Below are 144,179 nucleotides of genomic sequence, written 5' to 3'. Positions count from 1 at the left end.
GGACATAGGTTTTCAAGCAAGAGTTGATCCCGTACCTTCCTCTTAAGACGTTTCTCCCTTTCGTCCTGAGTTTGAGCATCATCAAAGTCCATTGCACCTTTGGTAAAGGCTTTTCTTCAGTTGGAGTGCTTGTAGGCCAGTGTTTCCCGATTGCATGTGTTTATACTACATTTTTTTTTTATTTGCCCTGAGAGAGTCTTTTGTTGACCACCAGCATTACACTTTCCATTTTTAAGTTCGGAATAGAGTAGTTGCTTTAGAAGAGGCTGTTCTCCAATTGGAGCGCTCCAACTGGAATGATCAGGTATAGATTTGCTTGCGTGCTTTCCCTTAGTAAAGGTAAATGGACCCCTGACCATTAGGTCCAGTCGTGGCCGACTCTGGGGTTGGGGTGCTCATCTTGCTTTATTGGCCGAGGGAGCCGGTGTACAGCTTCCGGGCCATGTGGCCAGCATGACTAAGCCGCTTCTGGCGAACCAGAGCAGCGCATGGAAATGCCGTTTACCTTCCCGCCAGAGCAGTACCTATTTATCTACTTGCATTTTGACGTGCTTTCGAACTGCTAGGTTGGCAGGAGCAGGGACCGAGCAACGGGAGCTCACCCCATCGCGGGGATTTGAACCGCCGACCTTCCGATCGGCAAGTCCTAGGCTCTGTGGTTTAACCCACAGCGCCACCAGCATCCCACGAGGTACCACTGTAATACCATTTAAAACATGTGAAACTTTATAGTCAATTACGGTAAATATCTATAGAAGTGCAATAAGTTTTACATCTGAAATAGAGGGGTCTTTATGTGAGCATTAAAGTTCAGCAAAGAAAAAAAAGAGCTACTTGTACTCTCCCTATAAGAAGAGGGTTTCATAGGAGTGGAGCATTACCAAAAGGACCCTCTCTTCCTGGACCACCAATCTAATAGCAGCAGCATTAGTAATAATGAAATGCCACAGCCCTCTTTTTAGAGTGAATTTAATATCACATACTCAGTGCATCTGCCGTTTTTCTTGCCTCTCATACCCAGGACAAGTATTTCCCTTTTAAAAAGAACGCTTATCCTTATGTGAATGGGAGCAGAACAAAAGCTGTGCCAACAACTCCACCACAGCCAAGCACATTGGCTTTCTTCAGACTTTGTTCCTTGTGAGGAGTTGCAGAGAGAGATTAGGAGTGAGCTTTTACAACAGCAGTCGCTGCAGAGGGACAGAATTAGCCCGGGAGAAATTCCAAAAGCTACTTTTATCTTATGGCTTCTTCATTATCACCAGCGCCCAACGGGGCAAAGGCATTAGTGTTTTCTTCCACATTAAAATGTTCATCAAATGCTCCGACGGTGTTAATTTGTGCTACATGTACCTCTTGCCATCTTGCATGACGTATGCAAAGTGCTTGAAGGCTGTTTCTCACTCAGGAGACCATAACCAGCAAAAGGGCGCACTTTGTTAATTCTGCTTCCCATGCTAATCTCTCTCTCCAACGCCCCCCCGCCCCCCCCCCCGCATAAAAACGTTCTGCAGGGTGGCATCTGCAACAAATAATTTATATTTCTGTAGCGGCACTCATCTCAAATGACTGCATGGCCATTTCCAGCAAGGAATATTCATGAGACAAAAATGACATGTAATGTAAAAATGAGAACGGCGATGCAGGTATCTCTTTGTTTTCTAATAAGAGCCCATATACAGAGAAGCTCCCATTTTAGGTACAGCTGAAATGTACTACTTTGTGTGGGGCTGGCTGCAGCTAGCAGAAGGAACCGCTTTTGTCACAAAAGGCCCCCAGTCACATAAGTGTAACCCCCTCCCACCGCTAGTTCATTGCCTATTCACAAGCTTTGATTGTGAGGGTGTCATTTTGGGAAAATCTCATAGGGAATAATTATTTTTGAGTTTCAAGGAAGCACAGTATTTATTGATTTAAAAAATAATTCCCTGGGAAGATGGGCTGGCTGTTTAAATCACGATGAGATTTGTAGCACTATGAGGAGAATAGGTGGGGTCTCTTAACAACTCTCAGCACCCTGAACAAAGCACCTGTTTGGGGGAAGCCATTATTATTAAAGTCGGGGCTATCCACACTAAACGTTTGCTCCACGCTTTCCAGGCAAAAATCCGCATTTTCCTAGTTGGTGTCCAACCCCCCAACCCCCGCTGCCTTCCCCAGGAAAACCCACTCAGTCAGAACAAACTGAGTTTCCTGTGTAATGCTGCAAGCATTAAAGACATACCCTCCAACATTTCTCCGATGAAAATAGGAATGTCCCATTCCATAATGATAATTTTAATATTTATACCCTACCCATCTTACTGGCTTGCCCCAGCCACTCTGGGCAGCTTCTAACATATAAAAACATAATAAAACATTTTTTAAAAACCCTCCCTATACAGGATTGCCCTTCAGACAGCTCAGGGAGTTGGATAACTCCATACCCTCCAACATATCTCTGATGAAAATAGGGACATCTTAAGGAAAAGTGGGACATTCCAGGATCAAATCAGAAACAGCGACGGCTTCTCTAAATCAGGGACATTCCTGGAAAATAGGGACACTTGGAGGGTCTGTAAAGAATGAGTTTTCATGGTGTAAACTGTGAAGCAAAAAAGGGGTGCACTCGAACACAGAACACAGATTTTTCTCGATGCCTAGAAAGCATAGAAGAAACTCAGTGTGGATGAGAAGTAAGTACCATTGTGTTTTAAGTGTGCAGTGCAAATGTGGTCTAATACTGTGTCTGCATCATCATCAACAACAACAACAATATTTATTACGGCTGTAGGCCCATACCGGTAAAAACAACACATAAATAACAGCTTGAGCACGTGGGAAAAAAACAGCCGCTAAAACACCACTATAACAATAAAATACTATAAGGTAGAATGGCATACTCCGCCTTAGTTAGCTTGTAGTGCTCCTTGGCGTCGCTTTAGGGTAAGGACAGCGACCAGGAACCTAGCCACTTTCAGGGTCGTATGAGTATCCTTATCCTTCAAGATTTGGGCAAGGTGGAATTTTGGTGGGGTACCCTCTAGTTTCTGTATGATTGATCCCAACAAATTTGCCCGTGGCACGTTGAACAGGGGGCAAGTGAACATAATGTGCTGGAGCGACTCCAGCATCTCCTTATCAGATTCGCACATGGCGGGGGCTTGGCCCTTTGAGAATCTATGTCTCAGGACGTTGGAGGGAAAAACGTTGAACCTCGCTTTGGTAAAGGCCAGTCTATGGGCAACAGTCGAAAGGGAGGAGAGGTATGATGGAATGCAGTAAGTTAAAGTGATACCAATGTTCTGGGGCGAACAAACACCTCCCCCCAGCATATAATTTCGCTGTAGATTGATGTCATCCAGTCTTTGGCGGATCAGTCTTTGAGCAGTAATTTGGTCTAGTTTTAGGGAATCTGAAGGAGAGATTCCGTAACTCAGGAGTTTGGCATGAATTCTACTGGTCCAAAGGCTAGAGAATTCATCTCGCCATAAGCATTGGACAAGGTAGTGGTTTGGTAATCTGTGCCACAATGATAACCAATAATTGAAGACTTGCTTCCACAGGCAAGTTTCTAAGGATGCAATCTTCAGTTCTAGTTGCATGGCTGCGTTGCTTACGCACAGGGGGAGCATTAGGAGCCGACGCAGGAATTGATTTTGCAGTGTCTCAAGAGGAGCAAGATCTGTCATCACGGCCCAGAGCGGGGCAGCATAAGCAAGCACGGCAACCACTTTTGCCTTGAACACCTTTAGGGCCGAGGGAACATGCAAGGCTCTATCCGAAAAAAAGAATCGGAGGAGCGTATATGACAGAGTTTTGGCCTTGTTAAGTAGGTGTTGAATTTGAGCTTTCCACCCCAAATTGTATTGAAAAATAACTCCTAGGTATTGAAATTTTAGGACTTGCTCTATTTTTGCTCCACCAAGCTTCCATTCGTATAATCTCCGGCTTCTGGAGAAAATCAGAATCTTGGATTTAACATGGTTGATGGTTAATTGGTTAAGTTAACAATACGTGGCAAAGATCTTCAAAGCTCTGGTTAGTCCAACACGTGTATAAGATAGAATTACCGCGTCGTCCGCATATAAAAGGAGTGGGCAGCGGTAGTCCGCTAGTCTAGGCGCGTGTGTACTTGGAGATGAGTTAACTAGGGGTGCTCGCATGTCGCTGATGAATAGGTTGAATAGGCAGGGAGCCAATATACATCCTTGGCGCACTCTCTTGTTTATTGGTATCGAATTTGTGAGGTCGCCCGCAGGAGTAAGTCTCACTCTAGCAAGGGTACCTTCGTGAAGCTGACTTATAAGCCATAAGAGTCTTCTATCAATGCCCTGTTTCGCAAGTTTCTCCCATAGAATATTTCTAGGAACGCTGTCAAAGGCTGCCTTTAGGTCTAAGAAGGCAGCACAGAGGTAGCCCCGGGGAGGAGAGGAGTACTTCCGTGCAAGATGATAAAGAACTATCGCATGATCGGTTGTAGAGCGTTTAATTCTGAACCCTGCTTGTTCGTGGCCAATCTGATTAGTCTCATCTACCCATTGCAATAGTTTAGTCAGCAAAAAGCTGGCATAAACTTTCCCTATGATCGAAAGGAGGCTGATGTTACGGTAGTTTTCCGGCTCCATTGGAGAACCTTTTTTATGAATTGGTACTATAATGGCCTCCTTCCATATTTTGGGGATGAGACCAGAAGTGTTGATTGCATCGAAGGTTTTGGCCACGATGCCAGCCCACCATTTTGGGTGTAGTTTAATGGCTTCAGCAGGGATCAGATCGGGCCCTGGGGCTTTACCCGGTTTCAGCTGAGCTATTAGCTTGGCTATTTCGTCAGGATCGGTGGGAGGCCAAATAGGTAGGTGGGTAAACAGATGCGTCAGGTGGTCGGAGGGAGCATCTGCATCAAGAACTCGTGGCAGAATACAGCCGCAATGAAACAGCGGTCTGGAGAGGCCTTTACTTTATTTATTTTTTAAAAAAGATATTTATTAACATTTCAAAGAGTATACAGAAAAAATAAAACACAAAAAAGACATATCAAAAAATAAAAAAATACAAAACTAAAAACAGTTTAAAAACAAGTAAAGTTTCATTCCCTTATTTTCTTATAACTTACTTCCCAGACCTCCTCGTACCTCCCCTTTTTGTATTCCAATTTCTAATTATTAATTCAGCAAATCCTCACACTTAGTTTTTATTTAATTTTCAACCTTTCTTTTCTTTTTACTTAATCATTACAGCTGAAAACCACTTAATTTCTAAACCAACATCATTCTAACATTCATTAATTTTGCAATATTTCCCAAGATAGTCCTTAAATTTCTTCCAATCTTCTTCCGCCGTCTCTCTTCCCTGGTCTCGGATTCTGCCAGTCATTTCCTCCAGTCCCATATAGTCTATCACCTTCATCTGCCATTCTTCCAAGGTGGGTAGATCTTGTGTCTTCCAATACTTTGCGATGAGTATTCTTGCTGCTGTTGTAGCATACATAAAGAATGTTCTATCCTTCTTTGGCACCAATTGGCCAACCATGCCCAGGAGAAAGGCCTCTGGTTTCTTCAGGAAGGTATATTTAAATACCTTTTTCATTTCATTATATATCATTTCCCAGAAAGCCTTAATCCTTGGGCATGTCCACCAATGGAGAGGCCTTTACTTTAAGCCTGGTGATGGGACATGTTAAGTTGTGGGTGAACATATCAGACGACACAGTGACTCTTCAGACAGCTCTTGTTTATTCACAGGCCAGAACAGAACTGAACAGAAGGGTTCAGCCAACCTGCTTATATAGAGCTCAACTACAAAGCAACAGTAACAACTTTCTGTAACTATCCAACCACCGAACGTCACTTTCAATTCCTTATTTACATATGTGGACCCGAATGAAAACTACCGTATTTTTTGCACCATAACACTCACTTTTTTCCTCCTAGAAAGTAAGGGGAAATGTCTGTGCGTGTTATGGAGCGAATGCCTGCGGGTGGCAGGGGGGATCTGCTGCAGTCGTGAGCAAAGGATCCATGGTACCCCTTCCTTCCCTCCTCTGTGGTTACAAAGCATGGATCCACATGGATCCTCAGGATTTTTGCATTGGGCTACTCCAAACTCACTGTCAGATCACATGTCTGTGGCCACAGCATGAACCACAAAAATCATATATCCACTATTTCATTTAGAATATTTTTTTTCTTGTTTTCCTCCTCTAAAAACTACGTGCGTGTTATGGTCTGGTGCGTGTTATAGAGCAAAAAATACGGTACCTACAGTATCCCCCTGCTGGCCCAGGGTGAGAACTTCAGTACATAACAGGACAGAGTCCTCTGCTGCATTTGAGGGTAGTAGGGTAGTTTAGGGGGGCTCTGGGTATGGCAGTCACAGCTCTGCTCAGTCTCCTCTTCTCAGCATTGGACTTGCTCTGCCATGTTTCTCTTATCAGCCCTGAAGGGCTGCTTTTAGGAAAGTGGTCTGTTTTAGAGCCACAAGGCAGTAGCAGCTGCATAATGGACTGGGAGACCTCAATGTGCAATTTAGTTGACGAAGAACTCGCAAAATCACCATGAGGGATGCTATTATCCCTGGCGACACAGTAGGCTGTCAGCCCATCAGCAAATTCATGCAGAGTTCACAGAACCAGCCAGAGATCTGCTAGGTCTGTGCATTTAGGGTTTTTATCTCAAAACAGGTTTCATTGATTGGGAAGTTTCTGATGTTTATACCTGAAGTGGCCATGACTACCTAGGGGTGAGGGAGCGGGGAGTGAGGGCCACAACAAAAAGCTTTCTCTGGTGTGTGCGTGTGGGGGGGGGGTAGATATTTCAGGGAGTTGCAGCTATAAAAAAGGGAAAGTACACTGGAAAAAAAATACTAAGAAAGGGAGCAACAATGAAACAGCAAGTATCATGTTGTCATATACAGTATAGCTCTTTGGTGCTGCTCAGTTATCCAAAGGGCAAAAAGAATATTACAAGCAGGGTCTGGATGTTGGAAGGTTCAGGGTTTTTAGTCAACAATCATCTATGCCCTTTTAAAGAATACTCCATTGCATCCCCACAGTTTTCTTTCTCCTCTCCCCCTAGCCAACAATGAGCCAGTGTTCAGCAGCAACTCAGCATGCTTGGTCCTCACTAAACCACTTTGGGGCTGCTGCTATTTACCTCTTTGGCTTTTTCACCCCTAAATCTTTTTCTTCTGCTTCCGCAAACCCTGGGTCCATCCAGACCTCCTGATACCTCCCTCTGCAGGTGGGTGTGCAATTTTGGCTGCCTAAGGATAGGCATTCACTCCTGAACTTTGGAAATAGAGGCATGATTTGCAATTTGGACCTATTAATGTTTTTAGATGATATTGAAGGGAAACGGTTCAATACAGATTCCTGAAAGTCATATCATATGACACTGGAAAAATAAATTGGACAGTGCATGAAGTTGAAACGGGCTGATAAAAGTGGAGAGAACTTTATCATTATTAAGTTTGACTTATTGTGCAATATCAGGGGAAATGTTATTGTCATGAACTCTGGGCACTGAGCAGGGGAGGGCTAGTTGCTGGACAGATTTAGCCTAACACACCCTTTGTTAGGTAAAATACAAGCAATATGTTGCCATGATAACTAAATAGCTTATTGAGTCTAGAGAAACATTTTTTTGAAATTTTGAATGACAAGAAGCAATCACTGAAGGGATCAGGGTTTTCCCATCCACTCCCATCAAAGGATGAGACAGACCAGGTTTCTGGAGAGCAGACGGCAATTTTAGGCAGATACCCAAGTTTCACCCAGGTCTCCCTCACACCATACATTTAAAGCACACTGCTCTCCCCAAAGAATCTTGGGGAACTGTAGTTTGTTAAGGGTGGTGAGAATTATAGTGCCATGAGTAGTTAAACTACTGCTTCCAGGTTTTTTGGGGGGGGAAGGAGCCATGTGCTTCATATTCAAGGTGTGGTTGTGACCTCTGCAAGTGTCTAAAGGTTCCTTGAGATTTCATGTGGGAGCAGTGAACTGTTTGCTGGAGTATTTAAGCTTTGTCCCTCCACTTGTGCTCAAACAGTATTAATGCAAATGTTACCAAATGCCAGCAAGCATCCAGCTGCCTCCTTTCAAAGGCAACAAAACCTTGGTAGGTGCTGCATTCCCGGAACATCTCACCACTTAGAGGATTGGCATAAATGCTCCATGGGAGGTACAGGTGGGGAAGTATTTCTTTGGAGAGGAACATTATTGTGGGGCCACAGGATAGGGAACATTTTTCTGCTTGTCGGCTGCATTCCCCACTGGGCAATCTTCTTCCTCAGACTTGGTGTGTTGTTCTTGTAGAAGTCAGCAGGGAGGGGGGCAATACTAGAATTAATTGGCTTTTTCTGTCATTGGCTATTAGTTGTGCCTGTCATGGTTTCTGGTGCCACCCACTCTTGGTCTCCATACTTTCTGCTCCATCAGTCCCAATATCCTCCAGCTACCACTGGGTATGAATTGATGCTTTTGAATTATGGTGCTGGAGGAGGCTCTTGAGAGTCCCATGAATGGCAAGAAGATCAAACCTATCCACTCTGAAGGAAATCAGCCCTGAGTGCTCACTGGAAGGACAGATCCTGAAGCCGAGGCTCCAATACTTTGGCCACCTCATGAGAAGAGAAGACTCCCTAGAAAAGACCCTGATGTTGGGAAAGATGGAGGGCACAAGGAGAAGGGGACGAAAGAGGACAAGATGGTTGGACAGTGTTCTCAAAGCTACTAACATGAGTTTGACTAAACTGCGGGAGGCAGTGGAAGACAGGAGTGCCTGGCGCGCTCTGGTCCATGGGGTCACGAAGAGTCGGACATGACTAAACGACTAAACAACCACCACCACCATTGGGAATGGCTCAAAGGACCTGAGCCCAAGGTCTTTTGAACTGGACCCTACATCTCCTGCCCCCTTTCCCTTAACTCACAAAACATTTATTAGTGTCTCATACCGAATGTAAACAAACTGTGAAAAAAGACACTATGAATTCAAATTGGAGAAACTCTATGAGCTTTCCCTTGCTTATTTGTTTGTTTTGTATCACAAAAAATCTTTAATAAAAACTATTTAAAAAATAAATAAATCTTTGCTTAAAGGGCTGCCAAGCATGTTGCAAAGCTCGGTATGTGGTGAGAGCCCAGGTGCTCACCCTCCTAATTTGCCCAGAGGCCTAAATCTGTACCTATACACTACCATAAGCACATTTTACGCAAAACCTGTGACTTGAGACTTTTAAGTACCTCCTAATTCCCCTAGTCATAAATGACCGTGGGGTGGACTTATAACCAGTCAAGGCCCTGTAAAAAATTGGAAAGCTTTTGTTACATTCCAGAATCGATTATGACCACGTGAGAAAGAAGGAATGTTAAGGAGCTTGGACAATGCTTAAGTCCTACCAACAGATTCCACAGGGATTGATTGCATTCAGCGCAAGGAAAGAGGAACTAATTCCCTCCCTTTGATAAAAGGAGAAAGAAATTACTTTCCTCCCTCCGGTGGGACGAATGAGAGGGCCACTTCCAAGCTTCCTGCGCTACGCATTGCGTGATGCACGTAGAGAAATCATGAACAACCTGTGTTTGCTCTTTAATTGTTCCTGCTGCCATTGTGCAGATCTAGGTAATGACAGTGGTTATCAAATGCCACCGAGGTCAGCTGCTTTCTCAGCACCACGGACTTCCCTTAATGCATTAGCCTGCCTGTTGGTATGGAAATAGAATAAACAAGAGAATGATCGACTGCGCAGACAAAGAATGGAACAAAGACTAGACAGCCTGCCCAGAGCAGAAGTTCCAGTTCCAATCAGAACCAATTCTCCCTCAAACTCCATTCTAATCCTTATCTCCCATCTCAAATCAAGCCCTATCTAATTCTCTCCTCCAGAAATTGCTCCTTTTATTCTCCTTCCCAAAATGCTTCTCTTCTCCTTCTGCCTGGGTAGCCAATCAGAGAGAGGCTCCAGCTCTCTGGCGGAATTCTGAGGCACAGCATCACCAGACTCTGGTCTAGCTCACCTGTCCATCACAACACCCTTCCCTGACCCTACTTTGGACTGGAAGGTGCAATGGAAGGTGCAGTGGAGCACCAGCCATTTCCATGCAGTTATCATGACCGCTACCTAAGGGCACTGAAAATCAAAATGTAGCTGCATTTACTGGAAGAAGAAAAAAAGAACTCAAGATAACAAACTTTTTTTATATAAAAGAATGGAAATGGTTTATTGAATATTTACAAATTAACTGTAAACGGATAAGAACACAGGCAGGATTATTGTAGTAACCTGCAGTTTTATAAGAGTATATATTTAAAGCAGATGAATAAATGAGCAGATTAAGTTAATTCGGATATGCAGAAAATATTAAAAATAAATTTAAGGAACTGCAGAAAGAGGGGGAAGGAAATTGAGTTTTGAAATGTTAAAATGGTTGTAAAATTACTGAAATGCATAAAACTGAAGATGATAAATATAACAACAACAACAACAACATGTAGCTGCAAGAATGAAAAGAGGAAGTGGTATTGCCCATGATGATATCAGCAAGTACACAGCCAAACCCAATGCAGGTACGCCCCCCCTTGCGCTTTCAGTCGGCCACACCAGGGGAAGGCAGTGCCAACCCACCGTGCATTTCCTTATCTTTTTCGCAGTGAAACAGAACTGAGCTGAAGCGCACTAAACTGGAGAAAATTTTGTAATGGGTGCAGATTGAGGATAACGTGTGGGCTGTGCAAAAAAAAAAAAAGACAAGAGGCCAGAGTGCACTGAACACATTGTTGAATGTTGTGTGTACACAGCCAGGATGTCAGGCAGAGACATGGGCATAACCAGGATTTTTATTGGGGAGGGGCAGGCCTTTTGTTGTCTGTGGGTGGGCAGAAACTCAGTTAGCTATGTATTTTTATTGATGGGGGGGCAGCTTCCCTGCCTTGCCACCCCTTGGCGATGCCCATTGGCAGAGACCTTTGACAGCGACTGCTTCCTGGTCGTCTTAATTAGATGTTTAATATCTAATAAATATTTCTGCATATAGACGTATCAGGAGAGGAGCAGCGAAGTGTTTTTGTGTGTGGAGCAGTGTGGAGTTGTGGCATATTTAAGCCCACGGCCATTTGATTCATTGAATGGTAGCATTGCTTAATATTTAAAAGTCTCTTTGTGGTATACAAACATAGATTATGCAAAGGGACATAACACTAAAACCAGACACATACGAGTCCCCCCCCCCCCATTGTGTGCCCATTACGGCTTTTCTGGCTTGCTCCCATTGCTGGTGCTTGAAGCTAAATACAAAGGACATTAGCTGCCATACCTAGGTGTCCTTTAGCTTCTTGGGAAATGCTGCTGTTTGATGTGCTGATCCTCAAAGTGGCTTTCATCTGATTAGTGGTTAAGCTGAGGCGTGGGCAATGCATTTCAGGCAGCAGTTGTGCATGCACAGATGACGGCTGCTGTGAACTGGATTTTGGCGTGGAGAAATGAATCAGGTGATGATGTGCATCAGGTAGAGACATCCCTGCCCTCTCTCTGGTCTGTCCAGTGAAATAAAGAATAAGATTTGAAAATAGCTGGTGATGTGTACGTACCCAGTGCTTTTGTTCCTTGCAACTGAAAACCACTTCTGAGCTTATGAATTTCTCTGTGTGTGTCAAACAGGAAGGAGGAGCGGCTTCATCCTTTCCCTTTCAGCCATTTCCCTGCTCAGAGTCAACATCATGAGCAGTTTTTCATTATTTCCGTTGGAGAAAAAAGCCCGCTTGTGAGGATAATGCGGAGCAGAAATGTCAGAAAAAAGGGATTACACAGCTCTTACCCACACTGTCCTGTAAACCTCTCAAACATTTCTTTTCCAGTGTTGAAGAAGAGATAAAATGCACTTATGTGTATCATGTAGTTTGGCCTCCAGAAGGGGGTGGGGAACTCTTTTCAGCCTGGGGGCCACATTCACTTCTGAACAACTTTTCAAGGTCCAGTGATGGGCAGGGCCAGAAGGAAAAGCAGGTGGAGCAATATATATGCACACACACCATTTAGACAAGGAAAAGGCATTAGCAGAATTCAAGGCAAGCACACCCACATCTTGTGTGACCAGCTTGTGCACTCCACACCACATGTCATGATGTTGGCACTATGTGATGCCATGACCAGTACTGTGGTGATGATTAGGCCAGGGCCTCTACCTCAGGGCCTCTTTTGAGGCCTGCTGCGGCCACAGATGTGCTCCAGAGGCCCCACAGCAGAAGTGCAGGCCCCAGTCCAGTTGCCGCCACAGTGCTGGAGCACCAGATGTAAGGCGATGGTGTGCAGCGGTGGCAGGGGCGGAGCCTAGGCACCCACAGCAAAAAAAATTGTGGGTGCCTGGGCCCCCAGGAGTTGACACCAGTGATTCAAGGATGCTTTCGTGCCTGGCAAAAAATACTAAAGATGAGAAGCAGGACCAATGAGCCCCTAAAACCAACATTAATTTTGTTCCTTTGGAATGCTACCTGCAGAGAGGGTCAGTCACAAGTTATAATGATTCCCGGACATCCTGCTGCTGGGGACATTAATGACTGTGAATTTGTCTGGCATTATCAAGTTCCCCCTGCTTTTCCTCTTCCTCCTCCTTGTGTGAGGTGGCAGAACAAATTTACACCCCTTAATTGATTTTAGCTAAGGACAAGATGAAAAATGCATAGGGTAATGGCAGGATCTAAAGGTGTAACCAAGTAATGTAGGACGATTGGATGTAGCCTGGAAAGGGATTTTCTGTCTGTTCTCTGAACTTTAGCAGTATACCAGAGAGTATTTCACACATCGCACAACAGCTGAGTCACCTTCACTGTTAAGTATAGACACTCATGGAAAACCTTAGCTATTCCTGGCTCCCTGTTGCAGGTACAAGACAAGGAGGGAGCTCATCAGGAAATAAGGAAGAAACAAAATGGGGAAGAAAGCCTGAAGCAGGAGCTCAAAAATAGTATTTGGTCACTATCTGTAAATTGCTCAGCTCAGTATTAAATCTGGTGCACCAAGCTAATAGGCATGAAAACCCACCATCCCTGAGAAGCTCTTATTTCTTACGTTAAACACATCCCACTGACACATCAGAGACATGTTAAAACTATGAGGGGAAGCTAACATGGCTCTCTGGCGATCCCTCGTAGCCAAGTAAGATTGTCTTCCATGAACATGGTCTTAACAGTGAGTCTGTAAGTCACTGTGGAGGCCTATTTTGGATCCACACGTCCTTCCACGGTGGGGACATAGGTTTCCAGGCGGGAATTGATCATGGTGAGGGTCTGTCAAGCATGCCTTCCTCATAGCATGTTTCTCCCTTTTGATCTGAGTTCAAGCGTCTTCAAAGCCCATGACACCTTTGGTAAAGGCTGTTCTTCAGTTGGAGCGCTCGCAAGTCAGTGTTTACCCATTGTTGGTGTTTAAATTACATTTTTGTAGATTTGCCCTGACAGGGTCTTTAAACCTCTTTTGTTGACCACCAGCATTACGCTTTTCATTTTTAAGTTTGGAATAGAGTAGTTGCTTTGGAAGACAATAATCAGGCATCTGAACAACATGACCAGCCCAACGAAGTTGATGTTGAAGAATGATTGCTTTGACACTGGTGATCTTTGCTTCTTCCAGAACACTGGAATTAGTTCATTGCCACCCTCCAGATGTCAGTGGACTCCCAACTCCAGCCCAACCATGAGTCTCAGTGAGGCAGTTGCCTCAGGTGACAGGATGGGGACAACTGGGAGATCCAGGGGACCCAGGTGTGCTCCACGTGCTGCCTCCTGCATTTGTCACCTGCACACTGCCATCTGCTCCTCTCTGGCCTCCTTTTTCTTCCCCTGCCACCTTCAGTGTACCAAGCCTTCCCCAGGCCACCTGTGGTCTACTGAGGCGGTGGCAGCAAGGGGCAGAGGCCAAAGAGATGCCATTTTCTGTTTTGCCTCAAGCGTCAAAATGTCTTGGGCTGGCCCTGCCCAACTCCAATCGTCCCTGACGATTGGCCAGGTTGTCCGGTGATGATGGGAGTTGGAATCCAACAGCATCTGGATGTTGGCTACCAGGGAGCTATCTTCACTGTCTTACAAATGGAAGCAGGTGTCCCTTTTTATTAAAAATATATATATTCAAAATTAAAACAAGACATATTATCCAAAAAACGTATCATCCTTGTCCCCCCTCCCCATTTTTCCTCCACCCCCACCCCCCGGCTTCCCTCAGTTCCAGTCTTTGGTTTCTCTGAGACTGCTGTTTTCTGCATGTTACAAAGTTGTATAGATCCTCAAACTATTTAACTGATTATTATCAATAAAAAGTTTGTGAATGTTTATTCAAAACCTGCCAAGGAGTCCAGTTCACTTTGTTGCATCTTCAGATACTTTGTAAAGGGTTCCCATTCACCCTTAAAGTCACAGTTATCCTTGTCCTGTAGCTTATATGTCAGTTTTGCCAGTTCTGCAAAGTCCATCAATTTTTCTTGCCATTATTCCTTAGTTGGGGTTTCTTCAGTCTTCCATCCTTGTCCTACCAGAACTCTCACGGCTGTTGTCACATACATGAAGATGTTTTTCAGCTTTTTTGGCAGGTCTTTTCCTACAATCCCCAACAAAAATGCCTCTGGTTTTTTAACAAATGTTAAATAGAACATTTTCTTCAATTCATTGTATATCATTTCCCATTTTTTTTAATTACATTACAATCCCACCACATATGATAAAATGTCCCTTCCTTTTCCTTACACTTCCAACATATATTTGAATTTGTTTTGTACATTTTCCCTATCTGCACAGGTGTTGTGTACCATCTATACATCATCTTCATGTAATTCTCCTTCAGTAGGGAACAATCTGTAAATTTTAAATCAGTTTTCCATAATTTTTCCCAATCTTCCATCTTAATGTTGTGACCTACATCTTGTGCCACAGGTGTCCCTTTTTGAGGACAGTATCTTCTCACCAGCACCAGCTAGGAAGCAGGCAGAGAAAAATGACCTATTTTGAGCTCAATTTTCCAGTGTTTGTGTGAAGAAATGTGGATGGGTCTCTCTTTTTTTAACATTCTCCGTTTTGTTTTGGGTGTGAGTGATTTGACTGTACTGACTGCATCTCCATGAAGAGACAGTGTTAGATAAGTCTCTTTCTAAACGTGATAGAGGAGAGGAAAGCTAATGTTTCTGTGTGAATGTATGTGACACAAAGAAGTATAGAAGTTGACGTTTTCCCAAAGAAACAGGAAGGAGAAGTGAGCTGGAAGGAGAAAGTGGAAACATCTCAGAAGGAACTGCATGGCCAAGCTGGGTCATGGACAGAAGGCTGAGTGCAAGTCCTGGAAAGAGAGAGAGAGAGAGAGAGAGAGAGAGAGAGAGAGAGGAAGAAGCTGCACTCTTCAACTAAGTAAAACTAAGCCCATGCTTACATTAGCACGTGAATGTAAATACTTTGCATATATTCTTCTTTAGCTATATGTTTTGTGAGCAAAAGCTTTTGAATATTTTAACGAGTGTTCGGGCATTGTTCTAATTTCAAGAAAAGAGTCAGTATTGCACATGATTTGGCTTCCTAGCTGCAATTTAGCTACGCTGCCAACAGGGCATCTGTAACACATAACGCATCATATTTTTAAGGAACGAGGAAAAGAAGGAAAAAGAAACAGGGTGCATCAAGGGGAAGAACTATTATATCATGAAAGGAAACATTTCTAAAGCCAAAACTTCCCAACCCCTGACCCACAACATACATAAAACCTGGAAATGAATTCCAGAAGCCCCAATTCCATTGGGTATCATGAGCCTTGCAAACATACATCTGATTTGCATTCTTCCTTGTTTGTATTTGGGCTTGTATTTAGCATATTTGTTCTGAAAACTTGGGCGACACTGTCTGTGCTAGATCAAAACCCATTTTTAAGAAACATAATGATTGCATAATGTCTGTTTCCAAAACCTAGTGGGACATATGTGAAAACAGTTCATGGAGCTGTGAAGCTGTTGGTGCTGGTACGTCAGCTTTGAAGGCTTCTGGAAGCCCAGCATGGACTGGAACATTTTACTGGTGCCATATTGCAGGGAGTACATCAATTCAGGTAAGTTCCAGAATTAATTCCCAAGGAGACCACTTAGCTCTCTTTTGATAGAGATCTTGTTAAATGTGGTCATGGAGAGGGAGTGATTTGCATGACAGCCTTTCAACAGCAAAGAAACAAAACTGGCAAGGGAGCACAACAGAGAACAGCAAAGCCCACGCAACTGCTGCCCTCCTGGGAAAGTTGCATCTCTAGAATGTTTCCAAAGGGCTCCTGTAGCAATTGAAACACAGAGCTTCTTTTGCTCGGATGGTCCTAGCAAATGTACACTGGCAGCACACAATCTTGTTTAGCAGGTGGCCATATTGCCCTGGTAGCCAGCTAATTATTTGACCATCTGGCCACTTTCAGGAAGTAGCGAGAGAGATGGCAAAGCAAGTTTTTCCTTGGCAAGCTTTTCCCCCCTCATCCTCCTCCACCACCATCACTGTATCAGAGTTAACCTTCTGTGCAGCTGGATGACATAAAATCCTAAATGTATTTATATGTATTTAATGTGCACCCACATCCACACACCCAGCTAGTTAGAAAGAAGTTTAGAGTATCACTGAGCTGCTTCTATGGAGAGCGGTTGCCAGACCAGGGCTGTCTTCATGCAGAGCTTTCCTGGGCCCCAGCAGGCATCTTAGATGAATGCTGCTGGTTGTTCTGATCTAATGATGCCACTTCTGCAATTGCTACAATGTTTGGAAACCCTAGAAATACAATGATAATACAAACCAAGATGTTGTTGTGCCTTTTTCTGATCAGTTGAGGAGGTTGAGAGTGCTGCTGAACCCAGCCCTGCTTTTAGAGGGGAAGGTAATTGGGGGGTGGGGGTGGTCAAGATTCAAAACCAAAAGCAACCCAGAAGACTAGAAACCAAATGTGCTGAGAAGGTTCTCAGCGAAACGGTAGGGAAAAAATCATTTCGGGGCGGCAACAGGAATTCAGTGCTGCTGGTTTGATGGGCTGAAGGTTAAAAGAAAGCCACCAGGATTTTTCTATATGAGATTGCTCAGCCTCTGCCCTTCAGTATACCAGCTGTCAACCTAAATGCACCTGTCCTACAGTTTCTGGAGGAAAATCAGAGCCAAGAGGATGGAAACAGATGAAATAGACAAATCAGAGCAGTCTCTTAAAAAATCTTTTTTTTTTTTTAAAAAAGGAATTTTATTAAGTTTTTCAATAGTTATATAAAAGCAAAATAAAACAATAATAAAACACAGACAAAAGAAAAACGAAACAAAAAAGAACAGGTATAATTTCATTCCCTTTCTTTTCTTATACCTTACTTTCCCAACTTCCCCATACCTCCCCTCTCTGTATTCCAGTTTCTATTATATTTAATTCAGCAAATCCTTCCCCTTAATTTCGTTTAAATTTTTAACCCTTCTTTTCTTATTACTTATCCAATTCGGCTGGAAACCATACAATTTCTAAACCAGCGCCATTCTAACACTCATTAATTTTGCAATATTTCTTAAGATAGTCCTTAAATTTCTTCCAATCTTCTTCCACTGTCTCTCTCCCCTGGTCTCGGATTCTGCCCATCATTTCTGCCAGTCCCATATAATCTATCACCTTCATCTGCCATTCTTCCAAGGTGGGTAGATCTTGTGTCTTCCAATACTTTGCGATGAGTATTCTTGCTGCTGTTGTAGCATACATAAAAAATGTTCTATCCTTCTTTGACACCGTTTGGCCGACAATACCCAAGAGAAAGGCCTCTGGTTTCTTCAGAAAGGTATATTTAAATACCTTTTTCAATTCATTATATATAATTTCCCAGAACGCCTTAATCTTAGGGCACGTCCACCAAAGATGAAAAAAGGTACCTTCATTTTCTTTACATTTCCAACATTTATTATCAGGCAAGTGGTAAATTTTTGCAAGCTTGACTGGGGTCATGTACCACCTGTAAATCATTTTCATAATATTTTCTCTTAGGGCATTACATGCTGTAAATTTCATACAACTTTTCCCAGTCAGCAAACATAATGTTATGACCAATGTCTTGTGCCCACTTAATCATAGCTGATTTCACTGTTTCATCCTGCGTATTCCATTTCAACAGCAAGTTATACATTTTTGACAAGTTTTTAGTATTGGATTCTAACAATTCTGTTTCTAATTTTGATTTTTCCACCTGGAAGCCAATTTTCCTGTCCATCTTGTAAACCTCCATTATTTGATAATAATGAAGCCAGTCTCGCACTTTATCTTTTATCTTAAAAAATCTTCAAGACAAGATCAAATTACTTTTAGCCCATGACCAAGGAGAGGAACCCAATGCCATAATCAGTACAGAACACCAGAACTTGATCTCTTCTGAACAAGTCTCCCCAGTGGCTAGGAAGGAGGGTGCGGGCTGCCCCGGGTGTCACCATTGAGGGGGGTGACAAAATGCCGGGCGGTGGCTTGGGCGCAGGCTCCGCGCTGCCCAAAATGGCAGTGTGGGGCTTGTGTCTACCCGCCGCCTTCCCCTCAGCTGCCTCCCCCTCAGTGAGCCGGTTCCATGGAGGCTCAGCTGCTCCTGCACGAGTTCCAGCCGCTGATGGATCGCGCGCACGTGGCTGCTGCTGGTGGGCAGCGTGCGCAAGGGTGATCCAGTGCCGCGGGCGCTGCTGCAGACCTTCGCCCGCGACCCCTTCGCCAAGCCGGAGCCTAGCAAGGAGGAGCAGGAGGCGGAGGAGGCAACGAGGGCGCAGCCGGTTCCTCCCGGGGCGCACAGGGTCCGTGTGCGCGTATGCAGCGGAGGCTCGGCACACTCACGCCCGCCGTGCGCGCTGCTCTTCGTGCTCTTCTGCGCAGGATTCGCTCGCGACGCCACCGCGCGTGCCAGGAGCGGCTCTGCCTGAACGAGATCCTCCACGATGTGGAAGGCTCTGTGCAGTGCACCGTGCCTTGCTCACCCCACCTCCATCCCCGGCTCGCCCCAACCCCTGGGCGCAGGGCATGTGTGCCACACCGGCGGGCGCCCTAGTGGCTAGCTCCGCCACTGAGAAACAGACGCCTATAACACAGGATTCAGGCCAACGTTTGGAACCAACTCCAGCCCTGGACACTGAAGTTGAAACTTCACCCTCTGGACTCCAACCTGGAAGAACCCAGTATTAACCTCAAGGAACGAGGCTATTGCCAGTGCATCTAGCCCCCATCCCAGGAGAGGGAGATAAATAGGGCAGATCTGCATCAAAATGATTTATACCCATCTATCACCATTGTGAAAAGATGGTCATCCCATACAAAATCTAGGGTGAACGAGGTAGTCAATCCAGTGGAAGATATAAGGTTGCTAGAGAGAGAAAGCAAAGAAGCAGAGCTGTTTCTATTTGTTTAGCTATGGACATCAACACCTGCATCCAAAAGCAGAAGGCAGTCAGGGAGCCCCAGACACATGCAGAAGCAAGGGCCAGCAAGTGAGTGATGGGAAAGATCCTGACTTGGTTGGTTGCTGCCAGTCCGAGCATACCATACTGGGCTAGACGAACCAACACTCTGGTGTCCTATAAGGCAGCTTCCCATGTCTGATGTGCTTCTAGATATGTATGGCACAGCTGTGGTTCTAATGATTAATTGCTCCCATTGTGAGCCGGATGTGCATTATGTGACTAATTTTCGCTGCATTAATGAATCTCCAGATTGACATTCAAAGGCTTTCTCCCCTTTCTTCTTACAATGACCTCTGCTGTTAATGGATTTTGATAGACTCTGGTAAGTGCACAATGACGAGAACACTACACAAAGGTTCTTGTTAGTGTTTTTCCCCAAACACAGTGTGGGTCACGGCTTGTACTGTGATGGTCTTCTCCACGTGTGGGCACAAACTGCAAAAGGGCCACTTCCTCAGGGTTGAACCCAGCCGGAGCTTTTGTACTTCAAATAATGGCATTTGAGCAGGGATTTGAATCTGAGCATCCCACATCAAAACCCATCAGCTCTCTATGGAAGCACCATCCCAATATTATTATGGCACATGGGGACAACAATTGGATTTTGGCACATGCTGAAGGAAACCCTGGAACTAATATGAGCTCTGCACAATTCAGATGCTCATCTAAATGACCATAGAAGGGTGAGCAGGTTTGTTCACATTCCTGGCAGGTAGCCTCACTAAAAGAGCATTTGGCAGAATGTCTGAAAAAAAGCTCTACACCATACATTTAAAGCACATCCTATGCACATACAACATACAACATCCCCCAAAGAATCCTGGGGACAGTAGTTCTTTAAAGGGTTCTGTGAATTGTAGCTCTGTGATAGAGAAACTACAGTTCCCAGCATTCTTTGGGGAAGTCATGTGCTTTAAGGATGCACACACACTACACCTTTAAAGCACATTGATTTATTTTACAGTCATACCTCAGGTTGAAGTAGTTTTGGGATGAGGATTTTCGGGTTGCGTGCTGCGGCGACCCGGAAGTAACGAAGTGCGTTACTTCCGGGTTTCGCCGCTCGCGCAGAGGGCCAAAATGACGTCACACGAATGCGTGGAAGCAGCAAATAGTGACACGCGCATGCACAGACATGGAGACACAGGTTGTGTTCACTTCTGGATGCGAACGGGGCTCCGGAACGGATCCCATTCGTATTCAGAGGTACCACTGTATTTCATAAAATGTATATTACACTGCTTGATTTTAACACCAAAAAACCCCCCAAACCCTCATTGAAACACATTATTTCCCTCTGAGCACAGAGTTACAATCACCAGCAACACTTAATAGTACCATCACTGGGGCCCATCATTGTCTCTTGTGGGAAAGAGTTCCATAGTTCAACTATTTCTTTTATCTGTCCTGAATCTTCCAACATTCAGCTTTATGCAGGTGGCACTCTGGGTTAAACCACAGAGCCTAGGACTTGCTGATCAGAAGGTTGGCGGTTCAAATCCCCATGACAGGGTGAGCTCCCATTGCTCGGTACCTGCTCCTGCCAGCCTAGCAGTTCAAAAGCACGCCAAAGTGCAAGTAGATAAATAGGTACCACTCCGGCAGGAAAGCAAACAGTGTTTCCGTGCGCTGCTCTGGTTCGCCAGAAGTGGCTTAGTCATGCTGGCCACATGACCCGGAAGCTCCCTCGGCCAATAAAGCGAGATGAGCACCACAACCCCAGAGTCGGTCACGAGTGGACCTAATGGTCAGGGGTCCCTTTACCTTTATGAGTTCTTGTGACCTGAGAGAGAGAGAGAGAGAGAGAGAGAGAGAGCGCTTTTCTCTATCCACTTTCTGTATGCCAGGGATCAATTTATAAACTTCTGTCATTTCACTTCTTATTTGCCTTTTCTCTAAACTAAGAAGTCCCAGACACTGCAACCTTTCCTCATGGGGGAATATAAATACAAACGAAGGAAAACAAATCTTTATACATTTGCCACTGCTAATACTACCCACTTGAGGACACTATATATTATTGCACTTTATAAAAATCCAATTCTGTGAATAATTGCAAATTATGTATAATTGCAATTGGGATAAGTATGAAGAAAGTATGCTAATTAGGCATCTTATCTAATTTACTGTCACGTTGATAGCGTCTGTCTTTTGAAGAGAAGCAAAATGCCAACGATGACGTTTGCTAGGAATGAAATACAAAGGCAACAGGGGAGAGAAACATGTGCCGTAAGATGAACATAATAAAGCAGGAGAGATGTATCTAGGGAGAGCTAATGAAGTAACTACTGGAAAACAAGAAAATCTACAATCAGATGGAAGCTCAACTAAAATGGTGGCTCTGCACATGGGCACATAAAACATCAATATTATCCTACAATGCTTGGCTGCGCTGTCAAGATCATTCTATAACATATACTCAGAGTTAAGTCCTGTTTTGCAAAGTACCCCAGCAACACTTTATCTTCATGATTTCTGCCTCCAATTCAGCAGGGGTGGGAAACTTTGTTCAGCCCAAAGGCTACCTTCCAATGTAGATAGCTTCTCCAGGGGCACATTCCAGCACTGGGCAAGGCAGGGGAGGAAGTGAGTGGAGAAATAGATGTGTCTCTTCCTTTTGTACATTAGGTTTCATCTCTAATAATAATAATAATAATAATAATAATAATAATAATAATAATAATATATTTTCAAATTTTGAAATTTACAAATAACTGTCAAACAACCAAAATAAAAAGAGAATTCCGTAGGTTCCTCTGGACCTCCCTCCTCCCCTGTGTGGGTCCTTAGTTAACTTTTTCCTCCTGCATCTTCTCTGTTAATCCAAATCTATTAAGTCTCCATTACAACCATAATTCAACGTTAACCTACAAGTATTATTCCAATCCTACTAATAATTTTCATTGTTTACAATGATTTTTAAGGGAAATTATATATTCCCCCCATTCCTTATTAAAGTTTTGGTCTTTCTGATTTCTGATTCTTCCGGTCATTTTTGCCATTTTGGCATAGTCCACCTGTCATTCTTCTCTGGTAGGGACTCTGTCTTCTTTCCATCTTGGGCTAGTAACATCCCAGCAACAGTTGTCACGTACATAAATAGTCTTTTCTAATCTGTTGGCATTTCGGCACCTAGAATTCCTAGAAGGAAAGCTTTGATTTTTTTAAAGAAAAAAGTTATTTTCAACATCCCCCCCCCCCAGAATGTGCCACAATAGATTACATTTCAACCCCTCTGCAGCAGAGGTCCCTGGCAAGAGGGATTGACTGGTAAAATACTTTATGAATTGTAGCTGTAGCAACTCTTAGCACCCTTAAAAAACTACACTTCCCAGGATTCCTTGGGTGGGGGAACCATGACTGTTGTGATGGTCAGAGGCAAGTTTACTTCAAAATACCAGCTGCTTGAAACCGGAGGGGAGAGAGTGTCTGACATTAATGCTTGTAGGTTTCCCACAAGCATGTGGTTGGCATGCACGAAAACCGGACGCTACACTATAATTTTTATAATATTTTTATAATATTTTTATAATATTTTTATAATATTTTTATAATATTTATTTATACCCTGCCCATCTGGGACATGGGTGGCGCTGTGGGTTAAACCATAGAGCCTAGGACTTGTCGATCAGAAGGTTGGCGGTTCGAATCCCCGCAACAGGGTGAGCTCCTGTTGCTCAGTCCCTGCTCCTGCCAACCTAGCAGTTCAAAAGCACATCAAAGTGAAAGTAGATAAATAGGTACCACTCCTGCAGGAAGGTAAATGGTGTTTCCGTGGGCTGCTCTGGTTCTCCAGAAGTGGCTTAGTCATGCCGGCCACATGACCCAGAAGCTGTACACCGGCTCCCTCGGCCAATAAAGCGAGATGAGCACCGCAACCCCAGAGTCGGCAACGACTGGACCTAATGGTCAGGGGTCCCTTTACCTTTTCCTTTTACCATCTGGTTGAGTTTCCCCAGCCACTCTGGGTGGCTCCCAATCGACTGTTAAAAACAATACAGCATTAAATATTAAAAACTTCCCTAAACAGGGCTGTCTTCAGATGTCTTTTAAAGATAAGATAGCTGCTTATTTCCTTCACAACTGGCGGGAGGGCGTTCCACAGGGCGGGTGCCACTACCGAGAAGGCCCTCTGCCTGGTTCCCTGTAACTTGGCTTCTTGCACGGCGGGAACCGCCAGAAGGCCCTTGGCACTGGACCTCAAGGATGAACAAGGTGGTTGGAGATGCTCCTTCAGGTATACTGGATTGAGGCTGTTTAGGGCTTTAAAGGTCAGCACCAACAGTTTGAATTGTGCTCTGAAACGTACTGGGAGCCAATGCAGATCTCTCAGGACCGGTGTTATGTGGTTCCAGTGGCCACTCCCAGTCACCAGTCTAGCTGCTGCATTCTGGATTAATTGCAGTTTCCGGGTCACCTTCAAAGGTAGCCCCATGTAGAGCGCATTGCAGTAGATGAGCCATTTGCCTGATCCAACAAGGCATCTTATTATGTTTATACTGATAAAGGGCTTTAAATGCCTGATGTGGAAGCCGACTGGAGAAAACGAGAAAGAGAGAAGACGGAATTGACAGATTCATGCATCAGAGAGCCGGTGTGGTGTAGTGGTTAAGAGTGGTAGACTCGTAATCTGGTGAACTGGGTTCGCGTCCCCACGCCTCCACATGCAGCTGCTGGGTGACCTTGGGCCAGTCACACTTCTCTGAAGTCTCTCAGCCCCACTCACCTCACAGAGTGTTTGTTGTGGGGGAGGAAGGGAAAGGAGATTGTTAGCCACTTTGAGACTCCTTAGGGTAGTGATGATGCAGAATATCAAATCCAAACTCTTCTTCTCCTCTGCTTATTCTTGTCCTTTTCTTCATTGTTAGAAAACAGAACATACATAAATGTCCTTTGCGAGGTGTCAAAATGACGTGTATGGTTCTCTGTGCCCTTGAGAACATTCAGTACTTGCAACTTCACGGGGAGACTGTTCAGTGAAACAACACAGGTTGTGAGTTTGGTAACACGTTGTTAGTTATTTTTCCCTGAACACTTTTTTAAAAAGCTACTTTATTGGCTTTCCTCATTTCCTGCCTGGTTGTTAAAATATCTGTACCCTCATTTTTTTTGAGGGCAGAAGCTGTTGAGTCCTTTCTCTTCATTAGTATCACTTTGGACATCTCATGTTTCCAGACTTAGCACACTCTGGTCTTCTGCAATTTGCTTGCCTCCCTTTGTTTGATCTTCTCGGTCTCTGCTTCAGGCACGGCCCATGAGGTTGCCATAGAAACCACTCAGTTAACTAGCCTTGCCACAGGATTTCACACACACATATACACAAAATACAAAATAGGTGTGCTGGTCCCGAGGGTTAACCATGCGGCGAGGTCCAAGTCCAGTCCGAGGTCGAGGGTGCGGTATGGAGATTGTCTGTCAAAGCTGAAGTGGGGTCCAAGGCACGGAGTCTGGCGAGGTCAGGAACTCTGGCAGAAGAGCAGGACAGGGTGCAGGTAGGAACAGGCTACCAACAATGTTGCTCCCACAACCTGGGACTGGGGCTGGCTGGCTTTTATCTGCCCTGAGGCATAGGGCAGCCCTGGTCCACAGGGGACTCGCCTCTCCTGGCCTGGAGGCGGGCACTCCTCCTGCGGGAACTTAGTTCCCTCCGCCTCTCTGTCCTGAGCCTCTGCAGCTCATGAGAGGCTGGAGGGTTACTGGACCCAGAGGCAACCTCCTCTTCCCCTGACGGGGCTGAGAGTGGAACACCTGCAGGCAATGGGTCCTCCATCACCTCAGGGGCCAGAGCAGACTCAGCTGGTGACTGCACCTGAGTATCCAGCACAGGTAAGGACCCTTCAGGCTCCGGCCCCAGCCCCGGCTCAGCTGGTTCTGGAGGCGGGGACTCCTGTGCAGGCTGGGATTCCTCAGGTTCAGCCTCCGAGTCCGAATCCCAGGCCATCACACCAGGTCCAAATAAGCCCTAAAATGCTTTAAATGGAAAACAACAGTTTGATGATTAGCTGTATAATGACATGGCATCTAAACACTTCACAGCTGATAAACAGGAGCCATTCAGAATCACACCATCGTAGAATCATAGAACAGTAGGGTTGGAAGGGACCCAAGAGTCATCTAGTCCTTTCTATGTGATTTAACAAGAATCCCCTCCCCTAATGAGTCAGAAATTAAGGACTTAAGCTGTGGATTTAAGGCTGTGTGGAGATAAACTTTCGACCCAAAGCAATGTTTCAAGATGAAGCTGGAAAGCTAAGAGTTTTGGAATGACGCAGGTAAAAATGTCGTCGCCATTTTGGGAGGCATTGTTGGAGCTATTGGGCCTGGGAGGAGAAAGAGAGAAATAGAGTTGTTTACATATCGTGGATCAACTCCTCGGTGGGACTTAAGGGCGACAAATGCCAAAATTTACGATGGAAAGAGTGATGTTATCTACGAAGGAGATATATGGAAACCATCTGGACTTAGATTGAAGGAACGGGAAATCCACACAGGATTATTATACTTGCTATCGGCTTAAGGAGACTAACATAAGAGATCGTAAAGGAAAAAGAGAAATTATATGAACAAGATATGATGTGGAAACACCAAGATAAGACTGGATAGAATTATGAACTTTGTTTGGACTGATTGGGACTGATTTGGACATTAACGCAGTAATAAGAAGATGATCTGAATCCCCCTTTGGATCTTGAAGTATGGGTTCCCCCAACAAAATTAAAAAAAATTGGCTTTGTAATCTGGAATTTATGCGATGTGATTTAATTTGATGTGATTGGCCAGTTAATAATTTTTTTTTTTTTAAAAAAGAGTAATCTAGTCCAGCCCCCTGCAATGCAGGAATCTCAGATAAGGCATCCATGATTGAACTGTAGAGCTGGACAGTTGTAGATGTTCAGATGATCCTCCCCACCCACACATCCATACACCTTGAAAGAAGGCATGAGGCAGGTGGTGAATCTAAGGAGGCTTTGCATGGAGATGGAGGAGGAGCAGGAGGAGAAGAGGAGGAGGAGGAGGAGTTTGATATCCCACTATATCACTACCCTAAGGAGTCTCAAAGTGGCTCACAATCTCCTTTCCCTTCCTTCCCCACAACAAACACTCTGTGAGGTGAGTGGGGCTGAGAGACTTCAGAAAAGTGTGACTGGCCCAAGGTCACCCAGCAGCTGCATGTGGAGAAGTGGGGAATCGAACTCGGTTCACCAGATTACGAGTCCATTGCTCTTAACCACTACACCACGCTGGCTAATCACCAGTGTGCTTTGTGGCCATGTGTACCAAACACCCTACCAGTGGGCAGGATGAAGCCCCTCCCAACATCCTTTTTATTGCACTGTCATGATGATTTGTGTTCATGATGCTGTTGGGGACAGTCACAAGGGATCCCACTTTTAATACCGTACTAGAGTAATTCCATGGTGACCAATGTAACATTTGTAAGCTTCTTTACATAATATTCTGCGTTTTGGCTAAAGTTATTTAACTCCAGTTAACACTGTACCACAATATTACAGCTCCCTACAAAAATAATCAAGTAATATGCCACAGGCAGCTTAAATGCTTTATTTTTATTGTGTTTTTAAAGATGTGACTAATGTAACTGTTTCGCAACTTCAAAAACCTATCTGTAACTTGGACAAGTGTTTTTCTTTGAAGTATGAATCAACCCTCTCCCCCCCCCCCCAAATCCATGGCAGTATGCATAAAGAACTAACATGGGCAAGTGTCCAGCTTATAGTCCAACTATGCCAAAAAAAGTTTTCTGGCAAATAAACTGTGACCAATGTAACGTGACTAACATAACATGGGAAAAATCATTGATCAACACCCATAAATAAACCCTCTTACTTCCTCTATGCCAGGGATACCCAATGGAATGCCCTTCAGAGATTGTTTGACTACATCCAATCATTTGACTACATCCAATCATTTTAGACTACCAAGTATCCCAGTGGGCTTGATGGTTGTTGCAGTCCCAGAACATCTGGAGGGTACCATGTTGGCAACCCAACCCTATGGCAATCAGCCACAGGCAAACTTGAAAGTTTCATTATTGCCTCATTCATTTGCCAGAGCAAGTTGAGATACCAATTACCTTGCAGGTCCAGATGGTTATTTTGCATTATTTTATTAAATTTCTATACCACCCTTCATCTGAAGATCACTGGGCAGTTTATATATCACCACTCCTGCTCTGAAAAAGGACCAGAGCTGTGCTCCTCTTCATCTCCCCTTGACTATGCCACTGTTAGCTTGGCCCTTTGAAAAGCCACACTTGCCAAATCGTCCTCTTCTATACCTGACTCTATTGCTGGGATGGAAGAAAGAGCCATATAGTTTGCGGGCACACGCACTAAACCCTGTCTGTGGTGCCTACCCCTTTACCCCAAATCATGAGACAAGAGACCAGAGTATGGGTTCAAATTGGCCACAACTTTATTGAACTTCAGAAGTGGGAAACTTGGCACAGGCCATGGCAGGTAACCCTCTCAGTCCATCTGGCTGAGGATACACAGCAGATGAGGTCCAGTGAGAGGGGACTGCAAAGCGCAAACTTACACAGCATGCCCTTCCACTGACCTTGTCCGGGGAGTTTGACCTACATGCCACTGCTCTGGGGCCTGGGACTCCCAATTTTTGCCCTTTAACGGGCCCTGCAAGCGCCACCACATGGGGTGGGAGCATGAATGCATCCCCCCACCCTGACTTGATGTTAGACTAAAGGCTTCCTTGCCAGGGCCTAAAATCCGCCACCCAAGGCCCTAAGGGACCTCACCGCCAAGTCCCACAACTGAGGACCAATCAAACCCTGCAGTCTATCCAGTCCCCAAGGACTCGTTGCAAGTCGTGGAGCCAGAGGTCATTACCCAGTGGGGTCAGGTGCACTCCATCCTCCCGGAATAGGTCAACTCTATCTGCTGTGATGTGGGATGCGGGATAGAGAACCCATCAATTTGCCGCATGGTATTGCGCATGGCCCTGCTCATTTTTTCCACAGCATAATTGATGCGAGGGGAAGCCCCCCTCCACTGAAGACGGGGTAGGAGATTGGACCAGCCGATAGTCATTGTCGGGTACAAGTGATGCAGGCTTTTTATATCTGCCCCTGCAGCAAGGGCTAAGGCATTGCCTTTTTGTTCCACCAGATCGTTCTCTCCCACATATATAATCAAGACCCTCGGAGGACCATGTGCCGTCGCTGGGATGGAAGAAAGAGCCATATAGTTTGATGGAGAAATTGAAGATAAACAAATGAATTGGCAGGGGGTGGGGGCTGTAGTATTTTGGTCATCTTGTTGGTTTCTGCTCAAATCCCAGTGTGCATTTCTGGCACTACTGAATTTTAAATAGGCTGGCAAATACATAAACCCACAAGACGAGAGACAAAGCTAATCCTGGAGAACAACAACAAGAGCCCAGGAAGGACTCCTGCTGCTCTTGCTCAAAAACCAATCAGGCAGCCAGAGCAAATGATCAAGCACTTGAGCAAAGAGGCTTGGAAATGGGAAATTTCACACAGCTACATCCAGAAGCCACACAGAGACATTCAGAAAATCATGACATGGGCCTGCACAGACTAGCTCAGCAATCGAAGGACTTAGAAAAGAATCATCCAGGATTATCAGATACTGTCAAACAAAATGAGCCAAATCACTTAGTTTCATAATAAGGGATATAAATCCAAAACGCCTACGCAGTACATCTTTTTCTTTTCTTTTGGTGCATTCATCATGATTTGCGCTGATATAGAAAAATAGAGGTGGTTGGCTTTTGCTGCCCAACTCCCCAAGTGACTGAGTCCCCTAAGTCCATGATCGGTTGGAGATGAAAGGATGGCGGTAGGATGCAGTGAAAGCAAAGCAGATCTTTATTTTTCTGTTGCAACAGAGTTCCCTCCCCTCCTAGCAAGGAGGCAAGAGAGACCCAGAACCAAGAAGAAACATCTCTTTTAAGGGGATGCATTTTGGCATGGAGAAGGAGGACAATTCCTTCTATAAACAGACAGACATCACACATAAGATGGCGTTACTGTGGCTCAGGCAGGCCAAGGTGGGATATTCCTGAGGATTTATGAGTAACAATTGATGGAATTGTGTATGTTTCCCCTAGGAAAGAGGAGATATTATAGCCATCTTCAAATATCTAAAGGGCAGTCACATGGAAGATGGAGCAAGCTTGTTTTCTCCTGCTCTGGAAGCTAGGACTTGAACCAACGGCTTCAAGTTATGAGAAAGGAGATCCCAACTAAACATCAGGAAGAACTTTCTGATGGTAAAAGCTGTTCAATAGTAGAATGGTCCGCCTGCCGCCTCCCCCTCAGCTGGAGGGCGGCTGAGTGGGAGGAGGCAGGCAGACTCCGGAGGCCCCCCTGCCCCGGCTGGCCCTGCCCCACAGGTGGCTGGCCCCGTCCCTGGGCACAGGGCACATGCACCGCCCCAGGCACCCAATCGGCTCGCTCCACCGCTGCCCTTGAGGTCCCTTCCAACACTACAATTCTGTGATTCTGTGGTAACAAAGTACAGTCATACCTCATGTTATGTTTGCTTCATGTTACGTTCTTTCAGGTTACGTCCCACAGTGACCTGGAAGTACCAGAAAGGGCTACTTCCAGGTTTTGCCTCTCGCACATGCGCAGACACGCAAAACGATGTCATGTGCATGCGCAGAAGCGGCAAATTGCAACCTATGCGTGCGCAGATGTGCCGCTGTGGGTTGCACTCTTTTCATGTTGCAAACTGGCCTCCGGAACGGATCCCGTTCGCAACCAGAGGTATCACTGTACAGTGGTACCTTGGGTTGCATACGCTTCAGGTTACATACGCTTCAGGTTACAGACTCCGCTAACCCAGAAATAGTACCTTGGGTTAAGAACTTTGCTTCAGGATGAGAACAGAAATTGTGCGGCGGCAGTGGGAGGCCCCATTAGCTAAAGTGGTGCTTCAGGCTAAGAACAGTTTCAGGTTAAGTATGGACCTCTGGAACGAATTAAGTACTTAACCCGAGGTACCACTGTATCCCTAAATTTCATTAGAGAATAAAATGGCAGATTTGTCCATCCTTACGTCCAGGTAAGTGGGATTAGGACTACAAGCAGTGCTTTTTTTCTGGGAGTACTAAAGGGTGTGCAGTCCCAGCTCCCCCCTCCCCATTAATAGTGTGGCACTTGGACACAGAGCTTTAAAGTGTGAGCCATGTCTGGAAAATGCAGAGGAAAGGTAAGTGCAGATAATCTTTAATCACTGTACTGTGTTCAGTTCTCTGCACAGATATTTAAGAACACAGAGAAGCTAGATTGCGTCCACAGGAGGGTGACAAACATGATGAAGAGCATGGACACTATGCCCTATTAAGAAAGGTCGAAGTCACAGGTTATGGTCAACCTGGATAAAAGATGTCTTAATTGGTGATATGATAGTCATCTTCATAAAGTGCTGTGACATGGTAGATGGAGCAAAGTCGATTGCTGTTGCTCCAAAGGTCAGGATCTGAACAAATATTGTTCAAATGGCAAGAACAGGGGTTTTTGATTAAACTTTCTGAATAACTTCTTGATGGTACAAGCTGTGTGGGACAGTTTGCCTTGGGAGGTGGTTTATGTTATTATAAAGCACCAAAGCTGCTGCAAGCAAAGGCTCTAGCAGCTCAGTCAGCTGCTTGTGGCTGGAAAGCCAGGCAGGATGTTTGTGACTGTTGCCATGGGAACAAAGGGGCAGTCCATTCTATACTGAGCACCGGATGTTAGCTCAGTGTGTGTGTCATATGACCCGTACTGGAAGTACATGGGTGGAGTCTATTCTAACTGCTATGGAGTGCAGACATGTTTTCTCTGTACTGTTATGAAAGACAGGAATAAAAGATGTAAATAGATTTCTGTCTGCTTCTTTCCCCTCCCTGGGGGACACCAAAGGGGAGAGAGGAAGAACGGTGTGTTCCTCTCACACATCTGAGAAGAATCGCCGAGACCTCGGCTGCTTATCAGCAGTGTAGCAGCGGGGAGGTCGCCAAGGAATATCTGCCGGTGCCTAAGCTGTGGCACATACCTCTGACCTGGCAGAATTCCAACAGTTTACTCCTCTTCAGTAGGTTTCCAATAAGAGCCTGGATGGTCACATCAGGGATGCTGCAGCTTTGGATCTCCTGCATCAACAGGGGGTTGTACTAGAGACCTTTAGGTCATTCTCTGACCCGCCACCTAAAAATCTAGATGTCAGGGGGGAACAGATCTAAACAGAGCCTTCATTCTGCCATGTTGTTTTCTATGTGCAGCAATTATCACTTGTAGTTTGAAAGTGATGCAAAGCAATCAAATCTAGAAAAGGGGCTTTGTTGTTTAAATTAGCTAACAAATACGTAACTGAAAAGGTGGCTTTTGATGTCTTTGTAGTAAAGCATGACAGATTGTTTTAATGATCAACGGTGGCTGGGTTGACATTTTGCATCCGGAATGGGAGATTATGTTTTTAGAAATTTTTCATGGCTTGAAGTCCAAACAAAAACCTTTGATCAAATCTTATAAATAGGCTTTGCAAAACAAAGTTTTATTGCACCTATTAAAAAATCATTCAGGTGGACTCTCTTGAAGGTTCATGGCTCTCACTCGACCTCTCCACGAGCTCACTTTGGATTTGAGGGATCGTGGTCACAATTGCTTCATGGATGCTCCGTGCGACATAGTCCAGGTTCTTTGAATTGATGCTGCAGATGTTGATCTGCTTGTTTGCAAGGAGGTAGATATGTTTGTGCTGCGCCAGGAAATCCACCTGGGAAGCTGGCAGGAAATAAGTAACAATATTGGCCTGGGCATAAAACCAGCTATGATCAAAAGGCGCATCAGTGCAAACAACCTCAAAAGAATTACGAAACACACGGGATGCAAATAAAGCATGCATACAAATAATGCACACATGTTTACTTAGCTTGAATGGCTACAGAGTTTAGGGCTGATGTGATGCAAATCTGCAGCTTCGAGAATTTCCCATCCCCAGTGTAATGGATGATGATGATGTTTAAAAAGTTATATCTCACCCTTCCTCCCAAAGGATTCCAGGCAGCAGACACAGAAACAATAAAACCATTAATGCAACTTATTTTGTTTTTTTAAATGGTCCTGCCATTCTCCTGATTCTGCCTATTCACTCAGATCATCTCTGAACTGGAGAACTTGCTTCATTTCCATGCCCAGTCTGAACGAAGTGGACGTTTCAATTTCTTATTTAACTCTAATACAGCTAGCTAATTGGGAAATTTAATTAGTGCGGAATCCAAAGCTTTTGTAATCATTCATGAATCGTGACTTTGTGGAGCCACAATTTGTTTAGAATGAAAACATTTTGAAGCATGACTCGCATATTAAAAGCATCCACCTCAATCCAACACGGGAGGGACGCGGGTGGCACTGCAGGTTAAACCACAGAGCCTAGGACTTGCCGATCAGAAGGTCGGCGGTTTGAATCCCCGCGATGGTGTGAGCTCCTGTTGCTCGGTCCCTGCTCCTGCCAACCTAGCAGTTCGAAAGCACTTCAAAGTGCAAGTAGATAAATAGGTACCGCTCCAGCAGGAAGGTAAACGGCATTTCCGTGTGCTGCTCTGGTTCGCCAGAAGCGGCTTAGTCATGCTGGCCACATGACCCAGAAGCTGTACGCTGGCTCCCTCGGCCAATAAAGCGAGATGAGCGCCGCAACCCCAGAGTTGGCCACGACTGGATCTAATGGTCAGGGGTCCCTTTACCTTTACCTGTACACCTCAATACATGTTTTCGGGGTGAAATCTGCAGGTCTGGGGGATGATTCCCCACCCCCCAAATTACTTTAAACCTCTGATTCTATCCCTTGAACATAAACAAAAGTTAGAGATGGAAGTGAGATCATGGGCCCCCATCCCAAGATCTCTTATAGGCAGGTGTGGAGACTTCACCTCCACCTTCTGGTGGCTCTGCCCTGTGACTGGTATGTGAGCCAGGAAGTCACACGTGTATATAGACTCTCAATCTCAGTAGGAATCTGGCGCACTCAGGCTTCCCACTGACATGCACAACCACCATAACTGATGTTCTGCTAGGGATGGGGACCAAATTTGTTTTGGTTTGCAGACTGGCATCTGAGCAGCTGAACAGAAAGGGGAATGACCAAGAGAGTAGGAGGAAATAGGGAATGATCTGGGAGACAGGTGGGGCAGTGGATGGGAACAGAGTAGCCGGGGGGGGGGGGACTGGGAAACAGCTCAATGAGCGTGCTCAGTGGCTACAGAATTACGACTCACTGCTGGGGAACAAAACAGAAAACCAGGGGAAGGGGGACAAACAGGAGAGACTGAAACCCTGAACAAAAGCACTTCACGCTGCAATGGTTTGTTGCACCTCCAACTTCCTCCTTTTAAAAAGCATATAGAAAACAGTGCAGAGGCTGTGATTTCCCCTCCTCAACACATGTTATTTGAGTTCTAATTCTTAAGGGCAGTTTAGAGATGTGAGATGGAAGTTACTCCCAGGTAAACAGACCACGCCAAGGGCGGCTGGTGCCCTTTGGGCATTGTAGGGAGGAAGGCAGGGAGGTGAACAGTAGACAGAGCAAGAGCCAATGACAGGCAGAGCCAACTAATTCTAGATTTGTCCACACAAATCCTCCTCTCTGCTGAGTTCTACAAGGCCAACACTGAGTCAAAGGAGGGGGAAGCAGATAGCCACTCCCTCCAGCCTCTGGACTGGTTGTAAGTAAGGAGGCAGGCAGGTGGTGGCAGACCAAAGTGATGGAGCAGTGACCCATTTGCCCTAATGGACCAGCTTCCACTGGCAAGAGAATAGGCTTATTGGATACATACGGAGGAGCCCGACAAAGCTATTGACTCCTGATTGGGCTGTGATATGTTCCCAGGAACCCGGTGTCCCCAGGATACGCAGCTTTTCCTTCAGTTTTTCTCTAATCAGCATAATTCTCTTTACTAGTTTCAGCAGACTCTGTTTCCTGAGGACAGGGATAGAAAAGATATGGCATGAGATCCCCTCCCCCCCCCTCTCCTCAAAACAGCTGCGAAGTCTGGTTCAGACATAACGCTCACAGCCCAACAAACTTTAGTTTGTTGAACTAGGAATGAGTCATGCGTTCACATACTCCCACATTATTTCTTTCCTCCCTTCGCTTTCATGCTTTAATTCAATGTTCAGTTAAACCACAGTTTCCTTTTGATATCCATATCAAGAAACTGTGGTTTGAGCAATCCATACAAATTACGATATCAAACCAGAATCAAACCAACCCCTGGGTCTAGACATCTATAGATTTTAAGAATGAGGCATTTCTCCTTTCACAGTAGTGCCTGCTGTGACATGTCCATGAATCCTCTAAAAAAGAAAGAGACTTTTTTTGCTTTAGCAGCTGGTCTTATGTATAGGCATCTATGCAGATTTAAAGAGTGGATGGATGAACCAGTCAACCACCCATAAATTAATCATTCCTGATTTCTTTTGACGAGTGGACAACCCTAATTTTTGATACTAATGATACAATCTGTATATGAGATCTCTGAGTGCTTTTAAATGTTCCCGATCATCCCTTCATCCTTAAGGGCACCAGGGCAGAATATTACAGGCATGACTAAACCAACCATACCAAGACAAAATGCAATAATGCAATAAGAACAAAACAATCAATAAAACAGTTTATGAACCAGTTAACACAACAGAGCAAACCAACAGCATAGCCAACATTTTAAATGTCCAGGCAAATAAAACGGTTGATAATAGTTGGCACCCCTTGCAACCACACTAGCTGGGACTGATGGGAAATGGAGCCCAGAGGGCTGCCGGCTCCTCACTCCTGCACTGAATGCTATTATAGCACTGGTGCCTGCAGAATATTTATTCAGCCCTTGTCTCAGTTGCTGATCTCCCTCTTTCCTGTTGCCTTTTTCCACTCACAGCAATTGTGCAAAACTATTTTGGGAAATATCTTCATTGCAGGTGCATCAAAATATTCACAAAACAGCAGCAGACAATTGCTTTTTTTGCCCAATACAAGCCCCGACCGCGGAGTTACCTGCCTTCCTTCTTACCACTCGTACAGCAGTGCAGGGCTGGTCAGCACCATTGCAATGACCCTTGCCCCCAAGCTGGTGGGGCTAAACCACGTCATGCATATTTGCTTGGACAGCTGGGACTGGATTCTGATCAGTGTCTGGTTGTTTTTCGTCACCACAATGAGATTTCCAACCCGCTCCTCTGCATGAAATAATAGCAAAAGGGAACAGGGCATATTGAAGATGGCGTTGACAAATCAATTGTATACGAATCAATTACATGCCTAGGCAGCCAGCTCTCCCCACACAGAACAGCTTCAGACTACACTTCAGAAATTGCTGGGGCTGGTGGGAGTTGCAGGGAGTATCCCTGAGGCTGCCAGTCCAGAGGACAACCCACCCAAGCTTTCAAAGGAATATAGGAACAGTGAGTCAGTCCACTCAGGACCATCAGGCATGCGGTTGTCTACACTTTCACCATATGAACCTGTCTGGACCCTGAGATCGTCACCTGAGCCCCTTCTCTGTATGCCACCTCTGAAGGACATTCAGAGAGTGGCAATGAGAGAACATACCTTTTCTATAATAGCTCGATATAGATGAAAGGCTTTCCCCAGAGAGGCCCACTTATGGCAGGCAGGGTTTTGATTTACTCAGCAGCGTAGCGTGGGTTGTCAGCACCCAGGGCAAGGCAAGTAATTTGCGCCCCCTAACCCGGGGCAAGGCAAGTAATTTGCACCCCCTAACCCGGGGCAAGGCAAGTAATTTGTGCCCCCTAACCCCTAACCTGCCGCCGCTGCCAGCTTCTTCTTGCTGCTGCCTGGTCTGGTCTGGTGTGGTTCTCTCCCGCGCTCAGCGCTTCGCTGGGCGGCTGCTGCACTGTCCCTCCCCCAGATAGTCCCTCGCTCTCTCTCCGCACCGCACGCCTGGCACCCACCCCCTCCACAGTGGGCGGCGACCCGGCGGCTTGGATCGGATTCGCACAGCCAGCACTGCAGTGAGAGAGAGTGAGTGAGCCAGGTAGGGGCAGAGAGCTGCGAGTGCGAGTGTGCCCCCCCAGATGTTGCGCCCGGTGCGGCCGGCCCCCCTGCACCCCCCACGTTACTCCACTGGATTTACTGGGCACTGAGCAGGACCAGTGATTAGAAGTCTGCATTATGATTATTATTTTTAATATGCTTGTGCATTTTTATCATTGGATTTTTATACTGGTTGTAAAATCACTTTGGGGCTTTTTGTGGTGGGATTTAATAAACCGAAATCTACACTCTCAGTGACTCCCCAGTGCTCGAGGTGGGGGACATTCCTAGCCAAAATCGGAAAAGCTGGGGATTGAACCTGAAACCTTCTGCATGCAAAGCAAATGCCCTCCCACTGAGCTACGGCTCTTCTCCTATGTGATTAGTTCCTGAAGAGCATCAGTCAGTTTTTACCCCTGCCATTCAATCCAATTTTGGAAGCGCTTTTGGATGGCACACAATAGGAGTGGATTTTTAAACCACTCCATAAAGTCATCACAAGCATAAATGTGATATAAACTGGGCATTGATGTAGCAAGCTGAAGTCTAGGATTACTACCAGAAAAAGAAGAGAATAACTCGGAGTGAGTGCACTCATTGATACTCAATAATTTCTGAACTCCTTTCTCTTGTCTTTGAGGACCTCTAGTGTTTAAGTATAGGTATGATCTCTTTTCAGAGCAGTCATGGACTTCCAGGCAGCCTTCCCAACTATGTGACACCTGATTTATCTTACAGCTCCTGGGTCCCCATGATGACGGGTAGGTTTTAAATGCAAGTGACAAACAGACACATGCACTGAGAACATATGCAAGGGGGCTGCAGAGCTGTGCTGCCTAGTCCTGCATCATGCCATCAATGCAAGGGAAAGGTCCAGTATATCTGAAGGAGCGTCTCCACCCCCATTGTTCTGCCCAGACACTGAAGTCCAGTGCCAAGGGCCTTCTGGCGGTTCCCTCACTGCGAGAAGTGAAGTGACTGGGAACCAGGCAGAGGGCCTTCTCAGTAGTGGCACCTGCCCTGTGGAACGCCCTCCCACCAGATGTCAAAGAGAACAACAACTACCAGACTTTTGGAAGACATCTGAAGGCAGCCCTGTTTAGGGAAGCTTTTAATGTTTGATGCATTACTGTATTTTAATATTTTGTTGGAAGCCGTTCAGAGTGGCTGGGGAAGCCCAGCCAGATGGGTGGGGTGTAAATAAATTATTATTATTATTATTATTATTATTATTATTATTATTATCATCATCATCATCATCATCATCATCATCATCAAAGCACACAGCAATGTAACACAGGTTCCTGATACAGTGATAGGGGACAACATTACCTGGGATGATCCCACAATCCTCTTATGCATGCTTTTGCCGTTCAACTTGAAGGGGGTTTCTTGTGATTCCACTGCCCTCCCCCAAGATGCTTGGTCTGCCTCGGACCCACTTAGTGTGACCATTAGAGTCCTACCGTATAGGCCAAACATTTTGGAAAAAGACTGGGCACACAGAAGCTCAAATCCCTTTGCTACAAAATGCCGCACCGCCCAGGCATCCTTGTCCAAGTTTCCTGAAGCCAGTCCTTGAGCTGCGATGTCGAAAAAGGGGAAGAGGTGCTTTTTCTAAGGACCCAAAAGAGGTGGGAAGAGAGAAGAAACAGGTGCATTGTGAATTTGGCCGACATTATTGTGAACTATAGCTATGGGTTTACCTAAAAACAGCTTTGCATTGAAACACTAGCCTGGCAATTGTGACAAGGAATTGCTTGTGGGTGAGTAAACGGAATTCCATAGAAGTGAGGGAGGGAGCTAAAGGAGGATGGATGGAGCACTCTGTTCCTTCTCTGTAGCCCAGCATACAAAGCAAATTTGCTATCAGAACAGGGAAGCCCCATTCTCCATGCCTAGCACAAAAATATAGCAGGCTGCTGTAAGAGGACTGGAGCTCCAGCAGAATAGAGGTTTTGTGTTGTTCTTTTGGGCAGGCTAGTGACTTTTATGGTCTTATTTACAAGGCTGCCTAAAAGTGCGTTCTGATGAGTGTCTAGGATTTGACTAAGGAAGCTTAATGTTCCTCCTAATGGCTTGATGTTATTTCCCGAATGCACAATTCACCTGCAAGGTGGGATCTCAGAATGTGCATGGGGAAAACAGGCAGGCAGCAGGGTTTTTTGTTTTTTTAATGGAAGGGAAAGGGAAGGATTTTGGGATGTAGTCTCTGGTGAATGTGCAGCCTGCTGGAGGAGGGTCTGTTTTGACTCCGCTGTGATTTGCTTGTAAATTTGTAAATCAAGCCAGTGTTACAAACAGAGTTGAAGTCTCTTAAGTGTCCACTCACTGAAAGAAAAAGAAAAACCCTAAAGCTCTGCCCTAAAACATCTCACTTCTTGGAAGTGGGGATGGCATAATTATTTGCAGTGAAGCATGGGATATACTTGCACATTATCTTTTTTCACAAGTGGGACCTGCAGCAAACTGGGTATCAATTGCTTCTCCCCAGGATTCTAACCACTCCACTCTACACCATGCCCCTTTCCCCAATAAATTTCCATTTTCCCACTATCAGATGGGCCCCATATGTCCTATGCCTTTAAAGCAGCATCATACTCAGGCATAGGAAAACTCTGGCTCTCCAGATGTTTTGGGACTACAACTCCCATCATCCCTAGCTAACAGGACCAGTGGTCAGGGATGATGGGAGTTGTAGTCCCAAAACATCTGGAGAGCCGAGTTTGCCTGTGCCTGATCATACCACTTTGAACAGTCACAGCACCCTCTCCACCACCAAAGAATTCTGCTAACTTTACTTTGTTAAGCTGCTGAGAGTCGTTAGGAGACCTCTATTCCACTAATGGATCTACTGTTCCCAGAGTGTTTTAACAATCGATCCCTCTTCCCAGAGAACTGTGAGAATGGTAGCTCTTTGAGGAGAACAGCAGTCTCTTAACAACTCTCAGCACTCTTAACAAGCTACAGTTCCCAGGATTGTAGCCATGCCTGTTTAAAGTGGTTTGACTCCAAGAACATTAGGAGGGCTGCAACTTCCATATTCCTGGTCTGTCCAGTCATTGGCCTCTCTAGTGGATTCCTATATTTACCTCCATCACTGCTGCAACTTCTTCCCACTGCTTGGGTGTCAAGCCAGTTTCCTCAGGAGCATGCAGGAATACGATGGAGCCTTCTGGTGCGTCCTGAAAGCAAACCAATCCTTCAGTCAACACCTTATGTTGATTGGAAACACTGGGGGTCATAGATGTTGGGTGGGGGAGAAGTCTGGGAAGAAAACTGGGATTGCCTGAGGCAAATGTTATGGTTTATCAATGGCTGTTGCTATCATTCCTAAGTATAAAACCTTCACATTCAGAAGCAGTGCGCTACTGATTACAAAATGCTAGGGACACAGAACAGGAGCGATGGTTTGTATCAGGCAGATGAGTGTGAGGGGCACGACACTATAGCTCAGTGTCAGAATACATGTGTTGCTTACAAGAGGTCCCGTGTTACAAAGGAACAAAGGGGGCTGCTTTATACTCATCTCAGGGCTCATTTAGACTTGCATTTGCCCTGAGGTTAGAAAGTGTGGGTCTGAGAGGTTTTCTTCCCGCCCCATCGTTTCCTCCCAGGAAAAAACCCACACTTTTTGGCACAAGGTCAGAGACAACCTCCATCTGGGAAAAATGATGTTTGCTCTGATTCAGTGATAACAATTAGGTCTTCCCAGGGGAAGGGGGCATGTGGATGAGCCCATAACTGGTATGGTCTATGCTTACTTGAAACCAATTTCCATGATTTCAGCCAAGGGTCTTTTCCAGCCTTACCTGGAGATGCTGGGGATTGAACTTGGGACCTTCTGTGTGTAAGGCAGCTGCCTCCTTCACTCAGTTATAGGCCTTTTTCAAGGCCGAGCATCTCTTAGCAGCATCAGGAGGCAGACAATGAGGAAGACTTCCGACTGAGGCTCAGCCAGGGTAGATAATACTAGGCTAGATGACACAGCTTCCTGTGTTCTGTTGACAACTGGGTGGGCACTGCTGCAGGAAGGAGGCTGTATTTATTTATTTAATCAATTACATTTGCATCCTGCCCTTCCTCTGCAGGGGTCAGAGTGCACACACCATCCCTGTAGGCCAGGCTAGAGTTACTTGTCAGTGGGTACCCAGTCAAGCTTCATAAATGAGCAGAAAATTCTACCTAAGTTTCCTACATTCCCTTCCAACCCAACATTCTAGCTCAGGGCTTGCTAAACTTTTCCGTGTTGAGGGCCACTTTCACCTTTGACCCATCCTCCGGGGGCCACATACCAACAGTTCCTCTCCACACCTGTGCTAATTAAATGGCCAACATAAGGAGAGGAAGGGGTGATTTGGACCCCATCAGGCCTCCCTGAGCTCTGACCATGACAGTGTTGTGCCTACTTTACATTTTTCTTTTCTTTTTGCCAGTGCTGGGCCCCAGAAAAAATTCTTTGGGTGAGGGGGTGAAACAGACCCTTGAACTGGGAGTTAGCCACCGCTGCTCTTGCTACTGCACCTGATATCTTAGCTGTTTGAACACTAGGACTAGTAGGTAGTGCAAGGAATTAGAGGCTGCAAGTAGGAAGATAAAGTCAGTAATAGGTTACCTTTTCCAGCCTGGTGCTCTGGTTCTCTGTTTTGTTTGTTTCTTTGTTTAACATATTATTTATTAAAGATTTCTTGGTTTACAAAAGTATGTGCAATGTCTCTTTTTTCAAGTTATATTTTCTACAGATCAGTTTCATTCGTTGAGACATTAGTGTTACATTAGGAAGAAAAGGGGGAGAGAGGTGGAGGGGGCCATGGTGAGGGGGGTGGAGTCCCGTGGCGATGTTTCTATTTTACTTTTTTTATATAAATGTTTTTATTAGCAATTTCAACATAACAACATATCATATTCATTATTTTCCCTACCCCTAAACCCTCCCTCCCCTCCCCTCCCCCAGAGACTTCCCTCTGATTTCTCAGCACATATTATTCTCTGCGTGTTATAGAATTACCGTATACGAATCCTTACATTATCTATCTACCATGTTGTCAATCAATAAATTTGTGTATGTTTATTCAAAACCTGCCAAGGAGTCCAATTCATTTTGTTGTCTTTTTAAGTAATTTGTGAAAAGTTCCCATTCTTCTTTGAAGTCACAGTTGTCCTTATCTCGCAGTTTGTATGTCAGTTTAGCCAATTCTGCGTAGTTCATCAATTTCTCTTGCCACTGTTCTTTTGTCAGGGTTTCCTCATTCTTCCATCCTTGTGCTAACAAGAATCCTGCCGCTGTTGTTGCATACATAAATACTTTGTTTTCCTTGGCAGGTCTTGTCTATTTTACTTAATGTATGTGTGGTGTTTTGTGTCAGCATCACATGTGCAGGTTCTCCTGACTATTGACTTGGGTTCCTTTGGTGGTGAGAGAGGTTGGGGTTGGCCTAGGATGTGGTTGTTTGATTGTGATTGGCTGTGGTGAACTTTGTTTTCATGTGTGAGTGGGGTGGGTGGGTGGTTTTGAATCAGGTTAGCTATATTGCTTCATATGCTGTTGGTGGATTCTTGTCGTTGTTTTGTTGGGCTGTGTATGTGATAAAAGGGAACCATACCGGGGTGAAGGCGTCTTCTTCCATTTGTCCCCGTGTCAGTTTCAGTTTATTGTTTAATTTTTCTAATAAGGCTGTTTCCCATACTATTTGGTACTATTGATGCCCTGGTTCTCTGTTAACCATACATGGTGCCATCTCTAGCTCTGGCTGATCAAGTACAGTAGTCCTTTATTCTCAGGACATTACCTGCAGGTCCTCCAGGAACCCTTCCGTGTCAACAGTCAATTTGATGGGATCCCAGTAGTGGTAAGAACGGATGTCTGAAAAGCCAGCAACTTGGAATATGCAACCAAGATTGTCTGAAAAGATAGGAGGGGGAAGCTTGTGGGAGCTTTGTTTTGTGCCAGCTTTGTTTTTTTGTTGAAAATGAGGGATGCACTCACATGAGGAACGGGGCAGAGTTCAGTGGTAGAGCACATGCTTGAATGCAGATGGCCCAAGATTCATTCTCTAATTAAATGATGTCAGGAAGAAGGGCTGGGAAAGACCTCTGCCTGAGTCCATTTAGATATACTCAGTGTCAGGGACGGCTCCATCATTAGGCAGAATTGTCAGCATACTGCCCTCAGATGTGATGAAGCCAGGCAGTGTTGAAGTAGGATCCAGGTGCCAGTCTGGTTAGCTTCTGCATGCGAAATTATATTGGGAGGGTCAACTTGTCATTCATCTCAGGCATTCAGAGGTCTTGGCCAACACTTTGCAATATTGTCAGAGTAGGTAATACCAGGACAGATGGATTAACAGTCTAAAGCAGCTTCATATGTACATGAGATACATTGGCTTGGAGCTTCCTAGGGCAACTGCCAGGGGTCCAGTGCCTACCAACATTGACATCTGCCCAGGGGCCCCCATGTCAAGGACAGCTGGGCTGCAATTCTCTGTATTCATTTCCTCCAATGCCCTGTAATGATATGGTTTTGGGTGTCCTGGGGCATTGTGGGAAATTAAAATGGCAACTTCTTGGAGTGTTCCTGGCTGCCACTGTCAAGTGAGTCTGATGGGGTCCAGCAGCCTAAGCAAAGCCCATGGTAGGACATGATATCCAGTATCATCTCAAATTTGGAGGCAGCTGTAATGGCCTGATTTAGGAGCTAAATCTCCCTTAGCTGAATTGCAGTGGGTGCTTGGATGTGATGACAGTGAGGCTCCTGCCTCATCTCGCAAAGCTGTAAGACTCTGGCCATATGCACAGCATGCATTTAAAGCAATATAATACCACTTTATGAGTTTGACCAAACATGAGTTTGACCAAACTGTGGGAGGCAGTGGAAGACAGAAGTGCCTGGCGTGCTCTGGTCCATAGGGTCACGAAGAGTCGGACACAACTAAACGACAAAACAACAACAATACCACTTTAAACAGTCATGGCTTCCCCCAAAGAATTCTGGGAGCTGCCATTCATTAAGGGTGCTGAGAGTTGTTCCTCTTTGAGAGTTACAATTTCCTGAGTTTCCTGAGAAGAGAGATTGACTGTCACAATACAGTCCAAAACTCTGCAGCTCTAAACAGGGGTCTCCTACATGTTCTCAGCACCCTTATTGAACTACATACCATCCAACATGTCAGGGCGGCAAAGCAGAACACCCCTCCCACGCCCTCCCTGCCTCAGCTCACCACTCTTTCGCCCAGCCCCTGCCCAATCTCCACGCTCTTTCTCACCCCCACCCATCCACCTGATCTTCGCTCCAATCTTTGAGCCTAGTTGGCCTCTCCCTGGCCACCAGAATTGGTGTGCCTGCTTTCAGAGGTGTACTTCCGGATGTGCTGTGCCCGCTTCTGGGAGTACAGCAGTGGCAGAGAAGGTTGTGGAGGCTGCTGTGGCTGCCCCAGAGGACGAGGATGAGGAGGTGAGTAATCCAGGATTTTAAACAGAAGCCGGGGCAGCTACTGTGAATCTGGGATATCTCACTCAAAGCAGGACTGTTGGGTAGCATGGAACAGCTCTCAGAATTCTTCGGGGGGAAGCAATAAGTTTTAAAAGTGGTATTGGAGTACTGACCTTTAAAGCCCTAAACGGCCTCGGTCCTGTATACCGGAAGGAGTGTCTCCACCCCCATCATTCAGCCCAGACACTGAGATCCAGCGCCGAGGGCATTCTGACGGTTCCCTCATTGTGAGAAGTGAGGTTACAGGGAACCAGACAGAGGGCCTTCTTGGTAGTGGCACCCGCCCAGTGGAACGCCCTCCTTTCAGATGTGAAGGAAATAAGCATCTATCCTATCTTTAAAAGACATCTGAAGGCAGCCCTCTTTAGGGAAGTTTTTAATATTTAATTCTGTATTGTTTTTAACACTTGATTAAAAAGTGTTGAGCCGCCCAGAGTGGCTGGGGAAACTCAGCCACATGGGCGGGGTATAAATAATAAATTATTATTATATTATTATTTAAACATATAGTGTGAGTGTGTCCTCTAGATTATGTTTTCTGTGTGGCTGGTGCTGCTACAGATTGGGATTCTTTTTTAAATCACAGCAACATTTCCCATGGGCTTGCAGCTTCAACTGTAGGGCGAGGCATCAAAGTGGTACTGGGAAAACAACAACAGTTTATATACCTAAGTGGGGTGCGGCGATCAAAACAGTTGCTGGAGCTGTGCAGTAGCTGGGCTTGTACCAATGGTGCAGAAATTCAGCTCCAATCCACAAGGCTCCGGTTCCACCATTTGTCTGAACACCACATGCCTATTTACAAAGGAAAGTTTGGGGTAAGTCAAGACGAGGCAAGAGTAGGGATTTAAGAAGGCATCAACTTCCATTTGCCGTGTTCCGCTGCAGCTCCCAGTTCTGTTTTTGTCATAATTCTCCAACATCTCTAGACAGAAGGACCACATAAGTGAAGCTAAGGTACAGGATAAACACAGGGTTAATTTGTGTACAGAATGGCTTAATTAGCACGGAGCTGACTTCTAATTTAGCTGCTATTGCTGATAAAAGCTGTTACCCTGTTGTCTAGGAGAGCGTGGCTGTCCTTGCCGATAGCTAGCTCCATGGCTGCTCGGGTGAATTCCCAAATTCCAAGCTGTGGGAGGTATTCGTGGTTCAGTGTTGGGTCCTCAGGAATTTGAAGCAGGATTCGTTTTACCACTGGTGGGATCCAGACTTCCTCCAGATCTGTCTGGCAGCCTGGAAAGAAAGGCAGTGCTGATGTAAGCTGTACCCACCAACATTTCAGAGGCAAAAACAGGAGGGCACACCCATGCGCTTGGTCATGCTGTGTTTCAGTTCTGCATCCATAAAGGACTTTGGAGGTTCCAAATTATTTGATCTTGTTGACAATTGAAAAAAATATGGCCCTCTCTTTCTCTCTCGATAATCACCTTGTGTCTTTGCAGCTTGCGTCCGCTGCCAAAGTTATGTGCCTCTCACATCACTAGGGATGGGGATGAAATCTGCTCCAGTTAGCATTTAAAGGCAAACCTATCTAATTCATATTTTCTGAAACAATACAAAAATCTCAACGAAAATGTGGAAATCTGAACTTAAGTTTGGGGAAAATGAGAAACTGAGAGTAACTGATATTGATAGATTCACCTGCCCTTCTGATGACATGCATCACTTTTCCGTTTTCTGCTACTGCATTCTGGTTGGCTCCTGGATCTAGCGCAAAGCTCTTTGTCATTATCTTCAAATCTCTCCATGAACTCGCACCCTCACTTTCAATTTCACATCCTAATGCAGCCCGACCGATGACCCTCATTTCTCTAGCTCCACCACCCTTATGTTTATTGACTCATTTAGGTCCCACTTGTCCTCCAAGGACCTCAAGGTAGCATATACGGTTCTCTCCCCCTCCCCACTTTACCCTATGACAACCCTGCAAAGTAGGTTAGGCTGAGAGGCAGGGACTGGCCCAAGGACACCTGGCAAACTGCATGGCTGAGTGGGGATTTGAACCCAGGTCCAGAGTTCTCCTGTTCCCTCAAAAGCCTGCTGTTGTGGATGAGTAGGAAACAGGAGGGGTGTGGGCTGTTGCATACTTTAAAAAATACCTCCTTCTCTAACTCTATATGGAGTTAGTCCACCTGCTGGTTGGCTGCACTCAGAGAATTGGTTTCTGCCTTAGGGTGAGAATCTCTTGCTCAAACCTGCCCCCCACCCCTGGTGAGAGGTGGGAGATGTGTGTATTCCCCCTGGGTGAGACACGGCAATGGCCTGGGTGAGACACGGCAATGGCCTGCTTAGTGGAGCTTTTTTGTTTTGTTTTATGCTGCATTCTGATTGATGTTCCTGGAATATATGATTTATTTTTTATGTAACTGATATTGTTTTGATTTGTTTAGCATATGAATTATACTTCTGGTTCATTCATTGTACTTATTGAATCTTTGTTGTTGTGTGTGTATATATATATATATATGTATTCTGAATTAGGAAGTGTTCTTTATATTGGTTTATCCTTCGTTAATCACTCAGAGCTGCTTTCAGCTAACTTCCCTGCTGGAAAGCGGGTGCTCAGATATAAAATCAAAATATAGAAGGCTCTGCACTTTCTGTCTGTATGCTCAGAAGTCCCTCCCAGAACTCCTGTGAGTGCTAAAGGTAAAGGGACCCATGACCATTAGGTCCAGTCGTGACCAACTCTGGGGTTGCGGCACTCATCTTGCTTTATTGGCCGAGGGAGGCAGCATACAGCTTCCAGGTCATGTGGCCAGCATGACTAAGCTGCTTCTGGCGAACCAAAGCAGTGCACAGAAACGCCATTAACCTTCCAGCCGGAGTGGTACCTATTTATCTACTTGCACTGGCATGCTTTCGAATTGCTAGGTTGGCAGGAGCAGGGACCGAGCAATGGGAGCTCAACCCATTGCGGGGATTTGAACCGCCGACCTTCTGATCTGCAAGTCCTAGGCTCTGTGGTTTAACCCACAGCGCCACCCACGTCCCGTGGCATCACCGCCATCCTGTGGCTGCTAGCTTCCCTCAAAGCCCTCCTCAGACACCACCTTTTCTGTTGGCTCAACCCTCAACTTCCCATGCAGTACTGGAACGAACTAAACACACATGAAACTTTAACAACCACATATTGCTTCCCTCTGCTCCCCTTCCTTGGTTGCATCTACACTATCCGTCCCATTATAATTTTAGACTGGAAGCCGCTTGGGAGCAGGGGCCTGTCCTCTTGTGCTCTGGAAAGTGCTTAGGGCAATGTCTCTATATGTCTTATGTTTTTGCCTCTCAAAATCACAGTCGTCTGGGTGGCTAAGAAACAGTAAGCCATTAACCTCAGAGGTTGATTCTCTTATTTGCCTCACATCTACAACACCATGGTCACTGAATGTTTCTTCTCACCTGTGACAACATTGGAGTTAAGCTGTGCAACCTTCCCTATTGAAACAGATTATTGTTGGAAGGAGCTAGGCTTGGCTAGGAAATCTACCTGCATGGCCAAGGCACACCTTTTGGGGTGAAGGATCTGCTCTGTACGCATCCAAGGGAACGTCTGCTGCTTTGGCTAATGGAACATCAAGGAAAACCGAAAGAGTCGCCATGGCCCAGCCTGGCTAAGACAAATGAAGCTTTCACTTGCACCTTCTTCTGCTCAAACAGTGGTGCCAAAATACTTGCTTAAAGTCCTCCAGAAGAACCCACATTGACCCTCTGTCTCATGGAACTGTAAGACAATTGTTTCCTGGGGTACCATGTGCATTTGCACTCAAACATTCCAAGGTAAGGAAGTGGATAGAAAATTGTCCACTTGGTGAAATCCAGCATGCATGATTCTCTGGGACTGCTCCCTCTCTTCTCCTCTACCAAAGGAGAAAGGGGGAAGAAAACCCCCGTATAAAGTTATTTGTCATTGTGTGAAAGTTAGGGCTGTGCAAGCCGCAGCTTCCCGATTCAGTTCAGATCCAATTGGATGGCCTGGATTTGGGCCTGATCAGACCCAGATCAGACTTTTTGATGCTTAGGGCAGTGGTAAATTCTGAAGTGCAGCAGTTCAGTGTGGTAACTCATGGCTATGCCTCCAAGGAGAGTCCAAAAGCAAACGAACTAAAGAGAAGGTTAACCCTGCCAAACAGTGGCGTAGGGTGGGGGGTGCAGGGGGGCCCGGCCGCACCGGGCGCAACATCTGGGGGTTAGGGTTAGGGGGCGCAAATCCACGGGTTAGGGGGCGCAAATCCACGGGTTAGGGGGCGCAAATTACTTGCCTTGCCCCGGGTGCTGACAACCCACGCTACGCCACTGCTGCCAAATTCCAGACAGGTAGATCCAGGGGCAGGATAGAGGTCTTCTAACAACTCTCAGCACCCTTAACTACAGTTCCCAGATTTTTGGGGGGAGGAAGCAATGACTGACTAAAGTGGTATGATGCTTCTTCAAATGTATAGTGCAGATAGGGCCATTGTCAGTGGAGGTAGTTATCTTTGCTCCCAGGCATAGAGAATGACCCTTATTTGCCGCTGGTGAACATTATGTTCAACAGCCTAAGACGAACCCTGCTTTATAAGTCCCATCCAGTCCAGAATTCTGTTCCCACAGTAGCCAACCAGATGCCTATGGAAAGTTCACAAGCAGGACCCAAGTGCCCCCATTAGTAGAGGCAGAACACAGCCTTTCCCCCAGGAATTTGTCTAATCATCTTTTAAGGCCATCCAAGTTGGTGGCCATCATTATTTCCTGTGGAAATGAATTCCATCAATTAGCTAAGCTCTGTGTGAAGAGGTACTTTCATCTCTCTGTCCTGAATTGTCCAGCATTCATTGGTTGTCCTTGAGTTCTAATCTGCTCATCTTCTGCATAGCAGCCCTTCAGGCAGGCCTCTTCATTGCATGAATACCAGTAACACATTGCATAAAATGTGCCATTTTTTTTACACACACCCTTCAAAGGGTCCCAATTCAGCTTGTCGTAATTATTTCAGAAGTCTTTTGCATGGAGGAGTGTGGTGCAGTTGTTAGAGCCTAGTTAGGATCAATCAATCACTGGTTCATCCAGTGACCTTGGGTCATAGTGACTATCACTACCTCTTGCAGGAGCGAATTCCACTGTGTGCTGCGTGCAGGAATACTTACTTTTGTCAGTTCTGAATCTTCCAACATTCAGTTTCCACCAATGTCTCCATGTTCTAGTACAGTGGTACCTCTAGATGCAAACACAATCCGTTCCAGAGCCCTGTTCGCATCTAGAAGCAAACATAACCCAGGTCTGCGGGTCACGTTTAGGCGCTTCTGCGCATGCGCATGATGTCATTTTTGAGCGTCTGTGCATGTGTGAGTGGCGAAACCCAGAAGTAACGTGCCCCGTTACTTCCGGGTTGCTGCAGAGCGCAACTTGAATGCGCTCATCCCAAAGCACATTCAACCCGAGGTATGACTGTATTATGAATGTTTGCTGCTAATGCTTACTTGCTTGAGTATACCATCCAAACACAGCTTACCAATAGAGAGAAAGAAGAAGGAGGAGGAGGAGGAGGAGAAGAATGTAAGAGTGTAATTTCTGAGTTTGGGCGCTGTGCGCACACATGCATGCACAAACCAACCCAGGGCTCTGTCCTGACCCAGGGGGTACATGCTCTGTCCTCAAATCAACTTTTTGGGAGGGAGAGCTAATGTTTAGGGTTAATGTGGTCAGCCACCTTGACTCAAAATGGTGTCTGGCATCCAAGACCATCACTTCCACCTCAGAAACCCTTGTGCCAGGTTTCACAATGATATCTTAGGAGGCATCCAAATTGGTGCAGGTTGGAACTGTCCCACTAAATGTGGTAAAGAGTCACCAAATGTGTGAATGGAACATTCAGAGGTGTCCAAATTGGTGTAGTTTGGACCCCTTATGCCAAAAAAAGGGTTAAGTCACTGCAAAGTCACATTTTGATCCATCATCTTGATTCAAAATGGCACCCAACATCCAAACATTGGCAAAGACCACTATTCCCACCTCGGGAACCATTGTATGAAGTTTGGTTACAATATCTCAAGAGGTGGCTGAACCTATGCCAAAGTGATGTTTCAGTCTGCCATCTTGATACAAAATGGCAGCCAGAGATACACACAAACACACACACACACACACACTAGGAACCCTCACGCCAAATTTGGAGATGATATCTCGAGAGACATCTGAATGCATAGAAAACATAGGCTTCTCAGCCTTTTGGCTAAGATCAAGTATATAGGGACAAATAATTTTCCAAAATATATAATGGGCTGGTAATATTTTAACCACAGAATGCCACCAAACCAAGAGGACCTCGTGGCACAGACAAGAAGAGAAGAAGCTTTTTTTCCTCCTCTAACAAATATTTAATAACCGTTCCATAATATAATCTGTTGGTAGAATTTGGAACCATCTAAAGCTGTTCTCCAGGCGATGCTTGCCACAACGAGGAAATGGGACATCATCGTTGATTAGCTTCTTCTTCCTAAGGATGGGGGATACAGCAAAAGATCAGTTTTGAGAGCTCAAGTTGGAACAAACTTAAGATTCCCAGTTTAACTGCTGTTGCCACCTTTTCATTTCTATTTTTTCCTTATTCAGCCCATCTGGGAGCTTTGTGAGCTGAAGAGGGGGCAAAAATGCTTTCATACAGAGCTGTGGGACCTGTGGCCTTCCTGGTATTGTTGAAATGCAGCCCACATCAGCCCCAGCTAGTGTGGGCAATAGCCAGAGGTGGTGGGAGCTGCAGTTCTTCAACATGTGTACCGCACCACAATGACTACCCTTGCTGCTGCTTCTTTTAAAACCACATGAGTCTTCAACAGCTAGCTTGAAAAGTATTGTTGCTGGCATCTGTCCGTCTCAAGGGTCACTGAAGTGCTGGGGCACAAGCCATGATGGTGTGTATGGAGATCCTTGGTTGCCCAGACAACAAGACCACCACCCCTCTCGGAGTTGCTGATGTGGTCCAAATGAAAGCAGAGCAATACATCTGGCACCAGCTTGGTTGAAGGAGATGCCAGGCAGAGGTGTAAGAAACACCATTGAACCGTCTTAGGGACTCCATTCTGGATTTGTAAAGTTATGGTTTTCCCAGTAGTGATGTATGGAAGTGAGAACTGGACCATAAAGAAGGCTGATTGCCGAAGAATTGATGGTTTTGAATTATGGTGCTGGAGGAGACTCTTGAGAGTCCCATGGACTGCAAGAAGATCAAACCTATCCATTCTGAAGGAAATCAGCCCTGAGTGCTCACTGGAAGGACAGATCCTGAAGCTGAGGCTCCATTACTTTGGCCACCTCATGAGAAGAGAAGACTCCCTGGAAAAGACCCTGATGTTGGGAAAGATAGAGGGCACAAGGAGAAGGGGACGACAGAGGACGAGATGGCTGGACAGTGTTCTCAAAGCTACCAGCATGAGTTTGACCAAACTGTGGGAGGCAGTGGAAGACAGGAGTGCCTGGCGTGCTCTGGTCCATGGGGTCACGAAGAGTCGGACACGACTAAACGACTAAACAAAAACAACATTTCTTACAGCCTTTTCTTTTCCCAAATACGTCCCACGAGGCAGTGGAGGTTTAGGGTCAGAGTTTTCCTTCTACTAGATGAGCTAGTGGATGAGCCCCATCTGCCTCTCACTTCGTTCTACAGCACGTGTAGAAGCCACTTCCTTGACCCTTGGACTCACTCTCGGTCTCTTCTGCTCAATCCACTGGAGCCTGACTTGAAATGCTGCTACAGAAATCAGCTCAAAATATCCCACTCTTCCAAAGAAGCCAGCAGAGGGAATCAGAATTCATTCGTCACAGTATAAGTCAAACCTCAATGCAAAACAGCAACTTCTGGGATTATTATTTTTTTAAAGGTAGGATCTAAAACCCATGTGTTTTGAATAGAACTGAAATCATCACCACTTAAAATTGTCTTGTATGAACTCTTGAGACTTCAAAAACTCTGGAAATTTGTTAGCTGCACAAATATTTGGCCAGGTGATATTTGGTATCAGCATTTTGACATCCAACCATTTTACAACAGTTAATGTCTTGCCATATCTAACAGCCAAGTTACTATAGGATTTATTAAGCTAGTTCTCTCTCGTCCAGTGTTTGGGCTGTTGCTTATGTGGCCAAAGCAGTATCATTCAGATACAGGGAAGGGCTGTCAGAAGGAGGGACAGGGAGAGAAATGCAATTTAGTTTGCATGTAAAGGCAAATCTACCTAATCATAGTTTTTGGAACAATATGCAAATCAAAACACAACTGTCATTTGAAATCCACACTTGTCTGAATTTTGCAATGCAGTTTTCCAGCCAAGTATTGTATCTGAAATGCAAATTGTAGGGTGAAATGCACAGATGAATGCATATATTACTGAAAATAACATCAACATGCATTACATTAGTGGAAAAATAATTATTATGGAAACAAGGCTTGCAAAAACGAGTACATTAGGCAAAACAGCCTACAAAAATGAGTACATTAGGATAAATTAGCACTAAAATGCTGCTGAATTTTCATGAGGACTTTTGTTTTTTAAAAAAGCAATCCCAAACTATTGTAGAAAACCGAATTTAAGATTAGAGAAATTGAGAGGAAGAGATGGAGTCACCCATCCCTAACATGGAACTGACCATAGTCAGTGCCGCCAGGTAAACAGAATACCTGTGGGGAGGAGGGATGGGCAGAGGCGAGTGACTGATGGCAGTTAACAGCAGCAAAGCCATGCTGATGGCAGCAGCAATGGGAAGGAGCCATTGGTGGGAGACCAAGCATGCCAACTACCAACCCTGAGGGTGGTCAGTGGTAATTACGAGGAAGACAACCATGGGAATGAGTTGCTATATTTCAATAAAAACAAAATCAAATTAATCACATCTCCTGCATGAACATAACAAAAGCCCATTATAACATATCCAGTGCTATTTTTCCAGAAAAAGAGGTATTGGAACTCACCATGAACACCTCCCTCATTCTCTTATAATAGCAACAGAGAGGTGCCAGAACCCACCTGAGAGGTGCTGGAACTGAGTTCCAGTGAGTTCCAGCTGAAAAAAGCCCTATATATAGCCACGCGCTCACCCAGCACACTAACATCAGAAATGAATTACTTCTTGCTTTGCAGCAAGACTGGGGAACCTTTGGCCCCATGGATGTTGTGGAACTACAATTCCCACCAGCCATGGTAAGCATGGCCAATGGCCAGGGATGATGAGAGTTGGGCTCAGTAACATCTGAAAGGCCACATCTGACTGACAAGAGCAATAGCTGTACAACAACAAAATCCTCTATATCAGGCATCCCCAAACTCGACCCTCCAGATGTTTTGGCACTACAACTCCCATCATCCCTAGCTAACAGGACCAGTGGTCAGGGATGATGGGAACTGTAGTCCGAAAACATCTGGAGGGCCGAGTGTGGAGATGCCTTCTCTATATCCTCGAGAAAGGCCCCATCAAACCCAGGGCAGATTACATCTGAGAAGACTTGCATAGCGTTGGAAGTACACCAGTCAACACCAGTTGCTGTGAAGCACCAGAGGGAAGGGCACTGGTGCATTCAGGTCACACTTGCAGCCTTCCCAGGCGCAGAGGGCGCTGACTTGGGCCCCACACTGTGGGTGCCCAGCGCTGTGGGTGCTCACTATGACTGTGGGGGCAGCCATCTTCCCCTGAGTTTTGATAAGGGATGCTGCAATTGAGGGATGGTAGGGGAGGACTCACAGTGCTTTCCTCCTATGCCACTGACCCAGTTCAAGACCATTTTCCAGCTGGCGGTCCACATTTCCTCTTGGGCAACTTTCAGGGCACATGGCCAGGGCTGAGCCTTCCCTATGAAAACCAGCTCTTTAAAGCTGAATTGGAGCAAACATCAATTCAAGCTTTCAATGGATTTACGTTTGCTAAGATTGGGCTTTAAATAGCAAGTTTCTGTGGGGAAAGCTCCAGAGCAAAAAGAAGGGAGCTCAGACACTGAACTTTAGATTTCTTCAATTTCTCATACATGCCCTGACATTACAGCTCACCCGACAGTAACTTATGCAGTCACGCTGGTTTCTTTAGGTTCCTCCCTCTTTTCTCTCTTGTTGGAATTGTCTGCATATGTGCCTTCAATATTTCACTTTTACAAAACTCCAGTTCTTCTTAGACTACCTTCTCTTTGCTTATTTCTGGTCGCAAAATCTCACCCAGTAGTTCCTTAAGCTTTTTGAAATCCATTCAGAGTGCATGTCCAACTACATTCAACTTTCCCTTGCCTCTGTATCAGGAAACCCAGGAGGACATGATCACTTCCTCCCAAGGTCCCCAGACAAACTCCATGAGCATCTAAATTAGAACAGGAGTGAAAACCTCAGGACCAGGGTCTAAGTGAATCCCAACCCAGCCCTGTCTTTCTTTCCCCGGGGCCATATACCTCACCAGACTGCTGTGTGCCCCTCACAAGTGCTTTTTCCTGGCTGGAATGTGTCCTTAAACTGTGAGCATTGTAGCTAAACCAGTAAGATTCGCCATTTGTTGCTCCACCCACTTCTTGCCACCCACCACTAGCATGCAGCTCACAGAAGGCTGCCCATGAAGGAACAGCCACCTTGAAAATTCAATGATGAAACAGTGAGGTGTGCTTAAAAAATAGGTGGCACAGTCTTTCGCGTGCCATTTTCAAATGCTGCAACAGCCTTCCCCAGCCAGGTGCCTTCCAGCTGAGGCTGATGCGAGTTTTAATCCAAAACATCTGGAAAGCACCAAGCTGGGCCTAGGTGTGCCATAATAAAGGCTGAGCTCCACTTGGAGTCCTTGGTAGGTAAGACAACTTGGTCCAGGTTATTGGTGTGGGATAAATCAGCCTCATATAACCAACATACTTAACTCTAATTAATACATGAAGGGGTTAAGACCATAGAGTAAGCTGTCCTGCCTTGCTTATCTAAGTCAGACCCCCTTAGCTTGGGAGGAAGGGCTACCCAGTTCTCTTCTTTCTCTCTTCCACCATGAGAACACTTCCAGTAAGGAGGTCTAAGCTGGATGCTCCAAGCTTAGGCAATCCATCTTTGTGTTTCTATACAAATAATTTAGAAACCTTTACCATTTTGGAACTAACCTAAGTTTTACTGCCTAACTTTCCTTGCTGCTATATGGAAAAGCACATGAATCTGACCTTTGAAAAGTTTGTAAGTAAATCGTTTTTAACTTACATGTGGTTTCTTTCTATGCTCAGGGAAGTGGGGGGCTTTGGAAGCAACTTGGAAACAAATATTTTAAAGCAAGGAATATTTTCCATGCTTTATTTTGCTGCATATTTTGTGATTTTAAATCTCTGCTGGGCCTCTTTCAACAAAGAGTACTTGCCCCAAACCTGGATTTAAACATGCAAAGAATTCTCTTTTTGTTATACTAAAGTATTTCCCCCTTTAACCAAATTACAAAATACTAAAACCAACCATTTGTTTTACTGCATTGGTCTGCAGCTGAGAGGTTGGGACGCACTACTCAGCCAAGGTGGGTTACAACAGCAGTGCTACCAACTATACAAATATATGATAAAAATAATGATTAAGAAGTGGGTCCCCACAGGCACATTTGGGTTAAATGTTAATCCTGAGCTGGAGAAGGTTGAGGACTACTGTTTCAATTAACCTATATGCCACCTTTCAAGAGGTATTCCCAGATATTGGAACGTTGGGGAAGGGACATAGCTTGGTGGCAGAGCATTTGCTTTGTACGCAGAAAGTTCAACCCCCAGAATATATCCAGGTAGGGCAGAAGAAACTGCCTGAAACCCTTAAGAACTGCTGCCAGTCATGGTAGATAATAAAAGGTAAAGGTAAAGGGACCCCTGGCCATTAGGTCCAGTCGTGACCGACTCTGGAGTTGTGGCACTCATCTCGCTTTATTAGCCGAGGGAGCCGGCGTACAGCTTCCGGGTCATGTGGCCAGCATGACTGAGCCGCTTCTGGCGAACCAGAGCAGCGCACGGAAACGCCGTTTACCTTCCCGCCAGAGCGGTACCTATTTATCTACTTGCCCTTTGACGTGTTTTTGAACTGCTAGGTTGGCAGGAGCAGGGACTGAGCAATGGGAGCTCACCCCGTCATGGGAATTTGAACCGCTAACCTTCTGATCGGCAAGTCCTAGGCTCTGTGGTTTAACCCACAGCGCCACCTGTATCCCCATGGTAGATAATAAAGGTAAAGGTAAAGGTACCCCTGCCTGTACGGGCCAGTCTTGACAGACTCTGGGGTTGTGCTCCCATCTCACTTAAGAGGCCAGGGGCCAGCGCTGTCCGGAGACACTTCCGGGTCACGTGGCCAGCGTGACATCGCTGCTCTGGCGAGCCAGAGCCGCACACGGAAACGCCGTTTACCTTCCCACTGGTAAGCGGTCCCTATTTATCTACTTGCACCCGGAGGTGCTTTCGAACTGCTAGGTTGGCAGGCGCTGGGACCGAGCAGCGGGAGCGCACCCCGCCGCAGGGATTCGAACCGCCGACCTTTCAATCGGCAAGTCCTAGGCGCTGAGGCTTTAACCCACAGCGCCACCTGCGTCCCATCATGGTAGATAATACCGTAGACTAAATGGACCAGCGGTCTGATTCAGTGCCAGGCAGGTTGCTATGTTCCCATGTTATTTATCATGCGCTACTTAGAGGGTCCTGAATTTCACTTAGGGAATGAGCATAAACTACACGTGAAATAAATGAACACAACTTACTGCTTGTGCTTGTGTTTGTGTTTGTGCTTCAGCTGCAGTTTCTCCTGCAGCTTCGGGGCCATACTGCTCAACGTCCTCACCATAATTGCTCTCCCCGAAGTCTGCTTCATTCGAATAATCCACTTCTGGCGCCCCGTAGTCCCCAGGTCCATAGCCTTGGAAAAGGGAGTTGCAAGGCAGGACGAAGTAGAAAAGCCAACAGCAACACAATCGTGCTCCTTTGAAAGGCATCGCCTCCTTCCCTTAACAAAAAGTGCTCTGGGCAAACTGGTGAGGAGGACAGTGAAGAAAGAAATGTCCTGGGCTGCGCAGAGAGCCTTCCTTTAGTAGGGGAGCGCAGCCAATGGACTCAACAGCACAAAGAGTTCTGCGCCAGTTAAGTTGGATGTTGGTGGAGAGAATAGAAGCAAGAGCAGGAAGTGATGTCACAATGACAGCAAAGGCTGGCGTTTGTAAGAAGAACCTGATGCTGGAAACTTGCACACTGGCTCCTTTTTTTAATAAGTTGGCTACAATAAAAGAGTTTCTTCTAGGGCTGCCCAGTGGATCCAGCACTGAACCAGGCACTGGCTGTATTGAGTTGAGGTATCCCCCAATCACACTGGGTCCACACAGATTGAGCTGGGATTGTCAACGGATTCTGGGAAAATATCTATAACGAATTGAAAAAGATGTTTAGATTTTCATTTGAAGAAAAACCAGAATCCTTTCTCCTAGGCATCATGTCAGAGGAAATAAAAAGAACGGTCAGACCAATATTTATGTATGCAACTCCGGCGGCAAGGTTATTGATTACCAAAAATTGGAAAAGCAGCAGTGTCCCAACTAAAAAAGACTGGTTATCTAAATGATGGAATACTTCCATATTGCCGAACTAACAGGGAGGATAAGAGGAGATACGGTACAAAAAGTGAATAAGGAGTGGGCTATCTTGAAGGAATATATCAAAATTTATATGGAAAAAGTAGAATTTCTGACAGATATTGAGTGAATCCAGAAAATGATTAGAGTGAAAGGAGAGTAAAGTTAAGATAGAAGAAGAGATTAAAGAAGTAATGAAATGTGTTTAAGCTAGTTGGGAAAATAAAGTAGCGCAACAAGAACGGCTGGAAGTCAAGTCACTTGGTGGGTGTCTGTGTGGGGTAGGCGTGTAGGTGTGTTGGTATGTATAGTATAGGTAGGTATTATATAGAGTAATGTACTGTAGGTATGTTTTATGTTATGAATAAAAGGTAGTGTGTTATGTACGTGTATTGTGTAAATGTATATGTATGTGTTTTATATGTTAATAACATTTATTTAATAAAAATGTATTTTATAAAAATGTCTGGGACTGTCAAAATGGGGGGGGGGGGAACAGTCTGATGGGGAGAACCAGGGAGCAGGAAGAGAGAGATGTACCGGCAGCTTCGTGCAGCTCCTTCTCCTGCCTCCCTGACTGCATGACTCTCCCAATTGGTGTGGGGCTCAGAACCAAATCAGATCCACTTGGAAGTGCTGGGCCAAGCCCCAAATCAGATAAAGCAGGCAAACAAGCTGCCCTACATTTTACAGGCATAATTTCAGCAGGGAAGGGGCTGAGCAAGGAGGGGATGCCTTGGGCCTGATGGGGAGACCCCACGGGTTGCATTTGGCTGGTGGTTCCCCACCCCTGTGATAAGCATTGCCATTGCTAGATGCCTCCGGTGGCCAAGGTTTGGCAAGGTTCAGGCAAGGACTTCCCCTATAGAAGAGGGGGTCGTGGGTGTTGATTGAAGGTGCCTTTTTGAGAATTTACTCTTGCCAGCTTGAAATCATTACTAATGCCTCTGTATTTAATGGTGAGAGCCATCGTGTTTAATAGAAGCTGGTTCTTTAATGAGCTGTACACCACTTTTGAATATGTAAGGTTAGAAAAAAGCAGCTTATAGAATGGCATGCTCAGCAAGTGAAACAAAAGCTAAAAGCCTCTGAAGGGCTAAAATTGCTATTTTAAAAAAATATTTTTTAATTAGTTTTTACACATATTTTTCAGCATAACATCCTTTCAAACATCCTTTTGAAATTTTTGGCTATCACAGCCTAAGACTTCCTTCGACCTTGACTGGTGGTTTTCTAAAGTCTTTCTAATTATGCATTTTGTTACTGTAATTATTGCTATATACTCACATTTCCAATACATCTATTCTTAATTCTTTTCACAAAAGCAGCTTATAGAACGGCATGCCCAACAAGTGAAACAAAAGCTAAAAGCCTCTGAAGGGCTAAAATTAAGCCCGATGTAGGAGACACACAAACTTTGTCTCTTTCTCCCAAATACTGATACACACCACCACAAGATTCCATGGGTTCCAGGTGTGCTTTACCTAGAATTTGTGCTTCCTTTTGGAAAATGAGGAACAGCAGAGAGAAAAAGCCTTATACCACTTCAGGCTATTTGTTCAGTCATCTACTCTCAACTAGCAATGGCTTCTCTAGAGTATCTGGCAAAGAGTCTTCCCTGGTCCCATCATCAGATTTCAGGGAGTCCTTAGTCCATCAATATGCAGCATGCCACTTGAACCTGTTTTGAACACTCAAGAATGCCAGCACTTCTGAGCATGTGCAGAGTTCCTTTCTAGTCATAGCAAGGCATATCAGAGCTTGCCCTCTACCAGACTAAATATTACAGGTGAGAACGTTAGCCCTCCAGATGTTGCTAGGCTCCCAACTGCCATCATTCCTGGCTCTGCTGGCTGGGGCTGATGGGAGTTGGGAGTACAACATCTGGAACATCACAGTTCCTGAGTTCCTGTCTTAACTGCTGCAGATTAAATGGCAGCTAAATAAATGGTTACAGGGACCAATTAAAAAGTTGGCAGCCTTTAGCTGAAGATGCGACTGATGAGCTGACATGGTGTCAATTTCCTATGATTTTATCACCTATTAGCCATTTGCAGGAAGGGAAATAAATGTAGGTTCAGCTTTAGCTCATGGCTGCGGCTTTAATACATTAACTGTGCTGTCCCATCTGGACTGCAGCTGATTTTATGACACGTGAAAGTACTCAAGGGCACAGAATGGAAGGATGCGTGTCCATTTTACGGTAAGTCATCCAGTTAGCTTGTGTTTCGTGAAGAGAAACCTGTATCCAGCAGATGGCAGCAGAACTTTGTTCTTGATAAGGTGACCAAAACACAAGTGTACAGTGAGTGTATGCACTGGCGGAGGAACAGGGGTGCGGGGGGGAGCATACCGCCCCCAGGTGCACGATCCCGGTGGGGTGCCATCACAGCTGCCCCCCCCAGCACTGGGTGCCACGCCCCCGCAGGCGGCACACTCCGGCCCCAGGATGCATGCCATGCCCCCGGGACGTGCACCAGCCATGCCCCCACCTGCTCTCCACTCCCCCCACCAGAGCTTGAAGCTCCACCACTGAGTGTATAGGGTGTTAGAGGAGGGGTAATGCCTCTGGTGGGGGGCACATTGTGCTCCTTCTTGGTCCCCACCCTGCACTCAGCTCTCACCTGGGGCTCCTAGAAGCTGTCCGCATGTGACAAGGCTCAGATGGCTCAGAAAGTAGAGCATGAGGCTATTAATCTCAGGGTCAAGATTTTGCCAAAAATCCAACATCATCCGATACACTCTAAACCAGTGCCAAATGCCAGGAAAAGGCCCCCTTTAATGTTTGGCAGTGAAAACTCCACAGCGCCCTAACCCACGGGGTCAATATTTTGCTGAAAACCCCGTGTCATCCGATTCACTCCAAAGCAGAACCAAACGCTGGCAGAAGTCCCCCTACAACGCTTGATGGTCAAAACCCAATGTTTTAGGGCACCCCACAAAATGACCCCTTGACCCCTTCTCTGATAAACCGACGTTGTCCAATTCACTCCAAAGTGGTGCCAAACAGAAGGACAAGCCTCCCTGCAATGTTTGGTGCTGAAAATCCCACGTTTCACAGCACCCCACAAAATGACCCCTAACCTGTGGGGTCAAGAGTTTGCCAAAAACCCAAGAGTTATAAGTCTGCAATATCGGGAGACCCACACATCCTCTCCATCCCTGCTCTAATTCCAAGGGCGCCTTATAAAAGACTTCTCAAAAGTGCCAATGAACCTCAAAGCCAGGATCTGAAATGTGAGCATGACTGCTTCTGATTGTAAATAAGACTTCTCAACACTCGCAATGTTTTCAAGTTTTTATTTTTATTTTTTACAAAATTTACATACATTGATGGTTAAAGAGTTCTTTGATGGGTATTTCGCTGGTAAGGGGAGGGTAGGTGGGGCAGAAGTACAGTAACTAAAACACATTTATATTCACCATCCAAAATGCCATTGGCTATGGGGACTTCCGGAGGCGGCGCGAAACAGCAATGGCGGTCCTCTTCGCGCTGTGAAGAGGGGCTCCGCGGAAAAGGGTCGTCCGCTACGGCAAAGCGGAGACCCGTTAAGAAAAACCACAGGTAGAGTGAGCCTGTGGTCGTGGGACTCGGCGGGCACCAAGAGCGACCTCGGAAACGAAGAAGGGACCCCGTAAGGGGCTCCGGAACGTGGAGGGGGTAGCGGTGCTGTGAGTTCATCGCTCTTTCCGCGGGAGTGAAGCCGCGCGGCTGCTGCTGATGAGCGCTGACCTTTCTTCCTTGAACATTCGATTGGAATCAACTTACTCGTGAGTAAGGTTTTTGAGATTTGGGACTCTAAATTTCTGAAATTTGGCTGAAAGCGGGAGACGTTAAAAAGGAAGTCCGTCTTCCGGCTCTGTTTAAACACCAAGCAAAGAGCTATAAATCTGAAGCGCTGAGAGGGACTTTTAAGAAGTTGGAGTACACCTTGCAAATTCGAATTAAAGAGCATGGAAAGTTAAGAAAAGTTGAGAATTTCTTTTTTACAAGAGGATATAGGCAGCAACCTCTTCCTTTCTCTTTTGTGTGGATTACAAAGTTTCAAAACAGCTCTCGGGCTGTCTGGATACAAAAATCATCAGACTGCGGTAACTGTATATAAGACTTTAAAGTTACTTTGGGGCTACTTTTGTGGTTACAAATAAGGAACTGTGCATGCACCACTGTAAAGAACACGTACTCTCTGCTAGTTTAAATGAACTTTTGAAGGTTCTACCCCTTGGTTTTCGGTTTTTCTTTAACTTTTGGAACTTTTTGGAACTTTTAAAGAGGGGAATTTAATGGTGGAAACTTTTCACTTTTGTTTTCTCTTAACTTTTGGGAAGCTCCCCCTACTGGATTGTGGAATATATAGTCTCTGGGAACTGCAGGGTTTTTTGTAAAGCTTCTGCCTGGATGTTTACCTTTCGGTTTGTCTTTCCCATGGGATTTACAATTTGACCTTGCTACATGGACAGCTGTGGAATGAGTGGAGCCGCAAAAACAAGAGCTGCCAAAAAAGCAAAACAATCTGAGCTAATACAAACAACCTTGCCGGTGCAGCCTCGCAGATCATCAGTTCCAATAGTTACAGGTCTGCAAGAAGGAGAAATTAAACAGCCAGCTTTTCGGGACATGGCTGCAGGAGGACTAGATCCTGTATCTAAGGAAATTTTGGAACAGCTGGCAGCGTTAAATAAAAAGGCAGATGAGCAGGCCTCTAAGTTTGATCAGGTGACAGCCACAATCAACAAATTGACTGACCAAGTTTCTAAAAATTTAGAGGCCATTGGAAATTTGCAGGCAACAACAGCAGAAAATCGTAAATTAGCCGAAGAAGCAAATTTAAAGGCAGACCAAAATAAAAAGAGGATAGAGGAAGTAAGAGGAGAAGTAAGACCACTGAGCAGACAGCTTAATGAACAGCAAGCCTACCTGTCCATGGCAGAATTGAAAAACCGGGAAAGCAACCTTAGGATTAGGAATATACCAGAACTTGAGAAAGAAGATTTGATCAGCTACCTGACGGCAGAAATATCAAAGTTCTGGGGTATCGCAGAAGACAAAGACTTTAAAATTGTCACCGCCTTCAGGCTGGGAAGAGTAGCAAAGAAGGACAAACCAAGAGATTGCTTGGTCATTTTGAGATCTAAGCAAGAAAAAGATAACATACTCGGCCTTCATTTTAAAAATACATTGGTGATTCAGGGAAGAACTGCAGAAATCTTCAGAGACATTCCGAAACAGCTGTTGGATTTAAGAATTGCATATAAAGACCTCGCAAGCCTACTGAGAAACAACACAATCCCTTATAGGTGGGAATTCCCTCAAGGACTATCCTTCAGCATTAAAGGGAAAAAAGTGAGAATTAGATCAGCAGAAGACCAAGAAAAATTTTTGAACGACTACGGGGAGGACCTTCGGAAAGGAGTAGCAGGTGCCTGGCCACCACCTCCGCCTGGTGCATTACCTCCAGATCTTGACAGCAAGAAAGACACTCCTACTGGCTAACAATTTGATTCAAGATGTCTCTGCAGCTATTTAGTTGGAACATTCATGGTGCAAATTCCCCTGAGAAAAGGAAAAAGATTTTTCACATATTGAGAAAGGAACAATTGGACATCATATGCCTACAAGAAACACATGTGACTAGGCTCCATAGGAGAGTTTTAATTAACAAAAAATTAGGCCAAGAATTTGTTTCCTCAGACAAAGTTAAGAAAAGAGGAGTAGTGATTTATGCAAAAGAGAACCTAGCACCAAAGTTGATATTTAAAGATGAACAAGGAAGAATTTTGGCGATTGAAATCCAAACACAAGGAGAAAAATTTTTGATAGTAGGAGTATATGCACCAAATGAGGGGAAAGCGGAATTTTACAAAAAGCTGCATGAGATAATGTTGGATCATATAGACTACACTAACATCATTTTGATGGGAGATATGAATGGAGTCGTCTCTACACATATGGATAAGTCACAAAACCAAAATTTGACTAAAGATGGCAGACTACCTAAATCTTTTTTTGAACTGACAGACAATATGGACTTGATCGACATTTGGAGGACCAAAAACCCACTAGGTAAAGAAGGGACTTTCTTTTCTGAGGCTCACCTATCATGGACAAGAATTGACCAAATTTGGATAACTAGAGGGCTGGCCCCTAAGACAAAAAAAATAGAGATCTGCCCTAAAACCTGCTCCGACCATAACGCATTGAAAATGGATCTGAGACTTGTGCCAGCTGGATCCTTCAGATGGAGAATGAATGACACTTTGTTCAGAGATCAGGAGATTGTGAAGAAGGCCCAAAAAACGTTGAAGGATTATTTTGAAATCAATATGAATACCCCGGTGGACAAGAGAACAATCTGGGACGCAAGCAAAGCTGTAATGAGGGGGTTTCTGATTCAACAAAATTCTATTAAGAAAAAACTCTGGAATGGGAAAAGAGATAAGATCTTAGAGAAGATACGAGAGGGTGAAAAAAGACTTAGACTTAACCCAAAGTCAAAAGAAGTGTTAAGAGAAATTAAGTTCCATCAAGCACAATATGCCAAATTGATAAACCAAGAAGTAGAATGGAAAATTAAACAAATGAAACAAAGATCTTTTGAATCAGCAAACAAATGTGGAAAATTATTAGCATGGCAGCTGAAAAAGAGACACAAATTGAATTCTATTACCAACTTGGAGGTTGATGGAGAAAGTATTCAGAAACCAGAAGAAATTAGAAAGTGTTTCCAGAGATATTTCAAAAAACTGTTTACTCAAGGTCCACAGGCGGAGGAGGAGATTATTCAATTTTTAAAAAGTAACGGATTGAAAAAATTATCCCAAGATAAACAAACAACCCTGAATTACAGAATAACACAGCAGGAAATAGAAAGTGCCATTCAGAACATGCAATTGGGGAAATCCCCAGGCCCAGATGGACTCACCTCCAAATATTACAAGGTTTTAAAAGATTATTTGATTCAACCATTAGTGGAGGTGTGTAACCAAATTATGGAGGGGAAGGGGGCTCCGGAATCGTGGAAAGAAGCATTCATCACTTTGATACCAAAATTGGAATCTGAAAAGACTCAACTCAAGAATTATCGTCCTATTTCACTCCTGAATGTGGATTACAAAATTTTTGCTGACATTCTGGCAAGTAGATTTAAAAAAGTTCTGAATGAAGTAATTCATAAAGACCAAGCAGGCTTTCTCCCTGGTAGACATCTGTCTGACAACACTAGGAACATTATAGATGTTCTGGAGCTACTACAGACAAATTTGAACACAAGAGCTGTATTAATTTTTATAGATGCAGAGAAGGCCTTTGACAATATATCTTGGAAATTTATGAAGAGAAATTTGGAAGGGATGGGAGTGGGAGGGGCGTTTCAAAATGGTATAGAAGCAATCTATTCAGAGCAAAAAGCTAAATTGATAGTGAATAATGTGGTGACAGAAGAGTTCAGAATTGAAAAAGGAACACGACAGGGGTGCCCCCTATCACCCCTGCTATTTATTTCGGTCCTGGAGGTATTGCTGAACTTGATTAGGAAGGATCGGGAGGTACAAGGAATACAGGTCGGAGGTAAACAATACAAGTTGAAGGCCTTTGCAGATGATTTGGTTTTAACACTACAGGAGCCAGAATCTAGTACTAAAAGAGCTTTAGAATTAATTTATGAGTTTGGTCAGGTGGCAGGATTCAAGTTGAACAAACAAAAAACAAAGGTTTTGGCGAGAAATCTGACTTCTTTAGAAATAGATGAGTTTCAGAAAGAAACGGAGTTAAATGTGGCTAAAAAAGTGAAATACCTGGGGGTGAATTTGACTGGGAAAAATTTGAATTTATTCAAAGATAATTATGAAAAATGCTGGATTGAAATTAAAAAGGATTTAGAAATCTGGTCAAGACTAAAACTTACCTTGTCGGGAAGAATTGCAGCTGTAAAGATGAATGTATTGCCAAAGATGTTATTCTTGTTTCAAACCCTGCAGATCGTGGATAGAGTGGAGTGTTTTGGAAAGTGGCAGAAGGACATTACGAAATTTGTCTGGCAGGGCAAAAGGCCCCGGATAAAACTTAAAATACTAACAGATGCTAAAGAAAGAGGGGGGTTTGCCCTGCCGGACTTAAGGTTATACTATGAGGCAGCATCCTTCTGCTGGCTGAAGGATTGGTTTCTACTAGAAAACACTGATGTCCTAGATCTGGAAGGGTTTAACAATGCTTTTGGATGGCATGCATATTTGTGGTACGACAAGGTAAAGGTACATAAATTGTTCAAGAGCCATATTGTCAGGAAAGCTTTGTTTAATGTCTGGACTAGATACAAGGACTTATTTGAAAATAAGACACCGAGGTGGTTGTCACCAACGGAGGCGAAGACCACCAAAGTACTTAACATGGAGAGTGGTTGGGCTAAATATTGTGAGATAATAGAAAAAGTTGGAGATAATTGGAAGCTGCAGAGTTTAGAAAAAATAAAGGACAAGGTGCGAGACTGGTTTCTCTATGCCCAAATTCAAGAGATGTTTAAAAAAGATAAAAAGATTGGTTTCCAGGTGGAAAAATCAAAATTAGAGACAGAACTACTTGAACCTAAGACGAAAGTGCTCTCAAGAATGTATAACTTGCTGCTTAAATGGAATACACAAGATGAGTTAGTTAAATCAGCTATGATTAAATGGGCTCAAGACATTGGTTACAACATCATGTTTGAAGACTGGGAAAGGTTATGGAACACCGATATGAAATTCACGGCATGTAGTGCCTTGAAAGAAAACATTATGAAAATGATATATAGGTGGTACATGACCCCAGTCAAACTTGCAAAGATTTACCATTTGTCCGATAAAAGGTGTTGGAAGTGTAAGGAAGCTGAAGGAACGTTCTTTCACCTCTGGTGGACATGCCCGAAGGTGAAGGCATTCTGGGAAATGGTTTATAATGAGTTGAAAAAGGTATTTAAGTATACCTTTACTAAGAAACCAGAGGCCTTTCTCCTGGGCATTGTGGGCCAGAGAGTGACAAAGAAGGATAGAACTTTCTTTTTATATGCAACTACAGCAGCAAGAATTCTATTGGCTAAATATTGGAAGGTACAGGAGCTACCCACGCTGGAAGAGTGGCATACGCAGCTGATGGACTATATGGAACTGGCCGAAATGACTGGCAGAATCCGAGACCTGGGAGAAGAGGCAGTGGAAGAGGACTGGAAAAAATTTAAGGACTATTTACAAAAACATTATAAGTTATGTGAATGTTGAGAATTTGTTAAGTTTTTAGACAACAAGCTTCAGATTTCAAATTTTTGATATTGCTGAATTTAAGTTCTGATGATGAAATGACTAAAGTCTAGGGTAAAGTTTCTATATTGAGGACTGTTGGAATTGTGAACTAACAATATTTCCCCTAAACCTAATATACAATTGAGGAAAGTACAAAACATAGGAAACAAGGTATTAATTTGCTGTAACTTTATTTTATTGAAAAAGATGCAGGGGATGGAAGATGTGGGGAAGTCCAGTAGATCATGAAAAATTGTTTTGTAAAGTAAGATCTCTTTTTTGCTTATAACCTTTTTCCTTTTCTTTCTGTAAAACTGCCTTTGTTGAATAACTGACGATGTATCTGACCTTGGAAAAAAGCAAATAAAAATATTATTATAAAAAAAAAAAACAAAATGCCATTGGCTATGGCGCCACCTAATGTTGATCTCCCTGCCTTCCATCCCAACAGACACCAGCCGCCATTGCTCCTTCGGTTCTTATTAGTAGGCGAGGACCAGGGAATTTCAGCAAGCCCTGATTCTAGTGGCACAGAACTGCAGGAGTGAGAATTAAGCTGGAGTTGCCCAAATGCTCCTTGCTACCTAAGCATGACAAGTGCAGGGAGTCCTTTTTTCTATTGCAACTGTATGTAGTAAGCACTGAGGACCTGCATGCAAAGGTACCCCCCAATATAGGACTTTCCATGGGGTGTCTGTACTCCACAGCAAGAATGGAAAGAACCAGACCCTACTGGACTCCAAGGACCCATCAGGCCCCAGCCAGCATGGTCAATGGTCAGGGAGCATGGGAGCTGGAGTCCAGCAGCATCTGAAGAGCCACAAGTTCCCCACCCTTCTTTCCATCACTTATTGTCCAGCATTGTTTGGGCCAGAAGGAGAGGCAGGTGAACAAGCAATGGTGAAGAGGGGAAGCAGATCAGGAGGTTTGTCAGTGGGCCTGACCATGCTGACCCTTGACACCACCTAGAGAAACAGCGTCATAGTTAACCCTTTCTTCCACTAAGCTTAACAGAGTGCTCTAGTGAATTTTCCACAAATATATTATAAAATATGAAAACCAAAAGAAGGGAGGAAGAGTGCATGTGAAGCTAATACTTTGGCAGAACTCCAAAGCTTTGGCTTCTGAGGTAGATAATTCAATACAAGAGGCATTCCCTCTGTGGTTGCTTTTGGGGATTTTACAGAGCTGTTCTCTGGCCCAGGAAGGACTGACAGTAAAGAAAAGGTGATTATCTTCATGGATCAAATATAAATATTCATGGACTTGGACAGATATTTAAATTGCAAGTATTTGAAATGCAAATTGGCATACATTTCAAACAGGATCCATTCCAACTCCATTTCGATTAGGCTGTGGGCTTTTTATTCATTTTAATAAATAGAACTGGAAATGAATTTCCAAGGAAGACATTTGCTGCAATCTCTGCACCTTTCAACTGAATTAACACTACGTTTCAGATTTGTCAAAACTCGTATGAAATAAATGCCAATGATAAAATAATTACAATCTCAAACACACTGGCACTGGACTAATCCTATTTCACAGGCATTTTACATTTTCAGATGAGTTATGGAATTTGCATATAAGTACATTAGGGAAGAAAAGCATTTTGAGTCTGCAGTTCTAATTTGAATTGGTGACTTCTGAACTAGTGCAAAGAGTGTATAGATTGTTTCAGAGGTAACATAAGAAGACTGTTCTCACAGTGGCCAGCCCAATGCCTGTGGGAAACCTAGAAGCAGGCCCTAAGCACAAGACCCCTGTCCCTTCTTGCATTTTCTAGCAACTGGTCCATCTTTGTCCCCAGGGCTGTCTATCTTGTTTCACTGCCTGAGGCAAACAGGGAAGGTGCCTTGCCCCTGTCATCTCGCATACTGGGGTTGCACAGCCGCAGTAGCTCCTGGCAAAATCCTGCCGGACGATGCCACCACTTCTCCTTGCTTCTCCAGGGATGGGTGGGGTTGCCCATGCAGGCACTGCCCCGTGGCATTCCGCCACCCATGGCAGCCACATCAGTCTGCCTCTTGGGTGGGCCGGCCCTGCTGGTCCCTTATTTATACTGACTGGCAGCTGCTGCAGCTTCTGTATCTCATTCTAAAATGCCGCCAACTGCTTTGAGACATCAGAACTCACGGGACTCTAACAGTTGTGTAGATCAGGAAATGTCAACAGAAGCAGCTTCACACGCTCCTGACTGGCAAGCTATGTGTGCCAATATTTCCTGCTCTTCTAAACAGCTAAAAGGGCCTCTGCCAAAGCTCTGCTAAGAGGATCCTTGTTCTCCTCTGAAACTGGCCGTTCAACAGAGAAAGAGAGAGAGAATATGTCCTTATGGGATAGATTCTTGAAGGCAAATCTGTTAGATTGGAAAAGGCTTGGATGAATTGCATCTGCCCCCTTGGAAGTTGCAGCTATATGGTGAAAGTTTGCAGACAAAGTTGGACCAGACAAATACAATAGATGGATCAATCAGCAGTATAGGGCACAAAAATTCACAGCATCTAGACTGTCATTCCTCAGTCCCACCCTGGGATTTTGAAACTGCATGAGAGAGAAATCCAACAGATACAATGTTTCTGGACATGACTATGAACCTAATAAGCTGCCTTCTATCAGCAAAGGCTATTGATCCGTCTAGCCCATTGCTGTCTACTCTGGCCGGCAGTGCCTCTCTGGGATCTCTGGCAGAGGTCAGCTGTCAGCTGCCACCTGATGGCTGAATTGGAGAACCTTGGAACATTCTGTATGTAACACGTGTGTTCTACCACTGAGCTATAGCAGGGTTGCTGCCTAGCCAGGCAGGTGGGAAACAGCCTTGATGTTGCTGAATTGCAACTCCCATCAGCCCCAGTAAGCATGGGCAAAAGCTAGGACTGATGGGAGTTGTAGTTCACCACTGGTTCCCTACACCTGCTTTACAGGTTTCAGCCCCTAAAAATCAGCAGGGGAAGCTTTTGACGGCATACTGCTATAAACATTAGCACCTGCAAATTAGCACCTGCAAATCAAACGACCAGCTGAAATGCTGGAAACCCTGAAATGTGGTGATAAGACAGCCCACCCCTGTTAATTCTCTGCCATCACTGCAGAACAACAGTGCCTAAAACAGTCTTCCCTAACCTGGTGCCCTCCATATATTTTATTTTACAGATCCCATCATTTCTGTCCATTGACTGGGATTGATGGGACTTGTAGTCCAAAATATCTAGAAAGCATTGGGTTGGAGATGGCTGCCTTGAAGCATGATTCCATATTCACCCTTGTTTGATCCTTGACCATCACTATCAAAACCAATCATGACAAAATCCATATCCCTACCCCCACCTTTGCTACGTTTGCCTATTGGTAGATTAGCAGCAGAAAACCTAGAGCTCTCCAAATACTCCTAACATCCCTAACCATTAGCCATGCTTGCTATGGCTGCTGAAAGTTGGACTACATCAACGTCAGGAGGGACACACCTTCGCTGCCTCTGTTGTAAGTAATGAAACTGCATTAAGGAATGGCTTCATCCAGCCACCATGACTTGCTTAAAGTGTTGTTGTTCCTTCTTCACAATGACTGGCTGCTGGAGGAAAGGGGAATTATGACGTGTGCATTTCAAAATACCTGAGTCAGCATCAAAAAGATAGACATCTATACATGTCAAGTAGGCACCCATAGAAGCGACTTATAGCCGGACTATGGATGAAGGACTTGTATTCCCTCAGTGTAAGTTCCATGTTAAACCAGCAGTGAGCATCTTGGGTGGAGAAACAGTATTAAAGGGCCAGAACTGCTTCTAGGATTTGTAATTTAACTAGCAAGTTAAATTATAGCTGATGATTCTGGGATCCAGAGTAACTACCTCTGTCCTTTCTCAACCAAAATACCCCCCTCTGGAGTATCCCTATCAGATGACGGCAGCTTCACTGTCTCTGGGGAACGCATGATAGACATTCCCCAAACTGAACACAAAAGGAACAAACTGGTAATTTTAAAAAGGGAGTTTTTCCTCCTCCTTCTTTTCTGAACACTGATGTAGAGTCAATTATAATTATTTGGCGATCAGGAGATCCAGACCCCTCCCAGCCAAGCCTGCGTTGCTGTCCTGAAAAGAAAGAAGAAAAGGGAGTTTGAAAAGGGAAATAACAGTTTGCTGATGCACGTCAATTCCCATCAAAGACAACAACAGACCCTAATCCAACACAGCAATTTAGCCTGTCATTGACAAATCAAGCCAGGCTTAGGTTTCATTAAGGCAAACAAACACACAGACCTGGAATCAATAAGCAAGTGTGTGTGAACTGATTGCATAACTGGTTCTTCAGAGCTCCTGGTGGATTTCTCTCCGGGGGAAATAAACCGTAAACCATTTCCGTCCCAAGCTAAGGCATAAAGCCAACGAAAGCAAAAGCAATTCTAAGGTGACACACATTTTACTCCAGCAAAATGCTGGCCCCTTGCCCCTGTACCTGCAGAGCCATGAAAACGAGTAAACCAAGAAGACAGTGGCGTAGCGTGGGAGGTGCAGGGGGGGCCGGCCGCACTGGGCGCAACATCTGGGGGTTAGGGTTAGGGGGCGCAAATTCACGGGTTAGGGGGCGCAAATTACTTGCCTTGCCCCGGGTGCTGACAACCCACGCTACGCCACTGCAAGAAGACAAGAGATCATGTGCTTCTCAGCACACGAGTCCCATTCTGGCAAGGAGCCACTCTTGTGCTTTGGAACTCTCTGCTCACTGATGTTAGGCAGACGCCCTCACTATTTCCTTTTAGGTCAGGGACTGGGGAACCTGAGCCAGGCAAGCCTGCTCCCAGGCAGCAACCGTAAGAACTTTGCCACAGCTGCAGCTGTTTCCAGGGAGAACCCTATTGTTGAGGAGACGGTTTGTGATGGGCAGTTGGCATTTGCGGTGAGAGCAGGAATGCGACTCACAAATGCACGAGGTGTGATTCATGGTGCGCCTGGGTTTTTCCTGTTCTATATCTTTATTCATTGGTTTACCAGATTTATGTTTTGTATTTTTGTGTTTCTAGCTGATGCACTTTTATTGTATTTTGGGGGGTATTCATCTATTCACCTCTTTGGGGGCCTTGGACAAACAGCAGTATATAAAAAACTCGATGAGGATTTGACTCACGAAGCCGTTTCTCCCTGAAACCAAATCCACTTCCCCCAGGTCTGATGTTACCGTATGTTTTGCTCTATAAGACTCACTTTTTCCTTCCCAAAAAGTAAGGGGAAATGTGTGTGCGTCTTATGGAGCGAATGCAGGCTGCGCAACTATCCCAGAAGCCAGAACAGCAAGAGGGATCGCTGCTTTCACTGCGCAGCGATCCCTCTTGCTGTTCTGGCTTCTGGGATTCAGAATATTTTTTTTCTTGTTTTCCTCCTCCAAAAACTTGGTGCGTCTTGTGGTCTGGTGTATCTTATAGAGTGAAAAATACAGTATATATGGCATCAGGTGAGGGGAAGGTAGAGAAGTTGCTGGATCATAAGGCTGCCAGGCAACTGACAGGAGGCTTGTCTCACCTAAGTGTCAAAGTTGGTTTAAAAGGTCTGGCTTATTTTTATCTGCACTTTAAGGGGAAATATGCTATGAAGATTTGCCTTTTAAATGATTCTGTGGATTTTAGCTGTCTTTGATCTACAGTTTTAGCTGGACGTCACTTAGAGAGCTCTTTGACGAAGAGGCTTCTAAATAAATGTGTTCTGTGGATGCAGGCAGTCACACAACGAGAATGGGAGCCACTGTCCCCAGCCGCAAAACTTCTACCCACAACTGCTCTACCCTGACTCCTATCCTCCTTCCACTGAGTGCGAAGGTCTGAAGGGTTTTCCCCCCATGCATTTTTCAGCTGTCCGTGCCCTTCAGAACCCCCAGCCCAACAAGGGAACGGGGCACATTCACAACATTATCATTTAGTTATTATTTTATTCCTTGCATTAATACCCCATCATTTTCTCCAAGGAGCTCAAGGTGGCATCTGTGGTCCCCCCTCCATTTAATCCCCACAACCCTGAGAGGTAGGTTAGGCTGAGAGGCAGTGACTGGCCTGAGATCACCCAGTGATCTTCATGGAAGAATGGGGACTTGAACCTTGCTCTCCCAGGTCTGGGTCCAAAACTCTAACCACAACATTGGATTATTCATATTATTATTTTAATTTATATCCCACCCTTGCTTTTGAAGGAGCCCAGAGCAGAAAACACATCAATAATAAAACATTTTTTGAAAAACAAACAAATGGTGATCTCAGGGTTGCCAGTAACAGTGTCTTTCAGCCATCAAATGCTGGGGTAAACAGGATTTGTTAAAAAAAATAAAATCCTGAAAGTCAGTAATACTTTAAACAAAAAAAATTCCTTCCAGTAGCACCTTAAAGACCAACTAAGTTAGTTCTTGGTATGAGCTTTCGTGTGCATGCAAGAAGTGTGCATGCACACGAAAGCTCATACCAAGAACTAACTTAGTTGGTCTTTAAGGTGCTACTGGAAGGAATTTTTTTTGTTTTGACTATGGCAGACCAACACGGCTACTTATCTGTTACAAGTAATACTTTAAATATATTTAAAGCACATTACTTTCCCCAAAGAATCTCGGGAACTGTAGTTCACCCCCCACAGAGCTACCATTCCCAGCACCCTCAACAAACTACAGTTACCAGGATGCTTTGGGAGAAGCCCTGTTACTTTTAATGTACTGGGCTCAATTCGAGGTGTTAGTATGGGCATAGAAATGACTCGGGAGAAGAGCACCTAAAACAGTGGCTTCCCCAATTTCAACCATCTCCACAACCAGCTGGTGAAATGGTGGCGGTGCCGTCACCACCACCAGGGGTTTCTTGGTCCCCAGGGGCCTTTGACAGGACCTTTTCAATGGCAGCTCCCTGTTTGTGAAAAACCTTTCCAGGTGAGGTTCATCTGTCTCCTCCTTTCAGGAGGAATTTGAAAACCTTCCAGGCATTTGACGGCTGAGAAACACTCTTCCTGTCATCCCGGAGATCACTATTTTTAGAATGCTTTTAGATTGCTGTTGCTGGTGTTAATGTTTTTGTCACCCTGGGTTCCTTTGGATGGGAGGAAGAGCAGGATATCAATGGAAATAATAATAACTAATAATAATACTTATTAGTCACTCACTACAAACAAAGCACCAAAGCATCTTAAATTAAAAGCCTCAGGCATAGAACAAAATCAGATATGCTTTCCAAACTCCAAATATGGCATTTGGATCCTGGGAGCGCTAAGAAGATTATGAGTGTAAGCAGGAAAGATAAAATTCTCTGGGTAAGCTTGACGACAGAAAGCGCTTCTGATGTTTTCCCTGTACTTACAATCCCTGCCTCTGGACTGCCTTCTTGTCCAGTCCAACATCCACATGCAGTCACCAAACCTTTAGGTTAAGAACTCAGGCTTACAGCAGCCCAAACATCCACCCAGCTCAAACCTTAAAAAGCAAAAACTGTCCAGCCTGTTTGTCTCTCTTGAAGGTTCTGTGTGCTGTGGTTCTTTCTCCTGCTGTCTAAAGAATACGACTGGTTGAATTTCTTGAATTCTTGGTAGAAAAGCCCCCTGGTCTGATTAATTTGCATGGTTAAAGCAAGGATCGGGAAAGGACATAGCCTGGGGCCAGAACATTTGCTTTGCATGCAGAAGAACCCAGGCTCAACCTCCTGCAGGGGTGAGGGAAAGTAGTGAGCAGAGTTCAAGTGCACCAGTGAGTTCCCTCTGGAGCACTAGACTGAGCACCGTAAGCAAGCAGGATTGAACTGCCCAACCCTCAGTTGATGCACAGGGACTTCAACTGTGTTTTCCAGTCACAGGACCCAGCTGTGTCTCCACCTGCAGCAACCCTTATGTTGCAGATAATGTCAAGTGGCTGGGGAAATTGACCTAACAGGCCAAATTGGGTTCCTGGGCTGGAGGTTTCCCACTTCTGAAATACAGGTTATACCCACTACTGGCCCATCAGTAATTTTTTTGCCACCACTGCATCCTTAGAGCATCAGCCAACAGAACACATACCATCCTGATCAATCTTCTAAGGCAGTCCCACATATAGCAGATTGTAATAATCTATCCAAAGCAAAGGCAACTGAGTCTGCATTCAAAGGCAGAATCTATCAAACAACCTGCATATTTGGCTCAGAGTTTCAAAGGGATACTCACTGTATTTTCTTTGGCTTCTTCCTTCTCTCACATTCTAGGACAATCTGTCACTTCTTTGGTGGGAAATCTTTTTTTGAAAACAAAAAGGAAACAAGAAAAAAAAACAGTTTAATTTCCTAGTCAAGTTTTTTTCTTAGCCAACTTTTACAGCATTGAGAACTGGGTCTTGTTGGACGCAGGTGTTTGAAAGCACAAGTTGCATCAGATCAGAGCAGATTTGCCCGTGGAGCAAATCCTCAAAGTGTTCTCTCTCTCGTCCTCTTTTTAGTCTGTCATTGACACATTTCGTATTGTATTTCTTTTATTGTTACATATACACAGTATCCCACCTTTCCCCCATGCAGGTGAAGGTGGCCCTCCCCATATTATCCTCACAACAACCCTGTGAGGTGGGTTCGGCTGTCTCAGTCTTGACCAGCCCAAGGTCACCTAGTGAGCTTCATAGCTGAGTAGGGACTGGAATCCCGTCCTCCCAAGTCCTGGTCCAGCATTCTAACCACTGCTCCACATTGCTACCCAGAAAAAGTCTTCTGAAATTTATTAAGATAAGCTGTAATGGGCCCCTCTGAGGGATGTGTCTGAAAACTGGCAAGTTTTATTCAATGTGTTACTGGTATTCATGTAAGGAAGAGGCATGTCTGAAGAGCTGTCATGCAGAAGATGAGGAGATTGGAACTTGGGGACATTCAGTGGAGCTGAATGCTGAAAGATTCAGGATACACAAAAGAAAGTACCTCTTCAAAAAGCACACAGTTAAACTACAGAATTTCCTTCCAGGAACATGGAGGCTTAGACAAATTCATGGAGGATAAAGCTAACAATGGCTACTAGTCAGGACAGCTATGTTCCACATCCACAGTTGGGAGGCAGAATGCCTCTGAATAGGGACGCGGGTGGTGCTGTGGGTTAAACCACAGAGCCTAGGACTTGCCGATCAGAAGGTCGGCGGTTCAAATCCCTGCGATGGGGTGAGCTCCAGTTGCTCGGTCCCTGCTCCTGCCAACCTAGCAGTTGGAAAGCACGTCAAAGTGCAAGTAGATAAATAGGTACCACTCCGGCGGGAAGGTAAATGGCTTTTCCGTGCACTGCTCTGGTTCGCCAGAAGCGGCTTAGTCATGCTGGCCACATGACCCGGAAGCTGTACGCTGGCTTCCTCGGCCAATAAAGTGAGATGAGCACCATAACCCTAGAGTAGGCCATGACTGGACCTAATGGTCAGGGGTCCCCTTACCTTTACCTTTTATGCCTCTGAATACCAGCTTCTGGAGATCACACAGGTGGGGAGAATACTGTTGCACTCAGTTCCTGCTTATACTACTACTACTACTATATTATTTACACTTCGCCCATCTGGCTGGGCTTCCCCAGCCACACTGGGCAGCTTCCAACAAAATATTAAAATTACAGTAATGCATCAAACATTAAAAGCTTCCCTAAACAGGGCTGCCTTCAGATGTCTTCTAAAAGTCTGGTAGTTGTTGTTCTCTTTGACATCTGGTGGGAGGGCGTTCCACAGGGCGGGTGCCACCACTGAGAAGGCCCTCTGCCTGGTTCCCTGTAACTTGGCTTCTCGCTTTGAGGGAACCGCCAGAAGGCCCTCGGCGCTGGACCACTTAGGGTTGATTGCATTCAAGAAGTACAATGGTACCTCAGGTTACATATGCTTCAGGTTGCATATGCTTCAGGTTACAGACTCTGCTAACCCAGAAATAGTGCTTCAGGTTAAGAACTTTGCTTCAGGATGAGAAGAGAAATTGTGCTCCGGCGGCGCAGCAGCAACGGGAGGCCTTATTAGCTAAAGTGGTGCTTCAAGTTAAAAACTGTTTCAGGTTAAGAACTTACCTCCGAAACGAATTAAGTACTTAAACTGAGGTACCACTGTATCATAGAGCTGTAGAGTTGGAAGGGGCCACGAGTGTCATCTAGTCCAACCCCCTGCAATGCAGGAATATTTTGCCCAATGTGGGGCTTGAACCCCCAACCCTGAAGTTAAGAGTCTCACACTCTTCTGACTGAGCTATCCCCATTAACATTTTGTTAAATGAATAAATCTGGCTGGTCACTGCGAGAGCAGGATACCGGATTATTGGCCTGATCCAGAAGACCCTTATTACATTAGATTTGTTACACTGCATTGGCCCAGCCCACTTTTTCAGTTTGGGTACCATTGCACCTGGATGCATGCATCCATTCATGTAGGTATCCTCTTTCAGTGGCTGACTCCTTTTAGAAAAATCTACGCTTGGCTTGCTTCATGATCTCACCTGCAAATCAACCCTCTCAACCCTGTTTTCCCCAGAAAATAAGATCAAACTTAGAAGTATGGGCAAGAAGACAGGATGAGATTGATGCAAAAATACCCAACCACAAGAAGGACTATCTGTATGGAGGCATGAGGAGGTGAGGGAAGGAATGTAACTCTAAGTACTGGGAAAGTTGGGGGAAATAGTGTAATGGGTTGAAGATGTAGCTGTGGAGACCCCTAGTTCAGAGGCAGAGTACATACTTTGCATGCCTAGGGCTTAAACTTTGACATTTCCAGACAGAGTATGTCAGCTCTGCCATTCAGAAAGGACAGTATTAAACTCCAGAGGTCAATGGTCTGACTCACTTGAAGTGTATGTGTTGGTTGGGGTGGGATAGCTCAGGCAGTAGAGCATGAGACTTAATCTCAAGATTGTGGGTTCAAGCCCCACCATATGACCCTCGGGATCTCTTCCAACTCGCTCTATATAGGCTAACAGCTAAAGCGAAATGGTTTGAGGTGGGGAGATCTTCAAGCCCAAGGGCCACCTAGCCTTCTGGGGGCCACACTGACAGTGGGCAAGGCCAGAGGCAAAAGTGGATGGAGCGACAGATTGTACATTGTACCTTTGTAATGATGGGTTAATTCCTACACAGCCATCTCTAGTCTCCATCCAGATTCATTATCAGAGATCAAAGACATGCTCCAGCCAGGCAAAAACACTTGGGGCGCAAAGCAGGGCCTCTGTGGATTGTCACCAAGGATGGTTGTGTGGTGTAGAGGGAGTAATGAGGGCCAGACAAGAGAGGCTTGGAGGGCCATAGCTGGTCTCAGGGCGTGAGGTTCTCCATCCCCTCATCTAGACAGAAGACCTTCTGGGAACTTCTTCCGTTACACTGAAGAAAGGAAGGATGTCAAATGAAATGAAGGAATAAATGCAAGTGCTTTTGACAGTGCAATGTAGCCAGCTAAGTTCTACTCAGAACAGACCCACTGAAATTAATGAGCCTACGTTAGCTTTGTTCATTAACTGCAATGGGTCTACTCTGAGCAGGGCTAGCGCTGGAAAAACAACCCATTATTTACATCTTGTTTTTCCAGCTTTCAAAGACGCACGCAACATGGTATGAGAGGAATCATTAGAAATTAAGGACACGCGCCCTTTTGTGGGGGCCTCAAACCAGAGCTGTCCGTTGAAGAGACGAGGACACAGTCCAGACACATATTGGTGGCCAAGCCTATCCTCCTATAAAACTGAAAGACGCTGACTGTCCCCACTGTTGAACCCTGGTTTTGAGACCTTTTGGAACTTTCTGCTTACAAGTGGGGCTGATATTTCAGACTCCAGGAAGAAGATACATTTCAAGATATTCTAAAAGAGTCTAAGAAGCAAGCTCAGTGCAGTGTTAAGAACGGAATGTGCTTTTGTTTCTTTCTTTATTAGTAATGCTATTCTTAATATCTTATTTGCAGACTTTAGTACGCTGAGTTGTCCTATAGGCCTATTTTTGACATTTTATATGGACACTGGATGTAAGGGAAGCTATTCTGTAATTTATGCCCAATCTGTAAATGGGCACAGATAGGAAAGAGGGGGGTAAGAGGGGTAGAGAGAAGCAGGAAAGCTTGTGATAAAACTGCAGCTGTTCACTTTTTTTAAAATGCCAGGATAAAAATCAAATCAAATAGCAATAAATAAGTTCTCAGTTCAGCAATGAGTGCCAAGATCCTCCTTTTGCTGAAGAAACCACTTAGACTCTGCACATGTGTAGCTTTTAAAACACACCAAGGACATTTTTTCACAGGCCGCAAGTAAACCCACCTTTGCACAATAACCCAATCTAAAGTGAAACAAAATAAAAAATTAAAAAATTCCTTCCAGTAGCACCTTAGAGACCAACTAAGTTTGTTATTGGTATGAGCTTTCGTGTGCATGCACACTTCATTTTTTTTGTTTTGTTTAAAAAATATTTTATTAAGGGTGTCTCGTGTATTCCCCCCCCCCCATGTAACATTTTTACAAATCTGTTTCATTTGTTGAGGCATTAGGGGGAGAAGAAAAAAGAAAGAAAAAAGAAAGGGGGTGGAGGGAGGGAAGATGGGTGGGGGTGGGGTCGGGTAGCAGTGTTTCTATTATGCTTAATGTATGTAGAGTTTGGTGTCAGCATTGCTTGTGTTGTTCACTTGTGTTCCTTTGGTGGTGAGAGAGGTTGGGGTTGGCCTAGGGTGTGATTGTTTGCTTGTGATTGGCTGTGGTGGTCTTTGTTTTCGTGTGTGAGTGAGGTGGGTGGGTGTTTTGGATCAGGTTAGCCATATTGATTTGTATGCTGTTGGTGGATTATTGTCATTGTCCTGTTGGGCTGTGTATGTGATAAAGGGGAGCCATACCGGGGTGAAGGTGTCTTCGTCTGTTTGTCCCCGTGTCAGTTTCAGTTTATTAGTTAATTTTTCTAGTAGGGCTGTTTCCCATACTATTTGGTACCATTGGTCCATGCTTACTCCTGACAAGTCTCTCCAGTGTCTGGTTATGGTGTTTCTGGCTGCTGAAAGTAGGTGGGTTATGAACTCATAACTCACACTTCTTTTGTTTTGACTACAGCAGACCAACATGGCTACCTACCTATAACTAATCTAAGGCAGCAGCTACTGTACACGCAGATGAGCACATTTTCACTAATTTCCACCTCTCAATTAGTGTTTCCACAGTCCTTTTTTTTTTTTAATCATTTCCCCCAACCTTTCAAAAGAGAGGAGCTGGAATTTGGTGTGTTGGTATACTATATTGGTATACAGAGTTACTGTACTGCGTCCTATTTTGAAGGGGACTGGTAAGTATAAGCAACCCAAGAAAGTTTTCTCTGTTATAGTACTCAGCCAGGCAGCAAGTGCTCAAGAAGTACATTACTGCCACAAAATGAATGATACCCAGCCCAGCAGAATGCACTTTAGATTGGCAAGTAGCGTGGGCCAGGCCAGGGATGACTTGGGGACGATGTCATGTGTACAGCACCCCCAAAAAGCACTCGCATCCAGCACTAAATGCACATTGTCATGCTATTTGTATGTGCCCTTTGAGAGGGCTGACCAGGGCAAACACATTTGAAGCCCTGGGGGTGGGGGGAGATCCTGCAGAGGGTGGAGATAGGGAAGGGTTGTAGCTCGGTGGTAGAACATCTGCTTTGCATCCGGAAGGACTCTGGTTCAATCCCCAGCATCTTAGGGATGGGAGAGATCCCTAGAGATGCGGCTGCCTGCTAGGGTAGACCATGGTGGGCTCAATGGACCAAGGGTCTCACTCACTATAAGGCAGCTTCCTATGTTCCTCAGGGTCCTCCTCCCACCAGTTCACCCCACCCCAACACGAGCTGGCCTCTCCTGCTGACATTTGTGTGAAATGTATAGTTTGGACCAAAGGAAGCTTTGCCCTCTGAGATATATTGGGGCTGAGTCACACTTCATTCTGAGATGTAGGAAGGGCCATGGCTCAATGGAAGAGCATATGCAAAAAGTCCTGGGACATCAGGAGGAGTGTCAGGAAGAATGGAATAAATTTAATGATTATTTAGTTAAATTTGTTAAGTTAAACTAACTGAAAATAGCTTACAGATACTTAATGGGCTTAGGATTTTATTTATGTTAAGTGATGAATTAATATGTTTAATTCCATAAGGTGAAGATCTAAGGATGTTAATGTTTAAGTTAAATTTCATAAAAATTGGGATTTGGAAAACCATTAAAAGGGTGTGCAATGAAATTCAGCCAAGGGGAAGCGAGGAAGTCATTTCAATAAGGCTATGATTTATGTTTGTTTGTCTTGTGTGTTTGTTTGTTTGTTTATAATATTGTGAAAACTAATAAAAATTTTGGAAGAAAAAAATAGTACTGGGACATAAGATTAATTGCTCAGACTTACAGCAGCTCTCACTTTAAGAATCCAGCTCCAACTTTAAGAACAAAAAAACCAATCCACCCTGTTTGTGTCTTTAAAGTCCTGAGATAGTATTATGCCATCTAAATAATCCTACCAGTTAAATGTCTTAGAATCTTGATAGGGAAGTCCCAAGTCTGGTTAACTTATATGGCTAAACTGATGAAGAGGCATAGCTCACTGGTAGAGCTGCTGCTTTGCATGTAGAAGGTCCAATACCTGACACCTACTGATAGGGCTGTAAAAGATCCATGTGGAAATCTGGAGAGCCGCTTCCAGCCAGGGTGGACAATCCTGAACTAGATGATGGATCAATGATCTGATTCAGCATAAGGCAGCTTCTCCCATTTCTTAATCATTGGGAAAATAATTATAGGTCAGTACTAGGGCATGTGCTTTGCATGTAATAATAATAATAATAAAATTAATTTATACCCCACCCTCCCCTGCCAGAGCTGGGCTCAGGGCGGCTAACACCAATAAAATCACAGTAAAAACAAAATTGGGGGGGGAAGAGGGGGGCAAATTTAAAATATAGGTTAAAATGCAATTTAAAATGCAGCCTCATTTTAAAATAGCCGATAAATCAAGACCATAAGGGGAGGGAAACATAAGGGTCAGACCGAGTCCAAACCAAAGGCCAGGCAGAGCAGCTCTGTCTTGTAGGCCCTGCAGAAAGATGTCCTGCAGGGCCCTAGTCTCTTGTGACAGAGAAAGTTCTGCAGGGCCCTAGTCTCTTGTGACAGAGCATTCCACCACGTTGGGGCCCTGGCCCTAGTTGAGACCAATCTAATCACCTTGCGACTTGGGACCTCCAAAGTGTTGTTATTTGTGGACCTTAAGGTCCTCTGCGGGGCATACCAGGAGAGGTGGTCTCATAGGTACGAGGGTCCTAGGCTGCATGTAGAAGCTCCCAGGTTCAACCCCCAACATTTCCAGGTAGGTCTGGGAAAGAGCCCTGTCTGAAACCTGAAAGCGAGGCACTGCCAGACAGTGTAGATCCAGTGGTACCTCCGGTTGTGGACGGGATCCGTTCCAGAGCTCGGGTCGGATCCCAAGGTTTCCACAACTGGAGAGACCACTTCTGCGCATGCATGCACGGCGGTAGAGCACTTCTGCGCATGCACACGCGGCAAAAACCCGGAAATATACTTCCAGGTTTGCCGCTTACGTATCCTGAAGTTTACGTAAGCTGAGGGATACGTAAGCGGAGGTACGACTGTATTTAGAAAATACTGAGCTGGATGGGCAAATTGACTGATTCAATATAAGGCAGCTCCCAATGTTCCTAATCTCTGGAAAGTATCCCTAGTTATAAGTAGATCAGTCGCAGGCGATGGGAAAGGCTTTTCTGTGTCTGAATCCCCAGAAAGCTTACTGCCAGTCAGACTAGATAATATTGGACTAGATCAGAGGTAGACAAACTGGTATCCATGCAGATGCTCCCATGAGCCCCAGCCAACATGGCTAATGGTCAGGGATGATGGATGTTGTAGCTCAGTGACAACTGGTGAGCACCACGTTGGCTAGTCCTAGATTGGGTTAGATCAGGTGTGGTGAACCTGTAGCTCTACAGATGTTGCAAAACTACAACTCCAGTGACCCCTGGCCATTGGCCATGCTTGCTAGAGCTGATGGGGAGTTTTAGTCAAACAACATTTGGAGGGCCAAAAGTTAGTCACACTTGGATTGGATGGACAGATAAAGCCGCCTTCTATGAACCTGTGAATATGAGTTGCCAGGGAGCTACAGCCACATCGTGACTCTTCACAAATATACCATAGTTAGAATGCCCCTTTACACATGTCAATGTTCACCCTGAAACACATGATGGGATGAACCTGCTGGGTGAAGGATGAATGGCTAATGGTTGGGGGTGTATCCAGCAACATCTGGGGGGAGGGCAATTTCCTAAAAACAGAAGACAAGCCCTAATAAATTAGTCCAGTTCTCAGAGTGGTTTCAAAGTCATTCCCTATTCCTTGGGAACTCTGGGAACAGAAGCTCTGCAGGACGAATTGGAGTCTCCTAGCAACTTTCAGCACACTTAACAAACTACAGCTCCCAGTATTTGGGGGGATCTATGGCTATTTGAGGGATGCGGGTGGCGCTGTGGGTTAAACCACAGAGCCTAGGGCTTGCTGATCAGAAGGTTGGCAGTTTGAATCCCCGCAACGGGGTGAGCTCCCGTTGCTCAGTCCCAGCTCCTGCCAACCTAGCAGTTCAAAAGCACATCAAAGTGCAAGTAGATAAATAGGTACCACTCCGGTGGGAAGGTAAACGTTTCCGTGCACTGCTCTGGTTCGCCAGAAGCAGCTTAGTCATGCTGGCCACATGACCCGGAAGCTGTACGCCGGCTCCCTCAGCCAATAAAGCGAGATGAGCGCCGCAACCCCGGAGTCGGCCACGACTGGACCTAATGGTCAGGGGTCCCTTTACCTTATGGCTGTTTGAAGTGGTATAATTGCTTGGTCTTCCACACAATGTGCCCTCATTGCACATTAGCAAGATTGAAACAGGCCACAAATAAGAGACATAGGCACTCTTTAGCACGGGAATGAGGAGACTGTGCCCCGCCCCCAGGTATTGTTGGACTTCAGTACCCATCATCCCTGACCATTGGTTACATTGGCTAGGACTGATGGGAGCTGGAGTCCAACAGCATCTAGAGCAGGTATCCCCACACTCAGCCCTCCAGATGTTTTGGGACAACTCCCATGATCCCTAGCTAACAGGACCAGTTGTCAGGGATGATGGGAATTGTAGTCCCAAAACATCTGGAGGGCCGAGTTTGGGGGTGGCTGATCTAGAGGCTACTGTCTCCCCATGTCTGTTTTAGTGTCTTGGGTGACAAGGAGCCAAAGGCATCTATAGTATACCACTTGCCACTTGCGTGTGCCAAGTAGAAGTTGCCTGGGGTGAGCAACCAAGATGCAAAGAGATTTGTTCTCACTGGAAGCTGAGATGGATGCTGGATTTTGCACATTCATCCTCTTAATTTGTCCCTGGCAGTGAAAGAAGAGGAACGGAGGGACAGCAAAGACTGGAAGCTGTCATAGACGATATCTGCTCTGCTTCCCCAAACACAGCAGGGGGTGAGGAACTACCTCATCTGTATTTAAAACACAGATGTGTGAACTTTTGCCTTCGAAAATGACAGCAGCTGCAAGATAAGTTGCATAGCAACTCAGTCTACACCAGCCAACTGCATCATGTTGAGGAAGACATACATGGCTCCTGCTGTATAGTACCCAAAGCCAAGCACAACACAATAAGAGACCTACTGGACCGTCACCAAAGACCCGTCTAGTTCAGGATCCTGTTCTCATGGTGGCCAACCAGATTCTGGTGGGAAGCCTGCTAGCAAGACCTGAGCACAGCAAAACTCTCCTCACTTGCGATTTCCAGAAACTGGTAAAGTTGACTCTGTGAGCTGGGAGATGAGTTTAAGCGCCGCAGTGAGATGGGACACACCCCTGCATTCATCATTTGCTTAATTAAGCTGACATGCTCAACCTCTTGTTGAGGGGCTCGTCCACACTTCCGCTTGACTCGTGCTTAGAAAGTACGGGTCCAAGCAGTTTGTCCCACATTTCCTAGGCATGGATCCAAGTGGTTCTGCCTTTGCCCTGCTGCTTTCCTGTTATGGTGATTTTATTAGTACACTATTATAACGCTCTATGTTGTTTTTCTTATGCTCTGTAAAATACGTTCTTAATATTGTACACCGCCCTAGGGTATTTTGATATAGGGTGGTATATATATCTAAATTATGATAATACCCCTAAAAAACACACCACTCTTTAGTGCTAAATCAGAACAAATGGCAATCTGTGGAGAACCTGATTGCTGTTTGTTCTGAATCAGTGCTAAACTACAGGTTTTCCTGGGGGAAAGTTGTAGGGTAAACGGGTGGGTGGTTATACCCAAAGTGAAATGATATTACATTTGAAAGGTTATTGACATGTATTCGGAATACTGTAGGGGGTGCAACTTGGAGTAGAAAAAGAGGAATGAGAGAAGGATCGAGGGCACACAGTCATGCATAGACACATACCACATCTCTGCCAGTGACAGACTTTGGGCTTCCAAATTTCAGTGGCATCCTGTGCAGCACCAAAATTTGGCACACACCCCCTTGCCTTCCATTCTAACTCATTGTTGCAGCACCCCCTGCAGCAACCTCTTTGCCTGGCACCTAGTGTGGGTGAACCATTTGGATTCTCCCCCTCCAACTTTCTGTACTTTATTTAACAAAAATGGTAGGTGCTCCTATACATACATTCTGTGCAACATATAGAGTATGTTTTTTCCCCTAAGGTTGTGTCATATTCCCTCCCCTCTAGCCAGATTTTCTTTTGGAGGCTGAATTTTACATGCACTGAACGTTTCCATTTTTCTAATATACAGGAACTTGCAGCACAACAGCCAGAGGATGGAAAGTACTAGAACAAGGGCCAGCAAACCTTTTCAGCAGGGGGCTGGTCCACTGTCCCTCAAACCTTGTGGGGGGCTGGACTATATTTTTTTGGGGGGGGGAATGAACGAATTCCTATGCCCCAAAAATAACCCCGAGATGCATTTTAAATAAAAGGACAAATTCTACTCATGTAAAAACATGCTGATTCCCGGACCGCCCGCAGACCGGATTTAGAAGGCGATTGGGCCGGATCCAGCCCCCGTGCCTTAGTTTGCCTACCCATGTACTAGAAAGTTTCAGTAAGCAAAGCCAAGATCAAAACAAGGAGACCCCCCAACTACATAAACTCACAGCGGCTATCTACACAGTAGAGACTTAAAACGAAACATGATTGCCACCCCCACCCAGCCACCTACCTGGGGCTGCATTTCAGGTCGCATTTGCATGTTGCAAATGTTGCAACCCATCAGAGAGGGAGGGAGATATCTTCACCCAGTGCATACTACCTGTTGGTTGCAAACCCCTCCCGACAATTCCTATTCAGGAGGCTGTCATCTGCACGTGTCAACCAGCTATCTCAAATGTACACACCTCAGCTTAACTGCAAAGTGACCTGGTTTGAGGGGAAACACATCAAACACCAGTATTTCTCAAGGAAGTCCAGGATAGATGTGGATTGTGGCCAATGTCATGTGTACACAGCTTCAAACACCAGTGGTAAGAGCACACGGGAGCCAGAGTAATGAGAATGAGCACACAGCTTGTGCCTTCAGCTGTGACACCAGATATGGTTCCTTCCCATCCCTCATTCCTACTCTTGCACTAAATCCCTTTCACAGTCTTGGCTGCACTTATAACTCCCTGAATCCAGGGGCTATTTGCACTCTGCTCAGCACCTACCATGGCAATCACACTCTTAACACATCCAGGTATTCACTTATATCAAGGGTGGAGGCTAATTGGGGGCAGGATCAGATGCCCCCAATCCAGCTTTTCACCTGCTCCTGTGTAATCCATTCCCCTAGACCACGCATATAGCAAACGCAGACAGGCTGGCAGCATCCCCATTGTTAGCTAGACAAATTTGGGACCCCCAACCTTCATGGGCTGGGAGCATTTGGGTCCTGATCTTTCTGAACATAAATATTCAGAGGTCAGGAGGAAAATCCTGCAATTTCTGAATGTGGGGCAACTTCCTACCATTCCATTATCTCTGTGGAAAGAGAAACAAATGAAGGAGTACTACACACACACACCATCATGTTTGAAAACTGCAGGACCAAAAAGAAAAATTGGGGGAACTGACAATGAAAGAAAGCACAGCAGAGGATCTGAGGAAGCTGCCTTATCCCAAATCAGGTCATGAGTCCATTTAGATCAGTATGGTCTACATGGACTGACAGTGGCTTTCGTGGGATTAAACCGAAAACCTCCTGCATGCAAAGCATGTTTTACCATAAAGTCACAGCCCTTCCTTCAAGTGTGCAGCTCTTTGAAATGCTGCCATAGAAAAATAGCACAGGAAGCTTCCTTATACCCACTCAGATCACTTGTCCCCAGAGCTCCAGGCTGTCTACTCTGACTGCTTTCCAGCAGAGCTTCCCCGTCACCTGACACCTGACTTCTTTAACCGGAAGAAATGCTAGATTAAATCTGACACCTTCTTCAAGGAAAGCATAAACTCTGAGGCAAGGGCGAGGAACCTTTGGCCCACCAGATTTCACTGCAACTCCCATCACCCCTGGCCATTGGTCCTGCTTGCTGGGAGTTGTAGTCCAACAACATCTGGAGGTCCAAAGGTTCGCTACACCTGCTACACCTGTAAGTCTTAAGAGTCTAAGCTCTGGGTAACCAGTCCATGATGCAGCCTTCTGGGCAGTCTCAGTATGATGGGTGCAATCCAAAACGCGCTAATTAAGGAGCAAGCCTCATTGAACATACCAGGACTTACTACCAAGTAAACATGCGATTCCTTTTCAGTCCCCTCCCACACCACCCTGTGGCACACTGTTGGAAAACAAGAGGAGTACAATATTTACCCCTCCCCCAATTGCTATAAACCAATGGTGGCCAAATTTTGCCCTCCAGCTGTTTTGGGACTACAATTCCCATCATCCCTGACCACTGGTGCTGTTAGCTAGGGATGATGGGAGTTGTAGTCCAAAACAGCTGGAGGGCCAAGTTTGGCCATCACTGCTATAGACCAAATGTTATGGACTACAACTCCCATCAGCCCCTGCCAGTATGGCCAATGGGCTGGGCTGATGGGAGTTGTAGTCCAACAACGTCTGGCTGACACTAGGTGGAGGAACCTTACCCTACACCTTCAAGACACCCCTCCCTCCGCATCCCACGGACACATTCCTGACACCTACTCTTCCAGCTGCGGGCACAAAGTGATCTGCGTGCCTTGAAGCTGGGCTTCCCGCAGGGGGCGCTGCGCGCAGCCGTGCCCATTGCTGGCGAGGTACAAGAGCTTCGTTTCGCCAGTCCGGCTGCTGGAGCGGCTGCTGGCGCTGCTGGAGCCCACGTCCTCGTCCTCCTCGTCGTCCTCCTCTCGGGCTCCCTTGGCGATGGGCTCGCCCTCCTTCTCGGACGGGGCCCGGGGGCTGAAGGCGCAGGGGCAGCGGCGCAGGTCCTTGGAGACCGCGTGGAGGCGGCGATCGGCGCTCCTGGGGCAGCACAGGAGCTTCTTGAAGGCGCACCTGAAGTCGGGGCTGCGGCAGTAGATGATGGGGTTGAAGGCCGAGTTGGCGTAGCCCAGCCAGTTGAAGAAGCGGAAGAGCTGGTCGGGGATGAGCGTCCTGGCGAAGACCTTGAGGATGTTGGCCACGAAGAAGGGCAGCCAGCAGAGGGTGAAGATGCCCATGATGAGGCCCAAGGTCTTGAGCGCCTTGTGCTCCTTGATGGCCAGCAGGAGCCGGGAGGGTCTCCTGCGACGGGAGCCCTTGGCGGCGTCTTGGAGGAACCTGCCCTTGTCCTTCTCGATGGCGTGCAGCTGCCGGGTGGCCACGGCGAAGACCCTCGCGTAGACGAAGAGCATGACCAGCAGCGGCACGTAGAAGGAGATGATGGACGAGAGGATGGCGTAGGGCATGTTGGTGACGAAGTCGCAGCACTGCGGGTCCTCGTAGCAGCGCAGCGCCTCCTCGTCCGCGCCGTCGCGCCACCAGTGGTTCATGATGGGCAGGAAGGAGATGAAGGCGGCCACGGCCCACACCAGGCACACCACCCCGCGCGCGCGGCCCTTGGTCACCAGCGCCTCGTACTGCAGGGGCGCCGTCACGGCCAGGTAGCGGTCCACGGCGATGGCGCACAGGGTCTCGATGCTGGCCGTCACGCACAGCACGTCCAGCGACGTCCACAGCTCGCAGCCCGTGGTGCCGAAGGGCCAGCGGCCGCTCAGCACCAGCGTGGCGCCCGGGGGCACCACCAGCAAGCCCATGATGAGGTCGGCGCAGGCCAGCGACGTGATGAAGACGTTGGTCATGGTCTGCAGGCGCGGCGTCTTGGCGATGGCCACCACCACCAGCAGGTTGCCCGCCACCGTCACCAGCACGGCCAGGCTGAGAGCGGCGCCCAACGCCCCCTGCCGGCCCAGGCTGCCCGCCGCCCCGGAGCAGTTGCTGCCGTTGCCCGACGGCGCCGCGCCCGCTGCCCCCAGCCACGTCCCGTTGGGCGGCCAAGGAGGAGCCATCGCGGCTAAGACGGCGACGGGAGTCAAGCTCGGGGCGCCTTGCTGGAGGCAGCCCCTCGACGGCTTTAGTTCGACGGGCCCGCGCTCCGCCACTGTCGCGCAGGGAGAGCGGGCTCCGCGCGCGTCGGACACTGCTGGCCCGCTGCTTCTGGCTCGGCAGCCCAGCCCATGCTCCTGGGGAGACGGAAGGCGCCTCGGCAGGGACGGCTCCCTCCCCTTCGGTGGGGATTGCGGAGAGGAGGAGTCCTTAAAGGCGCAGGGAGCCTGGAGGGAGAGACGGGACACGCCCCGGGCACAGCTCTCCTGCATCTCCGCCCTGCCCCACCCCGAGCCTGCTGCGGGAAGGCGAGCGAGCGGCGCTGACGTCTAACAGGGTGGTGTTTCTTTTACAAAGCCGCCTCTCCCACTGCAGAGATCGACCCGCACCCCAGTACTTTTCAAATTTAAGTTGCACGGAAATAGCTGCAACGCGTTGCCCCACGTGCGAAGAAATTGCATTTCCCTCGCATTACTCTAGGGCTCTTCTCGGCATCGATAGTGCTTTACAAACCCTCTAGAATTCAGGAATGGGAGGGGAAGCAAATTTTTGGCTTTCTCAGAGTTATTGGACTACACGCTCCCATCATCCATGACCACTGGACGTGCTGGCTGGCGCTAATGGGAGTTCAACAGCCTCTGGAGGGCCGTAGATTTCTCATCTTGGCTGTTCCTTCTAAGACTCCCGGGTTGCAGACCGCTGGAAGGATGGCGCTGGGACGGGTGGTTGTGTGTCGGCCAGCCATAGTCCTACACATCCTCCTACTTTAAAGCAAACGGATTGATCCCCCAGTTTCTCGTTCGCTCCCTCGGGATCTCCCCTTCCGGGGCTTCGGGGCAGAGCCACTTTTCACTGTCCGCTTTTGTCACCTCCGGCCCTTCCCAGCACCACATCGCATTTTAGCGCAAACAAAGCAAAAAGCAGAGGGGTGGAGGTGGGGACTCCCCGTGGGAGAGAAACGGACGGACCCCCGGGTACCACCGACGGTGGGAGTGATGGCGAGGCTGGTGGGCGATGATGGGTAGCGGAGCGAACCAAGTGTGTCCCCAGAGGCCGAGCGTGGAACTGCGGCATTTCACGGATGTCTCGCGAACAGAAACAGAAAAGAGAACGGTGCGCATTCACCTCAGCCCAGTGGGAGAGTGAGATAACGGAGAGGCAGCAATGCCAGGCTACTGTCGGGGATGCTGTAATTCAAATCCTCGCTCAGTTTGCGATTTTGGGACTGTCTCTCTCCCAGTCAAACCCACCTCCCAGAGTTGTAATCTGTGCGCATCCATTACCAAAATGAAGGTCTACCAGGCTGCGTGTTGAGCATCCTGCTTTATGGAAGTGAGCCGTGCACAACATCCACATGCCTGGAAGATTTTGGGCATCACATGGCAGAGCAGAGTCTTCAGCAAAGATGTGCTCTCCCAAGCCCACATTCTCAGCTTGTTCACACTCCTGTCTCAACAACCTCTGTGCTGGGCTGATCGGGTCCTCTGCATGGAAGATGCAAGGATCCCCCAGGCTGGGGAGCTGGCTTCAGGCAATGATGGGAGTTGTAGTCCAACAACATCTGGGGGCCCAAGGTTGAAAAACTCTTGCATAGATACTCTGGGTGGCTGTGCCTGCCCACCTCTGCTCCCCTCTTCCAATTACCGTATTTTTCGCTCTATAAGACACTCCTGACCATAAGAAGCACCTATTTTTTGGTGGAGGAAAACAAGAAAAGGCAGCAAAGATAGAGCGGCTCTTGCTGGCTTTTCTGGGAGGTGGGAGAAGGGACAGACGGGCTGCCCTCTGTCCTTTCTCCCACCTCCCTGAAAAGCCAGAGCAAGCTGCACAGCTATGGCTGAAGCCAGCAGAACAAGAGGCACTGAGCAGCTCTCGCTCTTGCTCTTCTGGCTTCAACAATAGCTGCGCAGCCTGCATTTGCTCCATAAGATGCACACACATTTCCCCTTACTTTTTAGGAGGAAAAAAGTGTGTCTTATGGAGCGAAAAATACAGTAACTTCCATTTCCAGGGCCCACTCCATGAAATCTCAGGGTCTGGAACGCTCCTGACCTGACACCCTAGTCAGCACAGTACACATAACAAATTAATAATAACAATTTTTTATTTGTACCCCACCCTCCCCAGCCAGAGCCGGGCTCAGAGCGCCTAACATCATGTAAATAATACAATATGCATAAATATATGCACCAACAGAACCAATCTACCTCTCCTGCTGATGTGCTAGCACCACAATGATGTCCCTTGCTACAACACCCTTTACTTGCTGGGTAAGCAACAGCAACCCACCAGCTGACAAACTAGCAGAGCAGCTCTGCCCCACCTGGTGAGCTGCTTCTGCCACACAGATTCGCCTTCCTCTTTGATTTCCATCACGACAGGGTTAAGAGCGGGAGGCATCAAGAACAGATAGAAACAGTGGCCACAAATAATGTCCCAGCTCACTTTACAAGTTAATGAGTGCTCCTGGGCAATGAAAGAGTCCATCTAGCAATGAAATCCAATCCTGAGGGGGGAAGGGGGGGAAGCCTGGCTCCTGACATTGAGTACGGTGTAAGTAAGAAGACAAAAATAGAGGCATATGTTCATTTGGCAGGACTCACTCACTTTCTGGAGAAAGACACAAAATTCCAGTCTCTTTGGACACCATTATTACAGAACAAAGTCCCATCTACACTACACATTTAAAGCACTTGTATACTACTTTAACAGTCATGGAGAATCCTGCAAACTACAGTTTTTACAGGATGCTGGGTATTGTATGTCTGTGAGGTCGGCTCCCATAGCGAACTATAATTCACAAGATTCTTTGGGTGAAGCTGTGACTGTTGAAGAGGTACAAGAATTATTATTATTTATTGCACTGATATCCCACCTTTTTCTCCAATGAGTTAAAGTTGGTGTACATGGTTTTCCCATTCCTCGTTTACAATCCACAACAATTGTGTGTTGTAAGTGATGTTGGGAGGCAGTGGGTGGCCCAAAGGAACTTCCTCGTTGAAGAGGGTTTTTTGAACCCTGGTCCTTTAGGTCCTGGTTTGACACTAACCACTGCACCACACTGGCTCTGAAATCCCGAAGTGTCAAGATCCTGGAGAACAGCTGAACTCTGAGGAAGCTCTGTACAATGGTACCTTGGGTTAAGTACTTACCGTAATTCGTTCCGGAGGTCCGTACTTAACCTGAAACTGTTCTTAACCTGAAGCACCACTTTAGCTCATGGGGCCTCCTGCTGCTGCTGCACCGCCGGACCCCAATTTCTGTTCTTAACCTGAAGCACTATTTCTGGGTTAGCAGAGTGTGTAATCTGAAGCATATGTAACCTGAATGTAATACTGTATTAATTTTTTCTTGATAGCGAAGTAGCAAAGTTTCACCCTAAAGGGATACTTTAAATGTTATTTTTAAACAGACATTTCTCTGAACATAGGTGAGCAAATTTGTTTTCAAAGCAAGGACTTGCAAGTTTCTTACACTGGAGTAGATTCATTGCCTCTTCTTGGAGCTGGTGGGATTAGAACACAGAGCTCTGTGCAAAAGTGCCAGTGAGTCTGCAGGTTAGAGGATGGGAACTCTTTCCAGCCTGAGGACTACATTCCCTTTGGAGCAACCTTCTGAGGGCTGTATGTCACTGTTGGGAAAGATCAGATGCAAAAACGGGCAGAGCAACAAATGCAAATTTTGCGCTTTTACAGTAGGCTCCTTTACACACACACACACAAATACCCCTCTCTATCCTCCTCCCAGTCAAGGAAAAGGCATTAGGGGTTCAAGGAAACATTCCAGCCAGCCAAAAACACTCTGGAAATGTGCAAATCAGGGCTGAGGAGGGGTCTGGCTGGAGAGAATCCCAAGACAGAGAAAGTTGGAGGGCCACTTTCAGCTCCCAGCCACAAGGTTCCCCATTCCTGTCTTAAATATGCAGGGGGAAATAAAGCAGTCTCAGACAGGAGCCCAGGGTGAATCTCCTTGCACCAAATACACACAGCCCCAACCTCAAGTGAGCCTTGCCAGGCACAAGCCTTAAAACCCTATTTTATCAATTTTAGGTTTGTAAAGGGTTGCTGAAAATGGCAACTCTGTGTTGAGTGAGCTACCCTGCCCAGATTCGTTGGAGGAAAGAATGTGCCTTAAAGGTACAGCGCCTCTGCAGTCTCTGTGCATTATGCCAAGTTGTGTCACTGTCTAATGCAGATGCAGCTGTGTGGTGCAATCTTAGGCATGTCCATTCAGAAGCAGATCCCATTGTTTTCAATGCAGCTTACTAGGTAAAATGTGTGTAAGGTTCAAGTCAAAGTCTCTTCCTAGATCAGCCATGGCCAAACTGTGCCCTCCAGATGTTTTGGGACTACAACTCCCATCATCCCTAGCTAACAGGGCCAGTGGTCAGGGATGATGGAAATTGTAGTCCCAAAACATCTGGAGGGGCGAGTTTGGCCATGCCTGTGGACCTAGATGGACTTCAGTATTGCTGGACTGCAGGCTGGTATTGCCATGGATGTTAAACCTCAAGAAAGAGAAAGCCCGTTGTTCGAGAGAGGAAGTGAATTACCAAAGAGGACACCTATTTTCATAACATTTGCATCTGCTATTTTTTGGTATAGATTCAAATTTAGAAATTATCACCATCCACATCTTCACAAATCACCTTTCATATATAAACAACTAACAAGGTTTTTTTAAAATAATTTTTATTTGGTTTTACATATTCAAAATTACAATCATTCCATGAAATAGCCACTGTTAAGATTCCACTGAATCTCTGGACTTCCCACCTTCCCCTCCAATGAGTTCCATCGTTAAACCTTTTCTACTGCATCTTTTTCACAAAACCAAGGTTTTTTATAACTCCATTATATCCAAAGTTCTCATTACATTACAAGCATTATTACAGTCCTGCTAGTGTTTTCAACTGCTTACAATGGTCTTTAAGGCAACATATAGATTTTTCCCATTCCTCATTAAAGTTTTGGTCTGCCTGGTTCCTGAACTTTCTGGTCAGTTTTCCCATTTCGTCATAGTCCAACAACTTCATCTGCCATTCCTCACTGCTAGGGACTTTATCTTCTTTCTATCTCTGGGCTAACAACATCTGTGCAGTTGTCGTCACATACAAAAAAGTTCTGGTATTTTCTGCTCCCTTTCAGCACCTAGAATGCCTAATAGAAAAGCCTCTAGTGGTTTTTTTTAAAAAAAATAAGTTATTTTAAACCTTGCTAACACAAGAATAACTAAAGAGAATACAAAATGCATACCTAAGGCAGAGACTTCTACATCCAGCTGTAAAAAACTTGAGGAAAGAGAAATGTCTTCAATTGTTTCTGGAAAGTACAGGTACTGGGCACCTGTCATAGCTCAACAGGGATGCTGTTCAACAGAAGAGGGGCTGCTCTGAGTCAGTGGCGTAGCGTGGGGGGTGCAGGGGGGGCTGGCCGCACCGGGCACAACATCTGGGGGGTAGGGTTAGGGGGCGCAAATCCACGGGTTAGGGGGTGCAAATTACTTGTCTTGCCCCGGGTGCTGACAACCCATGCTACGCCACTGCTCTGAGTTACTGTGGAGTGGGCTTCAGATATTTTGGAGACTTGAATGCAAAACTCTCCTGCAAAACCCCTGGACCTACTGGGTATGAATAAGGCAGTTTCTCAAGTAACATATCTACTAAAATACATCTCTCTATAGTGAGAACAAGACTGTGGCCAGGTGACCTTTGCATCTGCTCCGTTTGCTGCCCAAGTGCTTAGTGCTGATGGACATCTTCATGGTCCCTTTTATGCTCCTTAGGGCTCATTCACACTTTCACTTGTCCTGTGCCTAGGAAGTGGTTTGTGGGATGTAATCCACTGAGAGCAGTCAAGTGCAACATTCCTTGTTTTCCTAGAGGGGACATGCAAGGGAATGTTTGGTCCAGCCAGTCGAAACCTCCTCTTCCTCCTGGCCTGGAGCACCTTTCCTTGCATGTGGCTAGTGGGTGGGCATGACCTTTCCAGACCTGGTAAAAGGACAAGGCATGCTGCCTCCCTCTCTCTTTTCCATCTTCCTTTCATCCTGCAAACTTCCCGCACTGCTAACTGCAGCCATTAGGTCAACCCACATATGGGGTAAACCTGTTTGTATATGCTTGTAACTTTAAGTCTTAAGTCTGCCTTCAGGGATCACACCGTGCTCTGCCTGATTGTGAGTAAACTTTCTTTTTATTGCTTATGAATAAGACTGTGGTGTCTTTACTCATTTAGGAGGGATTCAAGGGGTCTTGCCAGAAAAATATTACAACACATTTCAATCCGGACAAGCCAGATGGAATTGTGTATTGTCTTAAGAAACTCACACGAGTTTGCAACTAGTTTTTTTGCTGAGTTTGAGAAGGGGAATGTAAACTCTGCTAAGTAAAGGAACTTGCTAGTGCAAGTTAGGAAGGATATTAATAATATTCCCATGTGGTTTTCCACTTGACCTGCTGTTTCTCCCAGAAAACCTGCTCTTTAGTGCTAAATTGGAACAAATGGCAATCCATGGAAAACGTAATGGCCATTTGCTCCAATTCAGCACTAAAGATTATGTTTCCCTGAGGAGGGAAGATGATGTAGTTAAGCCCTCAATCTTGGATCTGATAACGCTTCAAATAGAGGACTGTCCTCTGACAGCCATTCAGATTGACAATAGGCAAATGTTAGACAGGAGTATGGCCACCACACTTGTGTGGCCTGATTCTGTGTACATCTACTTGGAAGCAAACTTCACTAAGTTCAGTGGGACTTCCTCACAAGCGAGAGTGCTTAGGATTTCAGCCATAGTAATATTTGGGGGCCTGACGAAACTCTGTTTATAAATATTAATAAACAGGGAATGTTGTGAATATTTTCCCATAATGTTTATGTGAGGACTGAATTAGCCTTGCCCAAAGACCATCAAAGAGGAAAAGAGGGGGAAGAAACAATGTAGGAAACTAAAGAGCTTATTAAGGAAACCTCAAAGTATAATTGTGTAACCTGAATTTGCCAGTATGTGATTGAATCTTACCCCAAAATAGCAATGGTCCCCTTTTTCTCCAGTTTCCTCACCAGTTTTGTCTTCTCTGAATATGATCCCATTTATTAAGAACCATCTTAAACCACAGTGCCCAGAACACAATACTCTAGAACTGGATTTTTAGTAAAGACAAAAAGGGGAGAGGAAATCTGGGGAAATATATCTGAGGATAATAGACATAGTGTTTTTTACATAATTTCACCAAGCATACCTTTGTCATTTCAATAATAATAATAATAATAATAATAATAATAATAATAATAATAATAATAATTTATTATTTATACCCCGCCCATATGGCTGGGCTTCCCCAGCCACTCTGGGTGGCTTCCAACAAAATATTAAAATACAGTAATCCATCAAACATTAAAAGCTTCCCTAAACAGGGCTGCTTTCAGATGTCTTCTAAAAGTCTGGTAGCTGTTGTTCTCTTTGACATCTGCTGGGAGGGTGTTCCACAGGGCGGGTACCACTACCGAGAAGGCCCTCTGCTTGATTCCCTGTAACTTGGCTTCTCACAGTGAGGAACCGCCAGAAGGCCCTCGGTGCTGGATCTCAGTGTCCAGGTAGGACGATGGGGGAGGAGACGCTCCTTCAGGTATACTGGTCCGAGGCCGATTAGGGCTTTAAAAGTCATTACCAACACTTTGAATTGTGTTCGGAAACGTACTGGGACCCAATGTAGGTCTTTCAAGACAGGTGTTATGTGCTCTTGGTGGCCAGTCCCAGTCACCAGTCTAACTGCCGCATTCTGAATTAGTTGTAGTTTCTGGGTCACCTTCAAAGGTAGCCCCATATAGAGTGCATTGCAGTAGTCCAAGCAGGAGATAACTAGAGCGTGCACCACTCTGGCAAGACAGTCCGCGGGCAGATAGGGTCTCAGCCTGCGTACTAGATGGAGCTGGTAAACAGCTGCCCGGGACACAGATTTGACCTGTGCCTCCATGGGCAGCTGAGAGTGCAAAATGACTCCCAGGCTGCACACCTGGTCTTTCAGGGGCACAGTTACCCCATTCAGGACCAGGAATCCCCCACACCTGCCTGCCTCCTGTCCCCCCAAAACAGTACTTCTGTCTTGTCAGGATTCAACCTCAATCTGTTAGCCACCATCCATCCTCCAACTGCCTCCAGACACTCACACAGGACCGTCACCACCTTCACTGGTTCTGATTTGAAAGAGAGGTAGAGCTGGGATGTTCATCCACATATTGATGAACATCCAGCCCAACCCCCGTGATGATCTCTCCCAGCGGCTGCATGTAGATGTTGAAAAGCATGGGGGAGAGGACAGAACCCTGAGGCACCCTACAAGTGAGAGCCCAGGGGTCTGAACACTCATCCCCCACCACCACTTTCTGAACACGGCCCAGGAGCAAGGAGCGGAACCACTGTATAACAATGGTCGATGGTATCAAAAGCCGCTGAGAGATCCAGCAGTACTAAGAAACAGCTCTCACCTTTGTCCCTAGCGTGCTGGAGATCATAAACCTGTGCAACCAAGGCAATTTCAGTCCCATGATGAGACCTGAATCCCAACTGGAAGTGATCCAAATGGTCCGCTTCTTCCAGGCGTGCCTGGAGTTGTTCAGCAACCACTTGCTCAATCACCTTACCCAAGAATGGATTTGAGATTCGAGACTGGGAGATAGTTGGCCATATTGGCCTCATCTAAAGATGGTTTTTTAAGAAGCGGTTTAATGACCACCTCTTTCAGCGGGTCTGGGAAGGCTCCCTCACAGAGAGAAGCATTCACCACCCCATGAAGCCCATCGCCCAGCCCTTCCCGGCTAGCTTTTATAAGACAGGATGGGCAAGGATCAAGGAGACAGGTGGTTGGTTTCACTTGTCCAAGCAGCCTGTCCACATCCTCGGGGATAACAGATTGCAATTGATCCCATACAACTTGACTAGACAGAACTCTAGCACTCTCCTGCCCCGGCCCTGCTCCCTGTCCTTTATTGCTCTATTTCGCCTTTTACACACCTGGTGATGCATTTTTCTTTTTATGATGGATTCACATTCTTCTGTTCAGTATCTAGTTGTAGCTATTTTTCAGTGGTCTAAGTGGCAGATGAACAGTTCTATGCAGCCAAACAATTTTTGCAGCTGGTTCAGTTAGAAGTATCACCCTATCTAACCAACGTCCATTCTTAATGCAGCACAAGTGACCCATTTCCTGTTTTCTGTTTGGAAAGAAGAAGAGAGCAAGACAGCACTCTTTTTTCTTTTTCACATAGGAGGAACCCTGCCTTGTTTCACACAGCTGTTCTTAGTGCAGATGTCCTTTCTTCTCTTGCTAAATGTGAAAAAAAGAAGAAGCACTAGATGTGAAAATCCTTGGAACCTTATATGTATATCTAGTACAAGATGTTGCAAGATTGCTCTCCTATGATCTCTCTATCCTGGAACATTGAGAACATACTGCAGAGTGTTGCTATGGAATCCCAGTGAGAAGCGGTAATGTCACTTGTTATTCATACATTCCTTGGCCAACAGCTCTGGGAATTGTCACTGGAAGAAAGGAGAGGCATTTCAGTTGGAAAAGAAATTAGTAGGTTGCTTGTAAGTAGAACGTGGGTTTTTTGCAAATGTCCGAGGGGTGGACCGGAGTCTCCAAGTCCTCTCTATTCATAGGGCTGTTCCAGCGTGGGCAGGAGGAAGCAATCTGGTGCATTACCCAAAGTACGAAACATTCATGTTTCATTTGGCTTCAGAGGACATTGCACGTTGCGCACTACGGCTGAAGTGTGGGGGTCAGTCCTAAATGTATTTTTAGAATTTATCAGCATGATTCTGTTTAATATTCAGTGAGTTGTATCCAATGATGTCACAAAGGTGGTGATAAGGGTTCTGTAGCCCTCCGTGCTCTGTAAGGTCACATCCACATCATGTACTCAAAGCACGCTTAACACACATTCAAAACTTCCCACAGAGAATCCTGGGAACCATAGGAGCCAACTCCCAGGGGCTGAGCTCCCTTTGGCCCCTGCAATAAAATATTTGAGAAGGCTTCCCCCTGAAGCTGATGGGCATTGCCATTCGAATGGTGTGTGTGCACCGCATCTTGTGATCGATTATGCAGGGCGGGGCTTATATCATTGTTATTATTTTATGAATATTATGATATGCATTTGGATTTATGAGCTAATCAGAACTAAGCTCCTCCTCTTGATCCCGTCCACCATCACATCTAAGGAAGAATGTTTGAAATCGCTTCTAGCGGACACAAATCCCCAAATTTCACGTGGGGTGGCAATCTTTATAGTGCAGGCTTTGAAACTCAGGGCTACTCTGACTGGGTAGGGTGTCCTAGACCTGGACCTGTTTGAATTCTTTTATTACCTTTTAATCTAATGTGCTGAGCCTTTTTTTAGGGCCATTATATGCCTTATATACATCCGCACTTTAGATTCCCGGCACTGGCAACTAAATCTTTACATCATTGTCTTAGGGTAATTTAAATGTCATAACGCCAGTAATATTGCTTTGAATTTTGTTTGGTTGCTTGTCTCTAGCATTTTTGTCTTATCTTGCTATGGCTGTATGCTAATGCAATAAAGGTTTGATTGATTGATTGATTGATTGATTGATTGATTTGGATTATGACATTTATATTACTATGTTGTAAATGACCCTGTGGCCTTTCATGACGGGTGGTATATAAATTTCTTTAATACTAATACTACTAATAATAATACGTGCTCCAAAGTAAGCATTTACCTAAGAAGGACCTGGACCAGGCCAAGCTGGTCCTATGGGAATATCCAGCAGAACCTGAGCTCAATTGCGCTCTCTCCACTTGTGATTCTCAACAACTTACATGGGTGTATTGCCTCAGTCATGGAGGCGGAACATACCGGTAGTCTTATCCTCTATGAATTTGTCTTATCCTCTTTTTAAAGTTGGTAGTCATCACTGTCTCTTTTATTATATGTCTTAAATTTTAGTAAACTTTTGGCTGTTTCCTCTTAGGCAAACACTGGCAGAATATTCTGTGGCTGAGGGGTAGACCTAACCCTAACACAGCCCTTGGGAGATGTTGACCACCATTGGCTATGTAAAAAAGCTTGCTGTGGAAAAGAATGGGAGGGGACTTTTTTTCCTATTCCAGGCCTCTATTTACACAGCTTCGACCAGAGATGACAATAGCCCTTAAACAAAGATGATTGTGATCAAGGTTAATTCATAAATCTTTTTTTTTTAATGTTTACTTAGCAAGAGGTGCTAACAGGTTATACAAAGGAGCTTCACCAGGTCTGTAATAGCCAAATTCTCTGTTACGTTAAGCATTATCTATTTCATTCTTACCTTTAAGAATATTTATAAACTGCCAACTCATGGTGGTGTACAATAAAAACATTTTTAAAATCATAACAATTATGAAATACAGAACAGAAGAGATGACAATGTATCAGAACTGTAGGTGCCCGTTCTGGTTTCAATAAAACACCCATTGAAATATACTCAGAGTCCTGTAGTGATTTCATGCTCTTTATTGCAGCTTGTAAAACAGTAATTGAATTGCCCCCCAAACCTCAGGCTTTTATATAATTATTTAAACAATGAGTCCCATCTGATTGGCTGATTTGGCTTCCCTCCTGGAGCCTGATTGGTCTTTTCCTGCAGGCCAATCAGTTGTTGCATTCTACGATCCTACCAGCCTAAGAGGCTGATTAACTTCCTCCTGGAGCCTGATTGGTCTTTTCCTGCAAGCCAATCAGTTGTTGCATTCTAGGATCCTACTTGCCTATTGTTCTAGGATCCAAGCTTAGTACATAACACCCATCTAGAGGGGTCCTAGCTTAGGAGGTGCAGAACACACAGCTGTATTCTTCCATAGAGCTAAAGAGCTCCAACCATTACTGTAGATCTCAGTCCCTAACAGCATTTATGGTGGTTCAGATACCTCTGGTGAGCCTGGGACAGGAGAACTCTGTATGGTTGCCCAGAACTCTGAAGTCCAGCAGGGCATGGACTGGAGACTTTTAGTAAAGGGGGGGGCGGGGATAGGCTGCCGCAAGCCTCTCTGGTTGGAGTGAATCTCGTGGTGATGTCATCTTGATGTTATGTTGGCTATTGACACCCTACTGTCTGCAACTTGGCCATTGTTTTCATAAGATTAAAGTAAAGAGTAAGAAGATGAATTCTGGGCTGCCGAGTGCTGGATTTCGCTTGTGATATCTCAGGAATGGAAGTGAGCTTGAGTAATAAGGTTCCTGCAGGATGCAGATTAATATTCATTTCTGACTCAGCTATGATTTCTGAAACAGTGAATGTGGAGAGGGAAGAAAAGGAGAGGGGGGAGACATGGGTGCTAAATCTAAGTTAAAAGTGCCAAGTTAAATTACAAATATATGTTGCATTTCCTTTCCTTTTTGGAATGTGCTGCGCTGTGGGTTAAACCACAGAGCCTAGGACTTGCCGATCAGAAGGTCAGCGGTTCGAATCCCCACAACAGGGTGCTCTCCCATTGCTCAGTCTCAGCTCCTGCCAACCTAGCAGTTCGAAAGCACGTCAAAGTGCAAGTAGATAAATAGGTACTGCTCCGGCGGGAAGCTAAACGGCATTTCCATGCACTGCTCTGGTTCGCCAGAAGCGGCTTAGTCATGCTGGTCACATGACCCGGAAGCTGTATGCCGGCTCCCTCGGCCAATAAAGCGAGATGAGGGCCGCAACCCCAGAGTCGGCCATGACTGGACCTAATGCTCAGGGGTTCCTTTACCTTTACTGTTTATTGGTATTGCTGTTGTGTAGAAGAGTAGATTTTATGTTTTGGTTTTTTATCACATTTTGAGTGATTTTTATATAGTATCCACAGCTCTTGGCTAACTAATAAAAATGATGTTTGGTTTGGTAATTATTATTGATTTTTTATATATAAAAAAACCCCTGCAGTTACAAGAACAATTCATGAGAACATTTTAATGCATTGATGAGGTGATGAACCTGGCAGGAGCGGACCTCTTTTTGGCTTAGGGTCAAACCCAGGGATGTGGAAGCTGTGCTTCAACAGATGCAATTGGACTAAATCTGCCAACAACCCCAGCCAGCATGGTCAATGCTCAGGGATGATGGGAGGTGTAGTCCAACAACATCTGGAGATGCATAGGTTCCATATCTCTGATCTTTAAGTTAAAAATGCAAACAGCAACAGATGTGGGTGGACAGAGTGCTGATCACCAAGGGGGGGGGATGTTAACTCTCTCCTCACCTGCTCACGTGGCCAGTTCCAATCTCTGCTTATAAGACAAGTCACTTACCACATTACAGTGGTACCTCAGGTTAAGTACTTAATTCGTTCTGGAGGTCTGTATTTAACCTGAAACTGTTCTTAACCTGAAGCACCACTTTAGCTAATGGGGCCTCCTGCTGCCGCCGCACCAGCAGAGCACGATTTCTGTTCTCATCCTGAAGCAAAGTTCTTAACCTGAAGCACTATTTCTGGGTTAGCGGAGTCTGTAACCTGAAGCATATGTAACCTGAAGCATATGTGAGGTACCACATACAGTTTTGTGAATAATCACTGCAACCCCCTTTGCTATTGCACTATATGGTGTCCTCCTCTTCAGCAACAGAAGATTCCTTGGAAAATGTAAGGAATGTTGCAGTCTGGGGGCAGGGAGAATTGTGTGCATTCTGAATAAATGAATGGCGTCAATATTCATTGACAGCAATATTCATTGACAGGGAAGGTTTGATTTGACACTTTGGGAAGTGCCATAGCTCAGTGGTAGTGCCCTCCAACATTTCTCCGATGAAAATAGGGACGCCCCATTCCATAAAGATAATTTTACTATTTATACCCCACACATCTTACTGGGTTGCCCCAACCACTTTGGGCAGCTTCCAACATATATAGAAACATAGTAAAACATTAAACATTTAAAAAGATTCCCTATACAGGTTTGCCTTCAGTCAACTTGGGGGTCAGATAACTCCATGCCCTCCAACGTTTCTCCAGTGAAAATAGGGACGTCCTAAGGAAAAGTGGGGCATTCTGGGATCAAATCAGAAATGGGGACGGCTTCTCTAAATCAGGGACATCCCTGGAAGATGGAGACACTTGGAGGGTCTAGCATCTGCTTTGCACACAGAAGGTCTCGGATTCTATTCCTGGCATCTCCAGATAAAGGTAAAGGTAAAGGTACCCCTGCCCGTACGGGCCAGTCTTGACAGACTCTGGGGTTGTGCGCCCATCTCACTCAAGAGGCCAGGGGCCAGCGCTGTCCGAAGACACTTCCGGGTCACATGGCCAGCGTGACATCACTGCTCTGGCGAGCCAGAGCTGCACACGGAAACGCCGTTTACCTTCCCGCTGGTAAGCGGTCCCTATTTATCTACTTGCACCCAGAGGTGCTTTCGAACTGCTAGGTTGGCAGGCGCTGGGACCGAGCAGCGGGAGCGCACCCCGCCGCAGGGATTCGAACCGCCGACCTTTCGATCGGCAAGTCCTAGGCACTGAGGCTTTAACCCACAGCGCCACCTGCGTCCTAACATCTCCAGATAGGGCTGGGAATATTCCATTTCAGAAACCTTTCAAAGGCCCTGCCAATCGCTGTAGACAATCCTGAGCTAGATGGACCAGTGATCGGACTTGGTAGCTTTCCATGTTCCTGTGCACCAGACCACACTGGCTGTTGAGCCAGTAAAGATCAAATAGGTCCATTTGGACTCTTAAATGCCAAATACTAAGCCAGTGCCACTGATTCTGTGAGTAACAGATTATAAAGGGACTGCCTTCATAGCTTTCCTGCAAATCTGTTCACAGCTACTTGTGAGCCAGAACAAGCAACGGAAAACATTTCTAGTGGGAACGGAAGGTAGACTTGACGCCATGTGAGTGGCATATGAGTGACATATGAATGACAAGTGGCAAATCCCTCCTTGTGAGCTGGTCAGAATGTTTGGCTGGCAGCTCATTCTGGGCCATTGCCCTGTTTTTGCAAGACTGAGTCCAAGAAGATTCCTTCTGAATGCCCTGCAACATTGATTTCAGGTCCAGATCTGAATCATACGCCTGGACATGAGGTCAGCCTGAGAAATGAACCAGCCACCACTTGTGTCATTGTAGTTTCTTTGATCTGACAAGCAAAAGTCAACATGGAAGCTTATAAAGTTCACGTCAGCTCAAGGCCTGATGTAGGTCTTTGAGGTCTCTGAAGAGAAAGCAATTTGTGTTCCTTTTTTGTCGAGGGGAATAGAAAAGGAGAGAAATGCTAATTTACAAACTTAGCCCCAAATCCCCTTTGGCTGCTTGATAAGTTAAATGGATGGTGAGAGAATAGCTGAGCCATGTGGTTTGATGTGGATGGGCTCAGAGCCAATCAAAACCCTAGGCCTTTGGCATTGGCTTGAGCTTCCTCCTTTAATGGTTGTGTGTGTGTGTGTGTGTGTGCGCGCGCGCGCGTGCTAATTAGTCTGGTTTCATCTGCTGGACCCTTAGGAATAGTTTCCATGTTAGCCTACTGCATTTAGCTTTGAAGTTGTTTGGAATGATCTGTCATCATATTTCCCCATCAGCACATAAAAAAACACTGCGTGCAGCTTTAACCCACTGGGTACTGTCTCTCCCAGGAAGGCTGTAGCCAATAAACCTCCACAAGATACTCTGCACATGTGATACTGGTTCCCCAGTGATACTGGTGCTGTTTATCCTAGGAAAGTCTTGCATTGCTGGGAGGATGTTTCAGCAGCCCAACTGCGTACATGGGAGCAGTTCTGTGGGTAGGGCAACTGCTTATACATTGCCAGAGGAAAGGGATAAAAGAGGATTTGCATGTGGTAGTTTATGTTTATTTAGAAATAATTACTGCAATTAAAGTAAAAAAAATCCAATATAACTCAACATAAAAATATAAGGAGAGCTGGCTGGATCAAACCTGTGACCCCTATAGTCCAGCATCCTGTTCTCACAGTGGCCAACCAGACGCCATGGGAAGTCCGCAAGCAGGACCTGGGGGCAACAGCACTCTCCCCTCCTGTAGTTTCCAGCAACTGGTATTTAGAGATGTACTGCCTCTGACAATGTCTTCTTCTTTGGCAATCACTCATAGCCGAGTAAGATTATCTTCCATAAACACTGTTTTAACAATCAGTCCATAAGTGACTGTGGAGGCCAATTCTGGATCCACACATCCTTCCACAGTGGGGACATTGGTTTCTGGGCGGGAGTTGATCACGGTGTGGATTTGCCAAGCATGCCTTCCTCCTAGGACGTTTCTCCCTTGTGTCCTGAGTTCGAGTGTCTTCAAAGCCCATGACGCCTTTGGTAAAGGCTGTTCTCCAACTGGAGCGCTCGCAGGCCAGTGTTTCCCAGTTGTCAGTGTTTATACTACATTTTTTAAGATTTGCCTTGAGACAGTCTTTAAACCTCTTTTGTTGACCACCAGCATTACGTTTTCCATTTTTAAGTTTGGAATAGAGTAGTTGCTTTGGAAGACAATCATCAGGCATCCACACAACATGACCAGTCCAACGAAGTTGATGTTGAAGAATCATTGCTTCAACACTGGTGATCTTTGCTTCTTCCAGTACACTGATATTAGTTCTGACAATGTAGGCAGCACATAGCCATCAGTGTTAGTAGTCATTTATAGCTTTGTCCTCCATCAATTTGCCTACTCCACTTTTTAAGCCACCAAACTTGGTGGCCATCACTGCCACTTTTGGGAGCAAATCCCACAAATTTAACCATGCATGGTGTGAAGAAGCACTTTCTGTCATCCTATCTACATCCACAACCTGTCCATGCAACTTTCCTTGCAGGCTCCACAACAACTGGCCCTTCTGTAACCCACCAACTGAGGGTTACTCTACAGAAGGCAACATCTTAAGACATGGATGAGTGAAGGCTGGTCCACTGGGGCAACTGGGGCATGGCCCTCCCACTGAAAAGGTCAAGGAGTTTTTAACCACTTCCTCCTCAAAATCTCAAATCTCTTTCTGCACACATTTTATACTTCGGTTTACAGAAGTACTGCATTTGTTAATCTCCTGTTCTCTGGCCAATCAGCTATCTGCACCGCTCAGCCAATCCTAATACAAAAGTATAGCTAAGCAGAAAAAACACACGTGACTGATGGAGATTCAGTCCTACTAGCATGGCTCTTACTCCATCAGCACAGACACTATAGCAGATACGGGAGGAGTTTAATTGATTTTGGGGAGACTTCATGGAACTCAAGCAAGTTTTCCTCAGATTTTGTGTGCTTATTTAGTTCTTTGGCAATGGACGTGTAGGTGTAAACAATACATGAATTTTTAAAAAGCAATTTTGCCCCTGGGGCAACTGCCCCTGCCCTCCCCCACACCTCGCCACTGCTCATGTAGCATGGTTTAATTTCTAAATAAGATGTATGAAGTCAATCGTGTCTGAAAATTGTACTTACATGAAAATCCTTCCCTTGTCTATACCTTTGCAGAGAATAATTAAGGTGTTCTTTTTTACTGAGGAGATAGTGACGTGCGTACAATGGCATGTTTTCCTAAATAAGTGCTGTACAAGTCCTATTTCAGTGAAAACAGAAAGGTTAAAATTGCAGCTTTGCCAGGTCAAAATGTTACCAGCCACCACTGACATGGGTGGGGAACCTGTCTCCATCCACATGTTGTTGGACTCCAACTCCTATCAGCCCAAACCAGCACAGCCAATTGTAAGGGATGGTGGGAGTTGGAGCTCAGTAGCAAATGGGAAATAACTAGTCCCCTATTCCTGCCTTTTCTTTCTCTTTCCTCCAGGCTTCTGGCTGTATAAAGGTAAAGCGACCATTAGGTCCAGTCGTGGCCGACTTTGGGGTTGCGGCACTCATCTCGCTCTGCTGGCTGAGGGAGCCGGCGTACAGCTTCCGGGTCATGCAGCCAGCATGACTAAGCCGCTTCTGGCGAACCAGAGCAGCGCACGGAAACGCCGTTAACTTCCCGCTGGAGCGGTACCTATTTATCTACTTGCACTTTGACGTGCTTTCAAACTGCAAGGTTGGCAGGAGCAGGGACCGAACAATGGGAGTTTACCCCATTGTGGGGATTCGAACCGCCGACCTTCTGATCGGCAAGCCCTAAGCTCAGTGGTTTAACCCACAGCGCCACCCGTGTCCCTCTGACTGTATAGAAGCCAGCAAAAGGTACTCCAGTCTTTTTCTCTCCCAGTTATCTTTTCTTCGCTGTGTAACCCTTCCTCAGGTGGTTAAATCTCCCTGCCCCTGCTGTAATTCTGATGGTTATGACTGAGCCCATGTTGCTATGAAGCATTTTCCTAAGCTCAACCCTGGAACATTTAAAAGCATAAGATGAGCCTGCTGGATCAGGTCAGTAGTCTAACTGGTCCAGCATTCTGGTCACATAATGGCTGCCTGGGTGCCTGTGGACAGCCTGCAAACTGGATTTGAGAGCATCAGCACTCTGACCCACCTGGGATTGTTAGCAACTGGTATTCAGAGGCATAAAGCCTCTGGCAACAGAGGTCGAACATAGTCAGTGTGGTATACAAGACTTTAGCAGGAAGCTTTGAGACGCACATTGACTGTAAATGAAGCAGTAGGTCTGTCCTGAAACTTTTGCTAGCACAAACAGTATTGAAAGTGGGTTCACGTATAAACTTCCAATAGCACCATAAGCACAAATCACTATGAATGTGCAATAAAAAGGACATCCGGGGAGATGGGGTGGGGGCTATGCGGTTCCCTCCAGATGCCTTCACCCAGGGTGTCACCTCAGCCTTTTGAAGCTTCTTTCAGTCACAGCCATCACTCTATAACAATCTATAAATGCCTCTGGCATTCCCTCCATAGTTCACACACACTTCCTGTTTTCCACAGACTTGCATGAGAAGACTTTATAATTCGTAACCCTGAATGAGGGTGCATTGCATTGCACTGGGGATGCCAGCATCAGGGCACATGCTCAGTGCGCTGTTGGCTCAGGGTCAGAGCCCTGATGTTATTGCTGTTCAGTAGGCTGTTCCCACAGAGCTTTGTATGCAAGGAATTGGGAAATCCCGAAGGCGTCTATGGGAATGGCTGAAATGAATAGCACTGCATTACCCTTCTGAGCTGAGGAAATTCCCAGACACAGCTGCAAAATGTATGTACCAGAGTCCCCAAAGTGGGGTAAATTAATCATGATCAGACGAATAGTCTGAAGCCAAAAATTGTGCAGAGCAGAAATCATTGCACAAGCCTGGACATAAACAGAGGTAGCCTGGCGTGTTTACATTTATTTAATTGTCTTAAAAAGTTATTTCACTGTATTACACATAAGCAAGTCATATTGGTTTTTATGCAGTCTAAAAATGAATACCTAGCCCAGGGTAGTGAACCGTCTTGAGTCCAAGTTGGCCCACAATGTCATTTCCCCCTAAGCCATGCCTAACAGCTGATATGCTTCATGACATCATCTAATGGTGTGGAGATTATCCTGTGTTGGTTGCACATACCTCATAGCAGTATAAAACAAGGGCACAGAGACAAATTGTGTGGGACTTAATCCCCACTCATTGGCTGATGTGTGGGGTTTAAATCCTGCCCCTTCGGCAGAATTCCAGGCGAAAACCTTTCAAATTTAACAAAGAGGAAAGCAACAACAAAGGAATGTTTTTAAAAGGACAGAGAAACAGGCAGCAATGCACACTGTCAACGCACATTGAGAATACAGTAGCTGTCAGTACTTCCATCTAAATTAGACATATAAGTCGATATAAGCCCACCAGGTGTCTGTACAGATATCCATGTGTAGTTGGTGTTTATATAAAAAAATACGTTCAAGTGTAGCAAGGGCAGTGGAAACCTTAGATCACTGTATAATGGGCAGTTGGTGTTTATCCTTCCAGGCTCAAACTAGAAGTCATAAGAAATATGGCAAGCATATTTCTCACAGCCATCCACATGTGCTACGCCGCCATTATATGCACATCTGGAAATGTGGCATCCCCATCTTGTGAGAAAGACTAGTGGTAACCCCCAAATAAAGGTTGTCATGTACTTTGTACATCCAAAATGCTATGTAGAGAATGTGTGGCGGGGGAGGGGACAAGAAAAACTGCAGAGGCCATCTTTGGTGTAAGCACTAAGCAGATATCCAGAAATGCTGGAATCAGAATTGAGGGTGTGCCAACAGTTATTTATTTTGGATGACCTTGGGCTGGTTGTTTTTCCTTTCTCTGGTAAGGGGAAGAATCTTTACCTGGTAGGTGTGTGACAGCCCTGGCATCCCAAGCTGAAATTATGTGTGTCTTCTTCCTCAGGGGTGAGTCCATAGATTTGTTGTTGTTGTTTAGTCATTTAGTCGTGTCCGACTCTTCATGACCCCACGAACCAGAGCACACCAGGCACTCCTGTCTTCCACTGCCTCCCACAGTTTGGTCAGACTCATGTTTGTATCTTCAAGAACACTGTCCAACCATCTCGTCCTCTGTCGTCCCCTTCTCCTTGTGCCCTCCATCTTCCCCAACATCAGGGTCTTTTCCAGGGAGTCTTCTCTTCTCATGAGGTGGCCAAAGTACAGTATTGGAATCTCAACTTCAGGAGCTGTCCTTCCTGTGAGCACTCAGGGCTGATTTCCTTAAGAATGGAGAGGTTTGATCTTCTTGCAGTCCACGGGACTCTCAAGAGTCTCCTCCAGCACCAAAATTCAAAAGCATCAATTCTTTGGCGATCAGCCTTCTTTATGGTCCAGCTCTCACTTCCATACATCACTACTGGGAAAACCATGGCTTTAACTATACGGACCTTTGTTGGCAAGGTCATTTGGGTCCCTAAATTCTTGCACTGATAAGCATTCCTATACCAGGGATTGGACCTGGGCCTTTCTGCAGGCAAAGCAGATGTTCTACCACAACTACATTATGCTGGGAGTGCAGTGGGGAATTAAAATGGTGGCTAGGCTTAGCTGCAGCTTGGAGTACCAAGCCAGGTTTTGGTTGCTTTGAAGGGAGTCCTTATCCCACAGCTCTGTTTTGTCCAAGTCCAATTGGTCCAGAAAAAGAACCATTGGAAAGAAAACCAGCATGGCCCTTGAAGTTATCCATCAACAATGAGGACATGCGCAGCCGACCCAAACAGGCACACAGGTCTTACACACTAGGATATGTATTTCTGTTTAGGTAAAGGTAAAGGGACCCCTGACCATTAGGTCCAGTAGTGACCAACTCTGGGGTTGCGGGGCTCATCTTGCTTTATTGGCCAAGGGAGCCGGCATACAGCTTCCAGGTCATTTGGCCAACATGACTAAGCCACTTCTGGCAAACCAGAGCAGTGCACGGAAATGCTGTTTACCTTCCCACCAGAGTGGTACCTATTTATCTACTTGCACTTTGACGTGCTTTCGAACTGCTAGGTTGGCAGGAGCAGGGACCGAGCAACAGGAGCTCACCCCGTCACAGGGATTCGAAATGCCAACCTTCTGATCGGCAAGACCTAGGCTCTGTGGTTTAACCCACAGCGCCACCCGCGTCCCACATTTCTATTTCTATTTAAATAATTTCTAATAAGTCTATTTCTATTTAAATTATACTAATTCTTTCCAAATGTGCAAATCTTCATAGTCATCAGTGCATGCAAATGTTATATAAGTCATTCTCATCTTTTGTCTTCTGGTGATATATTTCCTCTTTTTGGTGATGTGTAGCCACCCTACCCTACCTAATAATTGGGCCGGTCCAAGTGTGCCTCAGACCTAAATTGCAATTCCAGCAGAAACCCCTTGATCACTGTCAATTGTCTTTCAGAATGGCCTGGTCATTCCAGCTGGAACTAAGTCAAAGAGGGGCAGAGCAATTGTTCCTGCAAGTGACATTCCTCCGTCACAGAATGTTCTGGATGCTAGAGACAGAGAAAAAAAGCAATAAATGCTTCCATGCTATAGAATGGGAAGGGGAGGGGTGTTTTCTGCTTCTTCTCATCATTAAAGCCCCCAAGTTAGGAAAGAGAGAACAACAGGGCTTCAACTGTTTATCCTGGGCTCAAAGCTTTGTTTATGAAATGGGGGGGAAATACATCTCTGATATCTCTTCCTGCTTGGCCAGCAGTTGTGAAACTCCTTGTCCATTGGCAATTGCCCTCCCATGCCAGGAGTCTATTTTTAACCTGTCCACATGCCTCATGATTTTGTTGTTCTTGCACATATGGAGATTAACTCTAAGTGTGTGTGTGTGTGTGTGTGTGAGAGAGAGAGAGAGAGAGAGAGAGAGAGAGAGAGAGAGAGAGAGAGAGAGAGAGAGAATTTGTGCTTGTTCTCTTGCATAGAGGAAAGGATGGGGGATAAACAGACATTTTTCAAAAGCCTGAAGTGGAGTGTCAACATCTCAACCAGCCTTAGGATTATCCTCAGTTGGTCTGCAGTGGAATGGTGGATATATATATATATATATATATATATATATATATATATATATATATATATATATATATGCAGGTTTTGGTGTCCTCGGGTGTCTTCCCGTGTAAAAGTTGGGGTGTCTAGGCGACGTTTCGACGAGGTCTCACTCGTCATCTTCAGGCTGGTGCTTTCGGCTTCTTGTTACTGGAACAGAGCAGGATCTCAGTGTTTGAGTTCCTATAAATACTGTTGAGGGGGTGTGGTGTATAGCCTCCAATGTTCTGGGCAGAGAGGAAGTTCCCAGGCTAGTGTGCCTTTTCTTCTTTTGTTCCTTAATTACTTGAGGGATATCCTGAGTGATTTCTTGAGTGATATCCTGAGTACCACTTAGGTGGGTCATTAGGTGTGGATTAGTTGCTAAAGTCTTTGTGTCTTGACCTCTTGAACTTTGTGAAGAGTTTTTCTGAGAAGATGGCTGTACTGCACTTAGTTGTGCTCTGGCTTGGCTTCGTGTATAGGGGCGAGCTGTGGTTTTGTGGCTTGTGTCAGCCAGATCTGTGTAGGGATTGCAGGGACACAGAAGAAAACAATGGCATGGCCCTCCTTCCTTATATCAAGGGCACTACAGATAAAATTAGCAAAATCCTCCATAAACACAATATCAAAACAGCCTTTTGCACCAACCAAAAAATAGCCAATATCCTCAGAAACCCCAAGGATAAAATCCAGTTGGAAAACCAAGGGGTCTATGAAATACCCTGCAAAGTCTGCCCAGCCACGTACATTGGACAAACAAACAGACGAATAAATGCACGTATCGCAGAACACAAGAATGCCGTCAAAAAAGAAGAAAAAACTTCCTCCCTTTTCCAACACATGAAAGAAACAGGACACGAAATTAATTTTGCAGATTCCAAATTGCTCTTTAACATGGAACATCACCACAAGAGAATAATCATGGAAGCCATCGAGATAGAGAAACACCCTCACAACATGAACAAGCGTGACGACACATCCCGCTTGCCAGACATCTGGAAATTAGCCCTCCCCACAAAAACTGACACCAGATCCAGAGGCACACAGAACGCCATCACCAATCAACCACACCAGACCCAAACCCAGACCCTCTCCACAGATAAATTACAGACACCATCCAGTAGCCAAACCATGGTGGCACCTCCGGATGCTGCACCCCCCTGCAATCCCTACACAGATCTGGCTGACACAAGCCACAAAACCACAGCTCGCCCCTATACACGAAGCCAAGCCAGAGCACAACTAAGTGCAGTACAGCCATCTTCTCAGAAAATTCCTTCTCAAGGAAGGTCCTACTAGTCCTGTCTTTGTTTACCTTCTGACAGCAGACAAATACATTTTCCACTGTTGGAGATAGCATGATGCTGAATACTAGTTGCTGGGACTCACAAGTGGGGAAGAGTGCTGTTGCATTTAGGCCTTGCTCGTGGGATTCCTCAAGGCACTGTGAGAACAGGATATTAGACTAGATGGGTTCTTGGCCTGGTCTAGCAGGGCTCTTATGATCCTTTTTTTTTTAATTTAGACAAGCCTCTGATCCATGAGCTGACTTAGAAAACAGGATGCAATGGATTTTAACTGCGTTTTTTTAATTGGTTAACTTGCATTTGTTTTATGTTTCTCTATTACTTTGCATTTTATTTCCATTTGGACTTTTAAAAAAGTGTTATAATATGTGTTATTGTTATTTGTGTTGTTGTTAGTCAACTTGAACACCATTTGCAATTTCCTCACTAATCTGCTGCAGTTCTCCAATCAGTGGGCTTCATAAAGTGCTATCCAGTATTCTGTGACTTGCTGCTAGATCATTAAGGTCACATGTGCAGGACACAAGTGTGCATAAAATTTGCATATGTGAATTTATAGATATATAATTGCATATTGAAGTGATTTTCGGGGGGGGAACCACCCTATAAATGTGTTGTTTTTCTTTTTAAGGTTAAAAAGAAGAGGGTGGAGCAGGAGATTCAGGAAGTCTGAGTGCAAAAGACCTAGGGCTATCTCCTAACTCAGAGGTAGGCAACCTATGGCCCGAGGGCCGGATGCGACCCAATCACCTTCACAATCCAGCCCACAGACGGTCCTGGAATCAGCGTGTTTTCACATGAGTAGAATGTGTCCTCAGCAGTGGACCGGCCCGCTGCTGAAAAAGTTTGCTGACCCCTGTCCTAACTACACCCCTGCTTCTCGATGCATTCCAGGTCATCAACTGGAGACATAGCTAAATACACACGTTAAAATTGGAAGAAAAAAAGCAGCACATGTACACTGTGCAATTTTCTGAAAGAAGGATCTGGAAGAATGATATATTAGCAGATTATCAGGAACACCAACATTCAGGGAGATGTTTTGGTGGCTTCATAGCAGCCATGTAACGGCTAGATATTAGTACAATGGTACCTCGGGTTACATATGCTTCAGGTTACATACGCTTCAGGTTACAGACTCCGCTAACCCAGAAATAGTACCTCAAGTTAAGAACTTTGCTTCAGGATGAGAACAGAAATTGTACTCCGGCAGCAGCGGGAGGCCCCATTAGCTAAAGTGGTACCTCAGGTTAAGAACAGTTTTAGGTTAAGTACGGACCTCCAGAACAAATTAAGTACTTAACCTGAGGTACCACTGTACTGTGTTCAAATCCACTCATTGGGTGATCATGGTCCAATGACACTCTTTGAGACTCCCTTAAGGAGTTTTTTATGAGGATGACAGCGGTGGAGTCAAACCACGTGGGCCACTCTGAACTTGTTGGAGAAAAGGTGGGATAAAGGATTATAGGGTGGAAGCTGCAATATGTGTAGCTGGTTCCTTGGCTCGTCTAGGCCAGTTTTGAGGCAGGGAACATTCCCAGGCTTTCCTTGGATATGTAAAGGACTGAACTTGGGACCATTTGCATGCAAAGCAAATGCTCTGTAACAGCCCTCTCCCATTTTTAAAAATGATGGAGATCATTCCATCTGTATCCTTAAAGAGTTTTGAGTTTCTAGGCTAAATGTATGGATGCTGTTCCCCCATTACCTTGAGATGCAGCAGTCAGATACAGTGGTACCTCGGGTTATAGATGCTTGAGGTTACATACGCTTCAGGTTACAGACTCCGCTAACCCAGAAATAGTACCTTGGGTTAAGAACTTTGCTTCAGGATGAGAACAGAAATCACACTGCAGCAGCGCAACGGCAGCGGGAGGCCCCATTAGCTAAAGTGGTACCTCAGGTTAAGAACAGTTTCAGGTTAAGAACGGACCTCCAGAACGAATTAAGTTCTTAACCCAAGGTATCACTGTATTCTCCACTTGTTGCACAGCAAATTGTCTGGTGGGGGCGGTTTACAGCTCCTGCTACAATTCAACCTTGGAGCAGATAATTCTTTGTCAGGCTGAGGCCCAGTGACATCTGCTGGCAACTCTCATCTCTGGTAAGGATGCTTCACTTCCTTTAGCTTCTTGGCAGCGCAGGTGGAGGCTGGCTGAGTGGGTGGGAGCTTCCTGAGAGCAGGATGAGGTTGTTTACTGGGGCACCATTTATCTGTGTGCCAAACGGGCTGGCAAGCAGGCAAACTGGATGCTATTGTGGCTGGCAAACAGAGAGGAATGTAAGTTTGGCACAGATCAGAAGTGTCTCATCAGGCTGACGTCAAGAAGAGAAACTGAATGCTATTCTGAGGGGCCTTGCTGTGTGATCTGAGGAGTCCCTGGCATCTTGGAACATGGGCTCCCAACACCTTGAGCAGCTGGAGCAGGAGGAGAGGACAGAGGGTAAAAAAAGAGCAGTGAGTGGGTGGGTGGGTGGGTCCCTTTTCCCATCCTCTGGACCTGCTTGGAAACACAACAAACCTGGAACTGAGTGTGGAGCATGCAGCTGAATGGGGCACAGCAGCGGGCAGCCTGAGGAAGCGCCATCTGCCTTGGGCCTGCCCATGAAAAAGGAAGTCTGGAGGGAGAGACTAGGGTGATGTCTGCTGTTTCCGGGAACATTGTGAAACTTTCGTGGGTGAGCTGAGAGTTTGTTTGGGCCCTGAGTGAGAACTCAGAGGCTGAGAGGTAGCATGTATCAGAAGGAAAACAAATGGATATTGATTGATATGTATTAGTTAAATTGCATTAATGTAACATTTTTATATGTAACTGCATTTCTGAAAAAAATTCGTTTAAGTTGTCTGTTGTTACTTCGGGGGTTTTTGGTTTTTTTGCATACCACTTAAAGGTAAAGGGACCCATGACCATTAGGTCCAGTCGTGACCAACTCTGGGGTTGCGGTGCTCATCTCGCTTTATTGGCCGAGGGAGCCGGCGTACAGCTTCTGGGTCATGGGGCCAGCATGACTAAGCCACTTCTGGCGAACCAGAGCAGCACACGGAAATGCCGTTTACCTTCCTGCCGGAGCGGTACCTATTTATCTACTTGCACTTTGACATGCTTTCGAACTGCTAGGTTGGCAGGAGCAGGGACCGAGCAATGGAAGCTCACCCCATTGTGGGGATTCGAACCGCTGACCTTCTGATCAGCAAGTGCATACTGCTTAGAGATATTTTAAAATCTATGAAGAGATATAGAAATTAAATAATCAAATAAAACTAAAAATCCAGGCTTTTCCACAATTACCCGCTGCATCATACTGTCATCATCAGCTATTACTGGAGATGTTGCCAGTGGCGTAGCGTGGGGGGTGCAGGGGGGGCCGGCCGCACCGGGCGCAACATCTGGGGGTTAGGGTTAGGGGGTGCAAATCCACGGGTTAGGGGGCACAAATCCACGGGTTACGGGGTGCAAATTACTTGCCTTGCCCCGGGTGCTGACAACCCACGCTACGCCACTGGATGTCGCATTTGGAAGGAAATGGGATGCAAGAAGTGGACTGGGATAGGGCGGAGGTGGGCTTTGCAGAAGAGGTAGTTGCAGCAGCTCTGTTCTTCGAAAAAGACAGTAGCTCAGTGAGAGCAGGTGCATACCTGCTTTGCCTGCAAAAGGTCCCAGACACAATTGCCAGCTTATCAAGCATTCAGGATAAGCTTCAGCACCTGCAGTGTATTAAATGGCAGGCAGCAGTTCTTTTGGGAGGTGCATGGCCTGACTCAGGAGTGGAGCATCTGCCGGCTGGCGGCTGTGCCCTCCCGATCCCTCTCGGCTGGCCCAAGGGTGGCCCCAAGGAGAAGGAGCTGCTGCTGCTGCCACCCCAGCCCTGAAGATAGGGCCCCGGTGTGGCTTCCCTTGATGAGGGAACCCGTCATGGGAGCGCCTGATTTCGCCCCCTAAAAATGTGCCTGGGACTACGCCACACTACACCACTGTGAAAGACCAGGAGACCAGCAGTAGACGGAGGCAGAGCCAATGACAGGCAGAGTCAATCAGTGCTAGTTTTGCCCCCAACCTCTTCCCTCCTGAGTTCCACGAGGGCAAAGCTGAGACCACAATAGAGGCAGCCTGCACAATAGAGGCACAACACCCTGGCTGGCAAGGGCAAAATGAAATTGGTAGAGCAGTCCTAACCACCATGGCTCAAGCAGCAAAACATCTTGGGCTAAAGCATGGGTAGGCAAACTAAGGCCCAGGGGCTGGATCCGGCCCAATCGCCTTCTAAATCTGGCCCACAGACGGTTCAAAAATCAGTTTTTACATGAGTAGAATGTGTCCTTTTATTTAAAATGCATCTCTGGGTTATTTGTGGGGCATAGGAATTCCCCCCCCCCAAATGTAGTCTGGCCCCCCACAAGGTCTGAGGGACAGTGGACCGGCCCCCTGCTGAAAAAGTTTGCTAAAGGCTGCCCCTCAAGTCCATTAACTCCAGCACCTAAATTATTTGAGTCAATTATTTCAGCAATTATTTGAGTCAGAAGACAAAGCAGATCCAGAAGACGCATATGTGCATCTCAACATACAGTATAAAATTTAATAAAATCCCTACACAGAAAAGGGGTGTGTGGGTGTGTACAGGAAATGCCATGCAATCAACATTATCTATGTGGCTCTCAGTACACATCTCTATGGGGTGGTGTTTGCTGTGTGCCTTCAGAAGCCCTGAGCTGGTGATGGTGGTGTTGGTGGGGCAAACTTGCGTAGCAAAGGTCAAGTCCTTTGGTGCCTGAGAAGAGAAGCCGGCTCTTTAGCTACAAAGGGAGCAACATTCCAATTGCATCACAAAAAGGAAAGGATAATTCCTGTGCCCACTTCCCTCACCGTCACTATCTCTGGTTTGCTTTGTAGCTGGCTGTTTACGGAACAGGGGATGTTTATGCTCCCCTCACTATTTTTTCTTCCTGTCTCGGGTGAACTCACTTTTAATTAGCAGACCAGTTAGTATTGGTGGAAGTACTGGAGATAATAGCGCATTGGCCAGCAGGAACTCCCCCTCGCTGCCCGTGGCAGTCCAAGCTCAGTCCAAGCTTTGCACTCACAAGAGGCCATAAACACTCCCCCACCCTGAAAAGTGTGGTGGTCGTGGGGGGAGCATCTTGTCACGCAAAGCCGTCCCCACAAGACAGAGCGATGGCATCTGCCCCATTGGGAAGAATCAGGATACCAGTACAAATAGCAGGAAGTAGCTTGGAAGGGAAATGGGTTGGGCATTAGGAAACTGATTGAGAGACTCTAGAGAACAATTGATAGTGAAGAACTGATAGGGTTGCCGGAACTCCTTAGGCACCACCAGAAGCAAAGGGATGATGCCTGGTAGATCAGGGAGAAGATTCTGTTAGGGGAAGGATTGGGGCCACAACTCCCAGAATTCCCTAGGAAGAGGGACTGGTTATTAGACGACTCTAGGAACCTGTGGGAGGAATAAGCAACTCTCAGCACCCTTAACAAGCTACAGTTCTCAGGATTCTTTGATGGGGGGGGTAGGGGGAGCCATGGCTGTTTAAAATGGTATTATACAGATTTATATGTATGCTAAGGTTACCAGATGTCCCTGTTTCCCTGGGACAGTCCCTGGATTTACAAATCAGTCCCCATACAAAATCCATTGAAGTTGAAAAGTGTCCCCCGATTCATTGAAAACAATCTGGTAACCTTAATATATGCCGCAGATGTGGTTGAAAACTCAACAACCAGGCTGGTTTGGCTTCTGTGCATGGAATGCAGAAGGCAACGCCATCTTGTCCATTGCCTCAATCAGCAAAATGTCTTTGGCCTGCCCTGTATAAGTTCTATAAATAAAATGAATAAATAAATAGCAGAGACTCTCATGCCAAGTAGAAAATAGACATTTACCCTTTTCCAGCTCCTCATCCTAAGATTTCACTCAGCGATTCTAAGCCTAAGGCCCACATTCACTGAGATGCAAGCTGGGCCTGGAGGGGAGCCCAGTGAGGGGCAAAAATGAACAGAGAAAACAATGTGGAACAGGCCTGGTGAGGGGCATGGCCTGAGAAGAGAAGCTCTTCCCTTCAGCATAGGTCCACCAAATCACCACCACACAGGAAGAGACAGTGAGGACATCTCATTCTTCCTCATGCTTGGCGTAGAAGAAAGATCTGGCCATGTGATACTGGATACAGTCTCGTTCATTGGGCCGAGGGTCTTCTGGCAGTTCCCTCACTGCAAGAAGAACGCTACAGGGAACCAGGCAGAGGGCCTTCTCGGTAGTGGCACCTGCCCTGTGGAACGCCCTCCCACCAGATGTCAAAGAAATAAACTACTACCTGACATTTAGAAGACACCTGAAGTTCAGGGATTATGATGATTACGGTATATCAGCAGGAACATCATGTCTCGGATTTTGGAGCTAACTGCAGTGCAGTCAGCACTTGAAACACCACTTGGAGAGTGGCAGCCCCTTCTTCCCTTGAGTGCTTTCCTGCCTTCCTCTCCCCCCCTCCTCAGTGGGTGGCGGCAGTGGCACTGCCCCAAAGGCCAGGCCTGGGCACAGCTTGCCTCCATGCAACTTGGGAAGGTTGCAGGAGCTCAGCCACACAGCCTCAGCGAGGGAGCCTGTCATGGGGGCACCTGATTGCACCCCCCTCAGAATTTTGCACCCGGGGCTACTGCTCCTCTGTCCCCCATGCTATGCCACTGTCTGGAGGGCTACTGCCTCCCTGTCATTCCTGCCCTAGGATTATAGACATGCTACAGTTATAAGCTAAAACACAGGTAGACAACCTTTACAGGCCAGGGGCACTTATGGATTTTTGAGCTAGCACCATCAGCAGCATCTTCTCTATTCAAAGTCAGATCAAGTTAGAAATCATCTGAGCCTTCCAAAGCACTTCCAGAGCTGAAAGACGAAGTGGGAAAGAATGTCACTCTTGCTACTCCCTCCTTCAGCTCTGTGTACTTTTCAATGGAGAGAAGGGTAACCACACTCATCCCCTCGTGACCAACGAGGCAGGGAGTGTATGCGAAGTGGACTTGGAAGCTCTGTGGACACCAGGGGAAGATCTCATTGGTGACCATGGAACTAAGGCGTCATATACACTCCCCCACCCCCACCCCTTCTATATCTCCTGTCTCTCTGAAAATGTAGAGCTTGGTGTTACCCGTTTGGAGTGGCCATCAGAGCTTAGAGTGGTCATTTTGACCTCAGGCTTCTTTGTTCCCCTGACCCCAAGCACTTGGCAAAGTCCCACAAAAACAGTGCAGCTATGGGTTAACCCCATTGGGTCTGTCCTATCCCAAACAAAGGGCCTTTTCTGCGTTTATATCTGCCAAAGCTGTTATCTCAGACATCACCAAGTACTGTCATCATGGCATTTCCTTGAGGCCGTATTTCCATAACAGAGTTCTTTTCTGTCACTTGTGCAGTGGCAAAATGCCTCTTAAAATACCTGCCAAAAATCTGTCAACTCATCTGTCACCGCTGCTGAGAGGAAATCAGTCTGAAAGAGAAAACCTGGAGATGTTCTAAAACTGACTCCTAAAGTGATGCTTTTAGCTTGCCTTTGAAAATTGTATCCAATGTTTGTCCTACTCAGAGTAGACCCATTGAAAATAATGGACATGAGTAGCTTTGGCTCATTAATTTAAACAGGTCTACTTCGAGTAGAAGTTACCGAGCTGGTAACTTCTCACTTTTTCAGTCTCACTGATCATTTTATGAAATGGAGCCCAGTCAACTGGACAATGGCAGAAATTGTTTTAGTGCTTTTCATTTACTGAGTTTGCAACACCAGCCAAGTACAGGTGGTTGGGGGGCCAAGGCTCCCCAAATTTTCAATGCAGGGGTCAGACCCCCCGCATGTTCGGCAGCAGCTGTGCATGATCATGCTATGAAGTGTGTGGACATGGCATGGTAATGTTGTGAAGTCCTGCTCCCCTCAATCACAGGGCCTGTTCTGCAATCTTTGGCATTTTCTCTTATTGTACAGTACTTCAGTAGCCTTTGGCTGCAAAGTGGCTTATAAACCTGCAAATCCATTTCCATAATCACGTAATGGTGCAGCCAGTGATTGATGGATGGGGTCAAGTGATTGATGGCTTCTAAGGTCAAGATGGTTGCACAACCATTTCAGCTTTTCAGGGAAAAGGAAAGGGGGTGGGGAAATCATTCCAATATGATATCTGACAGCATTCAGTCACTGTGGCATTCAATGGTACATAGCATGCAATGGTACAAGGGCATGGATTATTTATTAAATGACAGTATGCCCGTGGAGATTTTTCAAAGATTCTAGTGCATATGGCACAAAGTCAGTGCACAACCAGCCGTCTTCCTGTTCATTTGTCTGTGTGTTTGTTGCTGCTAACAGCATTCCAAGCAAATCCACCCGTCCAGCAACTGGTTGTTTAAAAGTATCTGGTAAAATAAAATCAGCAGGGAAGAGAGTATGTAATTTCTGATCACCTCTTGACCTAGCAGACTGTATAAGAGCCTCTATAATAAAATACAGAGCCTCTGTAATAATACAATCTTCAGATGGTGTGTGGGTTTTCCTCCTATCTCCCCGTCCCCCTGAAACCTGCAAAATTCAGCTCTGCAATAGCTGCCCTGGCTGGCTCTTTGGTCTGATTCAGCAAAGCTCATCTGATTTTCTTTGGCTGCATCTTTGATCAGCTGATTTGATACCAGATGCAGTAGAGAACTTGATTTGCATGCAGAAAATCTAATGTTCAATCCCTGGCATCCTTGAATAAAAGGATGACAGAGAAGGTAATGGGGAAATCTGCTGCTTAAGGTTATGTAGGGAGGTTGTCGCGCCCCCCCCCCCAGTGTTTCAAGTCACATTTGCATGTTGCTGTACACACCTGATGCACACTCCCACTTCTGCAAACTCTCTGCCAATGCCCTTTTTATGAAGCCGCCACCTGCACATGTGCAATGGCTGCCTCAAATGTACACACCTCATCTTAAATGCAAAGTGAACATGGCTTACACTTTCAAATGGGATGGGGGTGGGGGAAGTATGCTTATTAAGTTTTTACAAAAAACAACATTCGAACAGAACAATAAAAGAAACAAAAAGATGATGACCTTGCGGAGCACATTATTGCAGTTGAAATGAAATAAACAGAAGGCCGAGTACACTTTTGCAGAAATCGTAATGAAACAGATCCCACAAAGGGAGATTTTAAAAGGAAGAGTCATGTAGCAATGAGGTAGGATGGCCACATCAAGGCATGTGTCAGCGGGGCACTATGCAGAATGCTATTTTTATTGATGAAGCATATCAATGGTGCCCATACAGCAGGCGTTTTCAAGCAGTGTGCCATGGCACCCTGGGGTGCCTTGAATGATGGTCAGGGGTGCCACGGGCAACACTGGACACTGTCCCTCTTTCCTTCCCTTCCTCTTCTAATGCCCTCTTGCGTCTGCCGCCCAAAGGCTTACACAGCTGTTTGTTGCAGCAGCCTAGGCAAATGGTCCTCTGGGGCTGGCCAGGGGGTGCTGGTTGCCAAGAGCTGAAGTGGCCTCAAAGCAGGCAGATGAGGGAGCCAAGCCAGTCTGCCGGTCCTTGCTGTTGGGAATGGATAGACAAATCCCAGGCCTCGGTGGAGCAGTGTGAGGAGGCACCTGTCAAGATGCTGTCAGCAGCTCCTGGCTGGTTACCCAGGAAAGTATAAAGACAAGGAAAAGTTTCTTACTGTCCTTTTTTATTTCAATCTTTACAGAGAGGCTATAGAATCCAGCCTTTTGGATAATAGCATTGTCCCAAGTGAATCTCCACCCCCCCCCGGCCCAATCTCTCCCACTTCCTCATTTGTCACTTCTACAGGTGCTGCTATGTGCCTTATGTCTTTGCACTCTTTGCTCTCCTACTTTTAAGGCTCTCCGGGTTCTGGGAGAAGGAGGGTCTGGAATACTTTCTAATGACAATGTATCAGCTGGGTGTTGTTCCGGCCCTCCCATGATTACCCAACTTTCCCCATCATCTGCCTCTGAGCTGCGACCTCCCTCAAGCCCCTGCTGTAAATCTATACTGTCTTCCTCTTCCTCCTCCCTGGAAAGGTCAGAATGGGGAGGCGGTCTCCACCATTCCTCCAGTCCCTGCCAGCACCTCTCTTTGGGGCAGAGGGGGCAGCTCAGAGACCAGCAGTGGCAGCGGCAGCTGCCCAGAGGACTCCCAAGTAGAGAGAAGGGGCTGAGGGAACACTTCACAAGGGAGGGTGTTCATAAAAGGGTGAGAGGCTGCCAGCTCTGCAAGCAAGGGGTGACATAACTGGGTTCCTGAGCCCCACAGGGGTGCCACAGAAAGAATGTAGTTGGCTAAGGGAGCCATGGACTCAGAAAGGTTGAAAACCTCTGCCATACAGCATCAAAATGGACCCATTTTGTAATTCCTCTTAGAACCCTCTCATGATGGGTTAAACTGCAGTATTTCTCAAGAATGTACAGGTAGATATGGATTGGGGCTAATGTTCATGAGTACATGGCTTCAAGCACCAGCAGTGAGTTCTCACTGGAGCTGAAGTAAGGTGAGGTGTCAGAGCAGATAATACTGACTAGATGACTAATGGCCAATCAGAAAATATTTTATATCTGGTTCAACTCTTTGCCCATATCTCACAGTATTGTCTGCTCTGATTGGCAGCAGCTGTCTGGAATTCAAAGCAGAGACATTCCCCATAATCTGCAACCTGATCCTTTTACCTGGTGAGATGCCAAGGATTGAACCTGGGCGTCAGTGCATACAATGCATGTTGAGCTATGCCCACCCCACCTCCCATTGATCTGAATTGTTTTGGGGCAGATTCAGGTAGTTTAGGGTGTGTGGCTTCTAGGTACATTTGAGCCCAACTACCTGTCTTTTGGGACATTAACCACTAAAATATGTGGCTGTTGCCCCTGGAGGCATATCTCCCTCAGCTTGTTTGCCTGTCTCATCAGTAATACATTGAGCTGGACTTTATCATGCCGGATGGAATTTGTTTCATGAAGTGCCAGCCTTTGTAAAAGAATGAAACAGGCTATTCTTAGTAATGAAAAAATAAGTTTATATTTTGAGGGGCACTCACGCACACACACAAATGAAAATGACCCGAAGTCAATCTTCCCTGTTGGCATTCCTTCTTTTTTAGTCCCAATGAAGATAAACACATTTCCATGGGAAAAGCAGATAAGAGCATGGGACAGCTGGGATGTGAGAAGCAAAGGGGATCGTGAACCACACTTTTTGCACCCTGCGACACACTGCTAGTTGCCAAAAATAAAGAAGCATGATTGGAATACAGTATAAGCAATAGGCAATTGACAACAACTAATCTTTCAGTTTAACATGTTGTGTCAAGGGCTTTCCAAGCTCACTTAAGATCCAAAATCCCATGCCCTAAACAAATTTTTCCCTAATTTTTCCCTTCCCCCCTTTCCAAAAAAGAACCCCCCCCCCCGGACTTCCCTCAGCTCCTCTCTCTGGTTTTTCCATACTTATAATTCTCTGCATATTGTAAAATTGTCAAGATCCTTAACTTATCTGTCTATGTATTATTAATAATAAATTTGTGAGTGTTTATTCAAAACCTGCCAAGGAGTCCAATTCATTTTGTTGTTTCTTTAAGTACTTTGTAAAAGGTTCCCATTCTTCTTTAAAGTCACAGTTGTCCTTGTCCCGCAATTTGTGTGTCAATTTCGCCAGTTCCACCTAATCCACCAGTTTCTCTTGCCACAGTTCTTTAGTCGGGGTTTCTTCATTCTTCCATCCTTGTGCTATTAAGACTCTTGCCGCAGTTGTCGCATACATAAAGATATTCTTAAATTTCCTTGGCAGGTCTTTCCCAACAGTCCCTAGCAAGAATGCTTCCAGTTTTTTAACATTATTTCAGCAATATAGATATGTCATGGTGTGAGCTACTGGACTGTCATTATTTTGCAGGAGGGACTCAAAAGAACATCAAAACTTTAAGTAAGTTGTGACCATAATTGAACACGTTTGTAGGCAGGAGGGGATGATACAGGCAAGTCTCTTCCCTAGTCATCTCCTCCCCTCCCCACTTCATTGAGGTGGTACATAGGGATGGCAGATACATTTGATTCAGTTCACGTACCTAAGTCATGCTTTCCGAAACAATCTGTGAACCAAAGCACAGACACCTTTCTTAATGGGCACTTCTCTGAATTTTCCGGCAGTTTTGGAAATATGGAGAAGTGAACTTAAGAATGGAAGAATGAGAATCCGAGAGAAACAGAAATTGTATGCTGCAACCCATACACAGATTGACTCCTTCCATGAGAACTCTGCCCGTAAGGCTGGTAACTGTTTTCTGTCTTGGCCCTGTCTAGGCCAAATCTCTGCAGATCCAATTTAGCTCAGAGCAGAGCCAGGCTGGTACAGGAATGGTACACCCAAGATCCTTAACAATGGCTCTTCCTTTTGGGTTGGTTCCATCCTTAATTTCCCACACTGGCACAGGAGACAAAAGCCCAGGATGCCAGGGGGCATGAGCTGATGTGAGGGTGGAAATAAATCACTGTGCACAAAGCATTGTGTAAGGGAGAGAGACGGGAAAAGGTATTTCAAATATTCTGCCTTTTGTATATACACACAGGGAGGGCAGAACAAGGTGCCGTTTGGCTAAAGCAGTCTTAACGAAGCTGCCTGGAGGGGGGAAATAGTAAAAACTGGAGGCCAGACGGTAAGGAAGCAGGCGTAACATCTCTAGAAGTTTCTCAGCTGTCTCTGAACATACATAATTTTGGGAGTACAGAACAGTGGTACATGTTAAAGAGCTGTGATCTGGGGAATATAGCAGCATAAATCCTCTTTAGTGAGTGGTAGGGTGAGGGAGCAGTTTTTGTGTTAGGCTGTATACCTCAGTCCCTTCTAATTCCTGGATCCAGCAAAGGTTAAAATCTAATGATATGACTTTAAAAAGGTCAAGGTAAAGGGACCCCTGACAATTAAGTCCAGTTGCGAACGACTCTGGGGTTGTGGCGCTCATCTTGCTTTATTGGCTGAGGGAGCCAGTGTACAGCTTCCGGGTCATGTGGCCAGCATGACTAAGCCGCTTCTGGCAAACCAGAGCAGCGCACGGAAACACCGTTTACCTTCCCGCCGGAGCGGTACCTATTTACAGTACCTACTTGCACTTTGACGTGCTTTTGAACTGCTAGGTGGGTAGGAGCAGGGACAGAGCAATGGGAGCTCACCCCGTTGCGGGGATTTGAACCACCGACCTTCTGATCGGCAAGTCCTAGCAGGACATCGGTGTGGGGGATGGCAACCACCAGCACAAACCACCATTTTTTGTGGTAGCGGCCGTTCCTACCCACCCCAAAAAGCCACAGCATGATGCAATATCTAATAAACGGACATAAATCTGACATCAGGAATCACAAGACAGAGAAACCAGTAGGAGAACACTTCAATCTCCCAGGACATTCTATACAAGATCTCAAAGTAGCTGTTTTACTACAAAGGAATTTCAGAAATAGACTGGAAAGAGAAGCTGCTGAATTGCAACTTATTACCAAACTTAAAACCATGGAGAGTCCTGGTCTGAACAAAGACCTTGGATTCTTATCTCATTATACATGACAAAGCCATTTTTCACCTTCTCACCCCTTGCTTTTTCCTGTAAGACCTATTGCAGTCGTTAAGAGTCGTCAACAGGCTCATCACAGCTATCTGCCAATCACCCATTCCTACCACCCTTCTGAGTAATACCCCTCCCCACCTTCTCACTATATAGAAGGGTCTGGAAACTTCTGTTTCTGTGTATCTGAAGAAGTGTGCATGCACACGAAAGCTCATACCAAGAACTAACTTAGTTGGTCTTTAAGGTGCTACTGGAAGGAATTTTTTTGTTTTGCAATATCTAAGGCATTCTTAGAAAACAAAATGGCAGCCATAAAGAGTAGTTGCTGAAAATTGTGAGATTTTGTAGTTTATTTTTCTGTTTCTTCTTTCTTCCATTTCTTTCCCCCTTTATTTCTTGTAGAGTAGTTTGTTCTTTTAATTGTATTGTGAAGACTTCAATAAAAAGAATTCCAAAATAAAGGAGTAGTTGCTGAATACAGCTCTGCTATAATTACTGTCATCTCAGGCAGCAGCAAAGATAATTAACACAAGTGACAAAATAAATGACATCTAAACAAATGACTTATGAAAAGAATGCCATTTTTAAAGAAATGCCAATAACAACTGAGGTCTTTAATAGTCAAAATAAAAGGCATATGTGTCAGAGCTATGGAGAGCTTTTCCTTATGGTGAGCCAGTGAACTGCAGGTGGCAATTTTGCAGTGAAGTACCCTCAGAGTCTGGACTAACCTTGCCCACCTGGACTGACCAGTGGATCATCCTGGAGAAGAAGGACTACAGGTAGAAGAGGCCTTCCTGTTGAGCCTGGCTTGGGCAACAAAGTCCCTCAGAGTTCCTGTGTGTTTCTGAATCCTCAACTCTTTCAGCCTGACTTCTAAGATCAGAAGAGCCTGCTGGATCAAGCGAATGGTCCATCTAGTTCACCATGCTCTTCACACACCGGCCAACCAGAGAAACCTGCAAGCAGAACAGTTTTCCCCACTTGTGACTACTAGCAAGTGGTAGCCAGAAGCACATACTCCATCCAACATTTCTGGTTTGCTACTCAAACCTGCCTCCTGGTTTGCTCTTTGGTTATGAATTACTCTGTAGTCCCAGGTACAGTATGGGCTTTGCCTATGGCTCCTTCCTGACCACAGTCTCTTGCCTATACAGCCCAGTCCTTGCAGCACTGATAAAAAATATATATATTGCACACCACCTCAATATCTTTGCTGTGAAACACAACAAACCTATAGGAGGATGACCTTGTGTAGCCTTGAAAATACGCAGCACTTGAAAATCCTCTGGTTTGCCAAGGCTCCTACTGGCTTCCGGCTTCACCCTTTCAAAGGGTTCCTTGACCTCTTAATTGGCCATTTACTGAGAGGAGGAAATGGTGGCAGGCCTTTCTAGTTTCATAGCCTCAGTGGCTTTCAAGGGCTGAGGGATCGATGCTGATGTCATCCTCTTTTTGAAGGATGTGTTCGTTTCCTGTGCCATCCCCTCCCTGATAATTGAATCACCATCTGGGGCCTTGAAGAAATGTCCCTCTTGGCATCACAATGTTCACTGAACTGGAGGGGTGGCCTCCTTTGGAGCGTCCCCAAGCTGGCTCCCCTTCCCAGAATACTGGAAAACAGAGGGACTCATTGCTCTCTATGAAGAACAGGGACAGTTTCTTGAATGCCAAAGGCAGGATCAGATTTGGCTTGCAGATACAATTTCTGTGGAACATGTAGCTCAGCCAAGACTCTTACGTTAGGGTTTTTGTTTTTTCTCAGCCTCCGTTTTATACATTGTTACACTGGAAGTGGAAAGATTTGAATGTTGCCACCTTGCTTTTGGACTCATTTTTTAATGGCCACATCCGGAGTATACCTTTACAGCCCATGGATTCTCCTAAAGAACATTCACCCACCCCTCACAGAGTTATAATTCTCAACAGTTTAAACAAAATACAGTTCCCATCCTCCGGATGTCGCTGAACTCCAACTCCCATCCTCTCTGACTATTGGCCATGCTGGCAGGGGCTGATGGGAGTTGGAGTCCAACAACATCTGGGGGACCTCTGATTCCCCTGTTCTGGTCTACGGAGACTTGCACTTGTTCTCTAGTACTTTAGACATAGAGGGTTCTCCTACCAGGACTGAAACTGGGGTCTTCTGCATGTACATCAGTAGCTTGACCATGGAGCCACTTCCCTTTCCTAGGAGGGAGACCCACAGCACTCTTCCATCCAAAGCTTGTCCTGTCCCATATATGTCTGAACCTAAAGGTCATTGATCAGAATTCCTCTTGTTCACACAGCCAGGGCGGCTAAAGGATAGGAAAACGGTAAGGTTTATTTTCAGTGACTATTTCCTGTTCATTGTATAAAGATATCTTAATCCCTTTTCTGTTCCAGATTAACTCTGAGACATTATTCGCACAACAAATGTCACAGATTAGAATCGGCATTCCATCAATTCAATGCTTCACTGTTCTGAATAGATCTTGTTTATCCCTAGGCTGATGGCTATCTGGTATGGTCTACTTCTTTGGGGGCAAGTACTGTATAGACTAGGGACGTGGGTGGTGCTGTGGTTTAAACCACTGTGCCGCTTGGACTTGCCAATCAGAAGGTTGGCGGTTCGAGGTCCCGCAACGGAGTGAGCTCCCGTTGCTTGGTCCCTGCTCCTGCCAACCTAGCAGTTCGAAAGCACGTCAAAGTGGTAGTAGATAAATAGGTACCACTCCAGCGGGAAGGTAAACAGCGTTTCCGTGCGCTGCTCTGGTTTGCAAGAAGTGGCTTTGTCATGCTGGCCACATGACCCAGAAGCTGTACACCGGCTCCCTCGGCCAATAAAGCGAGATGAGTGCCGCATCCCCAGAGTCGGTCAAGACTGGACCTAATGGTCAGGGGTCCCTTTACCTTTAATATATTCCACCATTAACGTGATAACTCTCTCTCTCTCTCTCTCTCTCTCTGTGTGTGTGTGTGTGTATGTAAACTAGGGAATGCCACTACTGCTCACCAAACCTGCCTTCCTGCCAATCTCTTTGTCAACCCCCTTCCCCTACAACTAGCCAACCCTTCCTTATTCTACACCTGATCAAATCACCCTTCCTTTACATCTCATCCACCTTTTTCTTATCCCTTCCTGGTTCAACTAAAGCCCCTCCACTCACAGCTCTCCACCCCCTCCCAACCTTTTAAAGGAGAAGGAAAGCATTTCAGACAGTTATTTTCTGAAGTGCTCCCCCAGCCTCCGTTAAGCTACACTGCATTTTACATGGAGAGGGGGTGCTTCATAGAGCAGTTGCCCCAATTGCTCTGTGAAGCGCTCCCTCCCTCCTTTGTTAAACAGCTTGCCTGAGCCACCTGACCCAACTCCATCACAGTGGAGTTGGTTAGCTACATTCTGGTAACCATGTGAATGGCAGCGTGGTGCCAACCATACATTTTTGTGCACATAGGAAGAAAACACAGGCACATACACACATATGGGTTGGCTTATTTCTGTGTATCAACACTCCCACAAGATGTGCCCTGCCTTAATTTGTTTTTAGCACTAACTCTAGTGCCATGCTCATCACAATATTGTTTTGCATTAGGCAAGTTAGAAAATATGTAGACAAATCTTGTGCAACTCCTTCCACCCTGTTTCCACCCCTTTTACTCATTTATTGCATTAATAGTAATCTAACAGTGTGCATGTCCCCCTGTTTCTACCTTTACAAAGACCTCCTTTCAACATCTCCAGTGATTTTGCATGTTTGAACTGTTTCATAGTTCTTTACAAATGTTTTTTTCAAGCTCTCTCGCCCTCTCTCTGCCATCCCACCCCATGCTTTCTTCTGCCACTGCCAAAGCATTAACACTATTCCCACTTCATGAACATACTGAACCCAAGTGCCAAACTCTAAAGAAAGTGGCACCTTCAAAGTCTCTTGTCCTTCTGAGACAAGCAGCAAACCACCACCATCTATTGGCCAAAATGAAAACTTGAGGATACTGTTATGCGTACATAGCAGGGAACTCTGTTGAAGGTGATATGAGAGCCATCTTCAGATATCTGAAGGGCTGCCACATGGAAGAGAGAGCAAGCTTGTTTTCTCCTGCTCTAGAGCGGAAGACCCAAAACACTGTGTTCAAAATGCAAGAGAGGAGATTCCAACTAAACATTTGGAAGAACTTTCCGATGGTAAGGACTGCTTGGCAGTGGAAAGGAACAGTGGCGTAGCGTGGGTTGTCAGCACCCGGGGCAAGGCAAGTAATTTGCACCCCCTAACCCGTGGATTTGCGCCCCCTAACTCATGGATTTGTGCCCCCTAACCCTAACCCCCAGATGTTGCGCCCAGTGCGGCCGCCCCCCCCCCTGCACCCCCCATGCTATGCCACTGGAAAGGAATACCTCAGAAGGTGTGGATGCTCCTTCATGGCTGGTTTTTAAACAAAGTATTCTTGCTTGTTGTTTGCTGCCCTGGGCTCCTTTGGCAGAAAGGAAGGGATATAAGTTTAATCAATCAATCATTCAATCAATCAATCAATCAATCAGTGTTGCAGAATATATCCAGGAGGGAGAACAGTCTGGAGGGGCTCTAGGCCTGCAATCAATCCTCAGCACATTTTTCCCATGCTTGGTTTTGTCTCCACTTGCCTTCCCTTTCTCTGTTTTTAATGTTAGATTGTAAGTTCATCAGGGAAAGGACCTGTAATCTGCAAAGCACCCCAACACTCCCCATCTCTTCCAGTTAGTATAGCAGTGAAACTTGGAAAAAAGAATGTTAACAATACACATATTTTTCATAACAGTCCACACATCCACCTGCTGCTTTTCTTCTGTGGCAGTCATGTCCAACAGGTAGATTGTGATCTACTGGTAGATCACTGGCTCCCCCTAAGGAAGCTATAAAGCTTTGGCTCCCCCCCCCAAAAAAACCAGGCCTCCTTCTTCCCCCCAAAAACCTCAATAACTTTGACCTGAACCCCTAAAAAGGGGGCAGAGCACTGCCAGTTTTTAACTCTGTGAGTAGATCGCAGTCTCTTTGGAGTTGGCCACCCCTGTTCCATGGGAATATGTGAAATTGACAAGATGGTCCCTAGTGGAGGATAGTAATTCCCCATGGAAAATGCAATTGATCCATATGACCCACACATTGTCAAACTGGGACATTTCACATCATTTTCCCTTTCACAGAAGATCTGTCTCTTTTGGGGACATCCTCCTCCCATGCACATTCATGCCCAGAGAAGACAAAATTGCCACATGCACAACCTCTCTCCTTTACATTCTGAAGTGTGTTCTTATGACCAGAATAGTATTTACACTGCATGATGGAAACCTGATGAAGCAGGCACAACATAGCTTCCTTGTAGAACTATCTGAGAAGATGGGGAACTTGTGCTCCTCCAGACGTTGTTGGACTCCAACTCCCATCAACCCCAGCCAACACTGCCAACGGTCTGGGATGGTAGGAATAGTTGCAGTGCCGTAACATAGGGATGCCCAGACGCTCCTCAGACCTGTTGCAGGTTGTGGGGAAATGGCTGGCTGGCTGGCTAGAAGGCTCTCCCCCACCTTCAAATATATGTGTCCCAAAACAGGCAAATTCATGCCAAAATCTTGTTTTGGTCCACCATCTTGATTCAAAATGGAAACCCTCAGGCTAGGTTTGGTGATGATATCTGGAGAGGCTGCTGACCCTATACCCAAAAAGTAGGCAAAGTCACATTTCAATCCACCATCTTGATTCAAAATGGCAGCCAAAACTCAAACTTTAAGAAGAGTGCCACCCCCACCCCTTGGGAACCCACATGCCAAGTTTGGTGACCCTATCCGAAGAGGTGTTCAAATGTATAGACAACAAACAGACAAATGGACAGACAAAGCACTTTCCAAAATATGTAGCAGATATACACACATGCACATACACTAACCCTTGGGGTTATCTGGTGTAATTAATTTATGAAATTTATGAAATTCACTTCTAGGAGATCTGATCAGATGGCTTTAAAATAAGATTAGACTAATTCATGGAGTCTGTCAGTGGCTTTTAGTCATGGTGGCTAAATGGCATTTTGATGTACAGAAGTGGCAAGCCACTGGGTTTTTAGAAAGCAGATTTTCCAACTGCACAAATCCCCCCCCCCTCCAGGTACCCCACACTTAAACAAACCCCTAATGAGCACAAGGTGTGCTTTGCTCCTTGTTTACACCTGCATCAATGGTACCTTCTCCATAGGAGCTGGTGATTCTTATCTAGTTTTATACAGCAGCAATTCATTCAGTAACTAACACGTGCAAAACCAGGAGTACCATCAGGGTATTTACGAGGATGCAACACGACACCTCAGTGTGCCATGAAATATCAGTTGCAGGGAGGGAAATAGTAGGAAAGGTTGCTCCCTTTGTGTCCCACTTGTGGACCTCCAAGAGGCATCACGTTGGTCTCTGTGGGAAGCAGCTTTCTGGAAGAGAGGGGTCTTTAGTTGTGTGTTCATGTGTACTATTTATCAAAGGCTGTCCTTTGCTTGAAGAGCAAAGTCTGGCTTAAAGATAAAGACCCCTAAGAACAAAGAGCAGGAGGGACCTTGAAGTTGTCCCTCAGCATTTAGCACCTGGACATCATACTGAGCAGTGCCACAGGCCACCTGGCCATAGTCCTCCACACTGCAGTGAGGTTGTAGTTCTAAATTTGCATCTGTACATATCAATTAACATACAGTCATACCTCGGGATAAATACGCTTCAGGCTGAGCATTTTCGGGTTGAGCTCCGTGGTGACTCGGACATAACGGAACGCATTACTTCCGGGTTTCGCCGCTCGTGCATGTCCAGACGCTCAAAATGACATCACGCCAGTGGCGTAGCGTGGGGGGTGCAGGGGGGGCCGGCCACACCGGGCGCAACATCTGGGGGTTAGGGGGTGCAAATCCACAGGTTAGGGGGCACAAATTACTTGCCTTGCCCCGGGTGCTGACAACCCACGCTACGCCACTGCATCACGCACATGCGCGGAAACGGCAAAATGCAACCCACAGATGTGCAGTCGCGTGTTACGTTTGCTTCAGGATGCGAACGGGGCTCCGGAACAGATCCCGTTCGCATCCAGAGTTACCACTGTTATGCACATTTTATGCAAATCTGGCGTTCTTTTTACCTCAGCATACATTCCCCCCACCCCACCAACCCTGAACTGGCCCTTCTGGTGGCATGCTGCACATCTCACAAAGCAGGGTTTAGAAAAGAACTGAGATTTGCAGGCCCTGCAGATACCAATCCTCCAGACCAGGCTGCTTGAATCTTGCAGCGTAAGGAATGAAATCCTTTTCAAGTTCCAAAAGGACAATTTTAGCATGCAGTGTGGAATTTGAGTTGGCTTAAAGGCAGTTACAAACACACACACAGTAAAGAAAAGGGGGGTGGAGTGATGTGGATAATAAAATTCCAGAAATTCAAACAGTACTGAAGTTTCAGACCCAAAGCAAGCTTCAAAGTGACTGCTGACTAGCCCATAGCTTCTTTAAAAATGTTATAGTACAAAAAATGTTATGATATATGATTGGAGTTACTGTTGCCCAGGATGTGTACACACACACATTTTTGCCCTACTGTTTTCTTTGATCAGGCAGGCTTTGCAAACTTTCAGAAGTACTGCACAAATCTGCAATTCACCAGGTCCATTAGGGCGCTTGCCTACTACATTCCACAATGCCTCTATCATACTAGTTTCAGCTCCCTTGGGAGGTAGGGGAAGTTATCGCTGATTTCCAGTCAAGATCACAGGCCCAGGGAGGATTTGTGTGTGAAAGGAAAAGGCTTCTGGGAGAAGAATGTCTTTCAGATAGTTGGCATTCTTTGTTTCCTTTCTGTTTGGTCTAATGCTAACTGTCTGTTGATGTGAGATAGGCAGGTTTCAACTTTTAAAAGTCCTATAAGAATGAAGACAAGAGATGCTTTGTACTGCACCTGTGAACCCATCTGCTCTGTTACTGGCCTTGTTTGCACATAATGCCATGGCCAGTGTTATATTTGAACCATGCCCAGCAGTTTCTTTGGTTTACTCCTAACAAACCATGGTCTGCTGTTAGCTTGATTTGTTTCAACTATGGTTTGGCATTATGTCTGAGCCCAACACCACGGTTTGTTTGGCCTTCATTAGAGTTTGGACATTGGATAAAAATGTTACTGTCCATTAATGGCCACAGTAACCAATATGGTAGCAAGTTGTTAGGAGATGGCTTATTCATGATGGAATCTCTAGAATGTTTGGACACATTTTAGGGTGGTGAATGCCTTTCTCAGGAGAACTGACGGTGGCAGGCAGATCTGCTGCATAACAGGAGTTGGAGATCACAATGGTTATGGTATATTACTGTGACTTGACTCCGCATTAATAGCTGGTCTGCTTCAATTGTGGTTTGGCATCACATGTGAACCCAGCACCATGGTTTGTTTTGCTGTCTCTAATGAAGTGGTCAAGTGTATTACAGCTGCGGTGATCTCTCATCAGGGTTCTCTTAGTCCCCTAAAGAGTTTTTGCCCAAGCCATCAGAGTTTGGTGGCAGAGGCTCATGTGCTGATGAACCCTCACGGGACAGACCAGTTTGGAAATCCACCTCCCCCTTGGAGCTACAATTTCTGGAGGACTCTTTCTCCAAGGCCTTCCTTGACAAAATCAAGAAAGGATAAAATAGATCTATATCTGTTCTGAGCACTTTTTTTCTTAAGCCCACAATGGGCTAATTGACAGTACCATGAGCAGTACCTGGCATTTTACTTCCTTAGTGAACTCATCAGCTTAAACTTGGACATGGTGACATTTATTAGCTTCTCACTTTGGGATGAAAGGAAAGCCCAGGACAAGGGAGATGCTCAGTGGAAGTCTGAACAGCTAAGGCTGGGTGACATCCCCCCCCCCCCGCCTCAGTTCTGCACTTGACAGCCACATGGTAGGAGCCATACAAGACTGCTGATGATGGTGTGATTCACGTCAATCCCATGTTTAAGCCAAGCCAAAGGCAATGGTTCTTATTGCCATGGTGACACCTTGTGCTGGCATCTGATCTTAACTTAGCTATGTCAGTCATTAGATTCATCTTCATCCTCCTTCTTGGAAATGGGCCTGCACATTCAAAACTTAGCCCAGCCCTAAATATTCCATAGCCATCTCTGAGCAGAGAAAATGGCATGCATTGGTTTTCATTTCACCCTTTCCTGCAGTGACTTATGGAATTTTCAGACTGGTGTCAGAGGCCAAAGTGGACAGAGCAATGCATGTAAATCTTCCCTTGGTTCAGCCGGCTAGCTTCTACAGATGCCTGACCACCACTCTCTGGCCTCTATTCAGGAAACCAAAAGGCATTATCAGAGTTCAAGAATGCAGGTTCAACCAGGCAAAAACTCTCCCGGAGGTGCAATGCAGGGTCAATGAAAGTTGTATCTCAAACCTCCAAGTGCCCCTATTTTCCAGGGACAATCCCAGATTTACAGAAGCCATCCCAGTTTCTGATTTGATCCTGGAATGTCCTGCTTTTCCTTAGGACATCCCTATTTTCACCAGAGAAATGTTGGAGGGTATGGAGTTATGCAAGCCCCAAGAAAAGGAGATAACTTAAAAACCTTTAGAGGACATCTGAAGGCAGCCCTGTATAGTGTAGTTTTTATTGTCTATTTATTTATTATTATTATTATTTTTAGATATGTTGGAAGCTGCCCAGTGTGGCTGGCGCAAAGCTAGCCGTTAGGAAATCGCAATTACTAGACCTGGCTTCTATAAATGCATGAAACAGCACACTGTGCCAGCTTAGCTTACAAGCCAAGCGACAGGCTGTCAAGCAAGGCCCTGCTGCTCATGTTGCTTCAATTGTTTAGACTCTTGGACAGCAAAGGACATGGTCCCTCAGCTCTGGGTCTTGCCTCCAGCTGGCTGGAGGTGTGTTTTCCCCTCTAGCTCCCTGGCCCCCTCTTATATAGCGTTGCACTATGCTGACAAGGCCGCCTGGCACATTTGTCCATCCACATGGACTATACATCACTGTAACATTCCCTATGCATTTCTGGGGGGAAAGGGAGGTCTACTGTAAGTATTCTCATGGCTTTGAACTGAAAGCAACAGCGTGAGCCAAACTGATGCCTTATCTATGAAGTATAACTGGCCAGCTGGTTTCAAACTTTGATCTTCCCAGCTAGTGTATTGTTTCTCATACTTTACCAACCATGTGACATACTGCTGTTTTCTATTGAATAAATGCTTGAATGTACAGATTCACATTAACTCCTACAAGTATGGGATATTAATAGCAAGCATTGTGAGGTCTGGGCGTTTTAGGCCTTCAAGGGAGAACTGATGACAGAGCCATCCTATCTCCTCATGATACAATTCTCTTCTGTGATTCTACATGCATTGACTGCCCCTGAGCTAGGTGACCTGAAATGTACCATCTTCTTTTCTTCCTGTGCTATCCTGCCACGTAATCAGTGCTTTACAAATAACTGAGGAGACGTGATAATCTGAGCACAGGAGTGTTTCTGCACAGCTGCTGTGCCACAAAAACAGGATGTAACATTAGTTTGAAAAACACGAGTTGCCATGCTGAGTGAGCCCCCAGAAGGACACCCATTATCCCAGTTCTCTGTTTCTGTCACTCATTCATAACTAATGCTCCAGGCAAGGGACCCAGTGCACAGCAGGCTGGTAGCAGCATCCAGCCTCCCACACTCCTAAAGAGACCTTTATTCTATCTATAGAAGTTCTGTTTTTAGCTGTGGTAGCTAATAGCTATTGATGGACCTTTCCAATTGTTCCCCCTGCTTCTCTTTTGTAGTGTTTGGTGTGAATCATCCAAGAAGTGATCTCTCCTCTCTCTTCCAAATCTAAAACGAAAATTAATGTTTTCCCTTGGACATCAGTTTCCAGAGCCAGAGGCAGTGCTCAGGTAATTAAAGACACAAGCTTTTTGTAACCTCAGTGTAATCAGCAGCCTCCATCTCTTAAAATAATTAAAATGATGTGACTAAAGGCCTATAGATATACTGTGGCAATTATAAATTTTAATTGCTGTGTCACTTAATAAGGGTTTATGACACCTAATGGTGATTATGATCCCTTGTCGGTTTGCAGTGCAATCATAATTTTCAGAGTGGAGAATATCTCAAACACATTCATACGTATTTCTGCAAGAAAATTTACCTTCATTGTTTTTCTCTTTGTTTTTGTCCATCATTCTTTCATTATAGTAAAGATTGCCTATAGATTACCAATAAATAATATTTGCTGCCAATAAAAGGCAGATGCCATGGAGAGAGGCAGCAGCAGCAATATCATCCTTGCACAGAGGTTTATATGACTTTCTGTCAAAAAAATCTTTATCCTGCACGTTCTACTGCATTTCCCTCTCTCTTTCCTTACCAAAAAAGGCTGTTTTTATGTTTATCTAAGATTGCTTTTATTTTTATTTTTGGCCAAAGTTGTTGAGCAAAGATTTTTTTTATTTTTTATTTACAGGAAAATACACACTTCCCCAATGAGTTGCCATACATCCAGGTTTTTCTGGACATCTGGCCGACTCGCAGGAACCACAGACGTTGGCAGCCTTAATTTATCTTTAAGTGGGTATGTTGTTCAAAAGTGCAAAAGCACTTTCATCCACATTCATGGCACAAACCTAAATTTGCTGGTGTGTAATTGAATTCATCTAAAATAGTGACATGAGCTCTGTACCTTTCATTGCTCTTTGGTTCTGACTTGATCTTCAGTACCAACTACTGGCTTGTCTTGTGATTTAACGGGTTCCCACTCTTGACTCACCGAAGAGTGCTGCCCAGCCCTGACACTAAATGGGACTTCCCAGGGATCCCACAATACCTGCCCCTTTCCATAACGTGCATTACTTCTATGAGAAAAAATATTTGTGTTTCCCTGCCCCCCCCCCCGAGAGCATTTTCCATCAAGTAACAAGAAAAGAAACTGCATTCTTAAATTGAAATAATTTATTATCACTTGTACAACTTGTATGCAGTGGGATTACACGAGCACCCCCCACTCAGCTCTCTTAGTCTTAATTCCCCTCTTTTACTGACACACACCCACCAAACCCAAAAGTCAGTTGCCCTGTTGTTATCTTTTCATTCAGCACCCTAACAGCCCACGGATAGAAGCTGTTCTTTACCCTGTTGGTGAGACTAGTCATGCTTCTATATCTTCTGCCTGAGGGCAGGAGATCAAGAAAGTGCCAGCCAGGGTGTGAATCATCCCTGAGAATTTTCCTCACTCTCCCGAGGCAACGTTCTTCCATTATTTCATCCAGTGGATTCACAGGACAGCCCATAATATCTTGTGCTGTATTCACCACCCTCTGTAGGCACTTCCTATCAGTTGATGTCAAACCAGCGTACCACACTGTGATGCATTATGAAAGGACACTTTCTATAGTGATTAGGAGGAGATCATCAAATGGCCAGGCAGGAGAGAAATGCTCAAGCAGAATTTCTGATGCATTCACCTGACTTTTCAGGTGGCCAAGAGATGTTTGTGAATATCCTTTCTTTCATCTTGCAAATCATCTCTCTGCTGTTATGCACTCTGCAGCCTTCCCAGGTGCCCACACACCCTCAAATCTCCTGAATTCTTGGCTAGGCATTCCTGTAAATGCAGAAGGAAGGGCGGACAGGGCCTGCCTACTGCCTATTTGACAACTGTTGTTTGTGAGGAGACTTTTTTTACTTTGAAAGGAATTGTGTAGAATTATTTTTATAGGTAAAAGGAAGGACTTCCCTTGAAAATAAAACTTTTATGTGCACCAATCTCCATAGTTACCCTCCCCAGTTAAAACCCAGGGGTAGACAGTGTTAAGTTGTGGGTGAACGTATCAGATGATACAGCGATCCTTCAAACAGCTCTTGTTTATTCACAGGCCAGAACTGAACTGAACTGAAGGGTTCAGCCAGCCTGCTTATATAGAGCTCCAGTACAACATTACTGTAACAACTTCCTAAAACTATCCAATCACTGAACGTCACTTTCGATCCCTTATTTGCATAACTATCTAGAGTATCCCCCCGCTGGCCCAGGGTGAGAACTTCAGTACATAACAGACAGCATGAGGTAAGTCCTGCCAGGAAGTTACAGACACCCAGGGAAGCTGCAGTGTTGGTGAAATATTTAGTGGAAAGAAAAACATAGACAGAACACTGGTTGCCTTTATCACAGGCAAAGAAAATGAATTAGGGAATTGAAGGGAAGTTTTCTTTTTGCACAGCACTGAACATGCATCTTGTTAGTCAGGGCTGACTTGATACATTCGGAACGTGAGGCAACCCACAAAATGGTGCCTTCCCCCGCCAGCTAGGGAAGAAGGGGTAAGGAAAGATCTACATCAGGAGCAAGGGGGGAATCAAATCAATCTTACCTGAAGGTTGAAATGGGGATCAAAGGCCGTTGGGGAGGCACTCTGAATCATGGCAAGTGGGTGCAGAGCACAGGACATTCCAGAGGGCAACCCCTGGCATTTCCTCCCTAGGGGTGGCAGGTGCCCAGTAGCACCTCCTATTCTTCTAGAGGCTATTGTAAAGGCAGCATGGCTGGGGCATAGCTGTCAATGTTTTCCTTTTTTAAGGGACATTCCCTTATTCCAAATAGGATTCCTCGCAAGAAAAGAGACAGCTATGGGCTGGGGCTGTTGAGGTGACAGCAGGGCCAGTCTCCAAGGCAGGGGTCAGCAAAGTTACCGCGCCTCGGGCGGTGTCTCCAGTGCCGATCATGTGGTGGGCCAGAGGGTAGGGGAGCGCATGCCCATACACATGCGCACGCGCTATTTCCGGCACACTTCTGGGTCAGAAGAGCACCGGAAATAGCTTGTGCACATGAGCATGGGCCTCCTCCAACCCGGATGTGCACCGGAAATAACGCTTGTGCATGTGCAAATAATGCTTGCGCATGTGCACAAGCTATTTCCGGTGCTCCTCTGACCCAAAAGTGGGCAGCTGCGCAGCGCAGCGCCAGTAGCAGTGGGTGGTGGGGATCGCCACAGGCTGGATAAATGAGTCCCTCGGGCCTTACCTGGCCCGCGGGCCTTAGTTTGGGGACCCCAGCTCCAAGGAGTGTGTCTTAGCAGCAGGGCTGGATTTAGGTTTGATGAGGTCCTATGCTACTGAAGATAATGGGACCCTTTATATGTCCAGCTGTCCTTTGTCAACAACAAATTGTCTCTGTTTTTTGTGTTGAATATATGCTATATGGTAATTTATGGACCTAATAGGTATCTAAAGCCATTTGCACATAACAAAATATGTATTTTATCAAAGTAATTGTTGAACAGAAATACAATTAAGAAGTACATTAAAACACTGTTGCTGTATGTAGGTTTTATTTTATTTGTTTTTTATCTTATATTTTGGAAATGTACATCCAGTTTTCTTTTCCTTTAAATTTTCAGGGGGCCTCCAAGAGAGTGGGGCCCTAAACTAAAGCTTGTTTAGCGTATACATAAATCTGGCACTGTTTAGCAGCAGCAGCGGGAAATGAATTCCTTGGAGGCTGAATCCGCTGCCTCACTTTCCCTCTTGGGTGGGCTGTCCCTGTTGCTAGTTCATAAAATGTTCTGCAGGGGATTCAGCAAGACATCACCTCTGTACCTGCCCCAACCTCATTTGTACAGGAAAAAGCCTGAAGCGAACAGGCTGATGTGAGACCTGACCCACTTTTGCCTTGTTTTAACTGACACAATTTTCTGGCTTCCAAGGGAAGTTTAAATACATTACTGGTCTGCTCTCCTATCTATAGAACACCCAATAATGTATTTCCCAAAATGGTAGCAGCATTTGTGAATGAGCAATTGTTCATATACTTCTAACTGTGCAAGAGCTATTTCCAGCTCCGATCCATATTCAAAACTTGCACTACATCTGAAAGTATCAGCTGCTGAATATTGCTTGTCTGGTGACTCATCAGTATAAATAAGACTGGCAAATGTAAAATTGACCCAAGGCACGGGGGGGGGGGGCTACAGCTTGCATTGTAAAATGAGAGGCAGTTTGGTGTAGTGGTTAGAGGCTATGGTTAAGGCTATGAGGAGGATCCAGATTCAAGTCCCGCTCATTCACGAAGCTAATGGCATGACCTGAGGCCAGTTACCACCTCAGGGCCTAATCTACCTCACAGGAATGTTATGAGGATAAAATGGTAGAAGCTTTCTACCCATTGGCTTAACTGGAAGAAAACTTGCTTCCGCCTTCCAGTGTTCTGGCCAATGAGTGCCAAGGCACTAGGATAACTGACAATCACTAGGCCAGGGGTGGGGAACCTTATGTGCTCAAAGGTCACATTCCACCATGGACAATATTATTAGGGTACCCACTTAAAGCGCTTACATACTGTGGGAGGGGTTTGTGTACATGCCTGGAATTTTAGGTTTGTACAGTTAAACCACAGAGCCTAGGACCTGCCGATCAGAAGGTCGGTGGTTCAAATCCCCGCGATGGGGTGAGCTCCCATTGCTCTGTTCCTGCTCCTACCCACCTAGCAGTTCAAGAGCACGTCAAAGTGCAAGTAGGTACCATAAATAGGTACCGCTCCGGCGGGAAGGTAAACGGCGTTTCCGTGTGCTGCTCTGGTTCGCCAGAAGCGGCTTAGTCATGCTGGCCACATAACCCAGAAGCTGTACGCTGGCTCCCTCGGCCAATAAAGCAAGATGAGCACTGCAACCCCAGAGTCGTTCGTGACTGGACCTAATGGTCAGGGGTACCTTTACCTTTACATTTACCTTTACAGTACAGTGCTTTTTTTCTTTAAAAATGTTTAGGGTTACTCTCATTTTCCTACTTATATTGAAATACTGCCCCTCAATGAGGCCAAACTTAGAATCACAAAATGTTTAGGGGTGTGTGTCCCCCAGGGGGGGAAAGCACTGGGTTTGTACAATTAAACACCATGGTGCATTTGCAGCAGCACAACCGGACACCTTCATCGGCCCCAGCTGCAACGAAATGCACTTCTCCTGCATCGGCCTCTGCAGCCACAGAAGACACTGCAACCTGCCAACAGCTTGGCCTCACCCACAAAGTCACTTTCCTCCATTGTCTCCTGAGACAGAACAATGCCAAAAGAAACATTTAAAGTGAACTAGAACACCTGTGGGTTAAACCACAGAGCCTAGGGCTTGTCGATCAGAAGGTTGGCGGTTCGAATCCCAGCAACGGGGTGAGCTCCCGTTGCTTGGTCCCTGCTCCTGCCAAGCTAGCAGTTCGAAAGCTTGTCAAAGTGCAAGTAGATAAATAGGTACCGCTCTGGCGGGAAGGTAAATGGTGTTTCCGTGCACTGCTCTGGTTCGCCAGAAGTGGCTTAGTCATGCTAGCCACATGAGCCGGAAGCTGTACCCTTGGCCAGTAAAATGAGATGAGCGCCGCAACCCCAGAGTCAGCCACGGCTGGACCTAATGGTCAGGGGTCCATTTACCTTTACCTTTTAGAACACCTATGTACTTTCAAAAAGAAACCCGAACCTCAATCAGAGTAGAACCAATCATCCTTGCCACAAGTGCAAAGGGACTCTTGACCATTAGGTCCAGTCGTGGCCGAATCTGGGGTTGCGGCGCTCATCTCGTTTTATTGGCCGAGGGAGCCGACGTACAGCTTCCTGGTCATGTGGCCAGCATGACTAACCCGCTTCTGGTAAACCAGAGCAGCGCACGGAAATGCTGTTTACCTTCCCGCCGGAGCAGTACCTATTTATCTACTTACACTTTGACGTGCTTTCGAACTGCTAGGTTGGCAGGAGCAGGGACCGAGCAATGGGAGCTCACCCCGTTGCAGGGATTCGAACTGCCAACCTTCTGATTGGCTCTGTGGTTTAACCCACAGCGCCACCCGCGTTCCTTCCCTTTCCTTAGGCACTAGCATAATCCTGTATTTGCCAATTTGTCAACAGGAAGAAATAAAGGAGGTTTTCAGCAAAGGCGCAGACTCTGCTTATGCAACTCATGCTGAGGTTAGGGTGGCCCTCCAGGAGCATCCTAAATGCAACCAGTTCCTGCATCTCTGCTCCACAAAGCTTTTGTGCTCATTGCCCACTTCCTGGGGCTTCCGATGTCTCCTACTGCCAATTTTCAAGCAGCAAATGAGGTCCGTAATTGCATGCACTTTTGACATAGACTTTTTGACAATAGCACAGCGCAAGCCTGCAAGCCTGTTGAAAATCTGTGGATGATGGAGACAGGAAGGTGGAAGAAAGTCATATGATACCCACCAACCAATCATCCATGGAAAATGGCAGAGTTATGCTGGAAAGCATAATGCCCCCCACCCAAGAATCTTGGGAAGTGTAGTCTGTTAAGGGTGCTTGAAATTGCAGCTCTGTGGGGGATAAGCTATATTAATAATAGTAATAATCATAATAATAATTTATTTCTTGTATCCCACCCTTTTGACTGGGTTGCCCCAGCCACTCTGGGCAGCTTCCAACAAAATATAAATGAACACAATGAAACATCAAACATTAAAAGTTTCCCAAAGCAGATGTCTACAAAAATCTTTGACATCTGATAGGAGAGCATTCCACAGGGCGGACACCAAAACCTAGTAGGCCCTCTGCCTGGTTCCCTGTATCTTCACTTTTCGCAATGAGGGGACTGCCAGGAGGCCCTCGGAGCTGGACCTCAGTGTCTGAGCTGAGTGATGAGTGTGG

The 144,179-nt window shown here is 45.7% G+C and overlaps 2 protein-coding genes and 3 long non-coding RNA genes across 7 annotated transcripts; 1 reads left to right on the top strand and 4 right to left on the bottom strand.

Moving 5' to 3' along the window:
• The first annotated feature begins 15,322 nt into the window (after positions 1-15,322).
• On the top strand, positions 15,323-22,017 carry LOC309358307. The gene is made up of 3 exons (XR_014163436.1): positions 15,323-15,401; positions 15,919-16,053; positions 21,569-22,017. It is a non-coding gene; the product is annotated as an uncharacterized lncRNA (long non-coding RNA).
• Positions 22,018-31,950: 9,933 nt separating this feature from the next.
• GOT1L1 (glutamic-oxaloacetic transaminase 1 like 1) lies at positions 31,951-47,654 on the bottom strand. 3 transcript variants are annotated; one of them, XM_081889690.1, is made up of 9 exons: positions 47,437-47,654; positions 45,001-45,182; positions 44,615-44,741; positions 42,247-42,359; positions 39,550-39,642; positions 37,924-38,074; positions 35,475-35,640; positions 34,245-34,387; positions 31,951-32,196 (listed from the first exon to the last, which is right to left on the bottom strand). In XM_081889690.1, the coding sequence occupies exons 1-9, from the start codon at positions 47,546-47,548 to the stop codon at positions 31,991-31,993; spliced, it is 1,293 nt and encodes a 430-aa protein (XP_081745816.1). In that variant the 5' UTR covers positions 47,549-47,654; the 3' UTR covers positions 31,951-31,990. The 3 variants fall into 3 exon arrangements, with proteins under 3 accessions (XP_081745816.1, XP_081745818.1, XP_081745817.1); XM_081889692.1 differs by having other exon boundaries at positions 47,349-47,485; XM_081889691.1 differs by lacking the exon at positions 34,245-34,387.
• A 2,606-nt stretch (positions 47,655-50,260) lies between these two features.
• LOC309358261 lies at positions 50,261-57,448 on the bottom strand. Its single transcript, XR_014163370.1, has 2 exons — positions 56,643-57,448; positions 50,261-50,421 (listed from the first exon to the last, which is right to left on the bottom strand). It is a non-coding gene; the product is annotated as an uncharacterized lncRNA (long non-coding RNA).
• A 9,727-nt stretch (positions 57,449-67,175) lies between these two features.
• On the bottom strand, positions 67,176-90,955 carry ADRB3 (adrenoceptor beta 3). Its single transcript, XM_081890980.1, has 3 exons — positions 87,900-90,955; positions 74,932-74,998; positions 67,176-70,866 (listed from the first exon to the last, which is right to left on the bottom strand). Exons 1-2 carry the CDS (start codon positions 89,528-89,530, stop codon positions 74,959-74,961), a joined length of 1,671 nt encoding a protein of 556 aa, XP_081747106.1. The 5' UTR covers positions 89,531-90,955; the 3' UTR covers positions 67,176-70,866; positions 74,932-74,958.
• Positions 90,956-128,774: 37,819 nt separating this feature from the next.
• Positions 128,775-140,299, bottom strand: LOC309358316. The gene is made up of 3 exons (XR_014163446.1): positions 140,228-140,299; positions 130,910-130,986; positions 128,775-128,831 (listed from the first exon to the last, which is right to left on the bottom strand). It is a non-coding gene; the product is annotated as an uncharacterized lncRNA (long non-coding RNA).
• Between the last annotated feature and the right edge of the window lie 3,880 nt (positions 140,300-144,179).

This window comes from Podarcis melisellensis (genome assembly GCF_964234715.1).
Source record: "Podarcis melisellensis genome assembly, chromosome: 15".
Classification (NCBI taxonomy): Eukaryota; Metazoa; Chordata; class Lepidosauria; order Squamata; family Lacertidae; genus Podarcis; species Podarcis melisellensis.
The sequence above is the reverse complement of the archived record's forward strand: the minus strand, read 5'-3'. Positions and strand labels throughout refer to the sequence as shown.

Coding starts and splice junctions, on each gene's coding strand:
- GOT1L1 (XM_081889690.1), bottom strand. CDS start 47,548: ATGGCGACTCTTTCGGTTTTCCTTGATGTTCCATTAGCCAAAGCAGCA. Junction 44,742..45,000: donor ACGCTCTCCTAGACAACAGG/GTAACAGCTTTT, acceptor CTTTGTAAATAG/GCATGTGGTGTTCAGACAAA. Junction 38,075..39,549: donor AAGTTGCAGCAGTGATGGAG/GTAAATATAGGA, acceptor TTGGGTCCTTAG/AAAAAGCACCTCTTCCCCTT.
- ADRB3 (XM_081890980.1), bottom strand. CDS start 89,530: ATGCAGGAGAGCTGTGCCCGGGGCGTGTCCCGTCTCTCCCTCCAGGCT. Junction 74,999..87,899: donor TTGTGCCCGCAGCTGGAAGA/GTAGGTGTCAGG, acceptor TTTCAAAAAAAG/ATTTCCCACCAAAGAAGTGA.